The following is a 126,167-nucleotide window of genomic DNA, read 5'->3' as shown; positions in this document are numbered from 1 at the left end:
AATGAACAAGGGAACAATGGTTTTCACTATGACCTATATATAGCACAAAGTGATACTATGTAATTTGTGTAGGACAAACTCAAAAAGAAATTTAACACTGTACAACATATTCTTACCTTCATACAAATACAACATATTATTATTTATTGGGGAACCTTAAGTTTCAGAAAAAATAAAAAGCCGGCCAAGTGCGAGTCGGACTCGCGCACCGAGGGCTTCGTACATACTTATTTTTTTTATTATGCTGTAGGTATCTTTTAAATTGTAAATCTGAGTTTTAAATGTGAATATCAAGTTAATACACGTAGGCGTTCATATTAGTTGAAAGTTGAAATTATTAATTACTTTTTTTATTTGTAAATGGCAATTAAAAAATCATGTTCTTTGCAATTATTCTTATATCTGTTTTTATAAAACATTGCTTTTTACCAAATTTAAAGATTTTATGTACTTGGGAAGTACCCTGTCGGTTTTGATTGCCTTGAAAATGTCAAAATTTGCTAAAAATTGCAGTATTAACGGCTGCATCCCAAAGGGTTTGGTTTTTAAGGGTCCAGAACCCTAATAAGATTACGTCTGTGCATCCCATCTGCCCATCTGTCTGTCTGTCTGTCAAGACCCATTTTATAAGGAGCGCGTAATGTGACATTTAACTGAAATTTATATTGATTACTTGAGTCGATTGAAGCTGCGAAAAAATCAAACTTATAAACCAACGCAATCAAAAGATACAGCCGTTTATGCTGCAAATTTTCGCAAATTTCGACATTAGCAAGGGAATCGACACCTACAGGGTACTTCCCGTGTACGTAGAGTTTTGAAATTGGGGTAAAATAAGCTCTTATAGCGCAGATTGAGGAATAATTTCGAAAATCATAAAATTTTAGAGTTACAACATAATAAAAAATTGGTTTGTTCGGAGCCCTCGGTGTGCGAGTTTTTTATTCTTATGTACTATATGTAGTACATTCGTAGGCAGAAGGTTATAGATGTAGATCGCTGTCTGAAGACGATTATTTTTTTGCATTCATGACTTTAAATAGCCTTGGAACATTACAGATTTAATAAAACGAATTAAATGCATCATTTGCAGTACGCCTGAAAATATAAATCTATCCTCTCATTTTGTAAATGACTAGCGATAACAATTATTGTATTTTTGGTGTCAAAACTGCTTCTATTACCCAGAAGAAGAAAGCAATTTTTTTTATTTGAAGATATCACATTGCTGTCTAAAACTACATAATCAATAATTACTTATTTGTTAGGTAACCCTAAATAAACTTCCACCTTGATATTTTAATTTTCATTTGAAGATAAAAATATCTAAGTAACTATTTGATAGGATTACCTTTTTCCGATTCGTAAGCATTTGAGTATCTATAAAAGAGAATTCAAATGGAACAACGATCCTTGTGGCAATGGAAGACAAGACACTCCAAGGCTTACTTTAACAATAGGACGTAACAGTATTTGAAATCAAGAAAATATAACTCTGTATACTTTGTCAAATGAACAGATAATAATACTTACACGATCAGTGTCTGCGAATTTGCAGCTTTTAATTCCTGATACCAGGATTCTTCATGAAATTCTACACATTACGTTTTATTTTATTCCAATCAAAATATTTTTAAGTTCCATGCCGTTTGTGTACTACGGACTTAGTAGTTAGGACTAAACTACTGAACCGATTTTAATACAATTTTACCGATTAGTTTATATCTTAATTACAATATGCTTGGAAATACTGCATGTATTGAAGTAAAATAAAAACTAGATTGGATAGCTTTCATCACTTTCCTGATCAAATTCAAGTGGAACCTCGTGGTAATAAATCGTCGTCTCAAGGCGGTCGTTGTGTTCGATATATTACAAGAAACTAGCTGTCCCGGCGAACTTTGTACCGCCCTGTCAATGAATGTTGTGTTACCTTTTAGCTGAACTAATTAAGGCTTTGATGAACGTAATACAATGATACAAAATAAATATTTATATGGGTTGATAGGGAATAGTATTTTATTTTATTACTTCAAACACGTCTCAGAGAAAAATGATTGAATTTTAATAAGTTGTGCAGCATGGATTAACTCTTTTCATTATTAAACTGTTATCGACCACGCCAACGTTTCGTTTCACTTTAGTTGTGGTAATTATACCATTATCAATGGGCGATCGACGCTGATACAGTGGGTAACCATCGTTGCCTGTGATGGTCTTTGCCATCAATTTTTGTGGATACCTTTTGGTACACTCGCTGTCAACCATGCATGGTGTTTGGTGGTTGATTGTTTCACACGGTCCATGATAACAACGTCATGTCGGTCTGGATCGGTTTCAGGATTAGCAATCCCCGCACACTCATATATTTTATCTGCCCGAATCCTTTTGACTAACCAAATTAAAATGTGTGCATGCTGCAAGCCAGATTGTTGTCATTCGATTGAAAACATCCATCATTGAATAATCCCAAAGATGTGTTTCATTAATGTAACTCATCAGTGATCGGATTTTTTGCTTGAAAACACGTGTGGTGATGTCGTGCCGATCACTTGATATTTGTCCGGGAAGCAACAGTGGAACAATTTCCATCCATTTCATGTAATCCACATATAAATGTAATGAATAAATCTGGCCGACCATAATGACGAACATATTATTATGTCATTGCATCTTGTGCATATTCACTTGGGCTACCTGTGTATGTCGCCGGTAAAATAATCAATAGACCAACATTTTCTGCATCTTCTTCTGTGATAATTGCATTGCATAAATGGATGCAATCTTCAAAACGCAATTTAGCTTGTTTATATTGTTGACGCAGTCGACGAAATCGCAACAAATAATTGTCAGAATTTTTACATTTTTATAGAATTTTTTCAATAATTAATCGAACTAACCTTCTTGGTTAGTTTCCCCACCAAAAATACCTTATTAATTTCTGAAAACACGCGTAAACACAAACATTTAAGGAATTTTTATGTATCTGCTTTTATTGCACTTTTTAATAATTGAATCAATATTTATTCACCCTTTTTACTTTTTAATTATTTTACACATTTTTGAACGCATTAATGTCAAACATTATTTTCCGTATTTGACAGGATTGACAACTAATGATTGACATGTACGAAAATCAAAATTTTGGGAAAATATTTATTCGTCTAGTTTTTGTTGTTTTTATGATTTATTCTTCTATTCTGGGCGGTGACAAATCCAACGAATCCAAAATCATGAAAATTGGTTCAGCAGATCTCGAGTTATAAGTGTTGGAACATACAGACTTTCTTTTATATATATAGATAATGAACAGAAGTTCGTTCTTTTCGACGTTATTTGTGCTAAGTTGCAAATATTCCTATTAATTGGCCAATGTTGGCGTCAACATCACACATTACAACCACATGAGTATATAAATAGTACAGACACAAAGCTTCATAACAATTTTTTATAGTGCTATCAGTTAAATAAAATTTATTTAAGTACTTACCTATTATTTCAATCCGTTAGATGATTGATATTTTTTTAAGAATCTCTGTACTATTTATTTACTCATAAGCTAATTTAGCCCACGGACAAAATTATTTGAGTAACGCGTGGCTAAGTTATATGCATAAATAGGATTGGGAGCGTTAATTTTATTAAGGCATAACGTTCATTTTTTTAATAAAACAATAATATGATACGATTCTTTCTTCTATACAACTAGGGACATAATATAATGATTTTCATTTAGTATGTTTTCTGATTCCTATTATTTGTTGATTTTTAGAATGATAAGTATAACATTTAGATGTATAATATCATTTATATGTAATTGTTTATTTATTCTGAATCTTTAAATTTATTGATTTTTATCCTTTACATAAGCTGTATTTTATAAAAAATGTTTCAAACTCAAATTTCCGTAAATTTTTGATTTATAAATTAAATGTAACGGTTTATAATTAAGTTATGGTATAATTAAATGTAGATTTCACATTTGTACAGCTTAGACATTTTTCTGAATGGATACAGTGCCTTTCGATTTGTAGTTGGACAGCATTTCATATTATACGATTACTAGCTTCCGCCCGCGACTCCGTCCGCACGGAAAAAATTAAGATTTTTTTCTACGTATTTTTCCGGGATAAAAAGTATCCTATTTTACGCCCAGGATAATAAGGTATAATTATACCAAGTTTCATCGAAACCGAAACCTTAGTTTTCACGTGATGCCTTCACATACAGACAGACAATAATTTTTTTAATCACATATTTGGGCTTGGTATCGATCCAGTAAGTCAGTAACACCCCCTGCTATTTATATTTTCAATATTTTCAATGTACAGAATTGACCCTTCTACAGATTTATTATATGTATAGATAATAATTAAGAGCATGAAAGAAAAAAAAAGCATTTCTTCATAATGCTATTGTTACCACAAAAAATATTTTCTTAAATGCAAATTTTAAGAGAAAATAAATTAGACATGTGGAGACGTTATACATACAGACGTTAGAACAAAGCCCACTATAAGAATAACGTCATTTAGGAATAAGACGATTTTTAAACATTAATAAAAACCTAAATATTTCCAAAAAGTAAAAATTACTGTTAGTTTTTATCTAGTTTTGATTAAAATAAAAATAAAAACAAGTAGCAAAAAATTTTGAAATGTTGTCATTTTGGAGCACCCTGTAAAGTCTGTATTTGTATGAACATGATTGGAGATCGCGCCCGCTTATGCTCATGCGTAAACGATGATATTCATAATCAACTTTCTCGAATTTTTATTAAATAAACCTATGTTTTTGTTATATTCACTCAAAAGATTGTCTATTCTAGTATGAAAATACAAAAATAAAAATCTAAAATACCTTGATATTATTTTTTTATGAGTATTTTTCTTTACAATGTAACATTTATTCAAAATGTGTGGGAAAAAATGCTTCTAATAAGTAAAATAAGCATGCCAGGGAGTAAGTAAGGTAACTAATATAAAGTTTGGTTATCTAGTTAGCATCAAAATTTACAAGAGTCTCACAGGTTAAAGTTTATATCACAAATTTTAATATCGAAAAAAATCGGCAAATCAGCGCCGAAAGCTCGAATTTGCCCGACAGACAGCACCTTTTTGAGGCGGCGCGCCGCGACAGCTGAGGGGTTAAATTACCATATACGAGCAATTAAACATAATATTTGCCATCAAGCTCCATAAAGCCTTAATTGATTGAAACTGTTTGAATTCTTTACGTTAATTACTACTTGCATTTTCAATTACAAAAATCACACTAAACAAAATTATCGCACTAATTGCTGAGAGACTCAAAAAAGTAATAAAACTTGGTTCTTAAATAGGTACTTTATTTACATCACTAACTTGTACTTAGTACTTAAATTATCATTTCACCAATGGCATAGAGCCGACCTGACCACCTCCTTGGTACAGTGGTTGGTCAACTGAACAAATTATCTGAGAAAATTGAATATAAAATAGAATTTGCAAGAAACACTGTAACACATGCGGTTATACTTTATATATACCTAGTTAAAGCAATAAATTTAAAAATTACATCCTACTGGCGAAAGTTTGTGAGGGTGGATGGATGGATGTTTATTATTCTTTCACGTAAAAACTACTGAACCGAATACAATGAAATTTGGTCTGTAGCTGAAGACACAGAATAAGACAGGCTACTTTTTATCCCAGAAATCCCACAGCAACGGGAACTATGCAGTTATTCTTCGAAAACGCGGGTGGAAATCTAGTAAAAATACACGCTTCGAACAATATCACAAGGTGGTTCTGGGTTCAGCACAGGTAGCGAAGTTCGGAGCAAACGCCGAAAAATACCGTATTACATACTGCAAGCTAATGTCTAAACTACATTATATAACTATAACAAACAAAAAAAAATCAATAGATTCAGATACCAATAGTTAAAATAAAGTTGTGTGAAAACTTGTGAGTAGTTTTATTCCTTACCATGTGTTAGTTAATGTTGCGATATAAAATAATAAAGATTATTAAAAGACAAAGCGTAAATTCGGCATTATTTTTACTGACTACTGTCCTCACTTTCAATTATGGAAAATAGAACATGTTTTGAATACAAGCAGCTACCATCAAATCTGTCTGGCAAAAACAGTGCAAACAAAACTTAAAAAAAATGTATGGATCTTTACATGGTCTTTACCATATTACCTACAAAGTAGAACAGTTAGTTATACTAGGTAACGTCTGAAATTTTTTAGACACTAATGCTGCTATAAGTAAAAATACAATAAAACAACCGACCGAGCTTGCACGCGCACGTGCGTGATGTTATTACAAAGGCGCGATGTCGCAGTGCAGCGTAAAGACATCATCACTACATTTATACTAATCAGCTACTATATACCAATAATAATAGCTGAAGAGTTTGTTTAGTTGAATGCGCTAATCTTAGAAACTACGGATCCGATTATTTTACTGTTTAGATAGCCCATTTATCAAGGAAAGCTACATCATCATGCTAATGAGCGAAGCACTTCGGGTTAACCTGCGGGGTACATCTAGTAATACTGTATACCTAGCTAGGTAATCTTCAAATCAAAGCATACAAGATTCAATGAGTCAAGAGAAATAATATCTAAAAATCCAGTAGTATCTGAGTTTACTCTTTCCAAAATATAAAGTGTTCACTTGCATAATATGATAGTAGGTAATTATAGAATCTTTCCTCTGTAATAATAGTAAATATTATTTAGATTTCATTAAAATTGATTGAAAATTTTCTCATGTGCAATAAAATCAAGTGAATCCGTTGCTCATATACAGATTGCTTAACGAAGCAAAGACAAACCGAACACATTTCTATTTATATTAATGCCTGATCGTGATGTGCCACTCGGAAGATGAAAAAATAATTGGTGCCACAAACCTATAAAGTTTTTATTGATCCGAGTGTGGCAGTTATATAAATAGCAAGAAGACTGGCTGAAATGAATGCTAAATAATTATGATACACTAAGAAACGATAAACTCCAGGAAAACGTTTTCAGGAATTTTCTATTACAGGCTTAGTTTACAGGAAGCAATTGACTTTATGTCTAAGATTATCAAAATAGCAAAATGGATCGTGTCGAATAGAGCAAGGATCGTGTGGTTAAAGGTCTTAAATATTAATGATGACACAGAAATAAAACACATCATGTGAAAAAGACACTATATTTTTGTGACAATGTTAAAATAAACATTACATATATTTAATTCATTTGTTAACATTCAATAGCATTACATTCACACCATTTAACATCTCAACAATAAGCGATGTTTAGGCAACATTTATGTAATTTGATAGTTTTGATTTTTTATATAATTTTACAATAAAATAGGCGAAATGGAAAGTCACAAATAAATTTAAGCATTATGATGAATTGCGCCTAATCTTCGAAAGCTTATCCCACACTTACGATAACAAACCTCAACCAATTCATAAATTAACGCACTTTAAACTAATTTAGTCACAAAAAAGGCAAATTAATAAATATAACAGTTAATAGAGTGCTACAGCGAACTTATGATTACATTAATTTAATTGTCTCCATAGTTAAAAAAATGAAAAGAGCGGCGTCCTATTGTTGGATAAATTATGTTGAATAGTAAAAAAAATACACACAGACACACGACAAAATATAGTTATCTGTTTTTTAATGTGTCTAAATATATTTTTTTCCAGGCCAGATGACGGCACTCACTCTTTTATCTAAACATAATTGTGTTCATATAATGTTCACATATAAAATTAATAGCCAAAAACATATTATCAACTATTAAAACAATATCAAAATAACATAACACACTATTGGCAACATGCTTTATTCAAAATTTATTATAATTACAAACATTATACATTAAACTTTATTATGCACATTTCATTTTTAAGTTTGCAACACTTGATTTCAATGTTACCATATTTAAGTACCAAAGGTCAAGGAGAAACGAATAAGGTAAAGTCAAATGTATGAATTTCGAAATAAAGACAATTTTGATCCAATAAATAAACCTAAAATTCGCAATAAATGCACATAATAATATAACAAAACATTGTGGCTATGTTCTAGATCGAGAAATCGGTTTGCTTTGGACATTGAAAACATATAAATACACATTTGATATTCTATATATTTTTAATATTAATAGCTAGAAATTATAAGCTAGCGATTTTATTCGATTAAAGCGATTCACTTCATCAAAACAATCCAAATCCCACTTCTCGATCCAGAACAATAAAAGTTGAAACGCAATTTCATAACAAGGGATCGGGGGAATGTGTTAGGCTAATGTCCCTTAACGTTATCAACTTTATTTCGCCATCACTCAGTCTTTCGATTCACAAAACTGTAAATATACAACAATATAAACTACATATAACCTTCAAAAATATGTAAAAAGCAACAGTTCCAGAATAAGATAAGTAGGTCTCGAGTTATGTAGCGCGAAGCCGACGAGCCTGCGTTGGTCACTGAGGCCTGAGGTTACATAACACTTACAGATTTATATTGTTTCGCATTTATCATAATATCTTACTTGTCGACCTTATGCGATATAAATACGGCTTAATATTTAAACCTCGAGAAAAAATCATTGTGAAAAAATCTCCCACACTTATAATTAGTGGCAGTTAGCAATCACACAATATTCGTAACCGATTTAATGACTACTAATTATAGTTGTTTTGAACTGAAGTCTCGGTGAGAAATGTCGACAGTTTGCGATTTTTTTACTTGGTGGCCAATTAATTTTTTTTGCTAAAATTTCAGTTTATCATGAACAAAAAATTTGTGCGCAACTTGAGTCCTCAGTAACCATTAGTAGAATTATTAAGCGTTCTGTTATTTGAACGATAAATCAAAAAGTTAGGATATTTTACAATCTATGAGCACGGAAATTGAAGTGAGTGGGTAAGATTTAATAAATATAGTTTGTTAAACAATGATAAAGCGGGACAAAAGGATTATGGTGCTCAAAAATGATAAAAAAGCGATTTACATATCGATCGACCTAACTTTTTGACCCATCGGTCAATGTGATGAATGATTTTCGTCAAGTATGCAGTTTATTGTTCCTTTTTCTGTTCGGGGTTGTTTGTCGATAGTTCAGTGTCTTCCGTTTCTTCGTCTGAATAGTTCGCGGGTTCCTCGCCCGGCTTCAGCAACCGCCCGACGAGGTCGTACTTTTCTGAAATGACAAAAATTTTAATGATCATCTACGCATTTAATAAAACAGTTACCAGATCATTTCTGTACATTCAATATTCTTTTTTGATTTTGATTTTCCAAACTTATTTATAATCCACGAAAGCGAAGCCATAGGAGGTGGTGGTTTAATCTAATAAGGATTTATTTATCGAACGATTTATCGAACGTTTGAAAGACATTCATCACTCAATGCTCACTAAAATATATTATAATAGCCCAAAGATAAAATATCATATTCTGTATCACTTTTATGTGCATTACGTGCACAAATAAACAGTTAAAAGACAGAATAAACGTACGGTATTCCTATTATAAAAAAAAAATAATTGCAATTTGTGTGCAAAATTCATTCTCTCGCATTTTACTTTTAAAAGAAAAAAGGCAAAAATATAACATATTTAAAAAGGAAAAGAACATTAATTGTTCAATACGTGCCATAATATAGTCTCATATATAGAACAGTGGCTGTTTAATTTATATAAATTGGTACGACCTTTAGGTGTCGACATTATAATTATATTCAACGAAGTGTGCTTCGAAAAAATAAAGGTTATTAAGTATAGTTCTCGTGGTTTTATTTTATTGTTAAGTACATATCTTTAATTTCCCATTTAGAAATTATAAAATGGTCACCTTGGCGAAAACACAGTCTCTTCACATAATTTGAATATTTAACCAATTCTAGATTCTACATGAATTAGCTGGCGTGTGCGGTCGGTTTTTGTGCTCGCTTCAAAGGTGCCTCAGTTGCGTGATGTTTTTGTTCGCAAGTTTCCAAAAGTGGATCAGTGTCTTAAAGTTCCACGATCGGTGGGATCGATAGATCGTTTGGTGTGGACCCGGCTAATTAACATAATTTAGGTCTGTGATCTTAAGGGAATGGATAATAATGAACACATTCAACTGCAAAAATATTGTTTTGATATAAACGCAAATACAAAGGCTGAGATGTTTTCAAGTTATAGATGTTCTTCAAAGATGCAATGCAAATGTCAGGTAAATGCCTGACTCAAGACTGAGCGAGATGTTAACTATTATTTGCGTGTAGTGTAGTGTAGCCCGTCTATCTATTTAAGTGGAGGCTCCCTAACATATTTCTGGCACTGAGAGACCGGTCACGGTGCTAGACGCTAACACAGCCGTAATAAAGTTGAATATCGCGTGCGCTCTTTGATCGCGTTCGAGCTCGAAAAGTAAGTCTCAATTCTTATTTCGTTTATAACTAAAGTAATAATTGATCTAGAGAAAAAATGTCTTGGGATCCGATAGTAAAATCTATTTTCTTACTGTTGACATTTATTTTAGACATAAAGTCTAAGTAAATCTTTAAAAAAATGTAATAATCCTTAAAAAAGGCATAATTTTTTAATAAAAAATGAATCGAGCGAATATGTTACAATTACGTAGCCGTTTTGTACATCGAAAGAAAAAGACCCAATAAATCATATTTCCATTCCAGTTCCATTTTGATTGTATGTGTGCCTGTTTCAGAATATTAATGCAAATTCACATAAAATTTAGGGAGCCTCCCCTTAATACACCTGTTAAACTTACAGTTTGACACTGTAAGCTGTAAGTGGGATGAATCATGATCCATGGTCATTATCAAACCAAATATTCATTTCATAAATGTGCAAACATAAGGCAAAATGCAGTGTCAAGATATTATTAAAAACATGCATACATAAATATTTACTCTTACAATATCCTGATAACATGAATAATTTCAAGGTGAGGTGTCAAATATTTTTTGCAGTTGTATAATAAATATGATACCTAAATAAAATGAAATTGCCGCGACTGTAAAAACGCGTTTATTGTCGTGGTGTTATGACTTCCTTCTTGTGTAAATTTGTTCGCTATGATGTAATAGCATGAAGATCTTAAAAAAGCTTTATTTCTGCTGCTAGATACCTAGTAAAATTAAAAATAGTAATTACTCCTTACTGTGTCAGAGCCTATTTTAAGTACATATACTTTTCTTATGTATTCACAAGTCATTGGGAATTTATATTGCCGATAAAATATAATTTAAGATGAACATTAAACTTTCAAATTTAACAATATTTATGTTGTTTACATCTTATTTTAAGGGTTTCTTTTTAAGTTAATATATCAAATCTCATATCTTTAGTAGTCTATTAAAAGTTATAGAACATGTTACAAATGTTAAACATACTAAAGTACCCATATATTATGTAAATCTTTCAGGAAGGAACTCAATAACACAAGTGTTACAGAAATATAATTAATATGCTTTAACAGGGTTAAGAGTGCAATGTAAATAAACCAGTGCTGATAGCCGCACTAAATACATACTATTTTAAGTATCACTGACTTTGACTGCCATTTGAGATATATTTCGAAACTAAGTATTGTAATCAATAAGGGTTCAATGTTTTTATAGCGTTTTTAACTTTTAATGAATTGTTTTGATGATTTGATAATAATAAATTGTTTTGTTTATTTAAAAAAGTGATAGTTAATTAAATGCTAAGAAATGTATGGAATGTGATATTGTTAGAGCTATTAAAAGTTTAGAAAGACTTTTTTTTTAATTCAAACAATTACCATTCTATGAATCAATATTTAACTATTATTCACTTTTAAATATGCTTATAAATATCTGAACAACAACATCATTGTCATATTATACTCTTAAAATAACTAAACGTTAACAAAACTCACATTATAACATACACATTCAAATATTTTTTTGATGATTAAGGAATAAGGATACATAAAGGTTATGATAATAAATATATTTATCTCACATGCTGATTATGATAAAAATATAAATAAAGATTGTTGGTATTCATGATAAACTGTTTGCAGTGATAACAAAATTCTATGCATTACTTATTTAGCCTGAATAACATTAACAATAATTTCATAATTTCTTTGACTTATTTTATTATAGATTAGGGATTATCAATAAATTTTTTCTTCAGTTTATTTTTTTAATTTTAATTTTGACGTGACAACGTCTTATAATTCGATAAAGCCGGCTGCACGCACGAAAAAACATGACTCATGCGGCGTTACCTCGCTCTGACTCATCTGAGGCGTTCCATGTAAGGCTTGAAGTTCGAGTGAGAGCGCGGAACGAGCGACAAAGAAGTACAATCGGACGTTGTCACATTCAATTATCATCAGTAAACCGACTTTACAGACAACCAATTTTTTTTAAATTATATTTGTGGTAATTGATTGATAAAAATTTTAATTTCATTAATATTATCATTAGTGAATAATTTATGAATATAAAAGAATAGGTAAATAGATTACATTTTCTACCCTTCATTATAACAAGCTTTTATTCACTATCAAACCTACCTCTGAACTGCGCCTCCCATTCTTTGACAGATTCCATTTCCATTGAGTTGAGATCACTTAAGTCGTCATATTCCTTATCTGATGATGTGACTGAAAATGTGGCCAAACCTCGAGATGCATCTTTACCACCAAATGCTGCATAAGGTCCACCTGGAACATATAAATAAACATAATTTCAATGCGACTTTCTTAATGAATTATTTTTATATTTATTTTCATATGACATAATATAATTATTATTATATTTATTTTCAACTCACGATGACACTCCGGCACTATAATCAGGTATATCTATAACACGATGATGTTTAATGCAGGTCGCGCATGAATGCATAATCACTGACTCATAAAAGTCAAGCTATTAATAAAACTGATGCACTCACCGGGTCCATAGAAGCGGCGTCCCCGCGTGGCATCAAAAATCCATCCATTTACTGCTACTAAAACTCTACCATCGGGTTGAGTCCCATCATATTGACGTAATTCGGCAACAGTCATGTCTTTTCGAATTTTAGGCAACTCGGGCATCGGCGCCTCTGCAGATAATTTACCAAACTTGCTCCTAAATATTTTATACACTAATACAATAATGATAACAGTCAAGAGCAAGTTCACCGGACTTAGTAATTCACTTATGAAACTGGAAGAAACTTCGGTATTTTCGCTTTCCGCATTTTTAATTTCGGGAAACGACGACATTTTTAATTTACGCGTGTCTATCACACAGCCTCTAGCACAACTTTGTTTGTGTACAAATTTTAAATATTACGATAGCACAGATCACTGTTCAATCATAGTACAAAAAATAATCAAGTTACTGACGTCAGCCTTCGTTCCGTCGCGGAGACAAATTTAAATAATGTTTCCAGATGTAAAAAAAGGACAATAATTCTATTCACTTTTTAAAAAACATTTTCAAGAAATTCATTAATTTAGCTATTGAAATTTAACGTCACCAGCTTAGTCAGTTCCGTCCAAGGAAAAATTTCCATGGGATTATATAGATTTTACGCAAGAAGCTTATATCTAATACACTGGAGATTGCACTATGAACGTTGACAAGTCACGGGAAGGTATGACCTTGAATGACGCCTGGTTGTTCCTTCATCCCTTTCACACCAACTTGCCAAGTTAGGTGTGAAAGGGACAAAAAACATCCAGGCGTCATTCAAGGTCATACCTTCATGCTTCTTGGTTTGAGACATAAAAATCATAACATAGTGCTGGATTGTGCTAGAGCTAGACCGTGTGTTACGACGCGATGTGCAAGAAAGACAAACAAACCAACAAAACGTTGGGCAAACGTTGTTATGCCGTACTCTTGTTACCAAAATGAAGAAAATAGATGTTGGCCGATTTTCAGATCTACCCAACCCAATAGACATACAAAAATATTTTGAGACTAATAATTGGTCCAGCCTTTTCGGAGGAGTTGTATAACTAACATTGTGAATTTAATTTACTTCTCTTCAATATTGATAATCTCGAAAACAGTTCAACTTATAAGAAAATATGAGATAGAAAAGTTGTAGAGAATTTAATTCTATTGTAGGGTCTTGTTATGTGCGGGTGTAATAAAAGATGATTAACTACGAAAAGGTTATATTTCGTTAACTACATATATTTAACCGTATGTAATTAATATTCGACCTAATGCGACCCACCCGCGTCCCGACAAGCCCGTAACTGTCTGTGCATAGCGCACGAACTGTTTATATATGAGTTACCGTGTGAACTTTCTTAGCGTTACACTTGAAATTCGATAACTCATAAATTGGCTTGTCGACGCTACATCATTCCCCCCTTAAAAAATAAAAAGGGTATACAAGTAAAAAAAAAAACTTACAATTAAACTAAACATTAAACAGATGGGTGTATATAAAGTGTCGCTATATAAGGTTACAAAATGTTTACAATATAAAGTATAAAAAAGGTTCACAATATAAATCAATCAATACGTATCGTATACAAGTGGTTAACAGTTAACACCTAATTTCGTTAAACTATTTATGTTATTACAAAAACTCGGTTGGGTCTTCTAAGTGGCGTGTGTTAATTGTTACACGTCAATTAACACTTAGCAACATCAACATTTCAAATCGCAATACGTTCTTTACACTTGTATCGTTTAATATTACAAAGGCTATTACATACTAAACACTCAAAAGCCATAAATCAAAAGTACTTAAATTTCTAAGTAGTAAACATTTCAATAAAAACTTAACACAAACATAAATTTGAAATACCATACTTAAAACGTTAAAGCATTAATAATGAACTCGTTTCAAATTTCATAAGTGCTATTATTTATTAAATACGATGTGTTGATTACTAAGTATTTATTATACATTTCTATGAAGTCTTATGAATACTTATAATCATCGTAATTCTAATTTAAAATAGTTGAAACAATTACAAATACAATACTACCTATTACCTAAATCGTACCGGTAATCGAATAGCTCTTCCACTACGCGTGGTATGTGTATTAGGCAATTCGCTACTTGGAATTTGTAATGGAACCTCAGTATCTGCCCCAGATGTCGTATCACTATCATCATTCAAATAATATGCAGGTTTTAGACGGTCTACAGATATTCTAACTTTCCTGCCAGTCATTTGAATGTAAAATACCTTTTCCTCTCGACTCAGCACACGATAAGGACCGTCGTATGTTGGTTGTAGAGGCTTACGCACTGCGTCGTTTCTTACAAAAACATAATCGCATTTTTCTAAATCGGGGTGAATAAATATGTTCCGTCTTACATTCTGCCTAATAGCTACTGACTGATATTTCCTAATAGTATCTCGTAATTTACTTACATACTCAAGACTGCTATCTATTTCAAAACTCGATTTTTTATCGTAATAATCACCTGGTAATCGTAAAGTTGTTCCGTACGTAATTTCTGCTGCGCTTATGCCGGTATCACTTCTTACTGCTGTTCTAAGTCCTAGCAACACAGTTGGTAATTCCGTAACCCAAGATGATGATATATTGCATAAGCGAGCCGTTAATGCCGCTTTAAGCGACCTATGCCAACGCTCTACCGCCCCGTTACTCTGTGGGTGGTACGGTGTCGTACGCAACTTATTAATACCTAATAACTTCATTAGTGTAGCAAATAATTTACTTTCGAATTGGCGTCCTTGATCGCTTGTTAGCCTTTTCGGACAACCAAAACGAGAGATCCATCCTTCATATATTACACGCGAAATCGTTTCAGCAGTTATATCTTTCGTAGGAAAACATTCTGGCCATCGCGTCCCCCTATCAACTATGGTTAGGCAATACCTAAAACCTTCGGGTGAAGTGGGTAAAGGTCCAATTAAATCAACATGAATATGTTCAAACCTATCGCACTGCGGAAACGATCCTAAACCTGATAGATAGGGAGGCGAGGTAGCTAAATGGCGTAATTAAACGGCGCCGTCGAGACTTATCAAAATCGATAGATAAAATAATTTCGAAAAGAAAAGCTTCTATGGTAAAAATCATTTTAGCGGTGGGTTTGGCGTGTACGGATTTTCAAAAATGTAAAAAAAAATAGTTACTTGGGCATTCTCGAGCGCGTCAGATATTCATACTACGTATGCCCCAAGTGCCTCTGATAACAACGGTATACTAATCTGCCGGTTTGCGTGGTGGGGCTAGGCATATTAATTCGTCAAAAATGCACAAAAAAAAAAATTTACTCGAGCGCGTCAGATTTTCGGAAGGGGTGTTAAGTAGACCCCAAGGAAGCTCCCCTTAAAAAAACTGACGATTTCGGCGTGACGATAAGTTACGATGAATTTTTGAAAATGCAGAAAAAAAAAGTCCTTTTGAAATACTCGAGCGCGTCAGATTTTCATAGGGGAGGTTTATCTCGGTCTCCTGAAAGCATATTTTCTTAATCTGACAAAAATGTTGGTGGGTTCTCTTAATCTGACCGAAAAAGGTTTGAGAGTTTCTTTTTTTTAATCATCGTTATTTCATATCAATTTTTCTTAACACCCTCAGTTTTCGAGATATACTCAAAAAACCGGGAGTTTGAGTTTTTATGATGCTTCAAGTCAAAAAGTTTTAACTTTGGACAAAAATGTAAAGAGACCTTTTTTGTGTAAAATAAAATTACCTTTTTTGTTTATTCAAACTTTTTTTTTTGTAAAATGTATCGTTCGCGACTTATACTGCAATGCGTTTTTCGGAAGACGAAATGGCTCCTCCAGACTTCCGGTCACGCGGAAACCGGCAGATTTTGTATTTTTAGTAAGTTTTAGATTATATTCTTCAAAATAAAAATAAAAACAAGCGCGCTCGAGAATGCCGGATTAACGTTTTTTTTTTACAAGTTAGCGACCCTATAACTTGGCGGCGTCAAGGACTTATCGTCAGATTAGTTAAATTTAGTCTTAAAACACTAAAATCAACCCCCAATATCTTAATCTGACGCGCTCGAGTATTTCAGACTATCGATTTTTTTTTACTAATCTGATCGTCTATCCTGGGCGCGCGTCACTACTTAAAGAGCTAAATAGTTAACAAGGTTGTTCTATTAGGTCTAAGGTATCTCTCATATCTTAAACTGCCACGCTCGAGTATTGCAGAAAATTCCCCTCTTCGCCTCCCTATCTATGACATTGTATGTCGATTAACCTTCGATCGTTGACATTCAATGCATGTTTTAGCCCATTGGCCAACGTGAAGATTCATATTTGGCCAATAAAAACGATTTTGAATCAATTTGCGTGTAGTCCTTATTCCGGGATGACATAAATTATGTACACTATCAAAAGCAATACGTCGAAATTTATCAGTCAAGTAGGGTCTAATTTTATCATTATCTAAATTACAGTAAATAAATGTACCACTTTCAGGTAACATAATTTTCTTTAACCTATTATTAGCGTCTTTCGAATTAGATAATAATTGCAACAAATAAGAATCCTGTTGTTGATTCTTAGCAAGTTCCGCGTATGGTTTTTAATCACTACACAGTACACTCACTCGCGGATCGGTTATTTTTCGACACTGGTAAAATTAAAACATTGCGCCGGTGTCCACTAAAAACTTAATTTTACTCTTCCTGTCATATATGCACAGGCGTTTATTTACGGTGGAACAGACATCCGCCTTTGTCTGCACCGTATTTAGTTTTTTGATCGTCTCTCCTGCTGCTTCTGCCACGCACAAGGTTGAATGCACTTGCTGGCATTGTTCTTATAGCGGTAATGGTAATAACATAACCAATTTGGTCTTCTCTGTTTTGATATTCCTGCACGATCGTGATTTTGAGATGCGGAACGATGCGTGCTATTTCCATACCTTCGACCGCTAAACGATTTGCCTCTCGAGCCTGCACATTCCAGCTGGTTTATCCGCTGCTTTATTTGTGCTAACTGCTCGAGAAGGGTTAACTGTACCGACGAAACTGCTCTAACTGGAACTGCCGGATTCATTTTTTTAACCGACTTCAAAAAAAAGGAGGAGGTTATCAATTCGGCCGGTATATTTTTAATTGTTAACAAACGATATCTATGCAATTCACTATAATAATGTTCACTTTTCGTCGGGAGTCACCAATGTAGGGGCTTGTTATGTGCGGGTGTAATAAAAGATGAATAACTACGCAAAAGGTTATATTTCGTTAAATTACATATATTTATTCGTATGTAATTAATATTCGACCTAATGCGACCCACCCGCGTCCCGACAAGCCCGTGACTGTCTGTGCATAGCGCACGAACTGTTTATATATGAGTTACCGTGTGAACTTTCTTAGCGTTACACTTGAAATTCGATAACTCATAAATTGGCTTGTCGACGCTACACTATTATAATATTTTTTACTTTTGCGCAGATTCGGGCAAGCGCTAAAGAAATTTGCCGCTAGTTAAACTAATTATTGAAAAAAATAAAAAATATTATTTTTTTGCAAACATTCGTATGTATACACAATAAAAAAAACCAGTCAAGTGCGAGTCGGATTCGCGCACGAAGGGTTCCGTACTATGGGAACCCTCCCTTTATATAATGTATATTTTTAAATTTTTAGCTAAAGCGGCAACGGAAATACATCATTTGTGAAAATTTCAGCTTTCTATCTATTTGTTGTTATAGCGGTAACGGAAATATATCATTTGTGAAACCTTCAGCTTTCTAGCTATCATGGTTTATGAGATGAATCTTTGCGCATATAATGATAAATTTGGGAATGCTATCTTATGCGTGAAAAAGTGAAAAAAAAAAAAATAAACAACGAAATCTATATCACTACATAGTAGGTATAAAACAAAGTCGCTTTCTCTGTCCCTTTGTATGCTTAAATCTTTATAACTATGCAATGAATTTTGACGCGGTTTTTTTTTAATAGATAGAAAGCGGGCGACGCCGCGGGCGATAAACTAGTAGTGTATATAATTGAAGTGACATGTTTTTCTGCATTATTTATTTTTTGTCGGTGTACATTCCGTTAGACGCATTGCTTTGGGAATACGTTAATGTCACAGTCAAGCACTGTCAAACCTGACAATACGTCAATCAGAATGGTTTTGAAAAATGTCATTGCACATTTAGGCAGCAGACATGTCAAAAAACAAATTGAAAAAATAGAAACATTCGTAATGTGTGTATGGTTGATGTAGGTGTACCGTGATAAATTAAAATTAGATTCAAGTGAAGCGATAATACATAGAAATTATAATAAAAACATAGATGTCTAAACATAGAAATATGGAAGACCAAACAGATCTATGTTCAAGATATATAAAAATATTTATAGTTGTTGCATGCTATTGGTAAGATAATAATTAAATTTTTATGTTTCATTGATAATTGTTTAATTTATAAGTGATCATCCGTTTTACCTTACATTACTTAATGTTATACTGTGGATTTTTTTATTTAATTTAAGATTGCTTTTTTCGGTTGTAGGATTGTTTCAATAGCCACAGTATTTGTGAATAAAAGTTTACTCAGTGGTCAGGACGTGGCACTAGAAGCACCCTTATTTATAACATGGTTTCAATGCATAGTTTCATTTACAATATGTTTTACTCTCAGTAAAACTGGTGGCATACCAGGTGTTTTTAAATTTCCCAAAGGAACACCATGGAACCTTGAAATAATGTGGAAGGTATGGGAGCAATTTGTTACACATGTTATCTCTAAATACTTGGAAATCTTATCTTGATGACCAATTTGTAATTGTAATCAATTGGTTTTACCTTTGTTTATTGTATTTGAACAAAAATATGTTTCAATACATACATAATAGTATGATATAAATACATAATAATAATACTGATGTGGAAATTTTTATATTTTAATAACTCAGCCCCCGGAATCTATTGTGTCGTGGACCGATCTGGCCGCTGGGGGCTCAATGGGTTAAAGTTTTTTTTCTACCAATACACAATAAACAATAATAAAAATGTTTGGAAAGTAAGGATTTAATTAAATGCTTTTGCCACAAATCTTTCTTCCTTTTAGAATGAAATAAACAGATTATTCATCAAACTAATACAGTTTACAATTTGATGCTTTTTATATTTTTCCAGGTTATACCATTATCAATAATGTTCACACTGATGATAGCAACCAACAATCTATGTTTAAAATATGTTGGTGTTTCTTTCTACTATATTGGAAGATCTTTGACTACAGTATTTAATGTTATATTCAGCTGGGTGTTGTTAAGACAAAAAACATCTTTAAGGTGTATAATGTGTTGTACATTTATTGTCTTTGGATTTTATATTGGAGTTGATCAGGAGGAGCTATTAGGTATAGATTATCACTACATAGTATAAAACAAAGTCGCTTCTCTGTCCCTTTGTATGCTTAAATCTTGAAAACTACGCAACGGATTTTGATGCGGTTTTTTTTAATAGATAGTGATTCAAGAGGAAGGTAGTATATAATTTATTAGGTTTTAGACAAAGTGGGCGAGGCCGCTGGCGGAAAGCTAGTATTTAAAAAACTGTGCATTCATGCTCTTATCCTTGTTTATTGTTGTTTCTTTACTAAGCACATGAATAATGTTGTGTGTATTTGAAATTATAATATTTGTTACAGGATCATTCTCATTAATCGGGACAATTTATGGAGTGGTGGGCTCCTTAATGCTTTCCCTCTATTCCATATTTACAAAGTCAGTGTTACCAAGTGTTAATCAAGAAATATGGCTGCTGTCATATTATAATAATGCCTACTCTATTATATTGTTCTGCCCCTTAATGGTCTTAAATGGGGAGTTAAGTGTGCTTTGGAATTATCCTAATTACCATAGTTCCTATTTTTGGATGCAAATGGTCATTGGTGGCTTTTGTGGATTTGCAATAGGATATTTCACATCTCTACAAATTAAGGTAAATTTTTAGTTTTGGACAAATATAAATATGTATATACATAAAAGTAGGGACAAGAAGGCAATCAGCCTTTTGTGTCCTGTCAGACCGAAACATTTCTTTACGCATTGACCACTGCACAAATGGCAAGGCAGTCAAAAATTAAGTGGGTTAAATATTGATTGAATTTAACAAGATTTAATTTAAATAATTACTTACTAAATAATTATTTTTACAGGTAACATCACCATTAACACATAACATCTCAGGCACAGCAAAGGCTTGTGCTCAAACAGTTATGGCAACTCAATGGTACAATGAGACAAAGAATTCTCTCTGGTGGGCGTCAAATTTAATTGTATTGGCCAGTACTGCATTATATGCAAGGTTTAAACAAGTTGAAATGGAAGAAAACTCCAGAAAAATTATTCCCGAAGAAAAAAGAAGTTTAGTGTAAACAAGACTGTTTAGAATGTTGTGTATTTTGGATATGTAGCACAAATTTAGTATTGTATATGTGTAAATGTAGTTAGAAACATATCAGGAGATAGTATTAATGTTATTGCAACATTGCATTATTAATTGACAGATTTAAGTGATAAGGAATTTTTATGAAATACTGTTATTGGAATGCTTCAAACATGTCCAGTACATAGAGTGAAAAATATTACCTATATTTCCACTCGACATGCTTTCTTATTGTCCACATTTTATTACAATTACTGTAATCTGTATGTATTTTTACACCAAAGAGTATACAATGTAGAATACAAGGAAGTTACTCTCATGAGCTTATACATATATAGCCAGTTTCTGAATGTAAAGAATGTCTGCAACCATACTTAAATGCTGCTTAAACATTTTCTTGTATTTGTATGTGACATAGGCTTTCTCAAACCTTAATCAAATCAATTCTCAATTGAAAGACCGGCCGGGCGTAGCTATAGTATCCTAATTTGAAACACAATCTAAAGCTTCTACGTCAGAAATATGCAAAATTTTTTGAGGGCTTCCTGAATGTTCTTTAAATACATCCAGAATAAATGTGATAATTTCTAATAAAACTTCTGCTATCGTAATTGACGTACAAGAATCAACTAGACTCACAATTACACTCAAAAAGTGTCCGAAGCGCACTCTGCCTCCTATTGGGCAGAGTTTTCAAATTAGCGAGTAGACAGTACAGACCTGTCAGACAGTAACAGTAGACTCCAAACATATCGTAAAGAATCAGTTGCAGAGATGAGTGTGTAGACACAGCATCAGCTTCTTTTTTCCGTATATAATTGGGCATAACGGATGCGACATTCCGAGTTTTGAAATAATATTAATTTTTGGGTGAAGACTTTAATATAGTTAAACTAGTGCATTATACTAAAAAATTATTTACTTCCTGCCATTGCCCATTAGCTATGTAAATTATTGACTATAATATACTACGATATTTAAATTTTATTGTAAATATTTAAGATATTATACCTACTTACATACAATAATGAGTATTTTTAGTATAAGTCAAGCATTTAAAAATGTTACTTGAATTTATTCCTATATTTATGTAAGTTTACCTATTGTTTTGTACCCTAAGCAATTTCGATAGCTTAGATTTTATATCTTTATATTTATGTTTCATGTGAATGTTATTAGATTCCTCAGGATCCAGGACATGATCATACAGTTCTATACCCAGTGTTGTATTCCAATCTTTTGTAAATAAAATACTATTAAACGCTATCCATTCTGTGTATCTGTATCTTTTTGTTCGTATACTATACCCCATTATTTTTATATCTTTTAGTCGCGGTTTGTCAGAATTTATTTGAGGTTGTACTGATGGGCGAGGATATTGACTCAAAGCAAAGGCTGTTCGTTTCATATCTCCGTCTACTTTAGCACGCATATACGGCATTAAACTTTTGCCTTCGAAACATTGTGTTTTTTTACTATTTTCACACTTTGGTATGCTAGTTTTTAAACCAGCCAATTCTATCAAAGTTGGAAATATGTCTATTAATTCCACAGGGCTGTCTACATGTTTTGGATTTAAGCCGGGTACATGGAATATAAGAGGTACTTTTAACGCGACATCGAAATTGCTGTATTTTGCCCATAGTCCATTTTCTCCCAAGGACCAACCTGAAAATAAGTTTTATTGACATTGTTTATGTTTCCAATACTTACGTTCTTCTAATTTATAAAACATACGAAAATACAACTATAGCATACTTCTTGGCCAAAATGCGTGGTGGAGGAAGCTTACCCATATAAAAATGTACTAAAACTTGATGCGCAAACTTCCCCCACCACGCTACTTTTTGGCCAAGAAGTTTGCCGAGGGCTATACCTCCCCTGAGTATATTATATGTTCTGTGCGCTATACTGACCGTGATCGCTCGTTAATACAACGATAGTTTTCCTCATATCGACATTAGCCAATAAGTTTCCAATCAAATCATCTACATAAGAAGATGCGGCATAGTAGCTCTGTTTGATCCTCAAGGTCCACTCAAAGGGCATGATTCCATAAGGAAAGGATATATTAAGCCGTTTTATGTCGTCCCTTCGACGGACGTCTAGCCAAGGATGCCAAGACACTGTTGGAAGAGCTTGTGGTTTCCATGGGTAAGACGGCGGTCTTACATTTTCTATTGGAACATCTTCTGTAAGGTTAAAATATTAAGATTTCCTTATCAACTATATTTTTAAATTTAACAAGTTATAAGAAAGTCTTTAAAAAGTATTTTAGTAACTAACAAATTAAAAGGAGTTGAAATTTATTTTAATACTTTTCGACAAATACGAAATATTAAGCGATTGCATAGCTTCTATCGCGAGAAATTCCGTAACGAAAAAACCTCACGCTCCCCACTCCGACGGGCTCGGAGGTGTGGCTTGAAGGCATGCTATGCAATAGCTTTACCGCGGCAGTCCCCGAGTGCCACACGTCTTTTTTTTAAGCTATTGCATAGCTTCTATCGCGGGCCTTGAGCGCGGGGACAGAATCGAGAAAATCCGTAACGAAAAAACCTCACGCTCCCCACTCCGACGGGCGGAGGTGTGGCTTAAAGGCATAGCATGCAATAGCTTTACCGCGGCAGTCCCCGAGTGCCACACGTCTTTTTTTTGTAGTTAAACCGGAACATACCTAAATACTGTGAAGGAAACCTCAATGGTATATGTGGTTTGTGAAATCCAACGGCTACAAAAATGGGCTTTGTTGCATTCCTTTCTTTAAAGAGATTAATAGCATTATTTAAAATTTCTAGATCCGGTAATGTTTTTCCTGGTTGCGTTGTAACATTTATAGGGCAAATAAGATTCCTTTGCAATTTTCCAGTCTTATTATCGTTGCAAACTTTTGAATCTTTGTAAATCTCACTGGGAGCATGATATGGAAGAACAGACCAGCTATAAGGGTAATCATCAGAAAAATTAGAACTCTTTCCTGGGTGAAAGATTTTACCAAAGGAATACGTATCATATCCAGATTCCTTAAATACTTGTGGAAGCGTTGAGAAATTCGCAACGCTATCACGCCAGTAACTGTAAAAATCATACAAGCGCAATGAATCGGGTCTCCGTCCGGTCAATATTGAATTTCTGCTTGGAGCGCATAGCGCCTGCTGAAAAATGAACAAAAAATATCGCATTGAATGAATAATATATTATTTAGATTTTATATTTTAAGAATAAGACAGCTTTTCTAGATAAATCCACAATAAACATCTTTCATTCGCAACTTGCGAATGAAAGATGTTTATTGCGAATCGCAAGTTTTATGCAAGAAAAAGAAAAATAATAATTCGTCACTTACTTGAGCAAATGCATTTTGAAAAATTACTCCGTTTCCCGCCAATTTATGAATGTTCGGTAAATAAACTTCGGAAATGGTTAAGAGCCGCAGGTCATCAATTATGATAAATAAAATATTCTTAGAAATATGATTGGCTTTGCAAAAGTTCGAAATTTGAACGAGATAAATAAAAAATACAATTATTACACCTTTAAATCTGTCACATTCGAAAATCATCATATTTTCTATTTCTCACCTACTCACGCTTTTTGTGAAGTCAAGTCAAGCGAAGTATTTTTTATTGTGTCACAGATACCCACAGCAGATACCACAAGTAGATACTTGGATTTATGAGCGCACCAAGGTACCTATTCAAATTCCAAGTCAATGCTCAGTTAAAATAAAACAACACGCAACCGCACGCATATTACTTGCTCTGTGCCACACGCTACATCACAGAGCACATTATAATCATTATAATAAAACTAGCTACCTACTCGCGATTCAGTTTCAGCAACAATAAAAAAAAAAAAAAATAATGCACTTTTTAATTAGACATTTCATTACTTATGTAGTTTTGCTTACTATTCATAAAATATAATTTAATTTTCTATTATTAAATATCATTAAAAATAAAAATATACAAACTACATACCTACCTAGTATAGTTTTTTTTTGCGCTTGCTCATAATAAAATGTTTTTATACGTGTGGTTTTTACGAACGTAGTGTTATCACAACTACAAACAAATAGATTAAAAAGCTGTTAAACAAGTAAACTCACACACACACACATATACCTTGCAACTGTGTGAACCCATTTACGATTAATACCATAGAGGAAGGATGTATAACTGAGAATTAATACGACGGGCGTCAAAACTCGACCATCACTGACATTCATTGTTCAAAACATCTGTTGTGTCCCATTGTTATTTTTAGTATAAATTTATATGAATATAATTTATTTATTTATTGTGCGTGTATCAATGATTTAAAAGTGAAAAAGTGTGTTGGAGTGTTTGTAGTTGTTTTTTGTTTTGTTGTGACGTCACTTTTATTGACTGCCAGTTAAACGACGCAATTACGCTTTTAACTTCGACTATGGATTGAAATTAAAAATATATTTTTCTGAAAAAGGTAAATATATTGCATATCCCCTTTATGATTCGGATATAATTTGGTTTTCTATTTTCTCTAAGTTTGCATTCGGTTCTGTTCAATGCAATGGAATCAGGTTGCATCGATTTCTTTGTCCTTGTTCTCTGCTTTGTATACAAATGAATATCTAATATTAAGTAGTAAAGTTATATTTCTATTCTATTTATTTTGAAGTTTTCTTATCGCCTATCTATCATATCGAATCCATTTACGATATATATGTAATATTGATTGTATAGATAAATAATTATGTAATCTGAGAAACATAACTACCTATTTATATGAAAAATCTAAAATTATTATTCTTTATCACTCGGGATCCTTTTTTACCCAAAAATTCTTTTTTTATATCTAAAATTATTAAATTTGGGTACAGATTTTAGAATAACGTAAAATAGTAATAAATCATTAAGAAATAAGATTTAAAATGAGTTGTTTATTTTGCATATAATTTTTAAATAAAGCCTTGTGCAGTCAGTGCTACTTGTTTATTTTTATATTCACAATAGTGAAAATACTTGCACGTATGTAATTCTAGCATCTTGCAACATTTCTTTAAATGTTTGGTGGGTTTGTGTGAGTGATAAGTATATGTCTTAAATCACCATAAAGGCAACCATTCACCATGTCGGCGGAGTCCCCGCGACATGTCCGCTCGGGAGGGCCACTCACCGTGCCATCACAGCCACCTAGTGACCGAAGCATCATTGATGCAGTCTCCGGCTTTATTAATGATGTCACATTATCATCATCTTCCGCTGTTGATCCTAAAGATGTGATACAGTGGGCTAGGTATGTTGAATTTTAATTATATTACACATTACCTCTTACTTTTGCAAGGTTGCATTGTCCTTACCAAATATTTTAAGTTAATCATATGAGTATTATCATCATTTCAGTACTGCGACAAGTACAGTGCGAACAGTAGAAAAGCTGGCTTAATATCAATAAAATGTACAACAACAAATTTAATATAAGATTAATTATGCATTGCGTCATAAAATTCTTATAACATACAATTAACAAAAGAAAATAATAGCGATTTGTTTACAGATTTGAAACAGCTGACATCAATGAACCCACACCAGAAGGAGATAGTGACAATGATGTATCTCCGTTACTCTTAATCCTGGGTTATGGAGCTGGGGTTCAAGTGTGGCTGATTTCACCGAACGGTGAGGCCCAAGAGGTGCTATCCTGGCGCCAGGGGACAGTGAGAGTGCTCCGTATACTGCCAACTCCGCAGCACGGCGATTGTTTTGCATCGAAAAGGCCTCTCATAGCATTATGCGACTCTGCAAGCCCTGGACCAGCATTTTGTTCTCTGAGCTTCATTTCCATTAGGGGTGGTGAACAGGTAAAGTATTTTATATTTAGTTGAGTTATTCAAAATATGTAGCAGATAAAAAAAAATGTTCTTAATTTGTTATAGTCTTTGAATATTGAATTTGAGATTTTTTTGTTTTATGGCATTAAAATGCTTTATAAATTTATAAAGAATAGAAAAAATTCGATCACGAGGCGGGACGCGAACACATCCCACGCCAATCCGGGGGGGATGCTTGACCAACTCAGCCACTCGTGACCTGATGATGATGATTGCTTTATTTCATTAACTTTAAAGTATTTTATTGTATAATTATAAGATATAATTTACATTCACAGGTGAAAAGCATAAAATTCAAGAATCCCATTCTTGATGTATTGGCCAATAAAAGATCTGTGGTTGTATCGTTTTCTGAGCGTTTTGCGGTATTCGACGCTGCCACATTAGAAGATAGACTCGCTATCACCACCTGCTACCCCTGCCCTTGTCCTCTGGGTGGTACATCACCGATTAACCCTTTGGCTCTTGGTGATCGCTGGCTAGCTTATGCTGATAAGAAGTTGAATCCCTCGAAACGCAGCAGTGGAGGTTGTGAAAGTAAGCGTTTTGAAACTCAATTCAAATTTAATTTATTAAAAAACATACATAATTTTATAACAAAATGTTGTTACATACATTATATAAATCACTAGCGGTCCGCCCCGGCTTCGCCCGTAGTACATATTTCGCAATAAAAAGTAGCCTATGTCCTTTCTCGGGTATCAAAATATCTCCATACCAAATTTCATGTAAATTGGTTCAGTAGTTTAGCCGTGATTGAGTAACAGACAGACAGACAGAGTTACTTTCGCATTTATAATATTAGTATGGATTGTAAGAATAAATGCTATCAATGTGAAGTAAAATATTGTTTTATGAAATCTTATAGAAATGTAATACAAAGATAATAAAACTATTTAAAGCTTTGTTTATTAAGTAGAGGAAATATTACTTGCAGTAATAAGTTTGTCTTATAGCCTTGATAATGAGTTTAATACGATAAACATTTTTATGTGAATACAAAATGTATGTAGTTTTTTTTTTTTTTTTTTTTTTTTTTTTAATGGTCAGTTAGCAACAGAAATAAATTCTTAAATCAGATTTATTTTTATACATAATATATATGAATAATTTAACATTATTAGCCACGATTTAGCAAATCTCGTCTATTTTTGGAGTAAAATGAATAATCTTGTTTCTATATTTCTATGAAGAAGTAAATAAACAAAAATATGTTTTAAGATGATGGAATTAATTAATTTTGTTCATAAATATTGAGGCCTTGAAATAAAATTATTTAACAGGTGCATGTAGATGTTATAATGCAGGAATTAAAATTTGTTATCAAATATCATGTTCAGTATAAAAACAGGTGTAATAGCAAGGTTTTTACATAATAATATGTTAATATATTTCATAATAAATTAAATGATTACACAAAATTCCTTACATAGCAGTTTACCTATGTAATATAAATAAAAAATCTATTTTCAGTTTAAAATTAGTACATAGTTTTATTGAAAAATTGTAAAGTAAATTTGCATGGTATATTTCGGATCATTCTAAAAATGATCTTAAGTAAAAACAAAAATATTCTTACTTTTAAATAACTATGGTTTAATTTTCCTAATTAGAACAGATATTATAATAATGATAAATTATTTTTCTTCTATTATTTAGGCATTAACTATATTAATATTATTAATGAAATAGGATAGGTTCACGGAAATCCCACGGGAAACGGAACTATGCGGGTTCTTAGACTACGCGAGCATGCCGCAGGCGGAAGTTAGTCAATATAAAGTAAATAAAACCAACTTCCAGGTGAAGGTGTGACCAGCTACACAGCAACAGTGTTACACGCAGCAAAGTCCCTCAGCAAGGGGTTGCGTGGACTCGGTGAAAGTGTAGCTCATAGCCTTGCTGGGGGTAGGAGCACTTCTCAGTCACCCTCGCCACCGCACACTGATATTCAGCAACCGGGGATTGTCACTATATTGGATATTGAGGTATTTCTATGACTGATAAATAAATTTTTTGTATTTGTGTAGGACTATCAGTATATATGTTTTCAAGAATAACAGAGATTAGAAGTAAAACACCAAATAGTGATGGTAATGTAGTAGTGAAATTTAATGTTTATTCAATTTTTTTTTTAAATATTTTGGTATTACTTAATTAAACTTATTTTAGATCTTTTTAATATAGTTTCTAAAATTAGCTGTTGTTGTTGTTGAGGCATATTTCAACGTACAAACGAATGGCTAAATGAGGCGGATATTTCGTCAATTGATTTAAATTCTTTTAGTAAATGAAACCAAAATGAAACCAAAATTCTAAACATGCAAAAGATGTTGTTATTCAATTCACCTTTCTAAATTAAATCTATTCTAACACTAAAGAATCAATGCACATCTTGTAGATATTTACATAATGTTTTATCAGTTAGTGAACTTAATTTATTTTTAGGGTAATGAGGACGAAGACAGCCAAGATTGCGAAGAGCCATGCGACCCCATAGTAGCTCACTTCATAGCGCACTCAGAGGCGATAATAGCCCTTAAATTCGATCCGAGCGGCATGTTGCTGATAACAGCTGACCGTAGAGGACACGACTTCCACGTGTTTAGAATTAACCCCCACCCCTGCGGGCCCAGTCTTGCGTCTGTTCACCACTTGTATGTTTTGCACCGTGGCGACACGACGGCTAGAGTGCAAGTGAGTGTTTTTTTGAATTACATGATATTCTTTAATTAATTATTGAATAACATTATTTTTTTGTAACTATTTTCTGGTAAATAGTAAAGGCCAGGGTATTAAAATTCGCAGGTGCTATTTTATAAAAAATAAATGATATTATAATCATTCAAATATTTTGATAATTATATCAATCGCTTGCAAAAGTCAATTAACAAAATTTACCACCAGTGACAGAAATTATTTTGAATACCAGCTGTTGTTTCACATCAATGCAAAACAAAAAATTTATACAATTTTTCACGTCAGATAAATTATAATCTTAATTAAATTTTCCACACAGGACATAGCAATATCGGGCGACAGTCGCTGGGCGGCCATATCCACGCTCCGCGGCACCACGCACGTGTTCGCGCTGAGCCCGTACGGCGGCGCGTGCGGTGTGCGCACACACACGCAGCCGCGCGTCGTCAACCGGCTCTCGCGGTTCCATAGATCCGCTGGTCTGCCGATACACGCAGCTGCTGCGCACGCACATACGCACACGCCGGTAAGATGATAAAAATATAGTCAATACCGTACTGAAGTAAAATATTTATAGTTAGGTGTTTGAAAGAATTTGAAAATTTTCAAATATTTATAAATTGCATTACCTATTTGTGGTATAAAAGTAACGATCGAAGTTATTTGTACTTTTTGATGTTTTTAAAACATTTATCTCAGTTGAAATTGCAATGTCAAGACTGTATCAGTTTTTAATGTTATTTAAAGTTAATTTTAAACAATTGTTTCACAGGGTTTAGAAGGCTCAGTGGCTGGTGCGTGGTACCCAAACCCACGGTTGCCTCCCTACCCCCTGCCCAGCACATCCACGCCGCTAGCACAATTGAGACCAACGCATAATCTGCCCACGCATACTATCACACGCACAAGTTCGGGTGAGTTACGTTCACGGAGTAAATACAAAGAGGAGATGGCCTAAGCAACTGTGCACTGTGATTCTCAACTAGGTCCTGACGTCATCATTTGGGCGTGGCCTTAGTCAGTGTATTTTTGGCGTTCATCCTGTGCACAACTTTGTGAACGTACCCATTTTAGAGCATTGTTCGCGTGAGACGTAAAAAATAATGAAGTGTTGTGTTTTGTCTTGTAAAAATTACTCGGATAGACGTTCTGATGCTATGGATGGCATCACATTTCATTTGTAAGTAATTTTATGCGTAATTTATAAAAATAGTTCTAGAAAAATCTTCTAGCTTCGGCGTTTCCAAACATAATCCTACCAAACACTAGATGGCGACACTTGGTGTCATGGAAACTAAAAATATTTAGGTATTTAGAGCTCAGAACTAACATATATTAATGATATTAATACTGAAATTTGTTCAACATTCATTCCTTTAATAGCCAAAATGTTATTTTTGTAGTTTTCAAATCATATTGTAAACAGGCCGCCATCTATCGTCAACTATGAACAACAAACACAAACAACAAAAAGACAGGGCCGTAATTAGAAATCAATTATTTTACTGAATGTCCCGCGGTTGCGGCTGTCTCATAAATATTATTAGAAAATACTTAAAACATTAAATACGCTGGATATAAAAATACAATCTCCTATAAGTTAAATATTCTATCTACAATTATTTTATAAGTACTTAAAGCCTACCTAGTTTATTTAGTTAAATTTTAAATGATGTATGTTTTAGATTTCCATCCGAAGATAATCTAAGACAGCAATGGATTACAAAAATTAATAGACAAGACTGGTCTCCGACTAAATATACAAAAATTTGTTCTTGCCATTTTAATGATGAAGACTTCATAGTGACAAAAAAAGGCCTTAGAAAACTAAAGAAGGGAACTTTGCCTTGTTTAAAACTGGATATATCGGTTCGTTTCAATGCAGTTAGTATTTACCAGTTTCAATTCATTTACTTCGTATTTACTGTTTTATCTTTTATGTTACAGCTTAAAAGAAAATTAACAGACCCAACAATATCACCACCTAAGCCTACCACACCTACAAGTGATTTAAATGAATTTCTAATACTGCATGATACGCCAAGAAAGAAGAAGTTAAAGCATGAAATAGCACAACTTCGATGGAAAGCAAGAGCAGATAGATTAAAGATCAGAAGACTTCATATGAAAGTAAAGCGTTTGAAGAAGAAGGTCTAGTGGCGCTATTTTTACTTCACGCAGTGTCTTAAGATGATATTTTTCTAAATAAAATTCTTTTTAATATTTTGTTTCAGGTTCAAAATTTAAATGCCTTAATTAAAGAATTGGAAAGCAAAAGTTTTCTGTTAGGAGAAGAATCAGAAATTTTAACATCAATAAATGTTAAGTTGAAAGACTTGGTTGGGCGTCAGCTGGCAAAAAATAAAAAAAAACCATTGACGAAGCAGTATTCTCCAGCTCTCCGATCATTCGCTTTGACACTCCATTATTTTTCGCCAAATGCTTACTCATACGTCCGAAAAACTTTCGATACTTGCTTACCGCATCCTAGAACTATTTCTAAATGGTATGAAAGTGTCAATGGCGAAGCTGGATTTACAGCTGAAGCTTTTAACATATTAAAGCACAAAACTAACTCCTCAGGCAAACGCGCTTTGTGCAGTCTTATGATGGATGAGATGGCAATTAGGAAGCACGTTGAATGGGATGGAACAAAATATCACGGCTATGTTGATCTCGGCCTTAATGACGTACAATACGATAATTCGGATCAAGCATCTCAGGCTTTAGTCCTGTTGCTTGTATGTCAAACTGAACGCTGGAAATTACCTGTGGGTTTCTTTCTTATTCGTTCTATGACTGGGGAACAACGCGCTTCAATAGTTCAACAATGCCTCTACAAATGCGAAGAAAATGGTGTAGACGTTGTTTCACTTACGATGGATGGCTGCGCTGCAAACATTGCTATGCTTAAAAAGTTAGGATGTTCGTTAGAATCTCAGAATATGAAAACTACTTTCAAACACCCTAGTACAGACTACGAAGTAGCAGTATTCCTTGACGCATGTCATATGCTAAAACTTGTGCGAAACGCATTTGAAAATAAAAAGAAGTTTCTTGATTATCAAGGTAATCTAATTGAATGGTCTTATCTCGTCAAGCTCAATAACTTACAAAAGACAGAAGGCCTCCATCTTGGGAACAAGTTAAAAGAGAAACACATAAATTTTCAGCGACAAAAAATGAAAGTAAAATTAGCCAGTCAACTTTTCAGCAATGGCGTAGCAGATGCACTCCAAGTTTGTGAAAAATATAATGTTGAATTCAAAAATGTTGCGGCTACAATTACTTTTATCCCTTTAATAAACAACATCTTTGACATTCTTAACTCACGAAACATGCGTCAATTTGAGTACAAAAAACCCTTATTTAAAAATAATATTTTGAAAACAAGGGAGTATTTAGAATATGCAAAACATTACATAATGTTTATAGTAGCTCCTGATGAAGAGAAGCTTGTTATCACCACGAATCGCAAAACTGGTTTTATGGGCCTTTTAACATGCATTAATAGTACACTTTTCTTGTATAACCGCCTAATTGAAAAAGAAAAGGTCCTTAAATATTTGACTATGTACAAATTTTCGCAGGACCATTTGGAACTATTTTTTGGGGTATTAAGAGCTCATGGAAGGGCCAATAATAATCCAACATCACGTCAATTTAAATCAGCTTACAAAAAAACCCTGATAAATACAGAACTTAAAGAGGGTTTCAGAGGAAATTGTATTCCTTTAGAGGATATTTCCATTTTAAAAGAATCCTCTGTAAACAAAATAAATATTACTACAGAACGTTATCGAATTTTGGAAAATGACTTGATCGAGGCATCATTGGATGACGAACCCATGCCTGACGATTTGTTGTTAGAATTTGATGAGCAATTAAATACAACTATAGGAGATTATTTGCGCCGTCAAATAGTTGCATATATTTCTGGGTTTGTTGTCAATTATTTACATTTCAAAATCAAATGTGAAAGCTGCCTTCATGAATTATATGCTGATAATTACGATGATGATGACCTTTATTTGATAAAAACTAAAAATAAAGGTGGTCTTACTTTCCCGTCTAAAGATGTCATAAATATATGTTTACGAACCGAATGCAGCATCCGTTGTGTTAAAACGCAATCTTTGAATTCTCCTATTTTCCGTAAGCATAAAATTATAATAAATACGTTAAAATCGCTTATTGGAGAAAAATATTTCGAAAAATCAGCGAATCATATTTTCGATCAATCACCGAATAATAATCATATTATTCTTCTGATTAAAGCTATAGCTGAAAAATATATTGATATTCGTTTTAAGTATTTTGCAACCGTAGAAAACGATAGAGCAACGAATCGACAACAACTAACCAAAGCAGTTATTTTTGCAGGAAATTGAATTATGCAAATACATTTTTGTCGTTATAATTTTTGTGTATTATTTATTCCGCCACTGAAATTTGTTTTACCTACTTGACCAATACAATAAAAGGGAGGTGTTTTTTTTTTCAAAACATACTGACTTTGTAAACCATCTTGATAAGTATTTTAAACAAAATAAGTCATTTAAATATACAACATTATTCTTGATTTCCACTAAACCTGAAAAGGGGTTATTTACTAGGTAGTTAGGTACTCATCTTTTTGAATAACTTGATTGAAAAAGATGTTTAAAATGATGAGTACAATGACCCCTTTTCGGGTTCAACATACACTTACATATATACACTTGTAAACAAAAAATTATGTTGCATAAGAGAAAATCTAATAATCTTCATTCGTCATACATCAGATACATTTTTTTTTTCATGATAAAATAATTATTTAAATTAAAAAAATTCGAGACGACGGTACGAAAATTCTGAGTTCGACTCTGTTGCATCCTGCACTTAGTGACATCTAGTGTCAGATAGTTACGTAACTACAAAACAAAATTGACAGAACGAGCAATTAGTTTTGCTATTGACCGGTAGCTGGAAAAGAGAGAAGTGGGCGGGATCTAGCACCCCCTCACCCCGTAAAGTGTCACGCGTTGTTTCCTAAGAAAATCGAATTAGAACATCTCCTCTTTGTATTTACTCCGTGGTTACGTTATTAATAGAAAAAGACATCAAGAAAGAATAAAAATATAACTGGATCTAATACAGGTCCCTGTGGACCACTAACCTCCCTAATTTCATACTTTGCTTAAATTTGTATGTTTCTTAATTTCATTTTTCATTTAATATTGTTGCTAATTTATTATTTTTGCAAGATTATGATATATTGATAATAGTGTAGCAAAATTACACATAAATATGTCAATTGATAAGGTTCTACTCAGTCAAATGTAATGTCTTTTATTTTGATCGTATTCCTGTATCTTTGTTGGGTTTTTTGCACTTTGACGATTTAAAAGCACTTCTTAGCGAAGTCTACTTGAATAAATAAATTTTTGAGTTACAGTAATGAATATTTTTACTTTTTTTAGTATTAACTTATTTCCTACAACTATAACGTATTACCCAGGTCGTCAGCGCCTATCGTCGCTATCAGAAGAGAGCGGTGCAGCGCCACTGCTAGCGCGCTCGTGGTTCGGGTGCGCGCTACCCTCCGCCAGCGGGCGCGGGTGTGCCGTACCCCTGTACCTGATGGCGGCCAACGGCTCGCTGCTGCACCTGCTGCTGCATCCGAGGCCGGCGAGATGTGAGTATGAATATAATAATTAAAATTAACAGATCAATGCTGAACCGTTCCTGTAGACGTACGGTTCGGACTATGGAGGTGTATTTCCAAATTAAAAACTTTTAAAAACTCTTAACATGTTGCAGAATTACTCTTGTTACGGAGCTACACAATACGACTTACATACCATTACTGGGTAATAATATAAATTAATTGACGGGGAAACAACACACATATACAAATAGCTCCTACAAACATAATTGCTTGTGCAGGGACACCGCACTTTATAAAAAAAAAAGTTAGAAATTAAAATAAATATAGGTACCCTATGTTATAGTAGTAAAAAAGAATCTACACGAAGAACGAATCTGAACTCAACACTAATTAACAAATGTATCAACAGGCGTAGCAAAAGAGAAGATATGCGACGAGTCGCCTATAGAAGTGGAAGTGGAAGCAGTGGCTCAATGGATGCTGCAGCGTCCAGCAGCGGCCGCGGATTTACTGGCGCCCCTGCCACCGTCCAACCCTCTGCTGCAACCGCTGAGCTGTCGGGTATGTAATAGCTAAGCAAATGGTATAAGAATAAAATATTTTATGAAGTTATACTTCTTTTGGCGCGATGCAGAAAAATGATGAGAGTGAATATTTACGATGCGCGCGCACACCGACACCTAAATTTAACAGCATGAAGTTAGTTCTAGGTGGTATGAAAATTGATAACTATGTTCAAGTTGTATATTTCTAGTATTTTCCATACGCCAAAGAAGTATAACTTCTAACGCGTGTACATAGGTACACACACTCTTTTTTTTCTATATAATAACATAATAAATACTTAAAAATTCCAGGTTGAATTATAAATTTGAGAGCTTGCTGGATGTGAGTTCTTTTAATATGGAAAATTGCATTCTTATATTATGTACATATTATGTAATATGTATACTTTTTCATCCAATTATAAATTTCTGGGAATTTGTGATTGACTATTTTGTTTGCAGTAAAAAAAGAGCGTATGCGCCGAGCACACGTATCAGAAGTGAAACTTCTTTCTGGTATCTTTGAATCTTGCCAAAGAAGTTTCACTTCTGGCACGTGTGCTTCGCAACGTACGGTGATAAACAAAATGACTTTGATTATCATCGTGAAACATGTTACAGAGATGCGCAGACATGTGCGTGAGTGAAGAGGAACGTTGGTTGTCTCAAGTGGAGATAGTGACGCACGCGGGCCCGCACCGTCGGTTGTGGATGGGGCCGCAGTTCGTGTTCAAGACTTATAATTGCGGGTGAGTTGATTTATGATACTGGGGCGTCATTTTTAAAATCGAGTTAATGTGATCATAATTTTTGAACGTTTTAAATAAGTTAATTTTAGTGAATTTTTTTGCCAACTTTTTATGAAAAATCTTCTTAAAACATAATATATTATACGAAAGACTAAAACATGAACGAATTTAAATGACTACCTATTGCTTTGTTGGATTTGTATCTGCCTGGGTTGTATCAAGAATTTGAAAAGGTAACAACATATTATTTGCTAATACTAACCCAGGCATAGGGGTGAACAGCTTTTATAAAATAATATATTCATAAAAACTTACACCAATTATTTTTAATTTTTGAAGTGAAACTTCTTTGGGCGCGTTGAGAGTAAAATCTCAAGTATGCGTCAGGGCAATACCGTCACGTCATGGAGTAAGGCGACGATTTTGGAATCTTTGAATCTTGCCAAAGAAGTTTCACTTCTGACACGTGTGTTCGACACACGCTATTTATAATTTTACTAGCCACGCCCTGCGGTTTCATCCGCGGGGCTCCGTTCCTGTTGGTGTTAGCGTGATGATATATATATATCCTATAGCCTTCCTCGGTTAATGAGCTATCTAAGACAGAAAGAATTTTTCAAATCGGACCAGTAGTTCCTGAGATTAGCGCATTCAAACAAACAAACAAACAAACTCTTCAGCTTTATAATATTAGTATAGATTTTTATATAATGTTTCTGTCCGTAGCTCGAACTCGTCGCTGTCGGAGGCGGAGGCGGTGGAGGTGGACACTGGCGCGGGCGGCGGCGCGGCGCGCTCCAACCCCGTCAACATGCCCGGCGTGCGGCCCGTAGTGCCCGTGCTCATATCCTCCGGCTCGGCCAGTGAGTTCATGAACATTACCAAAAAAACTAGTGGTCCGCCCCGGCTTCGCCCGTGGTACCTACATGTTTAAACTATCCTATCTCTCAAGTTGGATCGAACTGCACATGGTGTGCGAATTTTATTATAATCGGTTAAGTGGTTTAGGAGTCCATTGAGGACAAACATTGTGACACGAGATTTATATATATTAAGATTGGAAAAAACAGAATAAAGAAAAATTCAGGGACGTTTCAGCAGATTTTCTAGAACATTTTCCACCAGACAGGCCCGACGCAATGCGCTACAATATTTAAATTAAAATTTATGATGTCAAGTAGCTACTACCCAAAAATTTGACAAATTCCGTAAGTTCTGAAACGTGTAGGTATTCGCCATTTAAACTAAAATCAGTGACGTCGCACTCCCCAAGTTCTCGAGCATGCCACATTCAAACCAAAATCAATAACACCTTGTGCGGAATCTCTAGAGTCTAGAACATTCCCCTATTCCACATTTTAAAACTAAAACAAATGACGTCACACCGCAAGTTCACGAACATGCCTACGGATCAAACATGCTATTGTATTCCAAATTTAAACTGAAAAGAATGACATTCTCTGCAGGATGTCTAGAACATTCCCCTATTCCAAATTTAAACTAAAACCAATGACGTCATTCCCCAGGTTCCCTGGAACATTCTCCATCGGACAGCTTCCGCCGCAAGTCGCTGTTAGCGGACGGAGGACGTGCGTCCGTGTGCGATGTGCAGCTCAAGGAGGACCTTGCGGAGGCCATGAAGGAGGACCATGGTATGTCGCATGATACTGAACTAAATAATTTTATTATATTATATACAGGATGGAAATTTTTAATTGGTTCGATTTCAGGTCAAGTGAATTTTCGAAAACCTTTAAATGCAGTTTTATTTCTCTTTGAAATTTAAGGAATGTTTCCTTTCAGTAAAATTTGCTATTTCCAGTATTTGAAGTACTTTCCCTCCAGGGCACATTGAAAAATTTCCATCCTATAAAACTTGATGTACGATAAACAAATAGACTTTAAATTGTTTAAAAATATTCGAGGGGCTTGTGTTAAATATTTACAAATGAAATGAATTTATTTAACTATATACATATTAACTATATACGTAAATTAACAATCGCCTATTGAAACAATAAAAAAGTATCCGAGGGGCTACTCGATTCAAAGGTTTTAAAAATGTCCAAGAGGCGTGGTGTAGATTACAGTAAAACATTCAAATTAGCACCTTATTTATGGTATCTACAATCGAATGAATGAATGAATGAAAATACTTTATTGCATTGAAAAAACATTAACATATAACAAAGACAAGACTACAGAAAAAGCAAAGGGCGGCATTATCGCTTGTCAGCGATCTCTACCAGGCAACCCAACAATCAGAGGAAATATACAAAACTAGCTTTCCGCCTGCGGCTTCGCCCGCGTTTTCAAAGAAAAACCCGCATAGTTCCCGTTCCCGTGGGATTTCCGGGATAAAACATAGCCTATGTTACTCGTGGATAATATAGCTATCGAATGGTGAAAGAATTTTTAAAATCGGTCCAGTAGTTTATGAGCCTATTCATTACAATCAAACAAACAAACAAACAAACAAACAAAGTTTTCCTATTTATAATAATAGTGTAGATGATGTGGGTGAGCAAAAATACAAAACAGTTTATAGTATATCGCCCGCGGCTTCGCCCGCTTTGTCTAAAACCTAATAAATTATATACTAAAACCTTCCTCTTGAATCACTCTATTAAAAAAAAACCGCATCAAAATCCGTTGCGTAGTTTTAAAGATTTAAGCATACAAAGGGACATAGGGACAGAGAAAGCGACTTTGTTTTATACTATGAAGTGACGCGTAAGAAAACTCTGCCTAATAAACGCGTAGGCTGGGTTTTGCTTCGGACAATTTCAGAGCTTGATTGTGTGTCTATTTGTTTGTTGTATGTTAATGATTATAAAGTTATTTTTAAACTGGTCAAAAGAACATATGGGACACCGTGTTTTTAATAATTACGTTATCTGATTGGAAAAAATAATTGTTGATAATTGTATTTTAATTCAGTGTTCCTTATTTTCTTTTGAGTACATAGTATTTATGTGTAGTTTGTATTGGCAACTGGAATACTATTTCAGGAATTGACGGAAAATTTGGGAAATATTGTTGAGCTTAAATTTAATTTATGAAATTAATAAACAAATATTTTTTTATAACATAGAAGACTGGTGATATTTTTTAGCTATACAACTTTTCTCAAATTTTCACAGCTTTTATATACCTATTGGTGTTGTTTTAATAACTAAACGGTTAAAATCTGAAAAATACTATATCAGAATATTGATTTATTTGCATGATTTGCGTAATATACACGATGATGATAACGATGAAGTTGTTTCGCTATTTTACCCGGTGGAAGTGGGGTGTGTTTTGCGTATTTGCTGTTTTGTTAGGAGTTGTTATAGTGCAGTAGTTCAGTTTCTTATTTTTTTGTTTATCAACAATTCGTTGATTTTTCGTTTCATTTGCGGAAGGAAACATTTAACATTTTATTCGCGAAATCAGTATTTTGCGGTCTCGATTTTACATCACATCTAATTCGTAACAATCGTTACGTGCTTGTTTTTCTACTCACGTTTTGACGGGACAACGTTTTAATATTCGAACATTTCGCATCTAAACACCGTATTTAACATCCATCATTCAACCATTCGATACTAAATGGTGAAAGTGCACAAGAGTGAAGCGAATCAAGTGGAGGGGTTACTGAAGATCGTAACACCGTCAACGGAGAGGGCGCGTCCGCGTCGGACCGACGGCGTCGCACGCGGCCTCTCCGGGACCTACACCGAAGCCAAAGGCACCCGTAACACCCTCTCTTGGCTTTCTATTAACCGATCCCACGCTTGTCTAAATGGAGCCGGCCGCTCGGCGCGCGGGTCGCGGTCGCGGCGCGCGGCGAGCGGCCGGCTCTAACTGGTTGCCTTCGGTTTCGCGTAGGGCTGGCGGTGGCGCGCGGGGCGGCGCGCTCGCCGGGCGCCGCCGTGGTGCGCGCCGTGGACCCGCTGGGCTGCGTGTCGGCGCCGCCGCCCGCCGCGCCCGCGCCCCGCCCCGACGCCGACGCGCACACGCGGCCCAACGCCGACGAGGCCGCCTTCCGGCCCGTGCTGCGCGCGCCCGCCGCGCCGCCGCCCGACCTGCCGGCGCGCGCGCTGCCGCTCGGCACCACCATCCCGGCGCAGGCGCTGGCCGAGCCCGTCGCCGAGCCCGCCGCCGCGCCGCCCCAAGCGCTGCCCACCGACGTCGTCATCCCGGCGCGGCTGCACGCCCGCAGCCCCTCCCCCGCGCCCGCCCCCGCGCCCGCCCCGCCGGACGACGACGCCAACGTATCACTGCCAATATCGAACCGGGCGCCGGATGATATTCAGCCGGCGGCCCGGCCTAGAGTTAAGAGATCTCCCCCCACCAAGTTTACTAGTGATAGAGTAGCGGCTAGTGCTAGTTGTAAGGATAGAGATAGACGAATGCCGGATGCGAAGCCGGCCAAAGCGGACAAATCTGATGTCTTCGGATTGAACGTCGAGAGAGCACCCAAAGATGATCTCGCGCGTAAACCGTCGAAGCCCTCTAAGAGTGTTCAGAAAACCATTGAAAAAAATTCTAAAGAGGCAACCCCTCCGCCCGTTTTCCCGAAAGATGTTAACGTTGACGCTGATAAGAAATCATCTGATGATATTCCTCCTAAGGAACCGGAAACGGCTGTAGAAAAAGCTTTTGACAATGAAATAAAAACTGAGGAACAAGCGTGGGACTTACTCTTAAACGAGCCCAACAAGCAAGCCGTAGACGCCGATATTCCTACTAATGTTGTTGAAAAAGTTGATGAAACAAAATCGAAAACTAAGAAAGCTCGCAAGGCAAAAAAGATGCCAGAGGATCAGCAGTCGAAGGAGGATGACGACAGCTTTGTGGAAATACACGCTATCGAAGAGAAGCAACAGCCTTCTAGTGGTGAATTGGTATCGATTTCGACAAATTTTGAAGATTTCGAAACATCAACATCGAGTTCAACAAAATCCAGAAAGCAGCGTGCATCAAAAAGTTTCACTCCAGAGAGAAAAATTGAAGAGTCACCCAAGACCATCGAACCGATAAATAATATGGGGAAATCTAAGAAGTCATTCAAAGACGAAAGAACTGATACTTTGTTGGATTTGGAACAGACAAAGCCATCTACAAATGTCTTTAGTTCTACGAAACAAAATAACAAAGAAGATACATATTTCGACACCTATAAAGAAACGATCGCTACTGCGTCTCTAAAAGTAAAAGAAAAATCAAAATCCCCAAAAAGTAAATCACCATCACCTAACTTTGAAAGAAGAAAATCATCTGTTTCTGAAAAACATGAAGATACTGAAAAGGAGGTTTACGTTATCAATACAACGGAGGAGGAATTTCCGGAAATCCAAATCACCACGGCGAATAAAACACGCAAAAAATCCCCGCAGCCTGTTGAAAATTACGAGAAACCAAAAGAGTTGGTCGTGTCCAATCGGTATGAAGAAGCTAACGTGAGTACGATTAAATCTTGGAGTTCAATTGTCACGAAAACCGCTAAACAAATTGATGAGAAGGAAGAAAAAATTGTTAAGACAGAGGTCGTTAAATCATGTGAACGTCAAGAGGAGGATACAAAGTCGTCAGGTGCTTCATTACAAGATAAATTGGCGGAACTTTGCAAAAGAACCGACATCATGGTCGCAGAATGTGACACACCTTCCGAGCTCAATTTTGTAGATGAACATCACTCAGTCTCACATGACTTCCCGCCATTGGACGGATTAGATTTCGCTTTGGATGATTTCAAGCTCGAAGTAATGAAAGATAGTCTTCTCGATGCTGGCGACACTAAAATTACAAGTCCTATATGCAAAATTAACATAGATGATATACTGTCGTCTATAAAGGACATTTCGAAACCAGATGAATCGACATCATTCAATCTTATCGATGTGCAACAAGTGCCAGCTAGAAAGGAAAAAGGTTTTAGTGTTCTGGAAACCGATAAAATAACTACGCAAGAGGTGCAAGCAGACGATGAAGTGAAACCGGAAAAATATAATGATATGGAGAAGTCATCAGATGAAGACGGAACTTCGCCGGTTGTATCGACTGATAGCGATAAGGAAGATAAGAAAGCAGGTGCTACTAATGTTACGATACCGTCGCCGAAACAATCCAAGGCGAAGAAATCGCGCAAGAAGAAAAAGTAACATAAACATGGTCTTGCAATAAAATTTGAGCTTCTTTAGTTGCAAATAATAATAGTTTGTTAGTGAAACAGGTTCGTTTTATTGTAAGCAGAAGCGGATAACAGTGCTGCTACGTCAGTTTCTCGTTTTAAGTAGTTAAATTTACTTCACTATCGTATAAAATCTAGTAGTACTCATAGAATCATATCGTTTTAAAAATAGAATAAAAATGCGAAAAAGTAGTAAAAATTAAAAAAAATTAAAAACAGTGATTTCTGATTCAAGAAATAATCAAAACTTTTAACGCGCTTGTGTTTGTACAAAGTTGTAGATATTATTTCTTTTTTGACGAGATCCTCTTCAATTATTTTTGTATTTTCTTTTATTAGATTATTATTTTAGTTGTAATATTTCATTTTATTTTGCAATTAAGTTGTTGCCGCCAGGGCCAGTATAAGTTGCGATGCAATGATCCAAAAATTTTAGTAAATCATAAAAAAAAATTCCATTATTAATTCGTAACGGCTTTAGTTGGTAAATTGATTCGAATAAAATTGTGATGAAATTATATATATTTTAAATCACGTGCTGTTTTAGTGCATAATAATTAATATTATTTTTGTATGTTTATTTATTTTTCTCAATGTTATTTTTTATAATGTTTACAAAAGTATGTTATTTATTGCATAATATAATTATTTGTATAATTACGCAATAATACCTCAGTATTAGTGAAAATTACTTGCGTTGCATAATATGACATAGTCGGAGGTATCAAATACCGTTGTGTGCACATTGATATATTATTTTCCTCATATATGAGACAGCCTGATGTTATGGATCTTACATTATATTTTCTATATACAGAATTTTATACAAGATATTTTTAAGCTATTATTTGCATTATCAAATCTCAAGTCAATTTTTTATGCCTATGATTTTATAGTAATAAGTAGAAGTATCATTTTATAATGTATTGACACCGTATTTTTTATGTACTCGTAACAATTTTTTATTTGATAATTTTATTTAATAGTAGTAGTTAAAAACCCCATAACGTTGGGTTGTCCCCCTATAATAATTGTCTATATAACTCATTGTATGAAGGCCGCGGTAACGTTATGTACCTTAATGATTTATCTAAGACCTAAGTGTTCTCTCATGACAATCTATAGAACTAATACTAGAAAATAATTTTAAGATAACAATATGCGAGAACTCATTTTATGGAATGTAAAAGACCAAAAAATAATATCGGATAATTTGGCTAATTTTAAGTAGAAGTAATTTTCTGCGTACCTGTATTAGGTATACTGTTTTATATTTATTTTTAAATAACAATTTATGAGATTTTATTCAGTCGGTTAGTTTAATGAGAAAATATATTGTCGCCTCATTCTCAACTGATGAATGAAATTAATTACTGAAATGTATCCATTTTACACTTTGAATATTAGTTTTACACTTAAGAATCTAAATTTAGTGCCTGATGAGTCAGCGCTGCTTATAGTGGAAAGTTTAACGGCCTTACTAATAAAAAGTTAAACAATGGATAAATTTCTACCATTTTCTACCATAGCTGTGTCCTGCTCTTACTCACATGAAACGTCAATCATAAAAACAAGACAGGTTATTGCAATAACTAATCCATTGCAAAGCGAATGGGTAACATTTTATTAGTAAGATCCTTAGTATCTATATTTGAGACGTGCAAATTTGGACTTGTTAAAACGAATTATACAATTTTTGCATTGTAGTTCACTTTTGGAATTTCAATAAAATAATTTAGACTTCTTGTTAAAAGAAACAATATTTAATGAGAGATTTCATTATAACATGTTTTTGAGAATTAACAATTGCAGCGATAAGAATAACATAAACAACTGTTTTTAAGCTCAGTCAAAATTAACTCTATGATCATGTACAGCTTTTTTTAAAGTACAGTAACCCACGTATTGTTGCACTTTCGACTTAAAAATTAGATTCAAATTAATGAAATTAGCTTCTTTACTGTTATCTTTTTGAACGATTTGGCGCGATTTTTTAAATTTGGCAAAATTTTAACCGTGTGACTTTGTTATTGACGTGGAGTGTTAAAATTATTTAGAAATAAAATGACAATTCAAAAACCACTACTGCATTTTATTTTGTAACTATCCCTTTTTTACACATGAAATTTAAATTGTTGTACATGTTCACTTATAATAGTTTTATATTTGATAGAAAGAACATCCTTCTTATTTGTTAATTGTAAATTCAGTAGATTTATTAAACCAGATTAATAAAATTGCTTTCATATTCTGACGATTTCGGTTATGAACGAAATTATAAGGGTCAAATCTGGTCAAATAATCCCTATGGGAAACTTTTATTTCATTCAACAAATATGGTTCTTAAATCAATGATTTTTATAATTTGATATCGTGAAGATAACTTCATATGAACAGTGTAAAATTAAGAAATTAAAGTAACATTTACCACTACATCAGAAAACATATCAAAAGACCATAATCATAAAGTTACACACCAAAACATGCATCATGAAATCCCATCCACACAAATATCAGTTTTATATCCTATATTTCACGTACAATTTCTCAATTCCAGCGATAAATCGCTTCGAAGCTGAACAAGAGGAGCTCAGTTCTAGTAGTTTCAGCTCGGCGTCCCGCGCGTCACTGGACCCCCCCTCGTCCCCCACACCCAGCTGCAGCGGGGACAACCTGCTGCACTTCCCGGGGGACTCCAGTAGCTCCCTCTGAGGGTTGTGCTGTACGCGCTGGATATAGGCGACCAGTACATCATTTTGCACGGGTTAGACGGTTCGTGGTTAGGTGGAGGGGTAGGATTGTGTGGTCTAAGAGAAAAAAAGAGCGTGTGCGTGTCACATGTGTCAGAAGTGAAACTTCTTTAAAAAGATTCTAAGATACAAAAATCGTCACCTGACTCCATGACATGACGATATTGGCATGACGCGTCCTTGAAATTTTACTCTCGACGCGCTTAAAGAAGTTTCACTTCAAAAATGGTAGGAGAGTAGGTGCGGCTAAAAATGATTGCAGAGTTGTAGGGATAGGTGGTTTTATGGTCTCTAGATAAAGTAGAGTAGTGTAACTTCATATTGTACACTACTGCTCTAATTTGTGAGATATATGGCTTATCTGCATGTCCGAGAAATGTTAGACGGTAACATCTGCACTTGGTCATAAGAAATATCTTAGACAAGAAGAAGTAAGATTAGCTATACAGGAAAGGGGTGGTGATTAATGTCAATATAGAAGAAAACATACGTTTGTGGAACTAGTTTAATTTGTGCAAAAGTATAGACAAAAGCGGAATAACAACGTCTACTGTCTTGACTATACTGTCGGGTTTCTTTGAATTCAACGGTATACCGTGTTTATTCTGTCTGGTTTCTTATATTCAGTGGGTATGGTTAACGATACAAGTTCTCGTACAATACAAATATGTTTGTATCAGGTTGTATTTACAATGTTATACAAAGGAACTGTACATTTGGTGACAATAGTTGTAATGTGTTAATATAAGGCTTAATTTTTAAAGCAAACTTACAAATTATGTGCATTTTTGGCTTGACTTGTCGATTTCATGGTTAATGTATTTAGTATATTTTAAGGGTCTACAAATTTTCTTATTCACAAATTACATGTTAAACGCCGACTTATTATACCTAGGTACTGTCTAAGCTTAATTTTAACGGTCGTAATATGATTTAGTAATCAATACTTTAAGATAGCATTCATATTGTTCAATAATTATATGTACTGACCTTATATACATAACTTTTAAGTTCCTAAATCTGTAAAACATTGCAAACAATGACTTTATATCTCTCAAAAACGTGTTTCTAGCGGGAGTATAATGCTAATTTCATGTGCTCTACCAGTGTTAGGTATGTTTTACCTAATTATAAAATTTCACCATTCTAAGTACAGTTATTAGTCTACTTAATCGTATCATGTGAATATTAATTAACCAAGTATATTATATACGTATGTATAAGATGTAGTGTTGTATTTTTATACGAAATGAATGTAGTTTTCATAGAAAAGTATGGTATAATATCATCATGATATATTTGATAAAAACTCTTTAAATGTTATGCGGTTGCTTTTGTATGCGGCCTACTTTAAGATCTGTGTAAGTTAAGTTATAATTGTATGGGTGGCATTGTGTGAATTGTTTATTAAGGGCTGATTTTTCAATCGTCGGTTAAAACTTATTCATCGAATAACGTATTAAACTACCATTTCAAAAATGTATTCTAATTGTCCGTATATGACAGATTACAGGTGACATTTTAAAATGTTCGTGTAATACTTTATTGGACGGATAAATTTTAACCAAGGATTGAAAAATCGGCCCTTATTTAAATTATCAACTAAACCCACGCATTTTGTTTACTGTGACTGTGATAATTAGTATGAAGTAGAAAATAATAATTTGAGTCCAATCCGATTGATTCGAACATTCCAGATGCAAAACATGGACCCAATAATTATAAGTTTAATGTTGAATGGAAACATGGAATTGGTGTGTGATATTTATTGTCTCTCTTTGGATAGTTTGCTTTTAGTTGTCTTCCGTTGCGTGCGGTGTTTAAATTGTATTTTATATATAAAAAAAAAACGTATTTTTTAAAAGTATTCGGAATATTGTCTATGGTATTGCCATTTGCATAGGGGTTGCCATATTAGCGTACAAATTGACGCGTAGTTTAACTACTTAAGAGAAAAATAAAATATTTAAAAAAATTGACGGGGTAAATTATTATCTTACGAAAATGATTGTGATGGATGGATGTGATAGGAACTTATGTCATTAGAATAAGGTTCAATATAATTATGTATAATTCCTATATTTTAATCATTTGTAATTGATATATAATTTTTAAGTGTTTAATATAATATACTTACATGGAATGTTGGTGTTTTCTTTAAATCAAATCCTTCCTTCTTTAAAAAGATTTATTGATATATAAATAACAAAATAACAGATTCTTTTTATACAGCTGATGTTTAACTCATTTAAAATAACTAACAATAAAATCTTAAATACAATGAGATTATTTAAATACTGATCATGTTACACAATGGACGGTAATAATATTAAGCTCTAATTAAACAATTGAATTTCATAACATTTTAACATCTATAGACTTGGAAATATATAAAATTATTTTTTAACTTAGTTTCAATTAAATAATTAAGTAACAGTAAAATGTAAATTACTTCATATAAAGATAAATTGGTCTCACAATATTCTAAAATGACACATTCTTCATCACATCTTTCATTTTATTGAATGCTATAAAATATTGGAATGTTTAAGATAACTCAAAATATATAAAAGTTATATTCATTTACACACATTTTTAAATTGGATAGCTAACCTCCAATAAGCTATTTGTGAATTGTACTTATTTGGAAATTAAGTACTTACGTAAAAATATACTCGATCTTGAAAAAAAAGTTTTTTTTTTAATTTTTTTTTATGACAAAAACAACTAGTATAATATATAATATCTGTATTTTGTTCGTATGCGTTCTTTTGTATGCACCACATTTGTATCTGCACCAATTACTCAAGGCACTAAGAAATAAGTTATTCGTATTTGTAAAAACAAGCTAGTAAAATTGCATTTAGATATGACATTAGAATCCTAATAACATTTCTACTTCCTAACATTAGTTACAACCATAAATATAAATCCCAATACAAAACAAAATAAATAGAACAAAAACATCACTCCTCGTGTCATACACACTTGATATGCACTTTTATAATCAGCACATCGTCCTTCACAAAGCCGTTTCTCACTACATCACTGACCACAGCATATTCCGTGTATCCAAAGCCTCGAACACATATCTCCGTATTTGGTTTTCTGAAGGCCACTAATGATGAATTAGACATCATCGTGTCTCGTTGAGTGTATTCATGGTCATATTGGTTGATCATTGCGAATGAAATCCGACCGTTGAAAGGCCAGTCTAGATAGTCGTCGTTTTCTGTCTTCATGAGGTGCACGTGGAGGGCGAAGCACAGCGGGTTGAGGGGGGATATGTTGAGACGGACGCAGAATCTGAAATTATATAGATATGATTACCGTTTGAGTTTAGTTTAATTATGATTTTTGTATTCAAATTGGTGGATTTTGAGTTGCAAAGCAGAATTTATTTTAAATCAGTTATTTTTTTATAAAAATTTTGATTATTCTAACAGAAGGTGCGAGAAATAACCAAATTCTGATCGATACAAATAAATAAATATTTCAGGGCAAACAAAAAATGAAATTGTGTTGCTACAACTTTAAGAGTTAGCATTCCAATATGCTGTCAATAGTACTTTCAAAATATACAACATTATTTACCTATATCCATTTGGTGAAGTATAAAACCCAGGGCTATACAACATTTTGTTATGATCCTTGAGCATAGCATCCAATCTTGCTTTAAAGTTATCAACCTTCCATATATAATGCCCCATACAGTAGCGCAGGAGCATGTCATTGTTCTGTTTCATCTTAGCTACAGCAAATGCTGATAATTGCTTGGAAATATTAGCAATTACTATATCTTGTTCACGGTTCCTTTGTTCCAAAACAACTACTCTTTCGTAGAGGGCTCTGGAATAAGAAAGAAGAGGTTGGAAAATCCTTGTTTAATATTATAGTCATATTTACAATTTACTGATAAAACAAGGTTCTGTAAAAAGTTTATTAAAAAAAGATTTTCATACACATTACAATAAGGAATGTAATAGAACACTGCTAACACAAAGTAAGAACATTTTTTGATGATCAATGTCCATGTCCATACCTTTTTCTGGTTCATAATTTTAGTGAGAATTACCTTATAAGCGCACTCGTATCATTAATAGGTGTGGAAGGTGTCCCCTCGCTTCCCTTTTCCGGCGGGTCCCACAAGAGAGCCTCTTGCGCTTTTCCATCCATGCTTGCGTTTGACATGTCGTTGTCGATTTTGATTTTCGAATAAGCATTCATTAGTAACTGTAAAAAAATATTATTGTTTGAAAAATATATTAAGATTTGTTAAATTTAATATTTATTTACAGTGTCATGACATATTGTCATGTTATCAATAGAAACACGCTCAAAAATTGTCCGAACCAAAACTATGCCTACGCGAGTATTAGCAGCAGAGTTTTAGAACAATTGACTTTGAACATTACTGCCCAAAATAACGTGTTTAATTTCAATGAACAATACCGCTCTGACATTATTTCACAAATTTTGCGATTGTGAATCTAATTGTTTATAAATCTATAATTCTATAGCAATTGTATAAAAATTGTTCTATATAGATCAGCAATTTGCAAATCAACATTATACATACAGTAACTTCCGTATTATTAAAATATTATTACTCACACTCATATGGCTCAATACATCATTATGCATGTGTGTGTTGGCATCTTCCTGGCTATCAAACATTTCACTGCAACCAACAGCTTTGAATGAACAGGGTATTTTAACATTGTGTTGCGTTGATGCCTCAGGCTGGTTGAATTCGCATGTGGATATGTGTGCGTCTAGGTCTAAGGGTGTCACTTTTACTGTACATCCTGGAATTATAAATCTATACATATAATAAATCTGTAGAAGGGTCAATTCTGTACATTGAAAATATTGAAAAAATAAATAGCAGGGGGTGTTACTGGATCGATACCAAACCCAAATATGTGATTCAAAAAATTTTGGTCTGTCTGTATGTGAAGGCATCACGTAAAAACTAACGGTTCGATTTCGATGAAACTTGGTACAATTATACCTTATTATCCTGGGCATAAAATAGGATACTTTTTATCCCGGAAAAAAACGTAGAAAAAAAAATCTTAATTTTTCCGCGCGGACGGAGTCGCCGGCGTAAGCTAGTACATAATATTTTATTATACAGTATATACCAATTTCTAATATAGATACCGAAATCTATTTTGTGAACAATTTTTAAGAGATGAAGTTGATTTATTACAGTTGTAAACTCCAGTATGTATTGTAATTTTTAATAGGTATAGTAAATGATCCCCTTTCTTTACATATTATAACATTGTTTTTATTTGATTTCTAATGAGACAACAAGAGTTGAAAAAATAATGAATATATTTTTATTTTTTATATTTTCAGATGTATTTTCTTATAAATTAGAATATAACTGAAACTAACCTTTTGAAGCAAACGGACAAGACATCCTTTGTTCTAGAATCTCCCTCTTTGTATAATTGTCAGGAAATATATCAACCTTCATACTAAGGTTTATATTATCAATGGGGCAATGACCACTATTTCTGAAATTAAAATAGATACATAGGCTTAAATGCTTTATAGAAACTAACTAACTACTGCATTATAATGCTATTGCTAATATCTATGACATTGCATTTAGTACCAAATGAATCATCTCATGTATGTAGGTGGAATCAAATAAAAATGATCATTGAAATGATGTCTTATAGATTATATCAATAGATAAATCTACTATATACTAGCTTTCCGCCCGCGGCTTCGCCCGCTTTGTGCTTTAAACTATCCTATCTCTCAAGTTGGATCGAACTGCACATGGTGTGCGAATTTTATTATAATCAGTTAAGTGGTTTAGGAGTCCATTGAGGACAAACATTGTGACACAAGATTTATATATATTAAGATTATGTATGTAGATTTATATAAAATATACTAAGCTAAGTATAAATAGCTAAGAATAATTTAAACATTATTATGTAGAAAAGTTTGTTTGTTTGCACACACTAATCTTGGGAACCATGGGTCCGATTTGGAAAATTATTTCACTATTACACAGTCCATTTATTGAGGAAGGCTCTTGAGAAGGCTATATTATATCATCATACTTTGACTAATAGGAGCAATGCGGATATAATTGTTTTAGGACCAAGTAATATTATATCTTACTGTAACCATGAAGTAATGCAGCCCTTACAAAACTTATGGCCACATGTTGTGATAACAGGGTCTCGCAGCCAGTTGAGACATACTGGGCATTCATATCTTGACTCTGGCTGATCACTCAGCACTGTTTCATTTAAGGCTGTTATACCCATAGGCTGGAATTGAAAATGTATGTATTAATACAAGCTATGCGAGCGTATTTCAATATAAGTTTAAACATGTTGTTGAACATTAAAATTAATGAATACATTATAATTCATGAATGTATTATATTGTAAAATATATATGAAAATTTTCAAAATGTTTATACAACGGAAAATCTGTCAATTATACCATGAAAATTTAACGGAACGAAGGAAGTAGGCTGATTTGCATACAAATGATTCAGGTAAAGGTCTCTTGTGGTAAAAAAATGTTTAAAGTTAGTGGAAGAGTTGAAACGAGCGCTAAATGTGAATTGTGCACTTACCGCTATGCCTTCTGATGCATTCTTTGTTTTATTATGGTCCATTTCATTACTTTTTTAAGCAATATAAATAAAAAAGTATAAAATTTATCGTCCAACACCCAAAACTCTACTCTTTGACCCAAAAACAAGTAGTGAGCTGTCAACACAAGCTGTCAAGGCTTCGTGAGGCGTCAGCTGTCAGAAAACGTGACAGAGAGTGACATTGACATATCAATAACTACAGATTAATTAATTATTAAATTATTCTTTACTAGCGGTCCGCCCCGGCTTCGCCCGTGGTACATATTTCGCAATAAAAGGTAGCCTATGTTCTTTGTTAGGGTCTAAAGATTGTCTGTGCCAAATTTCATCAAAATCGGTTGAGAGGTTTAAGCGGGAAAGTGTAACAGACAGACAGACAGAGTTACTTTCGCATTTATAATACAAATAATATTATATAGGGATTTGGAGGCCCAGTGGTGAGGACCGCGGACTTCATATCAATAGGTCTGAGGTTCGAGATCAGGCGTGCATTGAAAAATAAATAATTTTTCAATTTATCTGGACAATATCACCGTTCCTAAAGACGATGAGATGAAAAACATCGTGAGTGTTTTGTCAAGGTTTTGTATTCCAACCCGCACTTCAGCTGCATCGGCCAATTGGTGATTTATGGCCTGCACATGCACCCTCCTATGAGACCCGTGTCCCTGCAGTGACAACATTATGTTAGCGATGATGAATATTAGATGCTGATGTATATTTTTTTAATATTCACTGTCGGTTCGATAAGTATTAGGTATGTAAAGAGAAGAGCTAAACAGTAAGTACCTAACTCTGTGTTTAACTCTTCATTCAAATCAGAGCAATTTTAGATTTTTTAGCGATATCATTAGGTAGGTACATGAATTCCAATCTTCCACACAAAATATCCCTAGATTTTGTTGAATTGTGTATTAGGTATAATTAGATTAACAGAGTAAGTTCTATGAACGAATACATTTTTATTTTAACATACCTAATATCACAAGACACATCGGTCGTTATTTTGTTTGGGAAGACAAAAGATCTAAAACTGAATTGAATAACAAACTTAATGTAGATTGTAAGTTACATAAAAGGTGTTTTAAAATTCCAACGATTCAAGCCATGCCGGCGAATTGTGTCAACGTTGATTCATAACGATATCCTTGAGTTACGCTAAGAATGATAAACGCTATCACAGTTAGGTGTTTAAATACCGTAGTATAAAGTGCAGCTTAATACATACTCGAGCTTATGCGTTAGAATACAAATGGTAATACCGAGGCAAATGTGATACAACATGGATACAACATTCATACAGTAATCCAAAATTAATAATGCGCATGCAAATCTTCGCTAATTGTCGTATTTCCGAAGACACTCGAATCATTGAATCGTAAGAGCCCTAAACAACGAACTTGCATTTTACACCTTGTTCAAAAGAAATAGACTGTCAATTCACGGTCATACACAATCAAAAACAAATCGGGCAGTAGGTGACGGTAGCCTGTCAGTCAAAAAACTCAAAAATCCGTCAGTTGTCTTTAAATATTGGTGGTGACTGCACGTGTTCTCTCTGTGTGGAATTATATAGAGCTGCTATTATGTACCCTTCTTGGTTTTGTTTTTAAAGGTGAATTGAATTAATCGATGAAATGATTTACACAGGTGATGACAGTAGGGAAAGTGAAAATGAAGAAGAGTTCCGATGTATCTAAAATGTCAGAAATAAAGATAATCCCTGATTTTGATTGTTTTTATTTTTTTTTGTAATTGTCATAATATTGAAGAATGATCAGTACTGTAAATACTTTTGAACTGAGATTTTAATGATAAGATTTACATATATGGTTTAAATATAAACCTGTGTTTGAAAACCATACTTTATACAATATAAATTTTGTGTTATTTTAACCTTATTTTCTTCCATCATTACACTAGCTAGTAAGACACTTTAAAAGTACTATAAAATTTTCCAAGTAAATTAATCCAACAAAGATAATATATTCGCAATCGTGGGGTTATTTACTTAGAAGGAATTATCGAAACAAAATCTTTACTTACCTACAAATACATATTAATCTTTTTTAGCACAAAACATATAATTTGACTAAATTATGCATGAAGAAAATGCATTTAACCGCTCTATATACCTAGATATCATTTTCGACGCTCCGAGAATATGACAGTTGGCGAACAGTGACGAAGATTTCTATGCGCATTATTACTTTTGGAGTACTGTACAAACCTAAAAATAAGAGAGAAAAGAATATGACACATTAAAATGCCGAAAAGCTCACTACTGCTGCGATATAATAATATACACAGTATTACAATATTATATGGTAATACTGTGCTAATATCTAATAATCAAAATATAATTATAACGATCCTCATAAATTAGATAGACTATCCTATTCTCCCTATTCTATTCTAACTGTAAAACTTATAATATCGAAAAATTTGCAAAAACACTAAGTATGAGTATTTTATAATATTTAAAAGGCATTTGAGTGTATTAATTAATTAGGGTTATCAGGAACGTTCTCTTGCTAGCGGTACACAAGATAATATACATAAGCTCCTTCGGTACACATAAAGTAAAGTCAATAGACAACAAGATATATAAAATTATGTGTTACTCAAGATAAATAATGTGTTACTCAATATTCATAGAATGTGGAGAAATTATTGCGCAGCCACTGACATAGTGACACTGAATATTAATTTCTTTTTTTTATATGTATGGGATATTAATATCTTAAAATCATATTCGTCCATGCTTAAAATTATGAACTTAAAGTTGGTATTGGGTTCCTTCTTCGTGGTATGAAGATATTAAGTAAAAGTTATATTATTATTGGAAAATTTTAAACATATTTTGTCATCGATTTCCTAATTGAAATCCAAATTATATTTCAGTATCTATTAAATAAATGAACAATTATATTTTATTAATTATAGGTAGTTATCTTTGACATCGTTTATCATCTTTTGTTTAAAAAATTTTGAGTCACGAAGGCTAAACTCTGAATTACAAAAAATTCTCTCTCATAATCCCAATTATGCAAATTTTATATTTTTATATCTACTCCAAATTTGTGTTCATTTTGTTTGAGATTTACATTGTGGGTACATTTTTATTCACTGAATTTGTAATTCCGATGAGCTTTCGTATTACGTAATTTTTATGACGATCTTTTTTAATTGGGTTGTAAATTGTAATAAACAGGGAAGCAACTGTTGCGCGTAAAGATTTCGTGTGATATGGTATTTTATAAGACAAAGGTCAAAACTAAGTGCACATAAAAGTTAGTTTTATGTAACTTTCGGCTTTTTGTAGAAGGCCAGTATAAGATTAACCATCATAACATTTTTTGTGTTATGTAGATATACTTCGCCAGAGGATATAAAAAAATAAGAATTTTTGAGGTTTCTAACTTGGACAGGAGACGAAGATATTATAGGGGAGTATATGCATGAGTACAATTATTACTGCACTCCATTTTACATTCTAATTTTCTTTAGAGATGGAAGATCCGATAGGTATAACGTTGGAGATATTAGACTCAGGACCACAGCTAACTTCAATTATTTAACTGTATTTAATCAACTATTATTAAAAATATATTGCATACAACCGGTGCGTCAAAATCCAATAGTTCCTTATTTATAATTAATATTATGTGATTCTCATAAATATGATAATACCATACAGCTTATCTTGGCAGAAAGCTCGTTATTTCTAATCAGATTCAAAGGGGATGGTTCAAAGATACGCTCATAGCATTTTCATGTGATTCTTATTAAGGATAGACGTAGGTCCGCTTAGAAAAGACTAGTCCTTCCCTTTTGATGGGTTTTTAAGTTAGGAACTGGTTGTGTTAGTAGGTATAAAATTATGGTAGGTAGGTAACTAGTTAAATGTATATTTCTCATTAATATATAGTCTTATCACAGGTCTTATCTCTACACATATTACCTATATAATAATTTTTATTCATTGTTTAAAAAATAAAATGTCTTATGATGTTAATACTTAGATAGATTTAATTGGATATTGTCATTCATCACATCGTATTTCCGTTGAATTTAAACAATCGACAATAAAAACGCACTTTCCCGACTTAAATATTAAGAAAATTAGCTCTACTTAAGCATAATTGGATTATAATTACGTCATTAAATATTTGTTCTCACTGATACAATTCACAAACACGTGATAATTCAAAGCAATTCACTTTAATTTATTTCATTACACGCAACCGCCCTAATTATCAAGTGCATTATCGCTGTAAGTGTCGCCATATTGTACCTATTATTTCAGAGCGTACAATAAAAAAAATGTTAGTTGTTCTTTATAAAAATATAGAAAAAGCAATTACATAAATACCTATGTATTTTGTACAAATATATGTTTCAATTATCATTCATCGTAGACAAAATGACTGAAAAAATTCGTAAGATCTTACATGCCTGTAACACAGGCTTTATCCAACTTGACATTGTAAGTTAATTTATAATAAAAAGAGAAGTTGTACGATAACGGTGTTTCTCGTTTTTATCAATTTGTACCGTGGCTAATTGACGCTTTTAATAATCCCATTCTAGCGTACTTGAATGCATGAAGGGGAACGATAATAGTGTTCGAATATCTAGTCTATGGTGTTTTTATCGCGATCAGGGTCGATCAACCTGGTTTAACGGTAAAGCGTGGTTACATCACCGTGTAATGTAATAAGTGAGAACAGTGTAGACAGGCCTTTACAACGGTCAACCCATTAGAGTCCGAAGTGTTTGATATTGGGAACGATCTATAATGATTTTGTCTAACGGTACTTGTTGGATTTATTGCCGACGGTACATTATTTGCGGCGGCTATTGTGTTTGTACTAACTGTTTGTTTGAGCATGATATTGAAATAAATGGGTAAAGTTGTAACATTGTGGGATACAGGCACAGGATACAGGTGTGATAATTTTAATACCTGTTTCATTGATCGCTTTCGATTTGGGTTAATAAGTACCTACAAGATGATTTTTGCTACCTGACAGCCCGAGATGTTATCGTTTTATTTTTTTTTCAGAAGGGATGGAAACCGTCTCTGTTCTCTATCCAAACAATAACTAAACCCAAACATAATCCACAAATTATTGAAATAAAATAATTTATATTCTCTTCGATAGAATTTGCCTTATACAAGGAGAAAACAGTTTGAAAGAAAACAATCAACTAACATTATACATCTGGAACATTTTATTTATTGATCATTCGGATTTAATTTCTTACATAGAATGCATACAGTTAAAAAATAAGAAGTGTGAAGTACATCCATGAGAAATCAGGCCAATTTAAAATGTTATTTCGTTCTACTTCTAAACCTACCCTCCAAAAACTTTTTCAAAAAAGCTCTCCTTTCAAATTGTTATTCTATGAAAATCTCCGTCTCGATGGTATATTCATAATATATTTTAATAAACATCAATAATAATTTATAGCATCTTCCGACATTGCGTTAATTCGATTATGCTTGTCCTCGACCGCGTCAAGCTGATAACTTTATGGCGGTCTGGACAACTTATTGCCTAATTAAACATGTTCACCGCAATGTATACGGAGTAATTCCGGCTTTAATAACGTTAATAAACTATGACAAAATCTTATAAAATGTGCACAAGCCAAGTCTAATCTAATCAATCTTTTTAAATCTGTAATTTGAAAAAAATAAATTTCATGATTTTTGGCGGGAAAAAGTATCGTCAATTTTTACAAGGTTACAGTTGCTTTTTGAATGAGATATTGGATCATAAATAAAAAAAAAGACGTGTGGCACTCGGGGACTGCTGCGGTAAAGCTATTGCATAGCATGCCTTCAAGCCACACCTCCGAGCCCGTAGGAGTGGGGAGCGTGAGGTGTTTTCGTTACGGAATTTCTCGATTCGGTCCCCGCGCTCAAGGCCCGCCATAGAAGCTATGCAATAAAGCTTAAAAATATAAGAAGTTTAATAAAAAATGTACCCGTTTAAATACTTACACCGTTAACATACTTACAGGCGCAACTAAATATCATTTTCAAGATAAGCGTAAGGCGTTAACCCTCTTCAAACTATTAAAGGTCGTTAGCAGCATGGCAGCATCGCAATGTCAACAAGCAGGTAAGCATCTGACGTGAAGTCGCTTGAGAAAAAATTAAAACCAGTTAATGAGCAAAATAAACATGTCCCGAGCAGACGCATCCCTTATTTGTTTTGTTTTTAAGTGTAGCCGTGTAGCTATCACAATTTTATGGTATCGTGGACATAAGTGATATGGGCTTGATAGTTACAAGTTACAACTATAAAAAGTAGGAATAAGGAACGTGATTAATTTCATGGTTTATGTACTTAATTTATTTATATTTTAATAGTAAAAAAGTATGTCGCGTTTTACATGCAAGCCGTTGTATTGTGAAATATGACTTCGTTTATAATATTATGTTACGTTCTTGATAGGTAATATTTTTTTAAATAAATGAAAATAATAGAAGATCAAAAAAAAATATATATCGAATGACGACGTTGGTTAATGAAGAATTGAAGCTCATCATTCTCTGTAAGCCATGTCATCATGTTATATTTTCAATTGGAGTCAAATTTGAAGGAATGCGAATAAATAAAACCTAATATTTATTTATTACCATCAAACAATCGAGCAAACGATGATTGAATTGTTACTGTAGGATTTTTTAATAACTATCATAAATAAGATAAATCCTTGACATACAGACACTAAGGAGACTTTTGCATCCGCTTTCCCATGTTGTCATGACAACACATAATGCTGTAAGAAGCTGGCGACCAAAAGTTCCAAACCCACACCAAAACCTCTCTTCAGTAGACGATCAGACGCGGTGCTATATGCACGTGGTTGCGTATAACACGTGTATACTAGGTAAATACTGATTTCGTGTAAGTTCCTATTTGCGGTCGTTTTCTAATGAAATATTATTTTCGGAGTCCTTGATTTTTTTTTAATATTGAATTCGGTGTTAAATTTGATGTTGCATGGTTGTGTAAATTAATAAAGAATAATTTGTTTTTTTTTTTTATAGATGATAAAGATCTACATTAGTTAAATAAATCTACCAATATTAAACGAGCAATTATTAGGTTGAATTTTAAAATAAATTGTGCAGTGATTTTTTTTCTTGCTTATTAAAAAATTTTTAGTCCTCGTGTAAATTGCACACGTCTTTTGTAAATACGTTTAAAATTTTAGAATTATTGTTTGATATTAAATTAAGATAAATTAATTATATATACATTGAGGTAAGCATTGAGGTTACTTAGCACATAGATAAAAAATTAAAGATTAATGCGGGTGAGTTGAAATTTATTCGCAATCATCGCATCAACGAAGGTTGCGCTCTTTCGGAATGTTTTCGCGTAAAAAGTTAAATTTGACCTGGCATGCATGCAATGCATGAACTAAAATAATAGTCGTAGTAGATTCTTAAAAAGTATTAATAGATATTTAAGTAGTAGTTGAAGAGTTCAGTGGTTCAATTGAACATTCTACTAATAGTATAAACGCGAAGGTTTGCGAGGATGAATGTTTGTTACTTTTTCACGCAAATACTACTAAATTGATTACAATGAAATTTGGTATGTATAGGTAGCCGAAGGCCCCTAATAAGAAATAGGCTACTTTTTGTCCTGGAAATCCCACAGGAACGGGAACTATGCGGGTTTTCTTTAAAAACGCGGGCGAAGCCGCGGGCGCTACGGTTTTTAATACAGATTTCTTTTCTTTTTTAGAATTGATTTATATATACGTTTCAGCTTTTAAAGTAATTTATTAGAATGAACAATCGTGTTTTCTTCAATTTTGATAGGTAAATATTTTAAGGAATGGATTTCTTAAAATATAGTAAAGCTTATATAGGTAGCTTTAAAAGCGTTCTGCGATATATTTTAATAAACAATTTAAAACATAATTTTTTGATGTAAAATGAATTTTAGGTGGGTAGCTGTAGATCAAACATTTATTGCTATATCTTTATTCTAACCGTATCTAAGGCAACACGTAATCTCAGTAAAAAGTAAGTAGGTTAATAATTATATTCAGTTTCGACATTTTGGCGTGGGCTTACAGCGCAGCGCTACCATTTAAATCACCATTATGTGTATTGTTTTATGTTGTAAAATCTTGTAACAATGAATGCGAGCGTTACCGAATAGTATACGCATTTAAAATTATGCATTATTAGCCCGAGAAAATTAAGCCGAAAATTAGCGGAAATAATTCGTGTATATCTTATAGATGATAGTACCTACGGAGCTAAGTACGGAATCTTTCGTGAGTCCAATTCCCACTTGGATTAGATTTAATTTACTGTTATTTATTCAAAACAATTCAATTGTTCTGTAAGGCAGACTGATGTATGCTGAATTACAGATAAAAAAAGTTTGAAGAAACTAAAAATGTTGTTCCGGATTATCCAGGAAAATAAACAAAATATAAAATGAGTTCGTATGAATTAATAATTTAATATTCAATTGAGGATTTAAAAATGTGATCCACTGTACCTACTTAATATGCAGATATTTTGAAATTGTCGTTAGATTATTGAAACTGAAACTCTAAAAGGGCTGATAGACGTACGAACTTTAAAGTCGCGGTTTTAAAGTTCGCGTACTTACTCGGCTCGCGGCGGTGACAGACGTGCGAGCCAAGGCGGGCTTCGAGTAAAATTTCAAACATGTTGGATCGTCAACGAACTTACTCGACGGTTTTTAAGTACGCGTACTTGGGGTGACACACGAGCGAAAAAGGTCGTCGAGCCACAAGTTCGCGTACTTACTCGTACGTCTGTCACCCCTTTAAAACACCGATGTAACATTATTATTTAAAATTTGTTCTACAAACATAGATACTTATCATAGATTATTAAAAAATTAATTTAGGAAACGTAAGAAGCGGAACGACTGCATATATTAAGAAAAATAGATGAATAACAGAGACGTTTTAATGTTTTATGTATTTTTAAAAACATTAATGTCTTGTAACAATTAGTGCAACACATTAATAAAAAAAAAGATAAAGCGCGCGTAAAAGTGAATTTGAACTCTATGGACAGATTTGAAAAAAGAACAGTGACGTATGTTTAAAAAGTGATGTAGTTTTTTTAAATCTGTTTGGACATTCAATATGGAGATATGGGTATGGATGGTGCTTATGTTTTACGGGAGCAAAGCTGCAGTGCTGCCTCCTCCATGGGCAGATGTGCAGAGGAATCCTTGTGCAACGCATCCTCGCGGTTGGTTGATGCTCTATTGGCCGAATGATGGGAAATGTTACACTATTTACAAGGTCAGTTTAGTTTATGATTTATATTCAGTTACGATTAAGTTAGTATTAAGGAATTAAGCTCTTTTCTATTAAAGCTTTTACAACCTGTAAAAACTTGTTTTGAAATATCGGAGCAATTTTGCAGTCAGAAATACAAATACGTTTAAAACACTTCTGTATTTTATCGTTTCCAGTTCATGCATAAATTAACTCAATATAACGTTCGACTATCTAATAAAGTAACATACGAACAAAATATATTGCAGTAACTGTTCATAGCACAATAGCACGCAATTTGCACTTATTCATATTATTTTCGCAAATACATCACACATCAACACAAAACCGGTTCCTTTCGTTTATGAAAGACCGTGACCGATTGAATCTGTTATGACACACTGTGACCCACTGAACTCACTTTCGTGGGTTTGTGATAATTGATAGATTTTAGACACAGCTTTTAGACGTTAGGTGTGCGATTCTTTTTTCCTGTGTTTTGTTTATTTTAAAGAGCATAAAGTTTGTAGGGACACATATGCAATATAATAATCTTATTATTATTTTTGTTATTTTATTTAATTAGGTATCTAGGCACAAATCTAAAATAATACCCATATGTGCATCACTCATAATATATTTCTGAACTAATTTGAAATTTCCGCTAAGTTTCGGCTCTACCATTTTCATTTAGAGACTAGGTATAGACTATTAAAACTAAACCTCAATATAACAAATGTGACCTAATTGTACGTTTTCGAGATAACATTACCAAGGAGGAGGATTTAAAGAGGATGGGAATACCTATAATTAAAATCCTCCTTCTTGGTAATGTTAAATTATATTCACGGGTACAATATTAGAAAAAACTAATATTACAAAGCTAAATAGTTTGTTTGTTTGTTTGAACGCGCTAATCTCGGGAAGTACTGGTCCGATCTGAAAAACTCTTTCAGTGTTAGATAGCCCATTTATCGAGGAAGGTTATAGGCTATCTAACATCACGCTACGGCCAACAGGAGTGGAGCTACGGGGGTGAAACCGCGCGGAGCAGCTAGTAAAAAATAAACGTCTCATTTTTTATTCGTAACTTATAGTTGAGGATACTTACAGGCGTTTCATTCCATTCATGATAAGCATCATCGCATGAAAGCCTGTTAGAATTTATAGATAATAATATAAAACAATTAAGCTAATGCAATGGAGCTTATCTTACCACGTTTTACTATGATTTATTTAATATTGTTTTAACTACAGTAGGTCTACAGTTTCCTCAATTAAAGTTTCCGTGCTGGTCAAGTAACATGATTAATTATTACCTAATTAGCATTTTTTTTAAATTATTGGATTCACATTGTTGATTAGAGACGATACCGGGATTTTTGACGAAAAATTCATGAAATGTTTAACTTGTAAAATTTTAATTACGATGAAATAAATTATGCCCAATTATCTTATTTTTATATCCTATGTACCTATGATGTACTTAGATGACGTAGAATGCACAGCATCCGAATCTAGTAGCCAAAAGTTAATGAAGACCAGCATTTCTGCCGAAAAGTTGACGCATTGTGTGCGACAAAATTCTCAAAATATTCACACATATTGAGTATAATCTGTGTGGCGTGTTACGTTTGCGTTTGCCTTGCAGTATCTATAAACTGTCTATTATTTGAATATGAACTATATGATTAATGTCCTAAGATATAGATGACACAGGCATAAATGCAGGTATAGGTTTTGTGTTGTTAGATATCTAAGCTCGAGTGAAAGTCCCATTGAAATACATTCAGCGGTTTCCGAGTGATGTAACGGATAGATGGCAAAATTGACAACTACTAGCCCGCGGGTTTACGTGGACCAATGAACCAATAATGTGCATGACAAAAACTTTTTGTAAGTTATTCATATTTTGTTATTTCATAGAATAGAAAAGGCTAACCAAAATCGTAATGACAAACGTAGATAGACATGTAGATATGTATGTAAGCACAGTATGTAAGCGTATTAAAATGCTCTGACAACTAATGTATTCGTAATTATGATAAATAATTATTATAAACATATTAAAACGTCTTTTAATATGAGCAGAGTGAAAATCTACAAATAAAACCATTAAGGAGAATCTGCAACTGTAATATGATATATTATATCTAGTTACTAATATTGAAATAGTTAACATTATGCTTTCCAAATACAACAACCTTCAATACTTTCAAAGGTCGGGGGTACAGACGGTTCATGACTTATGAATACATAGTTACATATATAAGTACTTACATATATATTACACAAGGAATGCACAAAAAGGGCACTTTTAACGCTATAATTTTAAGAAGGGAGCACCCGTTTTTGTTAGATAAATAATGATGATATACTAATTGGTAGTAAGTATAAGATATTAATGAAGTAAGGTATGAGGCATTCATTATAATATTATGTATACGTAAGTATACATAGTACTTTAATTAATGTGCAATTCTAGCGTCAAAAACTTATAAGAAACTCGATAGCTATAATATCACAAAAAATTATACGTAGGTATCAATTCAAAAAAAATGTGTAGATAGGTAGGTACTAGTTTTTTTTTTCGGAACTTTGGAGCATGCAGGATATAAGAAGGTTTATGAATTAGCGATACGTTTAATAACATTGTGTTGGACCGTGGACGCAGGTAGACTTTCATTTCCCCATATTATATAGCATTAGGACAGTATTCATCACACGTAAAAGCAGGTTAACAGTACAAATATTTTTATGCATCACACGCGGTTACACTCACGTAGATAAAATCTGCTGCCAAAAATAGCATGGTTTTTAAGTATAAGAAGTTAAGGGTCAAAATGGCTCAATTTCTTTTGGATTCTTATTTAATTATGCTTCGGATGTGATTTCCGGAGAGCAATCAGAAACTTGTGCTGTTGTCATATAGGTATACTATAGTAGCAAAAATATAAACTTCAAATCAATTACATAAAACATCTCAATACCATTATTTTAATGAATTTTAATCAAAATGGTGTCGAAATGCGTTCGAATTATATAAAAGCTGACTCGAGCAGAATTTATTGCAAATAAAAAATAGTTTAAGTTATCTAATGCCTTATCGACAAATTGAAAGGACGTTTTGCACAACAATATTTTTTGGTGAGAGCTACTCGCAATTGTGCAAATTTTTTGATATCTATCTTAGTAACATATTTATTGGACATTTTTTGTGTTGGTGGTAACAAGCAATTTTATTTTTTAAAGAAAGTATAAAATCTTACAGTCAATCAAGACCTTTTATGATATGACTTAAAATCACCAGAACTTCAGTGTTAACTTTTTAGTATTTAGTGATGTAAAGTCTGTTTCTACATTATAAGAAATTTCGATATAAGGAAATGTCGTCATCACAATGCTTTCCGCCAACAATTTGAGTAGGGGTTATACCTATATACATGTTGCACAATGTGCACATGGAACTACAATAAGACTTTTATCCAATTCTCACAACGTACTTATTATAATGGACCTGAAGCTTACGATTGCTTAGCCATCCACGTTCTATAAAAACTGCAAGTCACTATACGCATTCTACTTTTTCAATTCCAGAAAGGTCATCCATGCCCAGACACTCAAGAGCTGAGCCCAGGTCGTCGAGGTTCGATGACGGTGGCAGAATGCAAGTGCCCTCCCGGCACCGCCCAGCTGCCGCACACGACGACATGTCACAAGCTCTTCGAGAGAGGCCCTTGTAGGAAAGGCGAGTACTTCGCACCAGTCGAGGAGTCATTCAAAAAGAGAGGGTAGGTAAGCATCATTACTTGAAGTGTATTATAATCAGGTTGATGGCTTCCGCAATAAGGAATTTATTTATTTATTTATTTATTTATCACACTTTATTGTAATACAACCATTATATAACAAAAAACAATAAAAAGGAGATATATGGAACGAGAAGGACGTATTACAATTGGCGGCCTTATCACTAAGCAGTGATCTCTGCCAGGCAACCAAGCGGCAAAAAAAGCGAAATATTTAATAATAATTTTTTAATTGAGCTGAAATTGGAAAACCATAAAAAAAAAGAATAAAAAAGAGTTATACACTAAATGAAAATTATATGCACATACATAACTATACATATATGTATAAAAACTATACTATAAATAACCTAACATAATATATACAATATATTATAATAGAAAAATAAATAAATAAATGATAATACATACATAAAACTACATAAAGTATATCATATACTAATAAATGTAAATACATATTGTAATAAATATATTATTCCGAATTAAAGGCAGATAAGAGGAAATGTTTCCGAGCAAGTTTTTTAAAAGAGGAAAGAGAGGGAGCAAGTCTTATCTTTAGTGGTAAGGAGTTCCATAGTCTAACAGCAGAGGCAGTAAAAGAATCGGCATAGAAGTTAGTGCGACGAGATGGGTTACTCAAAATAAGTCTGTCGACGGATCGGAGAGAGTAGTCTTCACAGTGTAGAAATGAAAAGTTATTCTTAAGGTAGGAAGGAGTGATGGGATCAAAAAGGATACGGTATAATAATTGAAGGTGATGGAGATTACGTCGCATGCGAATAGGGAGCCACTTGAGTCGTCTACGATATAAAGATACATGGTCGAATTTCCGAAGGCCAAAGACAAATCGTATTAGAAGATTTTGTAGACGCTCAAGTTTCTCCATGCTCTCAACTGTAAGGTCAGGAAAGCACGCATCCGCGTAATCGAGGATAGGGAAAAGGAGGGATTGCGCTAACGTAATTTTTGTTGGAATTGGCAAAAAGTTTCGCAGACGCCGTAGGGAACCACATGCAGCGTACACCTTTCGACTTATCTCTTGTATGTGATGAGACCATGAGAGTGTTTGGTCAAAGGTAACACCTAAATTTTTGACTACTTTGCTATATGGGATGGTAACACCACCAAGGATGATACTAGGCAAAGCACCCCAGTCAATTTCAGAGATGAGATAAGGACTTCCTATAATAATGACTTGACTTTTTGTAGGATTGATTTTAAGACCGTACTCATCGCACCATTTGACCACAGTTGCTAGCTCAGCGTTGGTAAAATGAATAGCACTAGGTAAGTTAGTAACGGATGCCTGGGTATAAATTTGCAAGTCGTCAGCATACATATGGTAGAGCGAAGATAAACGAGATGTAAGAGAATTTATAAAAATAGAAAAAAGGAGAGGTGACAACACGCCACCCTGCGGCACTCACACACACACACACAGGAATATTAGTGAAGCAGCAATTTCAATGATTTTCTTTTAAGTTGTAATGAAAAAAGTAAGTTGCTAGTAGTGGTGTAATAGTTACTAATACGAAGGATAAGAATACTTATAACGTAATTAAATATAAAGTTAGCAAAACATCAATTACTGTCCAATTTTTTTGTGATTGATTGACGTCCTTACCTATAGCACTATAAATTGTGAAACCCCTTTTACTAGAACACGCTAAAACATGTATAACCTTCGTCAAATTTGTGCAATCGATGGTTTTCCAATGACTAATCCGTTTATTCGTATTCCAGTGAACGCCAAGGTATATGCGTGAGGCCGAAGCAATGTGCTGATGAGACCTTGCTCTACTGGCCTTCAGATGACCGATGTTACTACCGGATGTCACAGGGCCCTTGCTTTCCAGGCGCCATATTGGATGTCGGGAAAGATGGCCTGGCTAATTGTACGGTATGTACCTATCTTGATTTTGCTAAATTAGATAATGCAATCGCTGCTTAATTGAGTTTAGCCACAGAAAGCAGCCTTTCCCTGTTCAGCAGCAGAGCAGAAGTTTCAGTATTGATAATCTATACTAATATTATAAAGCTGAAGAGTTTGTTTGTTTGTTTGAACGCGCTAATCTCAGGAACTACTGGTCCGATTTGAAAAATTCTTTCGGTGTTGGATAGCCCATGTATTGAGGAAGGCTATAAGCTATATATAATCACGCTAAAACCAACAGAAGCGGAGCCATGCGGGTGAAACCGCGGAGCGCAGCTAGTTAGTGATAATAGTTTCTCAAATTCTGGTTGTCTTAGCAGTCTTTATTGCGGCAAAGTATAAAAAAATTAGTAAAACTAATCGATATGGTCTCAATTAAGTTATTATAACAATTATGGTTAACGTCTCGATTGAGTTATTATACCACTGTAGTTAATGTCAGTTGAGTGATTATAACACATATCAATTATTGTGAAAATATGATTTTTAATTAAATATTCTTATAGCATTTTGCTATCCCAATAAAAAGTCAATATAAAACTTTCAGTGTGAAAAGAATGGTCCAAACTACTGGCCCGTAGATGGTAACTGCTACTCCCACTACACGAGAGGGCCGTGTGAAAGGGGACAGTTGTTCCTGCCTGGAGCCAAGTGTGGTTGTGAACCGCATCTACCGCATTATCATAATGAGACTGAAGGATGTTATGAATTAGGTAAGGATTTTTAAGTTAAAAAAAGACCTCAAGAATAGTTTTGCTACTGTTCTTCTCAGACCACTTCTTTGTAAGTATGGTAACGCCGGAGCGTAATAACACATTCACAAATCACAATATGAATTAACAATCAAAGGGGCAATTCTATCAAGGACTGCAAAAAGTAACATTTTCGTGGGAGAAGAGTGGTGATGTTGACTAGAGACGAAGGAAAGCCCTATCGTATGTTAGCAACCAATGATATTATAAGTAAAAAACACAAACCTTTACACTATAGCACGAATAGAAGTCAAAGTAAGATGACTTGGTTCAATTATCATGAGCGAAAACTGTGAATGATAAATAATTAGCCATAATTTTGGCTAATTAGTCTTGTAGTAGTGTGTAGCTCTAGAGCTTTTACAGAGCTCTAGAGCTACACCTTTTTTTTGATTGTTTTAGCCTATCTACACCTTACTACTCTAATATCATTACTAGCAACATGACGGATATATCCCATACAATAACTACCTTTTTTTTTGTTTTATGGTGGGGAAACTTCCAAAGATACCCACTGCCCCCGGGGAAGGAGCCGTGGGTTATGTCGGATTCTTACCGACTAAAACCCCACTGTGTTCCGTCGAGCCGCTTTTGATGGGGCCGCGGGTATTGGTTGGAATTCTTCCGCGACAATAACTAGCTACCTTCAAACATCGAACATTCCAGATACGAGCGGGCCGTGTCCCAAGGGCCACACGTTCTCGCTAGCTCAGTCGGGCGCGAGCCGCCGTGCGCAGTGCACGTGCCGCGCGTTCCATGCGAGAGCCGCGGATGGCGCGTGCTATAGATTGTATACACGTGGTCCGTGTGCGCATGATGAGATGCTGGCGAGGGATGGGAGGTGTACTAAGGTTGGTGTGAAGAGAAGCTAGGTAGTTTAGGGAAGTAGTATAGAGTAGATGATAGTATAGAGTTTGTAGACGTATGCTCAGACCTGCCGTACACAAATATTTAGAATTGCATAGCCTAGTAGTATGGCAAGTAATCTTTTTCCACAACGACATAAATATAATATTTACGATTGAAGACCGAAATCGCAGATAAGAGCTTTCGCATCGTGAGCTTTTTTCTTAACAGCTGTAACACAAATTTTGCGTTGTGGATGTTTCCTGTGGTCATAACGCGTTGAACGCAATTTTTTTTTCACTCAACGCGTATTTTCAGTCTGTAAGCCTAACATAAGAATATGGTTTATATAGGGTTTATCCTTTCTATCTTTCAAACGTAATGTCCTAATAATTTGTCCAACTTTCCAGGTGCCATGCGGTCGCGGTAGACTATACTATCCCACCCGGCGTCGCTGCTATCGCCCCGGAGCAGCTGAACCCTGTCCCGTGGGAGAAGTGTTGTCTTTTGACTTTGAAGCTCGCCCCGCTGTAGATGGGATTAGCCATAATGGGGTGTGTGCTTGTGGACCGGGAGGACTGTGTGTGAGGAAGAAGGTTAGTATAGACGCAGTCATTTGCGTTCTATTTCTACGTATACTAAGGCTGCGCACCTTACTGCGAAGTAATATACCATACGCAACTACCGCAGTACCAGGTGCGATTGTGGATGAAATCTCATATAGGCCGTTGACTAGTCTCGTAATCAACATAAATTGTGTTTTAATTGGTCATAAGTTGCTGCTAAATAATATCCAAAGGTATTATATCCATCGTAAGTCATAACCAACAAAAATAAATTCACGGATTTTGCTGATTTAAATTATTACCAAATACCATAATTATTTTCTTACGAAAAGACCTAAAAATCAATTCTCTTTACTTCAAATTTTTTTTTATTAATACACTATTTCTCTATTCCAGGTGATAACATGTCTCTCACGTCCCGGGGCCGTAATATTCGCGAACACGTGTCACATTCTCCACACACAAGGCCCTTGCCCCACTGGATCTTGGCTCGTTAGAGATACACTTGGCAAGGCCAAGTGTCAGTGTCGACCTGACACTAAGTGTGACAGTTGACACTTTATAAATTAGACACACCAAAGCTGAAGAAGAAGATTCAAGAAAAAGAAAAAGAAAAAGTTTCAAACTGACTTTAGGTGTAACAGTTGACACTTGGACATTTTTTAAAGTGTGATTTCATTCGGAACTTTTATGAATAATTAATAATGGCCTTGATAGATTAAAATATTGCCATTTTAAGAAAATATAACAATTCTGTTCAAAGTATTGCCAGTGTTTAAGAATTGTATTGATTTTACTATTCTTGCTAAAAGTTTGACAGACTCTAGCTTGGAAGATATTGCCCAATTGAAAAAAAAAATGATGATAATGGGCTGAATTGAAAAAAACCTGCCATTCAAAGAAAAGATGTCATTTTCCTATTGAATAAAGCTCATATATGGCGTATACAGAAGGCAACGAATGTTAATGAATAAAATATAATGAAGAAGGCAACGAATGTAAATAAAATATGATGTTATTGAGTTTTTTTTAATGGAGTGAAATTGTGAAAAATATGAATTTAATTAAAGACAGTGCCATGAGAATCTCAGTAAATAATATAGGGTGTTATTTTAAGTGATGAAAGTGTGAACATATCATTAATTAATTATTTGTTTTAATAAATTTTTTATATTAGTTTGAATGATGAGAATGTATTTATAATAGTGTTGTGCATATTATTTTTGGAGACATTTACAGTATTTTAATTGTATTAAAGTAAGAAATTTTGAAATAAAATACTTTAAAAGAATTCATTGAGTTTTATTTCTTAATCACGAGCTTTCCTCCCACGGCTTATCCCGTGTTTTCAAAGAAAACCCCGCATAGTTCCCGTTCTCGTGGAATTTCCTGGATAAAACCTATTCTATGTGTTAATCCAAGTTACCCTCTATAATATGTGTGCTAAATTTCATTGCAATCGGTTCAGTATCGGTTTAGTTCAGGAGTAATAAACATACCTACATACACATACACAATACACATACATCTATCCTCACAAACTTTCGCATTTATAATATTAATTGGATAGGATAGGATAGTAGGGTTATAATTTTAAATTTTTGAATGAGAAGGTTTTGAAAAGAAATGGTATGTATAAAAAAATTATTTTCATTTTAGAATTATTGATATCTATAACGTTTTAAAATTAAAATCCTTGAATAAAACTCACTCATTTATTAACTTACAATAACTTACATTAACAGTATAAAAATAGACAAAAATACAATCTAAGTACGTGATGTTTTGGCTTAAGCTAAATATAATACAGTCAGTTCGCTCTCTTGCCACTTCTAATACTTCACTTTTCTTTTAATTTCGTCTGTGATTTTCCTGTAAAAAAATTGATACAAAGTTTAAATAAAATAATTTTATCTTAGTTTGACATTGAAATATACAAAAAAGCTCTAAGTAATTTTAATTAATTATATTGTGTATCCTGCTTGATTATGGATTGATATTGGAATGGTTTCATAAATATATGCTCATACCATATATTTATGAAACCATTTTACTTATTTATATGGCTGGGTCACAAAAATTGGTTATATTTGATAAATTAATGGAATAGAATATTAAAACATATTATATTTACCGAAATATATCCTATAGACTTGGTTGAAAGGCATCTCAATAGCGACCGTGGCGAGAATGGAAATAATCAACACTACCGCCATCTCTGGGACGTGGACCTGAAAGTAAGTAGTAATTTTATTGTCTATTGATCGTTTTTTAATTTGTATTGTCTTTGGTTTTTAAATAAATATAAAAATACATGATGATTATGTATGAGGATTGAAATATTGAAATTGTTGTAGAATTTTTGATAACTGGCAGTAAATTAAGTAGAGAAAGAGAGAGTAGAACGAATTCGATAATTTAGTGGCACGTACAATATGTGTGAAACAAAACAAATTGATTAATACAATTTAATTGAGATTAACAAACGTACAATTAATGATGCTGTATCCCGCCATTTAATATTTTGTGATTTTTCGTTTAGTTTTATTTAACAAATTATCTCAATCAATGTTTAAAAAAATTGAAATTAGCTGATCTTTTTTAAGAGGAAAGCTCTTATAATATAAACTTTTTTTTATTGAACGATTAGAAAAAAAACCTTACAAACATCAAAATATTTCCTTTTAATTTCAAGTAAAGTAACTTGCAAGTTAAAAATATTAATCACTACATAGTATAAAACAAAGTCTCTTTCTCTGTCCCTATGTCCCTTTGTATGCTTAAATCTTTAAAACTCCGCAACGGATTTTGATGCGGTTTTTTAAATAGATAGAGTGATTCAAGAGGAAGTTTTAGTATATAATTTATTAGGTTTTAGACAAAGCGGGCGAAGCCGCGGGCGGTAAGCTAGTTAAAAAATAACTCACAAGTAAGAAAGGCGTATAATACTCGGCATGTCTCTGCACACCAACGTTATAGAAGAATATCGGGAACTGCGTGAGATACACGCCGTATGCGATCTTGTTGAAGAACTTGAACACTCGCGACTCTACGAATGCTGTTCCGATTCCTGCGAAAATAAGTTAATAAAATTCAAAATATTTTTTTATGAAATGGAAGATTAAAATTGTTATATACCAGTATACCAGTAGGATATATTGACTTAAATTGTTATATACCAGTCTTGAAGTACACCAGTAGCATAATATATTGACACAAACTATTATTTGTATTTTTATTGAGGTGAAAATTTATCCTTAGCCAAGCTCAGCACATTTTGGAAAATCTTAGCAATCGCTTCACCAATGTGCCAATATTATGAAATTCAATATTTTAAACTAAAATGTTTTCCATTCTATCGCAGTCTCTACGATTGCTTATTTTTTATTTTCGTTATAGTTCCTATAGGGTTCTAGAATAATTCATTTTTGTTTGTCACATTTATATTACTTTCTTACAAATATTCCTATCTTACCTGCATAATCATTACAAATAGCCCAATGCGCGATACTCATGAACAGTCCCCACAGAATAGGCGCGAACGCAGCAAACATGGCCGCCGGGAAGTGCTCGTACTTGTAGCCTTCGAGACCCATCCTGTACGGACTGGCTATCGTGAACGCGGCTATACCGAAACTTACGCACCAGACTAGTCTGGCTTGGTTCTGGAAAGGAAAACTTGGTTTCAAAAATTGTTTAATTGTAAATTGTTTAAATTGTTTAATGTTTGTTACTACATATATCACGCGAAAACCACTGAACAAATTTTGATGATACTTGGCAGTAATTTAATAACTCAGGCCCCGGAATCACAGACACAATAGAAAATCTATTGTGTCGTGGACCGATCGGGCAGCTCGGGGCTCAATGGGTTAAGAGTATTTTTTACGTAATCAGCGTATACTAAACTATAAGTTCCTTATGGATTATTATCATCCAATGAAAAAATAAATTATAAAACAAGGACAGAAACCAATTTTGAAAAAAAAAAATTGATCAAAATATTTTTTAGCTATTTTCTTACAAAATAGGTTTTCCGCAATTTAACTTTTAAATATTTCTTCGCAATTAATATGAAAATAAGGACTTACATCACTGAGTTTAACGCGTGATTTGTTGTTTTTAATGAAGTACGCCATCAACACTCCAATGAGGTAAATAGTAGCGCGGTGTGTTGGTAGGATGTAGGAATATCTTGCTGCGTCTAATAACTTTGATACCCTGAGAAATACATAATATTAATAAGTATAATATATAGAAAGGAGAAATTAGTTGAAATATAAGTAATAGTAATAGATATCAGTCTTCGACTATCAGGACTTTTTAGGATTTATGGAATATTTAAATTTTGCAAGTACTTACTTCAATATACAATATAGGTAAGAACTACATACTCCAGCCTAAGGAAACTCGACCGAGGTATTCAATATTTAGTAATTCATGATCTCGAAAACTTTAAAGTACCAATGAGACATAACAGAAATCAAATAAAAGCGGACACCATAAAAAGTGGTCAATATACAAAAACTAAGATGTAAAAATTTACTTATTCTGAACAAATAAATGAAATACTCACGAGATCCCATAGTACACGAACATACTGATGTCATACCAATGCGTAGCCAAATACCGCAGTATAGTGGAAGATACAGCTATACCCAGTATAAGAGCTAGACCTAGTCTTTTGAACTTCCAGAGAATTAGCATCAAGGGGAATGTACCCACGTACAGTTGCATGTCGATACCCAGTTGGTGAGTGTGGGTTAAACACTGGAAAATAATATCATTAATGAGGTTTTTTTAAGAACTACTTATTTCTATAATAATATTCTAACTTATAAGGAGTCACCGTTTATGAGGATAACGGGTGTAATTGCTGGATCTACTTAACTGATCTTGAATATGCTTTTACCACAAGGAAGCTTCTTTACCCTAATAACATAAGCTATTTTTTTACTTCGATCAACCCGGGGCAAAGTATAATTTATCTTCATTATTCTAGTTTAGTCGTTGTGCCGAATAATAATACCTAATTCGACAATACTTAGGAGTTCTAAACTAGCTCCAAAAACGAGGTTACGAGAAACAATCGAGGGAATAATGTTAAATGCCGCAGCTCTAGTTGAAATGGTAATTTCTTTCCCGGTTTTTAATTGAAACAGTTTCACTAAAGTAGGGCAGTTATTTGCAGGAAAATTTAGAGATCGTGCACCGTACACAAAACGAGCTAATGGCGTTTAAACGCTCGTATGTAATTGATGCTCAGTACTTACAAAACGTAAAACTTGTACTTTTGTCATTAAAATTAAAACGTAAAAAAAGAACATTGAGACTAATCTTTTCTAGATCTTTCCATAGTATTCAAAATTCGTGTAGTGTTCGAAGGGAATTAATTTAGCATAGCTTTTGTGCAATGTTGTTTTTAACAGAGTCAAGCTACAGTTCAATCTGTTAAAACTTGTGAAGAAACCTGACCTATTACGGGCAAATAATTATTTTGAGAACAAAATAAATGGGACAAAGATTGATAATTATACCTGAAGTATAAGACAATGTAGAAAAAGCAAGGTTCAAAGTGAGGATTGCACTTTGCAGTAGATATTAAAAGTGACACCAATAAGTTATATAAGAACCTGGGAACTGGTGCAGATTGCAAAGCATTGTTAGCAAAACAGCAAATATTAATTGATATTTCTATTCGTAACAATAATTCCCGATGGAAGTTTATTTAGCGTCCTTTTTCCGTCAGAACAATCTTGATATTAACGGGATTTGTTTTCCTTATCGTTTACTGTTTGCTCATCTCTTTCCGTATTGAAAATCAAAATGAAAAAGTAAATGAACATGACAAGATTCCCAATATGCCAAATTTCCTTCAATATTAAAAATATGATTTGCATTGAATGCTTTTGTTTTAATCGGCTTTCTACATGAATAGCTGTAAAAGTAGTATAATAATAGCCTTCTTGTTTGTAAACAAAAGGGGATAATTACTGAGCAAGTAGGTACTGCATCTTGCTATTAGGCAATTTATATCGCGGAAACTGAATTGTGCTTTAATTTAATGGTAGGATCTTCGTAATGATCGTATATAATTATACCGTTGTTTTTAACATTATTAAAAATTGAGTCAACATGTTATAACTTATACTACTATTTATAGTTCTTGGTTAGTTATGCGTAGTTTTCTAATATTACTCACGCACTTTTTATTATTCTTAACCCAGCATGGTTCACTAACTGCTATATCTAAAACGAAAATTATAACCTAAATATTCTCTACATTTAGACGATATTTTTCTAAGCTTTTTAATCACAAAAATCTTACCATTTCTTCAAAGCCAAAGTAATTATGAATAAACAGGAAGCTCTTCCACATATTCTTTTCACAGACTCGGCTATGTTCCTCCACCACAAGGTTCCATTGAGGACCGTTGTTGAGGTCCGGGAGGACGTATGTACAGAATAACATTAGACTCAGGAAGAGAGGGAAAAGCCTGAAATAAAGATATTAAGAAATTATTACAAAGTTGAAAATAATTATTTCCTACAGATGCGTAATCGTTAATCATTTTTTTAATAAGATTATAGACACCTACGTTAATTCTTAAACTACTCAATCGATTTACATTTTATATATAAAACGAATTGTCCTTATGTTGTGCTTGATGAATTATGTAGTTGTAAAGTATTCAAAATTCAATAGTAAGTATTAAAAAAAAATACTTTTCTTGTTTAAAAATAAAATCAAACCTGCTATTGTGCAAATAAATGCAAGCATTAAATAAAACAAGCTATGTCTGTCTGATATATTTTCAACATTTCAACTTCACAATGGATTCGGATTCATTCAAATGTAGAGGTTTAGTGGAAAATTACTTTTCAACATGATTTTTTAGAAACGGCTATTCTGTTTTCGCAATAAGCAGAAAAACGTACGTTTACGTAGAATAATTTGAACAAAGTCAATTTACCTAGTAATCCTACTAAAATAAAAAAATCGAACAATTTCAAATTTGTTATTGTTACTCAAATCCTACTACTAATATTATAAATGCGAAAGTAACTCTGTCTGTCTGTCTGTTACTCAATCACGCCTAAACTACTGAACCAATTTTCATGAAATTTGGTATGGAGATATTTTGATACCCAAGAAAGGACATAGGCTACTTTTTATCCCGGGAAAATGACGCAATCCCGGAAATCCCACGGGAACGGGAACTATGCGGGTTTTTCTTTGATTGCGCGGGCGAAGCCGCGGGTGGAAAGCTAGTATAATATAAAAAAAAATCGCAAAATGTGTTGCGCATAACACGAGAACATCTGAACCAATTTCGTTAATTCTTTTTTTATAATATTCCTTGAAGTTTGAAGATGGTCCTTATGGAGAAAAAACGTAAACCTGTACTGCGGCCGAAGCGGGGGCGGATCGCTAGTTTATAATAATAATCGAACACAACTAATACGCTGATATATCTAAATAACTAGATTAATTAATGTTTTTGAACACGCGTTTGTAATATCTATTAATGATTCAACAGATTATTTAGTTTTAATCGCATTTCAATGTGTAAGCATATTAGTGCCGTAATTATAAGGTTTCAGAATGCAACGTTGGTTATTATGATTTATAATGTAGAGGATATCCAATATTGTTGGAATAACCAATTTGAATAGCGTAATTAAGAAATAATTATTTTTAGATGAGGACGTAAAATACGGTCACGTAGTTATTATTATACTGGGAGATAATTATGAAGATAGATAATTAATAATTATACGTTTCTATTATATAATTACATTTTTATATCTTATATATTACAAATAATGCTTTCAACTTAATTGGCATTGTTAATAAAACAGTTGAAATTGGTCGATGAAATAAGTACTTTTATATACGCGCCTAAAACATATTTTTTTAGGTCCTCCATCAAGGTCTCTATAAAGGCTCTATATAGAGCTCATTTTTAAAATGCTTATCTAATCAAGAATCTTCTCCATAAACGAGTTTTGGAGTGTCTTTTTTGAGTTAATTATACATTTATGTTTTGCATATTATTTTCTGAATTATAATCAACTAGGTTTCTGCCCGCGGCTTCGCCCGCGCAGTCAAAGCAAAACCCGCATACTGCATAGTTCCCGTTCCCGTGGGATTTCCGGGATTGCATCATTTTCCCGGGATAAAAAGTAGCCTATATCCTTTCTCAGGTATCAAAATATCTCCATACCAAATTTCATGAAAATTGGTTCAGTAGTTTAGGCGTGATTGAGTAACAGACAGACAGAGTTACTTTCGCATTTATAATATTAATATGGATTATTCTAAATACGAATTCTGTTTAACGAAGACAACATTATTTTTTTAAAAGCTCGGCTCTACACCATCCTTACCTGAACCATCTCGCTAGAAGTCTATTCTTTAAGTCAATAGTTCCTTTCTTTTCCAAGTCCTGAAGAAGGTTGTGTGCGTTGAGGAAACCGCTGAGATACAAGAAACTGTCAGTGTATACAATCGCTGATCGACCAATCACCGCCCAGGGCATACCGAATACCTACAAACAAAATATTAAGTATTAAACTTTCATACTAAAACTAGCTGCTTGACGCAGATTGGAACTAGATGGTTTGGGATAAAGAAATTGCCTATGTAAATTCTGTGTGTTTTTTGTTAGATTTTTTATTTTCCGATCAGAAACATGATGAGATGGACATACAGAGTTAAAAACTTTTTTATGATTTAAGTAGGACGTATAAGTTTATGACCTAGTTATGTTGATAAAATATGAAATTGTCTGTGTGTTTCATCGTAAAATATTACGATAGTCAGGACTCAGGGTGAAAATAGCTTTTATACAGGGTTTGAATTTGTGTGTTTAGAAGTATGATCGGTTTATTGTTGTTTAATTCATTATATTTGTTCCTTGAAAGTGTAGTAAAAAAATAGGATTTCATTTCATCGATCATTTCAATTATCAGAAATCGCACAATGAGCAGAGGCTATTAAGCCTTGACAGCAGGCGTTATTTGATAAATTGTTACACGTGCAAAAATGGTTCAATTATAACACGTGTAAAATATTATCTAATAGATAAATAAATAAATAGTTATGATAATAATTCCTTTAATAAATATACAAATAGAACGTTCAATTTATATTTGCTTTCAAAACGCATCGTTGGCTTCAAGAAAGATGTGATTCAATGTTTATAAAAAAATTACGCTTCTCAAATTACTCCGTAATAATTATTTTATAAGTGCAGTGAACCTGAAATAAGCATTACAAGGTATCACATTACGCGGTATAAAAGTATAGCAAATATTGGCAAAGATCTTGTTAACTACAGTTACGATTCTTTATTTCCTTATTTTGTTGTCGCCTTGAAAATAACGTCGTGTACTCGTAAAGGATATTACACAAAACTTAAGTAATTTTCATTGTTTTACGGGACCTTTGTACACGCAATATTTTCCAGTGAACAGTCAGAATGAAATCAATGGCGTGACATAATTTCTGAAATCGAAATGAACCGATTGATTCAAAAGTCCTCGCTTGGTCCTCGCTGATTCGTGATTGTTTCAAGAACTGCAGCTCTATTAATTTGAAGCGTTTAGCGTGCAAGGAGTTTGTGTTATTACAATTATTTTGTCACTATTTATTTATCATTTTTTATGCGTGCTTTTAGCTTTTACGTATTACGAACATGACTAACATTCGATGTTTATTTAATTTGTGTTTATATAAAGGCTATTTTTATTTAATTTAATATACCTAATATGTTTTACATACCTCAGAGTAGCTAGTCTTATTAACATAAGGGCTGTGTGCCATAGCCATAGACTTGTGCGCGAGCAGTAGAGCAAACGCGTTCATCCCCCGAAACGCATCCACCCCCTTCACCCTTGTAGGCGAGTCGCTTAAGTCGAAAACTTTCTTCAGATTCCGTTTAAGGGAGAATGCGTTTAGTAACTTCTCGAAATTCGTGGCACCTTCCTTTCCGTCGTCCAGGATCGTGCCCAGACCGAGCAGGATTAGTATGGCTAGGAAGAATGCTCTGGAAATTTTTGAAGTTATTTTTAATGTGCGTGGAAAAAGAAAGTACGAATAAAAGACCAATTATTTACTTCAAGGCGCAAGGACAATTTCATGAATGAATAACAAAACAATTAAGAGCTTATATTAATAATTTTATTTTATGCATAAAATATTCTATATTGTTGTTTATTGGATAGGTGTAAATTACAAGTATGAATGCTATTATCGGAAGCGAAGCAAAAAGGTCATTTCAATTGTTAAATGACATAATTATGTTCGTTCTCAAAGATAAATAATTGTTAATATGCTCAGAGATTCCCTGGGCGAGCGTTAATAATCTCTCTTTGAGCCTTTATGTGGAGTTTAATTTATCAATGAAACATCATTCCGGAAATGTATGCAAAATGGGGAAATATCGTTATTAGTGTTAATTGTAAGGGACTGTTGCTTAAGAAATTTTATAATAGTTTCCGCAACATTATTACATTTTGAAATGAATTGTAGCTGACAATCTGCGTATTACTTGATTAGTTAATTACTGTTTTCTTTTAAACTAATAAAATTAAAACAATCAAGATACTGAAATGTAGAACAAACTTTAACACGACCAAACAAACATAATATATCATATTATGGTTCCATGATTTTCTTTAACAAATATTCCATCCTAAAATACTTACATAGCCAAAGATTTTCCAAAGGAATACGGTCGTTTGAAGTCTTTCACAGTGCACATGGTGTTTTGGACCTTCACAGATATCCCGAGGCCAGCAAGCTTCTGGGAGAGCTCTTCTTCCAAGTCGAAGCTGCTGCAGGAACTTGGTATACACACGCCCCATAGAAGACTGGAGTATCTTGGCACTCGGTGACCCATCTAGGAGGAAAAAGATCTATTTAGTGAAGCTGGTTTGTTATGTTTAGTTCTAGTAGGTTCTCGTAGTTTCTGTTGTATAGAAGTTTAGAATGATTGATATGAGGGCTAGTTATTAGCACTTTTAAGCTTAACTGCGTGTGGTCGAATCATTAAAGAGTTTAATCGTTCGAGGAAATGGTTCTATAATTGCTTTTGTTTATAATTTTTCGTTTGATAAATATTAAATACTCTAAAATTTGTAGGTTTCACCTTACCTACGTATATGAGATGACGGATGCTTCTACCATCTTTAACATCTTTGACATAGGCATTGAATACGGCAATGCTTTCAGAGCTTTCAATGCTAATTCTTTCGTTGACAATTGTTTTTAAAACAACAATACGTGATAGCCATATTAGTATATCAAAGAAGTCAACTGTTTCTGATTTCTGTTTTACTATTGATACACATTGTGTTGCCCAACAATTGCGCGACTAAATTGTATTTAAATAGTATTGTTTAAGGGTGACTTTGTTTCGAGAATATTTGTCCAATATGTCCAAGGGCCATTGTATTGCACAATAACAATTGTAATTCAATCAGCTCAACGCCAAATATGCTGACAAAGTGGACGGTGATATTCTTGTGGAATATTAAAAAGATTGACCTTGCTATTTGCCTGATCGCGCGTGATACGGGTATGGAGCTGTTTAATATCGTTTAATATATGTTTGAAAACCCAAGTCCAACATATTTTGTCAGTTTTCCAATTATGATGCTTAGTTGCAAAATTATAATTTAGTTGTAAATGGCTTAACAATTAACAGTTAAAAATAGGACGGAATTTCAAATTATAAGTGTATTATTGTGCTATTTTACATACGAAATATTAAGTGAAATAATAAGTAAATATAACATTTGCTTCAAAAATAATAAAATATTAAGCAGTGGACTTATGAATAATAAAAGCACATCTTGCAATTGCTATCGCAATCTGATTATCGCGTAGTTTTCAACGGAAGTTTATATTGTTTTTTAAAGTCCATTAACTTGAAACATGGCTTTGATTAGATGTAATCATAACACGTTTCATAAATATACAATTTGCATTTTATTCAGTGGTCAGTAATGAAGTTACTACTGTAAAGATGGTGGTTTATGTTTATCTTATCTTAATTTTGTATCGTTTAAGCGTTCATTAGTTTGCGAATCAGATCTGCTGTCAAGGTTACTCTTCATTGTTAGAGCTTCCGTTGAAAAACCCCAAGCTATGACGCGGAAGGCACCAGATACGTGCATGGGAGTATACATCTTGGTGGCCAGTAGAGGCAGCAGGCAGGCAGGTTAGGTATTTAACTATTTAGTAACAAATATTTATTAAATGCAATAAGTAAAGAGTGTAAATGAATGTAATAGAAATTAAATATGAACGATAACTCGTATATTGAATAATATAAAGTGAAAAAACTAAAACCCAACTACGACAATAACCGGCGCTGAAAAAGTATAAAACAAGATTTCAGAATACTGAACTGAACAAAGTTGCTAATGTAGTTGCAAGTAAATGGACACAGTAGACTCTACCAAGATGCCTTCGTTGTAAATTGACAATAATGTCATACAATACTATTCTGAAGTATGCAATATTCCACTATGTAAAGATAAATTTTCATGTTTGGAAAGGCGTAGTCACACGTTGTTGAAGTGCTACGGTAGATAGGTACATATTATGTAACGTGTGACTACGCCTTTCCAAACATGAAAATTTATCTTTACATAGTGGAATATTGCATACTTCAGAATAGTATTGTATGACATTATTGTCAATTTACAACGAAGGCATCTTGGTAGAGTCTACTGTGTCCATTTACTTGCAACTACATTAGCAACTTTGTTCAGTTCAGTATTCTGAAATCTTGTTTTATACTTTTTCAGCGCCGGTTATTGTCGTAGTTGGGTTTTAGTTTTTTCACTTTATATTATTTGTACTATTTTGGTGTTAAAGTGTATTATTTGTGGGGCATAATATTAACAAAAGTTAAACTGATGAACTAATAAAGAAGCTATGGACGAAAAGATGTGAATTATATGCAATCAGCCCATGAATACAGGTAAAGTCACGAGCAAATGCTAGTAATATATATATATTCAAAATGTACAAGGAAAGCGCTTTCAAATGATACCAAACACGGGATATTTATCTTAACTTTATTTTTTTACTCTGTATGTTTTGTCCAATAGAGGACGCCACATTAGATTTTGTGAAACCCCATATAGCCTATAACCAGCGGACAATTAAGACGCTTCTAATGATATGTCATTTGTCAAATTCTGATAAGTAGTTTAGACGTTACGAGGGAACAGATGAACATACATACATACATACATACATACATACATACATAGCCTGTCAAAATCATAACCCTCCTTTTGCTTTGCCGTAGTCGGGTAAAAACAGAACAACGAAGAGATATTATCGGGTCTACAGACTTTAATACGACTAACTCAATTCTTAATTTTTCTAATAATAGGTACTACTGAATATACAAAATATACAAAACAGTACACTGATTTTTATTTACATTAATTATATCCACATGTTTATTTCCATAATTAAATTTTATTTTCGTTGATTTATTTTTCATTTAAAAATTAATTTTTATTTTAAGTTATGACTCATGATTTAAATGAATTCTTAAAGTTTGCTTGGATTATGAAGTTTGAAAAAACAAAGCTTTACCGTCACGTTCAATATAAAATGTTATCTAGCACGAGTATCATATCATTTACGTTTCTGTAAAAATAAATTAATATAATATTATGTATGTATAAACGTGTTTAAAAAGTTAAATAAAATATTTATTTATTTTCGTTCTCGAGGTTTTCACGTAAAATACTTTAAAGTTCGTGTTAAGCGAGTAGGTACATAATATATTTTAAAAAAAAAAGGTTTTCAGTGAGTTAAAATCGTCCTACAATGTAAGAATTTAACGTACCTATAGTATCATCTTACAACCAATTTTAGTCTAGTTTTAATTCAATAAAAATTCACAAGGCATTCCGACTTTTAAATAGAGCCCATACATAGAATTCTAAATTTCATCACGTTTCTGTATTTATTTTGACCACGAAGAAACATGGAACTTGAACCTCGTTTGACTATACTCTCCAAAACACAATTCCAAGACACAACCTCGTTATTCTCTAAAACACAGTTCCAAGGCGCAATTGAATAAAGGTATATCCACGATATACCTTACAGATTCCAAACAAAATCCTAACATATTACTGAATCGAAGTTTAACCCAATGTACAAGTGCTCTGCTTTAAACTGTAGCTGCATACATCCGATTACCCGGCCATGTCAGATGTCAGTGGCCCGCCAATTTGCACCCATTCCTACTCGGCTCACGTAGCTGATTACATCTCTGGATGTACCCAAAGGTTTTGGCTGTGCGTAGGGACATGTAATTGGTCGAAAACATAAGGTTCGTTCGTGTGTTGATAATTGGTTGAAACGTAATTGTAAGATGATTTTGATAGGTATACAGGGTGTCACGGATGTCCTATCGTAGGCCTAATGGAGCATATAGTGTTTAACCTTCTGATGCTGTAAAAAATATTAAAAAAATCCGGTCGTGCAGGAAAAATTATCTTACCACTTTTCAATAAACTTTGTGTTCGTAACCCTAACTACGCGGATCATACTCGCGAGCGTTATACATAAGCGGTCATTGACCTCGAACGCAATGCTTAATTTCGAACCTCGAAAATAAATACCTACTGTTTGGATAATATTTTTTAGAGTATATGAGACAAATACACAAGTACACTATCGTTATTCGTTACCAAAAAAAAAACGAAAATTTACCTACTTAGTACCATCGCCTTCTGACCGCACCCTTCTTATACTTAATCATATTTTAATCTTTACTTAGTTTTTTTTATTTAGATACATGCGTATCAATTATTTAATTTATTTTTGTACAATGATATTGAAATAAGGTACATACCTACCAACTTGTAGAAATTTCAGCATACAACATGCAGTAGGTACCTATCACACACACACTAAACACACCTTCACAACATACCTACTAAAGCACCCGTACTCAAACTCAAACATTTTAATACTCCACGTTCGTATAATACCTACGACATTACCGACTCAGAAACTCACAGATGAAACACAGAAAACGGCAAAAAGCAAACGATAGCAACTTGACACCGAAAGATAAAACAAGCGACTAACAAAAATTCATTTAAAATTACTTAAAAACTTCAATAATAATACGAATAAACGTACAATGCGAGTTTAGGGATTCGTAGGGAAATGTTTGTAAAAATACCTTTAATAAGAATGATTTAGAATACATAATAATATCTGTTCCTTTCAACTTTTGCTAGAATGCTAGATGAAACTCAATAATTAAAATATGGCGCCTAATCTAGATTAGAGTATAAATAGCAACTTAAGGTACCTAAATACCTATTAAATAATAATATTATTTCCCAGCATAAAACTTAATAATATCATTTCTTGATAATTTTTAGTTACAAAAGAAAATTGAAATTTCACATTAAATATGATTGTGTTTTTTCATTTTTAGTTACAAAAGAAAATTGAAAGTAAATAATAAAAAGATAAGTAAAATAAAATATTAAATATAAACAACGGAACCGTATTTTTAAAAGGCGGCATTTCACAAACGAAAGGGGGCGTTACCTTTGCTAGTTGCACAAAGACACCGCCGCCGGCACGTGTAAGCGTCCGCGCATTTTAATAATTGCACAAATTTGAAATTTTGTTAAATTGTTAGTTCTCCACCAAACGTCTTAGCGATGGCTGTGATCTTAGCTGTGATAGATCTGCGCGGGAGATTCGGGGTCGTTACTCGTTAGTCGAAATTCTTATTTTGTGTTTATAATAATCAGTTAAAGTTATTAAAGCAGTGGTTGCATAAATCCATGATAATACATTTAAGTAATTAAGTATTTACGAGATTTTCTTATGTTACTTAGTTATTTTAAGAAGTGATTGATATTTGGAGTACCTAGTAGGTATAATATTTAATACATTATGTAATATTTGTTTACCTTCGTCACTCATCATTCGTCATCATTGTGCAATATGTACCTATTACGAATTACGATCCTGTGATTCCTGTGCATGATAATCAGGTGAGTGTTTGCATTTTGAAACCGTTGATTTCACAGAGGTTGATTTCTTCTGGTAAATATGACACCGTGTGCATGTAATTGGTGTTTACGACACATCTACCTAATTACGAAAAATCATAAGTAAAACATACTTTCTATTTCTTAAATCAAAGTATTATTATTCATTTTCACTAAAAATTATTAATTTAATAGCTTTAAACCAAATGGAAAATAGGGTAAGGTCGTATAATTATCAATAATTTTTAATACTTTAGACTTATTTTATTAAATAAATAAATTTATTATTTAGCTTTCACAACTCAGTAGGTTTTATTACAATAATTATTTTGTCAGTAATCTTAATTATGTAGGTACAGGTAGTTATTATGACTTACGAGTTTGAGGGAGTCGTACTTTATTTTTATCGTTATGAAAACTTTGATAAATATTTTTTTTGTTGTTTACGGAACGTGTAGTTATGTGTATTAGCTTAATGAAGTTTTTCGATTCATGAAAAATCTGAAGACTTCCTCGTAAAATTAAAAGTATAAGTAAATACCTAGTAAAGCAAAAGTAAAAAACACATCGCATAATGCAGACAAAAATTAAAATTAAAAAAACTTAAGTTAGGATTAAAATAATATGTTAAAAGTAAAAAGTATTAAAAGGGCTCGACCGCGGTCAGTTTCAGTTTTTTTTTTTTTGTAAAATAAACGATTATTTTTGTACCTATGTGTTTTGTATACTCTAAAAATATTATTCAAACAGTAGGTATTTATTTCCGAGGTTCGAGGTTAAGCATAGCGTTCGAGTCCGCGTTCGGTCAATGACCGCTTATGTATAACGCTCCGCGTATGATCCGCGTAAATAGGGTTACGAACACAAAGTTTATTGAAAAGTTGTAAGATAATTTTTCCTGCACGACCGGATTTTTTTAATATTTTTTACAGCATCAGAAGGTTAAACACTATATGCTCCATTAGGCCTACGATAGGACATCCGTGACACCCTGTATACATCCTATCCTATCCTCCTACTAATATTATAAATGCGAAAGTTTGTGAGGATGTGTGTGTGTTTGTCACTCTTTCACGCAAATACTACTGAACCGATTACAAGGATATTTAGCACACATATAGGGGGTAACTTGGAATAACACATAGGATAGGTTTTATCCGGGCGGAAAGCTAGTCCTTTATATATATGACTAGCTTTCCGCCTGCGGCTTCGCCCGCGTTTTCGAAGAAAAACCCGCATAGTTCCCGTTCCCGTGGGATTTTCGGGATAAAACCTAGCCTATGTTACTCGTGGATAATGTAGCTTTCGAACGGTGAAAGAATTTTTTAAATCAGTCCAGTAGTTTATGAGCCTATTTATTACAATCAAACAAACAAACAAAGTTTTCCTCTTTATAATATTAGTGTAAAAAAAATATTGAGAACAAAAAATAAATTCTAAAATAAAAACTATAAATCCACTGTCCATGTTAAAATTATGTATTTTCAGTATGGCTTTAAGCACCTTCAAGTAAACAATTGCAAATTATTTTACAATCACAAAATTATCTGTGATGAGTCAGATTTTAACTATATTTCTGTTTTAAATTTCATTTTAATTACTTATTGTTTTTATCCTTGGTGCTGATTTACACAGGGTCAGTAACTGACTACAAATTCGAGGCAAATCAGTGCTGACCCGAAAAAAAACCCTGTGTAAACAGATTTGAAGTCAGTACAGAGGCTTGAAGCCTATGTAAACATTTAAAGTCAGTCGCGGCGCCGAATTTCGGCGCCGCGACTGACTTGTCTACTGACCCAGTGTAAATCAGCACTAAGTCTAAGTACAAGTTTTCCTCGACTTAGTTGCTCAAAAATCAAATCGATTTTCAACAATTAAAGTTTTTCCGAGCAAAACTATCAAAAGTTAGATAAATTTTTAATAAATAGTTTATAATTTATAATTTTTACAATTAATTTCTCTTTTTATTTTCTAAGACAAGGTTAATATTATTAATTTGAATGATTCACTTCATTATTCATTCATTAATAAAATAATAAGGAAGACATAGCGTGACATAATAATATAACCTCTAACAACATCCAAATTGGTTTTCTTTTGTTATTTCACATTTTATCCATCTATCATAAATAACATTTATTATTATTATAAATTTGCAAACAAATGTTTTTAATACAAACACAAAGTACACAAATTCCTTTGCAATTATGCAATAAATTATTAATTAACCGACTTCAAAAAAAAGGAGGAGGTTATCAATTCGGCCGGTATGTTTTTTTTTTTTTAATGTATGTACACCGATTACTCCGAGGTTTCTGAACTGATTTACATGATTCTTTTTTTGTTCGATGCGGGATGGTGTCGAATTGGTCCCATAAAAATTTTATTCGGATAGGCCCAGTAGTTTTTATTTTATGAGCATTTTTGTCTGTAGGTATTTGTAAATTTTGCAAGTGCAAGTTTGAAGTCGGTTGTTTTTAACGCAGTTATCACTTGTAATTTACAACGTTTAACATTCTTAATTGTTTTTGTTACCTTTTAAAAGTTACAGCATTTAGAACATGGAGTAAAATGTTTTGATGTGTGTGGATAAGGAACAATATTGATCTCGATAAAGCTCTCTATAAAATGTAGAGAATGTAGATATATGTATAATATAGGTAATATAATATTGCTCCGATTTAAATTTGTCAATATCTTAATAATATAAGATACGATTCCTATTGATGATTATTATTGCGTATAATCAAATACGAGCAATTATGCATTTATATATTATCAAAACCTGTTTAGCGGATTTGGCACTCCCGCATCGAGACACGTCTCTCCAAACTAGACTATAAATTTGACTTTTGGGTGTGACACATTGTTACGGAAACAAAATAGAATGAATTTATCGCCTGCATGACCTTGGTCAATTATTTAGTTGAAATTCATTATACGTATAATCTTATGACGTTAGATACATTATGTGATGTCATCGACCGACGATAAAGCTGGGAACAAACTATCGGACGCGGCTTACGGGTAGGTTATAATTGTACATTGAAGTGTACAAACTATAAGACGTAAGGCGTGGACGAGTCCTTGAGTGTTCGGACGTCCGACGCGAATCTGGCGCGCTGGATGTTTGATACTGTGCAATTGTGCATACTGCATACCGCTGTAATTCGCGGCTGTAAGTCACGTCCTTAAAAGCCTCCTCCGATAGTATGTTTCCAGCATAAACCAATGCTTTGTGTGGAAGCCCACGCGCGGTGTTTAATTTGATGTAGATTGCTGTCTAAATGCATTAGATATATCGATTTATCGTGGCTATGTAGCGATGTAATGTAAACGCGCGGGCCATTCGTTCGTAGGACATAACATTAGTGTATGGACAGCTGTTTGCATGATTAATGTGTGTTTATACCAAATTGGATGCAATTCCGGGCTCTGTGTCCATTATATAATTAATAATGATTGACGTGATTGTATACAAAGCTAGGATGCCTCGGTCTTAAAATTATTTATTTTCAATTGGCTTAGCGTACTTATTGCTCGTAAACGTTAACAACGATATATTTTGTGGAATGTGGGATAAGCTATGCATTTATGTGTAGGAAATATTTTCGAATTGGTTACACATTTATTTAATAATTTTAGATTATATTTTTCTCTACATTACGTTATTTTTAAAGTTTCTGCTATATACGCAGTAGAAGTGAAATAATCTAAATAAGTGTTGGTGATTTATTTTCCATTTAATACAATGGAATTCTGTGCTAATAGTGAGACATTCTTTATATTCTTGCAAGTCAACGGAAATTAGTACCTACTTTTAGTAGTAAAAATCAAGCATATTCTTAAAAATGTGCTAGCTAACGATAGGAAAGTATACCCTATAACCATTTAAAATTGTGTATCATTTGCGCCTTCGTGGTTATTATCTAAGGAATCAACCATACAATTAGGCTTCCTGACAGATAGTTCTCACACTGCAGTGGATAAGTATGATATAACAATTGCCTATACACCGTGCCAAGGTCATTCGGAGGTGCATTTTGTGTCCATAATTATTAAACGTCTTCTTAAGACGTTGTGGTTAATTTATGTTATTAAATTGAAAGTTTCGACATTTTGTTGCAATTTTTTTCATGTAAAAGAAGCGCTCTTTTTGTGAGAAACAATATAGCCACCTATGTTTATATAGATGCGTGTTTACTAATATAATGTACTTTACATATTATTATAGTAGGTATGCAATGTGTAGATTCCATGTAGATTCATTAAACACTGTCGTATCAGGGGAGAAACAGTTCTCGTTCTAGAATTAAAAATAAAGTTTATATCATGTATAAGCACTTGATTACTAAAACAAATTAAAAATTGAGGCGCTTAGTTTAGACTTTTTATACTAGAATCCAGATAGAACATTATACAAATTGTATAATGTTTGTTATCACAATATATTATGCATAAATAAATCAGGTTTTAGGAGTTCCGTGACCTTTACAGAACAGTTGTTCCTAAAATTCAAGTAGCTCTATCTCAATGAATTCCTGATTTTTATGCTTTAAATATTTTTAAGACAGTTTATTTTTAGATTTACATCTTAATTTTTGAAATTTTATGTGCTTTTTTGTAATAAAATGGCACAACGCATTGCATTTAAATTTTTTGCACATTATTTTCAGATAAGTAGAGCGTGCAAAAATCTCTTGCATAAAGTTTTGTGATCTTAAATATACATAATAATAGGTAATTATTTTGCTTATTACATCCTTTATATTTTCATCATGTGAAAAATTGTTTATATTTAAAATTTATTTGACCAATTCGAACTGAATCAGTGAGAACAATAAAAAATTAGGAAGCAATGAATAATGCAGCCTTCAAATTGCGAAATAACTTTCGTTTATGGTTACGTTCAGTTTGGCTTATACCAATATGTACGAGTAAGAAAAACATGGAAATGCAAATAATATATGCCATTTTTGATTTATAGAATTTCTCTGTTGGCAAGTTTTTAGTGAATGATGAATGCGAATATAATGAATTATGCGTATGACATTTTTTGCTCATACTTGCGTCGCATGCAATTTTCTACAATTGGGAAATATTCGTAAGATCTTATGATTATGTAATATATGAATTTATGAGGAAAAAGTATTTTTTTTCTTGGTATTTACTCGACAGCAGAATATGAAGGATTAAAGAATGTTAATTTTATGTTTTATCTCTATCTTATTTAGTTGTTGTAATTGTCTTCACTTGAAACATTCAAATTTACACACAACTTTACACACAACACACATTCTCTCAATGCAATTTTTCAAAATTAATTATTGTAAATTAGAAATGAAATTATCGCATTATGTCTGTGTCTAAGTAATCGTATTGTATACGAATACTTACAACTTATTTGTTAATAAACGTTTAAAAATTAAAAATCAAATATCAGCATATTATGAGACAACTGCACATATTACGTAGTGTTATGTAATATGAAGATGAGAATGACTAAATACTTACATATTTAATAATAAATATTTGTGAATCTGTGTGTTTCTTTAAAATTAAATTAAATATTTTATGGTGTTTATTTTTAATTATTATCAAACGTTGATAAAACAATGATAAAGTTAAAAGAAATTAGTTTCATATTCAACCTTCATACTACCAATGTAATGGCAATGGATCTCATTTTCTATACAATAGAAATTATGTTAATATTTATAACGAAGCGCTCTTTTTGATTTGAATTCTATAAATCATAATTATTCTTATGGTCATTGTTTTTTACGGTAAAAATTACATCGATTGACTCCTTGACGATAAACTGGTCTGGGGAGGCCTATGTTAAACAATGGACGCCGATTCTTGTCTTTGCAGAAATAATGCTTGCTTTTTTAAGGACCTTAATTACCAGTAAATTAAAAATTAATAAAGAAATTGACGTCCATTGTTCTACAATTATGGTCGTTGAAATTTGTTTAGGAGGTGAAGACGTCTTAAGCGCTACATAAATGGTCGACATGTTTCAATTTAATCTGTTCAATCAATGAATGTAATTATGTAGAGTAGTCTGATAATCAAATATTTTTTTTTACATTTTTGGTTCGATGGTCACAATGAGTTATATATAAAATGGTTTATTAAGACTTAGGGAAAAACTTACGCTGCAATCAATATAATTAGCCTGTAAGTAAGATCGATGATTTAAAACCTCTATATAGATAATATTATAATGGTCTCTATAGAGTTGCAGATTTTTAATCTACCGAGACAAAATCTGACTGAACATTTATAAAACACCTAATTATGCGTTACATTGAGAATTACTCGATAAACATCAAACCGCGGCATAATGTGAGCATTTTGTTACGAAATCGTATTCATTACAAAGTCATAAAGACAATCGGTGACAATAACAATAAAATTCGGGACACAAGGCCCAAGGGAGTGGGTTCAAGGGTGAGCGAGTTGATTTACAAACTGCATTTACATTGCAAAACGTGTGTTGAAACAGCACCCTGAGCTTCATTTGAGATGAATCATACATAATCATAATATGAACGTACTTGTAGGGATATTTGAATAACTATAGTGATTGTTTTTTCTTTGAGTAAGTTTTGAGATAGTGATAGTGATTGAAGGCGAGGCAGGACTTGGAGTGTAGGCGATGGTGTAAATTTTTTAAAGTAATAATTGAATAGTTGGATACGCTCTGTAAGAACAACGTAAAGACCGTGCGTAAGTAATTTTTTAAGATTTTATAGCACTATAGAGTGGGTATATTTTACATTTATTTGAATTATTCTGTTCATGAAATTTATTAAAAAATATATAACTTGTTTATATGATACAAGAACGACGTCGAAACCACGTGTTATCTACACAAAATTGAAAGTTACATACTAAAATGTTCTATCCTATAATGGGAAGTTTGCGAAGTAAAGGCATCGAATCTAGGTTACACTCGCATGAATAGCCGGCCTCGATTAGAAGACTTACGGGATTGGGGTCATCCCTTATCTCGCTCACCTTAAGGTGCTGTATTTTATAAGTATAATGCGACCAATTTAAACGGTTTTTACCACACTTTATAATAGCTTTAGCTGAAAGTTTGTATGCACGTACATACGTGTATCAATGTGTACATACATATGTATGTATATCAATCGATTCTTTAGATGACTTTGATCCCCCTTAAACGGGTAAATTTAATTCAATATTTGTTCGTTTATACAGGATCGTTGAAAATACAATAATTTCGAGAGTCGTGTAAAAGCTGCATTAATATTTGAATTAAGGAATAAATGCTGGAACATTTTTTTTAAATTACGATGCTGTTCCTATCTGAAGGTGCTCTTCCCGTCCGATTAGGGCCCTTCTGGCCTCCTCCACTCAAGCGACAGCCCAAGCCGAGGTTCGAGATCCCCGTCAAGGGGGGACGCCCTTGTGCATGTCGCTACCAGGGTGAACCTTCAGTTCACCCCCGCGTCCGCGTTAAAATGTAGAAGCCCTTCTGGCTAACATTGAGAAACATCTTACAAAAAAAAAAAGGTGCTCTAGTACCTATTTGCGAAAGTAAAATTGAAAACAAATTATGTAAAAAAGTAATAAAAATATTAACGCGGAAAACGACATAATTTGTTTACCATATTAACATACATTTTTTAAACAAAAAACAAAAAAGATGAGCTGTTATTAATATTTTTATGGAAAATTAACAACTTTAAAATCTAATTTTGGAATGGGTGTGTCAGATTTATTGATCGTTCGTTTGTTTGTAAACAAGAATTTGACGTCATTTGACGGCGCAAAACAGTGAATGGAAAAATTGTAAATAATCTGTTTCCGCACATTAGAAACTGTTATTTTTATTTTTTTTATGATAAAAAATATTTTTGAATTTATAAGTAGTTTAGTGGTTCGTCATCGGGCTTGCCCATCTGTTTGTATGTTGTGCTTGCGTCAATAGAGGAAGTAGGTTACTATTGGCTATGAGATGATTAATTTATTTACAAGTTATTCTGCAAAAACATTGCTCGAAAATTTAAATTGAATAAAAATTTTACTACGTTTTCGTTAATAAGAGGCTGTAATTTTTTTTGTATAATTCGCTTTTTGTAGTTGTAATGTCAGATTTTTTCAATTTTATTAATCGAAAACTATTCTTTTGTTTTCTTGATTATAAAAAGCATTATTTCCTTAAAAATCATCAAGCATGCTTAAAATAAAAAAAATACATACATCAGTAACATTGCTCCGTATATAATGGCCGCTGTGTATCATATAGTCCAGGCGCTCGTGGCCCATAGCAGCAAGGTTCACTTGAAGTGAGGCGAGGCAGTATTTGCCTCGCACCGCGCTGTCGATGCTGAGGCATTCGTCGAAGTCACCATATTGATTCGCGTTACCGCTTAGTATCCCGGAGGGTAGCTTGGCAGTGGCGTCTAACACTGGAAGAAATAATAAATCTTTAGTGTTATAGGATTGGATGAATATTATGGGGAGATTTAAAACCGCGATTGAAACCCCAAAGGGTTTCAATCGCGGTGAAATATACAATGAGCTCGGATAGGTACTCAAACTATTTTAAAACAAAACCGATAAGAAATCACCAGATATGACGTATTAAATCGTAACAATAGTAACAAAATGAATCTAGGTTAATTTGCATAGTTTGTACAACATGCAAAGGGGTCTAGATAATCTTTAATCAGTCTCCATGAATATGCTTGATTCGCAAAACTATTTGGAATTCCGCCCGCCGCGCGCGCCAACCGACCGTTTGCACAAACTTCGGGTCAACTTTATTGTGTGTAGTTGTTCTGGTGTTCCGCTTCAACAAAACGCTTTTAGCTGATTACAGGTCAACTTTGTTTTGCGACACTGAGTTAAGTCTCGTATTCATTAGGAGTTAAACGTTCTGGAAAATGGGTTTCGTTATAACGCTAGTGGAAGTTATGTGTGCAGGGCCCTTTTGGGGCGCCGATAAGCACATATTTGTCTGAAGGATTTGCAATATGACCGACTTTTCTTTTTGTTTTCAGTCTATGTGTCAATCTTGGATATAAATATCTACGACAGAGGGTATTTTTGTGAATTAATAAAATACCATTCTGCATTAAAGAATGTTTAAAAGCTTTATTGGTGTTATCGAACGCGGAAACTTAAAAATATTTAAGTAGTACTTAATAAGCAAGACTATCCTAATGTAATATACAAATAATATTTTAATAGATCAAGGACTTCATCATGATATTAAGCTATCAACCGGCGTATGCATCAAAATGTACATGTCATACGTAATTTGACAGATAAAAAATGGAATGAATTATACAATCTCCAACAATACAACTGCACTTTGCACTATCCATCTGTGTCAGATTTGGCGGCAAAATATCGGAAACTTTGACAGAAATAACGTATCTGGGGTCATTTGCCCCTAGTGAATTTAAGGCTTTACTTTGATTTATGTATCATCATCATCATCATCATCATCAGCCCATATACGTTCCCACTGCTGGGACACGGGCCTCCTATGAGGGTACAGGCCATAATCCACCACGCTGGCCAAGTGCGGGTTGGCGGATGACACATGTCGTCGAACTTTTTAATTCTTCGACATGTCGGTTTCCTCACGATGTTTTCCTTCACCGTTCGAGCAGTGGTGATGTTACAACATGCGCAGATAAATTGAAAAATCAATTTATTTCCTGCGCGCTCGCCTGGTCTCGAACCCCGGACTTATCGATTCGAAGTCCGAGGTCTCACCACTGAGCCACCACTGCTCTATCTGATTTATGTATACAATGTTTTTATTGTAACAGGAAAAGTTTTACCAGTATCGTAAACTGATATACTTAGAGATAATTCTTTCGCAGATAAGTAAATAGAATTATTGGTACGGGAATAAGAAGGATTTGAGGATGATCTAATTTAGAGGTAAGTATATAAAGATGGATTTTTTCAGGTTTGATATGGTCTGGATGAAATTTGATTTAGGTTATAATATGAAATGAATAAAACTAATCCATATGCTAGGTTAATAACAATTTTCTTTCAAGTATCACGTGACTTCGATTTCGCTTCTGTACCGTATATATGAATGAATTTCAAGTAGCTATTTGCAAATAAATTTTGTTTAAGCGTTACGATTTTTTTTTCATTATTGCATGCTTTAGTTGTTAACCAAAACGGTTTCATGAACTTAACGGGGTTAACAATGTTTAATTTTAGAAAGTGAATTAAGATTTCGCGCAAAAACATTAAACTTCAGACGGTCAAGGTCGCTTGCCGTTATGTTCATCAGTTGCTCATAATATGATGTACAAACAGCTTCTTTTGAACAGTATACGAAATTTTTTAATTTTAAATGCCTGTCCTACTGTACTAATACTATGTATGCGAAAGTTTCTGAGGATGAATGTATGTTTGTGTCTCTTATACGTAAGAACGATTGAATAGATTTTGATGCTACTTGGCAGTGATGTAGATTTTGTACCAGAATAATGTATATGCTATAGATATACTTGATTTTGCACGTGGGTTCGTCCCCGTGGAACTGCGCGACACAGCTACTTTAACATAATCCTGTACAACATTAGTATTACTTACACTAGTCAAATACGAATAAATAAATTACTTATATAAACAAATACAAATAACAAAAACTACTGATTATCTAGGAATATTCCACATATTCCACGTCTCAGTTTAAAGGATGTGCATCCGAAAAGCCGAATGTCATCGAGTACCATTGAACCTCGTGACGTCATAGCTGGTGAAATGATTGCAGGCGGTGAATGCAAAATGCGGTGACATTGGCGTGATCGGAATTAAGAGGATACCTACTTGGGATTTGATTAGAACTGTGATTAAGCTGTTAGAGCATTTATTTAGTTTAAAAAGGGGCAGATGGGCTGAAGCAAATTTAAAAATGTTACGGAATCTATTACATAAGTGATGTATGAAAAAGAACATCATTTTTACATGTATATTAATTACATATTTAATTAGTAACGCATGAATCACTACAGATTTCATCAGCTAAATGATCTAAAGCAGAGCAGCAAAGAGCAGCAAAGATTTTATATAAAACACAATTTTTCCTTCAGACAAATTGTAATGTTTGATATTTTATGTTATCTATATCAGGAATGAAATGGTTGATTACACGAATAACAATTTATTTATAAGAAATTATTTTATAGGATATAGGGTAAACCACCCTATTATTGGCACTCTACCAATTTATTGGCATGCTCCAGTTTTTTAAGAAAATTAAGATTTTTTTATAGCCAGTATAAATTTTTTAGTAGAAATTAATAAGTAGCGTATCATTCTTTACTCAACTAGCAAACAATGTTTTTTATTTCTTAAAACATGGCGGTGTATCAACCATATGTTTGACAAGCCGGGACTTGTGTGGCAAAAATATTCAAAATATTCGTTTTTTACTAAGGTAAGAGCTATCATGAACTTAAAAGAAATTGCAATTCCGTTGTGTTTTTCTTATGCATATTCATTTTGTCTTATTATTGAACGTATGAACTGCCTTTTTTACACATTATTTTAAAATTTAACCGCCAACTTTTAGTTATTTGTGGTGTGCCAACAATTGGGCTGCTTAAAATCCGTTTATCCATTTTATTGGCACTTAAAAATTACTTACAAAAATGTTAATTGAGATTGATTCAGATGACTAACATGACTTAAAAATTACTTATGATCTCATTCAATCAGAGCTGTGATTTAATTAAATGTAAGATAATCGTAAGCTAAATTTGTTCTATTTTTTATTTAAGCCTAGTAGGTTTTTTGGTTGTCTTTTAATATTTTATGGAAACTTTAAAACCATATTTAAAAATAAGCGTTCCAACTGAAATGGTATGTTCCTATACAAATAAATGTGACATTTCTTTTAACAAAGTCTTTTATTTTGTTTATTACAATTTATGAATGGTACAAATTATTTTTAAAATGTCATAGTATGCACTTTGAAAGCCCTACATACATTTACATTACATTTCAGTCTTGCAAGAATAGTGACAATAATAGGTAACAATCACTGCCAATAAAAGGTTTGACTATGCCAGCAACTGGTATTTTAGGTTTTTCTTTTAAAGGTTCACTATATTAAATAAAGCGATTTAATTTAAAATTGACAAGTACTTTATAATATTCTCCATAGATTAGAATACCAGTATAAATGTATTTTTCTTAATTAAAACATAATTGTACATGCAAATTACACCGGTTTTGTGAAGTAGCTGCTTAAAGTGCCAATAATTGGGTGGTTTACCCCTATTTGGAAATTAAAATTTTAAACAGTTAATGGTATCTTAGCAACTGATCACTAAGATTTTTCGGGAATCTATCCTATCAATAGGTAACTGTGGGGGTCTTACGAGGTCGACGAGGCCACGAGTTAATTAATAAGTCATAAAATTCATGTTATTAATACATTTTCCTAAATCATTTTGGTTTTAATTAATTACGTGTAGCACTGAAACCAGGGTGACCATTAATTAATACTTCCTTTGATAGAAAAACGTGAGCTATTTCGGTACGTTGACATTAGGGATTTTATAAGTATCGAGCAAATTAGTTTTGATAAGAATTTAATTAGTATTTTAAAAATGGATATGGAATCGCTAATAAAAGTAAATCCATGTTATACATTATTGGAAAAAATATTGTAAAAATCACCAGTTGCAACTGGAAAATGATTCAGTAGTCTATACTAATATTATAAAGAGGAAAGGTTTGTATGTATGTATGGTTTTCACGCATAAACTACTGGGCCGATTACAATGAAATTTAGCACACATAATATAGAAGGTAACTTGGATTAACTCAAAGGATAAGTTTTATCCCGGAAATCCCACGGAAACGGGAACTATGCGGATTTTAAAGCGATAGTTAATTTTAAGTGTTAATAATTACTATTTTTAATGTCTATAATAGAGTGTTCATTTTATTAATTATATTATAGGTATTATATGGGGTTTCAAATCAAGATAAACGATGAGTGCAAGTAATACTTACATGTTAAAAGTTATTAACTACGTATTACAATTATTGAATTGTTAATATTTTATTTACACTTTATTATTGAAATGTTATCTATTATCTTTATCTATATATCGTAATAGGTACTTCGTAAATTTTGTAAACTTTATTTTGAACAACTATTTATCATTTTAAAGTGATTAAAAAAATCTGGAGAATCATCTAGATTCTAGACGTTTAGAATGGGAGTCTGGAGGTCAAATTGGCCACAAAGTCTTGTTGCATTAGAGCAGTTAATAGACTGGACATAGGATACCTACAATTATGGACGATTTGATTGTTATAGGATAGGATTAGGCAAATAACAGTGTTTGATTTAGTTTATACTAATATTTTATTTAACTATTATAAATATAGGATTTAAATGTTTGAAAAGGCACTTCGTTTTTAATTTAATTATATAACAGTAAATTAAGTTTATACAAATTAAATGGGATAGAGATGCACGACTACATATGACTACGACTATATATTATTTTAAAGAAAATCTATATGTGAATGGGTTACTTATGTCAAGTTAAAAAAAAAATTAGGTAATCTTTTGTTATTTTTTACTTTTATTTAAAGGCATGCTAATTCGTACTTATTTTAATATGACGTTTTTATATAATGCATGTATTAAAACATCATGCATATATATTTATTTGAAATATTTAAGAATAATAATATCGTTTGTGGTAGTTGAATGGTTTGCAATCTATGTAATTTTGAATATTGAAGAATTAGAATATTATGCTAACATCGATAAAAATGCAGAAATAATTTTTATACCGTTTAAAATATTTCTTCTTATAGCGAATAAAAGAGCCACACCTACAAATAAGGTCACAGATGATGATAAAATTATATGATTTTTTACGGTATAAGGGTTGCCAACGTTTTCTATTTAGCTATTTATTTTTAAGGATCTTAAGCGATTTAAAGCAATCCTTTGTTTTTAAATTATGTAAGTATTATTTGTACAATAACATCGTATAGAAAGGAGATCATCTAGAAATAGGCATATGTTGAAATAAGTTTACCTACAGACTTACAGTTATATATTTAGTATGCATTTTATAACTAGCTTTGGGCCGCAACATCGCTCTCATGGTACCTACCTGTACAATGAGTTCAGTGAGCTTTGAATATAAAAAGAATATTTTAACAATCAGATACAGAGTAATTGAAGACATTATGTGATAATAGTGTGGCCAGTATGATTTAGGTAAAGTCTCCATAATTATTTATTATAAGGTAAAATTATTTTCCTACAAATAATACAAATTGTACCTTCTTTGAGATCTTTGTTCGTAGATCTAACTAAGTATGTGGATAGTAAATGTATGTAAGTAATAAATATATATGTTTGGGTGGCAACCCTAGCTGAAGGCTAAGTATGTAACCAGCCCCTGGGGATGAGTTTTATAAATAGATAACCTGTTTTGATATAAACTGGAAAATATTTCTAGTTCTTTGGAATCTTTAAGGTCTGTGGCATCATGTAATAAGATAAAACAATGTTGAAAATTTCACTATAATTTTCTGTTGCTTTATAGCACCATTACTTAAATAATAACGTTACTGTCAAAGGATAAAAATAACTTTTTATAGAATAAGTAATTTATCTTCTATAAATTTTCGTATCAAAATAGGTGTAGCAGTATAGTAGCAGTATAATCTAAGAAAATCAGACAGAATACAGATTGTTAAATTTAGCCATGCGAATTATTTTTATCTTTATCGTTGCTTTGTAAATAAATTAGACAGTGTTTTGTCCGCAAAAAAGACAATTGATTTTTGATAAAGGGAAAAGTAAATTACGCCGTTTAATCCACATGGTTTAAGGAAAATCGTCATTTATATAGGTTTTTTGACGATTTAGCCTCGAACATTCCTAAAGCTAGACACGTACACTCACATACAGACAAGCGTAGAATTTTAAATGTTTTGTTTTTTATTGCAGCCGTCCCTTTTTATCTCGTTACAAAATTGACCTGTAGATGGGATAGAGATAATTGAAAATCGATGGGGTTTAACTGGACGAGTGAGTTACGATGCTGACATTAAAGATTAGATTGATTTATTGTTTTTTTTATAAAGAAATCAATATATTTGTATTTCTTTACCTCAAGGAGTCTGGAAGAGGGCGGCGGTAAGAGAGTCGCCTTATGTTCGTTAATAAGCTTTCTTGTATGTATTATATTGAAAATGTTGCGGTAAAGAAAATATTTAAATGAAATAACAGTTCTATGCTAACTGGATTCAGGCGCTAAACTAATGTGGTACCTAGGTAAAAAGGTTTCTTTAAAATCTCCCTACTCAATTTTCTACGCATTCAATCTGTTTTTACGTTTAGGACTAAGGTTGTACTCTGTGGTTGTACTAATTAGGTCACTGTTTACAGTATGAATACAATTCATCAATAAAGAGATTGTTAAGGAAATTTTCATTCAAATTAATATGATTCCATGACCGAGTAACACAGATTTTTAAAAGGAAAATATTGCGAAATATTTTTTTTTGTAAAATAAGGTACTGGTAAATTAGCGTCTTAAATAAAATCAGTCTGCTTTGTTGCAGTTGCTCACAAAACAGTGTTTTTTTTGTTAATCTTCAGTTCTCCTGTTAGTCTGAAGTACATTTACCACCTGTCAAACTCAGGACTTTTTTTTACATTCCCGCGTTAACCTAACCTTACATACTAAACAAAGAAAAAAAAGTGCTCTACCAAGGTGCTCTACAATTTCACGTTACGTTGAAAATGCCAAACAACTCACATATAAAATTATAATAAGATCATGTTTGTATAATGGTCTATTTTGATATAAAATATGGAAATATCCAGACTATTTCGGTGATTGTTGTTTGAAAACAAGTTTTTTTTATATTTTTTGCAAATGCGATGTCATTTTTACGGTTTCATTTGGATATACTTATATCATATTAGATTAAATACAACGGAATTAATTGGTTCCGTATTTACGACGATATAGTTCGCAAAACGACGTTGACAAGTTTTAAACTAGATAAATAAATATGTGGTATTTGATGGAAATGTTATTGCAAATTTATAATTTGTGGCTACTATTAGCACTGAATATATAATAGTACTACGTACTATTGGTCTTAGCCTGATGATATAAATATAATATAACCTTCCTCGTTAAATGGACTATCTAACACCGAAAGTATTTTTTGTTACGGACCAGCAGTTCCTGAGATTAGCGCGTTCAAACAAACAAACAAACTCTTCAGCTTTATAATATTAGTATAGATTTCGCGTTGGTAAATTTATAATAGCATAGGTACCTATATATATTGTTACAAGCAAAAGTAATAATTATTCGGTATGTACATTAAGTACTAATAACTTACTAGCGGTCCGTCCCGGCTTCGCCCGTGGTAAATATTTCGCAATAAAAGGTAGCCTATGTTCTTTCTCAGGGTAGATTGTCTGTGCCAAATTTCATCAAAATCGGTCCAGTAGTTTATGCGTGAAAACCATACATACATACAAACCTTTCCTCTTTATAATATTAGTATAGATTACTACAGTCATGATTAACTCTTGCAATCAAGATCAATGGAATACGTTATGTCACATGTTTCAGTTGCAGTAAAAACCATTTCCCGGTTTTATAGTATTGCGATAGTTCACACATTGTATTATATAATTTAATTTTCGCGACTACATAATGTGTATTATGATTAATTTACTTTACTTTTTATATAATGTACGGTGATCCAGGTCTTTTTCTTTTGATATAAAAATATTTTCTATGGTTGATTTCATGTAAATTAGGACCTATATTGTATAAATACCTCAACCGCTAACAAACACTTATTTGATAATTTTTAAGTCATTGCTAGGAATTGCCTGGTAGAGATGCTACCTAGCGATAAGGCGACCATGTGCTGTTTTTGTTAAGTCTTGTTTGTCTTTATGTATTTATTTTCGAAGCAATAAATTACTTTCAAAATAACTACAAAATATTATCTGTATTATTTGTTCAAATAGTGCTTTTTCTAGAATTTTACTATTTCATAGCCTAGTTTCACGATTTATGCTTGTCCATTCAAATATTTTTGTGTAGATTGCCTATTGCCTAACTTTGAAATATGATCAATCTGTATGTAGGCATTTCCAAATAAGCATTTTTGCAAAAAAATATACTAATGCAGTCATCAAGTTTTGCACATTTAAATTGTAAAATTTTTATCCATTCTTCGGGTTGTTTCGCAAAAAATGCAGTATGGGAACTTAAAAATATCTTAAAGACAAATATGTCATCGAAATTTCTTCTCCTTCCGTATTTAAGTTCCTTAACTACATTCGAAACCGGTACACTGTCGAAATAGAATCGCGAAGTTGACTTTGTTCAATGTAAAACAACAAGTACAACGCATGTATGTATCATATCGATAAAAGTGTTTTAAATCATACTTATTCTCTGACTAGCTGCGCCCCGCGGGTTCACACGCGTTGCTCGGCTCCTGTTGATCTTAGCGCGATGATATATAGCCTATAGCCTTCCTCAATAAATGGGCTATCCAACACCGAAAGAATTTTTCAAATCGGATCAGTAGTTCCTGAGATTAGCGCGTTCAAAGAAATAAATAAACTCTTCAGCTTTATAATATTAGTTTAGATTTAGACTGATTTTTAGTTTTATGTGATTTTATTATATTATATTATATTGTATTGTGTTTATTATAGTGTACAAGTCCTAAGTTCTTTATAGAAGTAAATAAATACATTTTTATTATATACTATCTATGAATATTAAAGTTATTAAAATATGTCAAAAGTTATATTATCAGTTAAAATTGTGTTTAAAAATAAAGTCTGAATATGTAATTTATTGCAAAATTCTATGATCAGCAATGTTTGTATAAATTATTAAAATAACAAACAACACACTTTTATGAAATTGTTTACGATTTAATTATTAATTTCTTAAATCAACAATTTTGATATATTATATTACCTAAGCCAATACAATATTAAAATGCTTACTTATTCTAATACATATTTTAAATATTAAAATTAATCTAGAAGGTTTTTTTAAACTTTATAAGAACGACATTTTTATTTAACTTTTCTTCAAATAATTTCGTCCTGAATTTAATTATACATTAAATATTAATAATATCGTCAAATTGACGTTAATTTCATTTAAAATAAAAATTTATGAAAATAGTTACTTCAAAGTTTAACGAAAACGTTTTCTTTAGACAGTAATTTTCTATTTATGTAAATCATATTTTGAGACCATTTTCTTCAGTTACTGTTTATTTTATGTAGTATACTTAAATAATTATTTTATTTTGATTTGAGTTATATTATACGTTTATAAGATGTGGTCGAAATAGAGATCGATAGTGGAACAATAATTATTTATTTATATTTTAAAATTATTTTATTTATATTAGATTATTATGTAAACTATCTTTTACATGATAAAATAATTTTAAAATAATTAATAAATGGTTATAAGTATAAAATAATAAATGGTCGTAATTTTAATTTCTGTTTATTACTAGTAATGTATTTCTAATACGTTAATTTTAATTTTTAATTAGTGCATTTCTTATAATTTTACCCAATCTCATAATGCCAACGTGATAGCGGAATAATTAAATATTTTATCAACAAGATAAATAGATCGAAATACATATTTACTTTTCAAGGCCCACAGTTCCAAGCGGTCCAGAGCGTCCAAAAACATCTGTCCATCCCGTCGACACCGCTCGCTTGTCCCGTTCAAAGGCACCACCACTTTCGGGAACCTCTCCCACAACCCCAAGAGGTCCACCCTTGCACTATCATCATTACTTTCATTCCTCGCCCCCAACTTTTGTATCGTCCCATTGAATATGCTATCGGATAGTAAATTTCGGTCAGATAAAGTGAGCTCTATACACTCGCGGGCGAATGCGTTCGCGCATAATAAAAGCAGCACGCAGGCGCGCGCGGTCATGTTTCTAGTTACAATGGTGCCTGGTGAAACGCTCTTCGGCTTAAGCATTACTGCTGTATGTATCTTACCCTTTGACAATGACACCTATCGGATGGACAATAGCTTGGGTAACGTTTGAGTAATCGCCGCGATCATTGTTCAGATCAACTCGACCCTTATTTGAATAAGATTTAATTGTTTGTTTTATTTACGATATTCGGATTCGATTTCAATTGATTAGCCTTGAATGGTTTAAATGTGAATCTTTACGGTGATTAATTATTTAAACATATTAAATTCAGGTGCATATTTTTCAGTATTCTCGAGCTTTTTACTATAAACTGTTTAAAGCGTTGACAAAATAAGAAATTATATATAACACGAATACAGATTCATTTTTCATGACTCACTTTAATATCATTGAATATTTCCATAAAAAAAACATGAAATCAAGAACAAACAAAATTACTTTCGAATTTATAATGTTTGCGTTCTTACGTTAAAGATATGTGAACTGTACAGTCAAGGCCATTGTCTAGACTAGATATTTAATATATCAACAGGTACGATTAGAGCATAGGTTGTATGAGAATGTCTAATTTAACCTTATCAAAATATAATCAAACAGCTGTACGGAAGAACCCGCGGGCAAATCAAGTATTTCTAGCTCATGTTTATTCTGATACATATCCTATATTACTGTAAATATCGTCCAAATCAGTTCAGTATTTTTTTCGTGAAAGAGTAACAAACACACATACACCCACCTATCCTTTTACCCCTGTTATAATATTTGCATGTTTCAGGGGTTTAGTAAAGAACTTGTTTACCGCTTGTTTTGGTACGGTATAGCAGATGTATTATGCATCCTTTTCATTGATCGATTTAATTCTTTAAAAACAAGTTAGTGATCAGACAACTGTGTCCTTTTTTTTACATCGTTGGAAAGAGCCTTCGCCCGCGCCACCTATAAACATCCACACCACTGGGGTTTACAGTTACGCAAATAACACAAATAATAAGATAATTTTAGTGATACAAGCTAGCGGACTACGAAAAACAGCCGCAAAAACGACTCTGGGATGTAAATAATTTCTGGAAGCGACTACAAAACGAGAAAATATATTTTTCGCATTTTATAAACGTTGTATCATTTATCTGTATTGTAATTTATTACGAATATTAGCATTCAGTATTTTGTGATATATATTTAATATTAGTATTACCTACTACGCAGTAGGCCGTCTTTTACATATTTTAAGTGTTTCCTACATAACATGTTATGATGCATCCAACCTTATATAGTGCCAATACATATTTGTCGAATTTTATCTACGTTTTATTTCGAATCTCACAATAGTTTAATTATACGTCTTGTAAGTGAAACTTAAAATTAATATCGAAAGACATTATAATAAAATTACACAACTTACAGTAAGTTGATGAATGAAATAATAAATTACACTAGATAATATTATAGAGATAATCTAAGGATTCGTTGTGAATCAAGAACTTTTCCAGTGTTTTCGTACTTTGGAAAGGAAAAAACTAAAATGCATATTTAAGATCTCCACACTACTCCGATCTCCTTAATTTTATCTAATAATGTCAATTTTCATGATAGAGCTTTATACAAAGCTTTTTATTTAATCATAAGTTAAGCAGCAATAAGTAGTTAATACTTTAGAATCATTAAAATATTCTTGTATCATACTAAGGATCTCTAAGGATATTTTATCTTTGATTTAGGGCCTAGTTTTTAATCCTTGGTTAAAATTTATCCATACAATAAAGTGTTACACGAACATTTTAAAATGTCACATGTAAACTGTCAAATACGGACAATTACACACGAAAAGTAACACAAAATAAATTATGCACTATCAGAGCCAATAACCGCTATGGCGAAAGAAGATGCTCATACATAATTCCACGTTTAATCAATAAATTAGATAATAACATTAAAAATAAAATAAACTGTAAAAATGTTAACCGTCAATTAAAATCATACTATATATCACGTTTATAAAGACTCGGCCAGCACAGTAGGTGATCGCAAAATTTTTTTTCCACAAGTACCCTATTGTACATCATATTTTTTCTGTTATGTAATTTACTTGCCATCTTAATGTATTTTTCAATGTAATTTCATATGTAATGTAACAAAATTTATATTAATCTATCTAGTATTTGTTTGACGTCTAGAATGCATGTGCACCACGATCAAATCGTGTCGATTTATGTGGTGTTTATTCTGTATGCCCAATGCAATGACCTATTATACTAGTAGACGCGGCATACGCCAACATCATTGCACTAAAAAACAGCGTAATTAATACATACCTACTTACTAACGCATTATCACCAATACAGTTGTTCTCTCTTTCACTCTCACGCACGAGACATAATACATGTCTCACTCATGTACTTCGTAATAACAACTGCCGATTAAAATATAAAAAGAACGTCCAGCCACGACGCTGAATGGTGCGTGCTTAGAGTATATATTACAATAGTATAGAGCGAGTGTATTGCACAAATTGCCTAGTGCGGATCGTAGGCAGATGAGCTATAGATACTATATAGATGTGTGTGTGACAAATAGGGATGGGTAGGTATCAATTGCGTGTTGAACTATCGATAATTTATGTAAATAAATATGTATCATAAGTAAATTTTATGTTCAATAAGTTATTAAAGGAAAAATATATGAATAAAGTATAAATATGTAATTTTTTTATTTGTTTACCAACTGAATAAAGTTTGTTTATTCCATTTGAATATTAAATATTATATAAGAAATTTTCTTGTATTAATTATAAGTACTTTAAAAAAATATGTTTAATTGGAATATCAGAAAAACGTGAGTACTTTTTAAATAATAAAGTTAATAAAATAAAATATCGGGTTTAGTGCTATTTCTTTAATAATAAATCAAACAATAATAATAATGTTTTAAAAATGGTAAAAAAATATTAAGGAATAATCAATAATTTAAAATGATAATATAATAAATAATATTAATAATTTTTTTATTTAATTTTATCCATTCTACTATCAAAATCTTCAAAATCAATTTAGCGGTTCAGAAAATATATCGTAACATTACATACTTTACATTTACACTATAATACATTCGCATTCATAATATTAGAAAGTGTATCATACAAAACACACCACAAATTTATTTATAATACATTTTTAAAAGAGTTTTAATTTTAAAGTTAAATAAATAATTTGTTAAAATATAGTTCTTCTAGTAAACTTTATATCGAGTACAGCGTTGGTCAGGTCACATCACTACGATCACGTGACGGCAGTGAGGCGCGCGAGCGAGCCTGCGCGTGTCCGCCTCCCACCTACCCTTCACCCCCGCGATGCTAGATTTATTTTCATAAAAATAAGTATAACAATCGACTTACTGATGAAATGTGATAGTGGATTTCAATTTTGTGTATTTTCTAGTATCGTTTTTGCAAGATAGAACTGCACATTTCACCATGTTTATTCGTAAATATAAAAAAAATCCAGAGCAACGCACTTCGTGAGCACTCAACCACGACTGCGAGCGCTCGCGGCGGGAGCGTCGTGTTGTTCCCACCTGTGCCTACTGTTCCCACTTGGTTGTTCGCACTCTATAGATAGTATATATACTCTAAGGGTGCGTGACTAAGTGAAACTCGGGCACTTAGCTGAGTTTTTTCTTGCCAAAATAGAGAGCGGGTAACGTATCTAGCTCTTTTATATATCATAGGCCCAATGTATGTTTATTTTTCTATCAATAAATGGTTAAAAAAAAATTAGAATACATTTTTGAAATGGTAGTTTAATACGTTATTCGATGAATAAGTTTTACCCAACGATTGAAAAATCAGCCCTTAGTAAAAAGCAAAACGCATATACGTGACAAACTGACAAGCGCTACAGAGTTTGAATCCTTATCATACCTTTATCCAAATTAATATTAAATTATGACCCACTTTAATTAATAGCATATATGAAGAAACCATATTGTAATTAATGAACGCGTAGGTAATCCCGATACAATAGTAACTGCATTTTAATTCATCATTAAGATCCAATAAAGCGGGCATTGAGTCACGTAATTTTACCGTAAATTTGGTCAATTGTTTAATAATTAATTTATAACGATGATTATTGTCATTAAATTATTTTAAAATCATGTAAACAAAATAAAGTATAATCACTACGTAAACAACGTATCCGTTTCATAATGGTTTGTTTATTAAATTTTCTTACCACAAAAATAAAATATTTCTTGTCAATTTGAAATATTATGTAGATAGGTACTAGATTAGTGCGTTCACACCAGCTTGATCCACGCCTTCTGTAATAAGACTCAAAAGATACATTATAATTAGGTATAATTGATTTCGAACGATATAAATAATAATTGTTTAACACAATATTTTAACTTACACCCCAACTAAAGAAATAATCTCAAAAAAGTTAAATGGACGACCCAACAATACTTTTATAATACTGATTTCTAATAGTCTGAAGCAAGATTTTAATTCAGTTTCTCATTGTAAGTCAATGTGTTATAATAATTAATGAAATAAAAAAAGATACCTATAGAAATATGTATGATAAATAAATAAACGAATTAGAGTGTCGTTTATGCAAATTATGTCCGGTACAAAATCGTAGCTTATTATTCATGTACAATATGTAACAAGAATAAACATTAAATATTGGTATATGTTAAGCTTCATTTGGGACTATAAACCATATTCAAGGTACAAAGTTATCAGTAGTTCTTATTTCTAGCTTAATAGTTTTATTAAACTACTATCTGTACTCCGCGGTTTTACCCGCAGTGCTTCGCTCCTGGATAAATGGGCTATCACCTATCGCCTATCGCCTTCCTGGATAAATAGGCTAACACCGAAAGTATTTTTCAAATCGGACCAGTAGTTCCAGAGATTAGCGCGTTCAAACAAACAAGCTTTTCAGCTTTATAATATTAAGTAAGTATAGATTTATTATAATAGAATATATTTCAAATAGACGTCTAGACTCTAGACTCTAGAGGCTTCTAACATGGTATGCTTGAGTCGTCTTAACATACGTATTGCATGCATCTTTTTGGAAAAAGATTAAACAATCGAGTATTTAACTGATATTTTTACGTATTCACACATACGTTGATAAGATTAGCATTGTATGCACATGGTATACATGTAATGAGTATCAATGTTATTGACATTCAAGGTAGAAAGTAAAAGAGGTTTAGAAAGGTCAAGATCGAAGCGGTTTATATTTCATGTGCTTTTGAATGAAAATAATTGTAACAATTTTGATTTTTTAAAATTGCTTCCTATAAACTCAATGAGGTAATCATTAAGGTCACGTAATCACTTTGTTTTTCCAAGTATTAGCTTTGAATCATCACATTTTTCACCGTGACAAACAATTATCAGAATTTTAAAATGAAGAAAAAAGGGAATGAAGTTTTAGTAGGTAGATAGAGATTTGTCTCAATTTAACGACTATTTACCTTCTAATCACCGGCGAGCGTTTTAGTCATATTGTGTTAATATTGATATGAATAAATATGACAGGCAAGCGTTGATAAAAGCTATTAACATATTAAACATTTTGGTCGGCGGCGATTGTGTCCAGGAAAATTTTGTGGGAAAAGGGAATTTCAATGAATTAATAGAAACTATTGCTGTTACCCATAATTAAAATGTATGGAAATATTTTATAATTATGGAAAGATAGCGCAGGGTTTTAAATACGATATAAGGTGTAAGAGAGACTATTATAGCGTGCATGTGTAGAAAAACATGAATGTACCCTACTCTTTTTTTAAATATATCATAGTTGGCTTCAATAGGAGATTGAAGTGCAGGATTATGAGCGAAAAACATGTTTGTCTAAAACGTTGTATTTTTAGCTCTATTATTAAAAAAAAACAATAACATTCAATAAATTGCTAGCAGACGCCTATGAATCATTAAAAAAAAACAGTAATTATAGTATTAACATCAATAGATGTTTTATGCCTCTTGATTATTGACATATATTTCCGGCTATATGATGATGGTAGCGCGCTATTTCCTACTTATAATTATTCTATTTTATTTTTTCTATGGTTGTTTTATGTTTTGATCGTTGTTGTTTTTTTTATACAAAACTGAATCGCATAGCATCGTGACTTAGAGGCAATAAGTTACAAAAATAGATATCTAGAGGTAGGTAGGTATGTACCTAAGCTCTTTTTTACTCAATATTTTCTTGCCCACTGAGCAAAGTTTATTTTTAGATACATCTGTTACCATATAGTTACCATTCACCAAATTATGCATTTGGTAGTTAAAATTTTCAAAAATGGATGGCTGAATAAAAAAAAGAAGAGAGAAAAGATAGAAGTTATAATAGTACAAAATCGACTCAGCTATTTATTGAATGTATGCTTAAGAAAAAACTAAATTAATAAATAATAAAAATTAGAAAACAATACTGTGACAATACGTAAACACGAAATAACTAAAGTCCTTTGTGACAACCCTACTCATACAAATATCCACCATCTCAGAAAGCCTATTTAGCATTATACAAACTAACTTTGTTGTGATTGTAAATAGTACAAGCCTATATACGATTAATTAACATTTCGAGAATACATTTCATAAAATCACTCGAAAATTATGGTATATTAGCAATTAACAGCAGTTTTCCTTGTTACAAATATCACTGCATAGTATATAATAATAAAATATTATAAAGTCGCTTTCTCCTGTCCCTGTGTCCCTTTGTATGCTTAAATCTTTAAAACTACGCAACGGATTTTGATGCGGTTTTTTTATAAATAGAGTGATTCAAGAGGAAGTTTTTAGTATATAATTTACTAGGTTTTAGACAAAGCGGGAGAAGTCGCGGGCGGTAAGCTAGTAGATATTATTAGTAAGTGTGGTAAGTAGCATTAGATTGCGAAAGTGATCCTTTGTGGATAAGCATATTGTGTGTCTTGAAATATATAAGTACGTAGTACATAAGTACTAAGTATTTTTTCCAAAATGTTTAGTTTGTCTATTCATGCTGACTTGTTGGTTTGAACATCAATATGTAACTTATCATCTGTTGGACTGAATCTACGAAAAGACAGAAATTCGTTCAATGCTTGTAATAAATTATTTATATTATAAATAGTGTGTTCAATAAAGTGTGGTATGCTGCAATGCTTCAAAATACTTCAAAATTATTTATGTATATTTATGTAAAGGTAAAAGCCTTCCTCGACTATTTACTAGATATCAATCAAAAGATAAAGATTACATTCGTAGGTATATGCCTTAATTCCTTTATTATAAGCTCGTTCAATCAAACCAACATTTCAGCTTTATTTTAATTTCAAAATATATAAGTAGGTATCACTCACTTGAATCACATTCCCTTGAAATATCTCTTTGTTTATATCGAATTTTAAATTAAGGTGAAGGCGACAGCTGCGAGGATATTATCATTAGTCTTGTTACTCTAAAGAAAACTGTATTTTGGTCAATGTCCTTCTACTATTTTGGAAAAAAAATTGGTATTTACTGCGTACTATTTATTAATACGTTAGGAGATAATTTTAATCTTATAGTTGATAGGTTAGTAGGATTACATAATATCCTAAAACAAATAGATTTTTCTAGACTTCACTTACAATAGGTATCATCAAACATCGAAAAACTTACCTACAAATTCATAATAGGTTTTGATTGCATTTGCATAAGACAAAGACAAAAATGATGTAATCAGATTAAAAAAATGAAGTCATCATCGAAATTACAAAGGCATTTTAAGTTATGCTTACCAAGCTATGTTAGTGTGCCATAAAATATGTAACTTAAATACTGTAATATAATTGTTAAGTAAGCAAGACTTACGAGGTGCCAAATGTTCTTCTACTGAGAATCGGATTATTTTCATACTAAATTCAATATACAATTTATTCACTTGGCTTTTCTTCGTAGAGATGTTAAATTTCGAAATTTCTACGATACTTCTTTCAGTTATTAGTACGATTTTTAGTAATACTTAATGGGGGGAGGTAGAAAGGATAAGTAATGCGTTTAATTATGGTACAGTATAATATAATTATTGTAGATTGTTAAGTAAATACCGAAAAAACGAGCCGATATTTTCCTAAGACATACAACAATTCAAAAAAATATTATGTAATGAGTTCTCACAGAAGACGGTTAATGCCCTGTTTCTTACGTAAATAATATGATCGTGACCTCTAAGTTATTATATATTTTTAATACAACTTATTTTTTGATACTTTAAAATATATTAAGTAATTAACATGTATTTTAAAACCTTTCACAGACGTAACTTTTATTTAATCTATACATATAATAAATCTGTAGAAGGGTCAATTCTGTACATTGAAAATATTGAAAAAATAACTAGCAGGGGGTGTTACTGGATCGATACCAAACCCAAATATATGATTAAAAAAATTTTTGTCTGTCTGTCTGTCTGTCTGTCTGTCTGTCTGTCTGTATGTGACGACATCACGTGAAAACTACCGGTTCGATTTCGATGAAACTTGGTATAATTATACCTTATTATCCTGGGCGTAAAATAGGATACTTTTTATCCTGGAAAAAAACGTAGAAAAAAAATTAATCTCAATTTTTCAGTTATCCATAGACGTTGTTCTGTAGTAGGTACCGCGAACACACGTTGCGTAGGTATTATTATAGACCTAGCCGTATTTGGGTCCAATAGATATTTATAAGATGTCATTGTCCGAGTTACTCAAAATGGAGAAATAAACCATCCACGCAAAGACCGAACTCCGCGCGGACGGAGTCGCGGGCGGAAGCTAGTCGTGAATAATATTATTAATGCCGTTGATATTTAATTATTGTATATTAATACAATTACATTCATGGCATTATGTGTATATTATTGATAAAAAGGTTAAATAAAAAGGCGCAAAATAGTTCCTATTTTTATATATTTTAAATGTCAAATTTTATTGGTAACTAGCTGCTCCGCGCGGTTTCACCCCCGTGACTCTTCTCTCGTTGGTTGTATATAGCCTATTATTAGCCTTCCTCGATAAATGAGCTTTATAACACTGACATAATTTTTCAAATCGGACCAGCAGTTGCCGAGATTAGCGCGTTTAAACAAACAAACAACAAACTCTTCAGCTTTTTATTATTAGTATAGATTTTTGGTATTATTTTTAATAACAACACACCTACGCATAGAACACTATATTAATAATATTATATTCAATGGACTAAGAAAACCACCGTACTTTGAACGAGGACACGACACCGACCGCGACAAATAGACAAAATTTTGATCCTTACTAAAACAGCATTATTAAGCGCTTGTGGGTCATTTGTAATAGGATGGCGGTTCTACAGGGGTCTTAGTACGCAATGACAAAAAGAAAAATGATGGTCAGAACGCTGATACCGGATACCTTAAGATACTATAACGTTTTATATTAGAGTATCTTAACATAAAATATTATAGTATCTTCACCGTGTGTGACGCGCTTTACCAGTGTGGAAAAATGACAGTGCTATATAGATCGTCTAGCGCTATCACTTTCCCACATTGGAAATAATACTGCTATAACACGTCAAGGTTAATGTTGCATTTTGTCCAACCTTGGTGAGCTGCACTATCTTTTTGTACCTACATTCCGCACAGATCTTACTATCTATCCTAAATCGGTTACCTAATACGAAACCTTGTTTTCAATTTTCTTAACACTAGTTTTCCAAGAACTGATAACTACTAGGTAATTGATTTATAAACTTTAAATTACGATTTTTATTTAGTGCTTTTGATTCGATTATGTAACCTACATACACATATTACAGCGGCAAAAATCATAAAGAATTGCCATGTAAATTTACAATTTTTATATAATATGTTAATGTATACCTACTGTATTTTTCTTACGTTTTGTATTGAAAGTACTCAATGAACAAAATTGCAACGATATTGCAAATTTGCAACGCACACGTTTCATTTATAATCACAGAAGAAATTGAAATAAATATTGTTCTTTACCTCTTGAATAATTTTGAATCTCATCTGCCCACACCCTACTCTAAGCGAGGGTTACTATGACGTCTTAAAGCAATATTATATCCAGTGTGGAAAAAGGACAGAGTGGGAATAATACTGCTTTAAGCATTGAGATATACATATTATGGAGACGACACCGCCTACATCACTTATGTTCCGCTCAACATACGCCATATGGCGTAACTGCACGCTCATTTTTTATTTGTATTAAAGTGAAACGCATCTAATATGCCTTCGTGTGTGCTACGATATTGCACAAATAATACAAATAATACGGAAAAGTGCAAAGGAATGACTTTCATCGGTAAGTACCTAACTAGATAATAATTTTTAAAACTTAGTTAGAGCAAAAAAATGGCGCACAGATTTTGTTCGTGGTGTCTCCTCCATACGTAGTAATATTATCTCAATGGCTTTAAGACGTCATGGTAACCTCCCTGTACTTACGTTGTACGTAGAATCTAGGGCTACCAATCCACATCCTTGGATACTAAGTAATAAATATAGTTCTCAAATTGCCCAACGCTGGCACGGGCAAGCCTTGATACCGCACCGTTAGTGAATATGAATCAAATTTTAACACCTTGTAATTAGTAAAAGGACTACGGGTCGCGATCTCGACCTCGCGGTGACGAAACTTTTATACGAGTGAAAATTAATCAGCTTGTTATTTGTATTATTTTAATTCAATTATTATTAAGATATATCGCTGTTATGAGAATCTTATATGTTATTAACTTAAACTTGTTATATTTTATTTTAAATGATTAATCATCTTAGCATAAAATTTCGTATCATATTATATATTTTATGGTTACATACCGAATACTATGGATCACTTTTAGTTGTTACATAATTCCGCAAACACAAAGTAATAGCTAGTTCAATAAAGAAACGAATCTTCAATGGCGGCGCTTATCATTCCCTCTCGCTCACACACGGCCGTACGGTATGCAAAAAAAAGGGAAAAATTAAATCACTAAAATGTATTTGATTTTCCCTATAATAGTTTTTATCATAAATTTACAATGACAATTATGCATTTGCGAAAGTAAATAATGTTTTATTGGAATTTGACAAAATATGTTCTTTGGGAAAAGTTGTTCAGTTTTATGGGCTTATTACAAGTATTATGGGGATTTTATTACATTCTGTATACGTAAATATGATAATTCATATAAATACACAAATACAATAACAAAAAAGTTTGTCAACAAACAATTTTAAAAATAATTAATAAAATAATTATCAACTTACGTTATTTTTATTTTCTTTTTTGCTGATCCTACCATCTGTCAAAGTCAGCTTTGGCCGCCATTGAAGATTCGTTTCTTTATTGAACCAAATAATAATAAAATAAACATATTCTTCATTTTGGCGCCATTATCAGTGAAAATGAAAAAATGTTTTTTTTTTTTCATAACACGAAGATATGTCTATTTAATCAAAAATTTTACAGTAATACAGGCAAATGTATAGTTATAATAATTATAATTTCATTGTTTTATTTTTTATGGTTGGTACTTATAAAAAAAACAGCTCAAAATACCGAACATGTAAAATGAATGCCACAGTACTATATGTCACACATGTGTTTATTTTCCACAAACTGGATCTCTTTAACAAGAAACCTTGACCGGGCTCATAATATAAAGTGTCAAGTATTAAATAATCATATCATATTAAATAATCAGTTGTTCAAATATATTAATAAACTGTAATATTAATAATTAATAATCGGTTTTTATTTTTTTCAATCTATGGTTTTAAGCTGCCATGATATTATTATTTTTAAATAGGTACATACAGATAATGAATTGCCATCAAATAGTCAATACTTGATACTATTGTCATTTCAATAAATAATCATTGTGATCGAAGTGCATAAGTACATAATTAAATTGCAATATTGTCCACTAATGATAACTCATCACGTTCGTCTGATAGCTCCATAATGCTCTTTATGAATTATTAATGTTGATCATCACGTCAATATAAAAAAAAATGATTTAATGAAACTTTAGGTAATCCCAAATGAGTAATATGTGCGTAGGTTGGAGTTGAGGAGTTACTTACTACCGGGATAATAACATAAAACGTATTTGGCAATTTCTTTGTTTTGTTTATTACATCAATTGTTATATTATTAAGTTCGATTAAACTCTGATATTAAATAAAAGTCATAATAATACACATATTTTTTATATTTTAAATCTCACGTTCAAATATTTTATAGTATCTGGCAACCTAATTTAAGAATAAAGATGAAAAATGTTCCATTTTCAAATTTGGCGCGCGATGAAAATACGTCTTTACTTGTTTTCATTAACTACGTCATTCGAGTTTGAGTATCAAAATGTTTTTTTTAGTAATTGTAATTGCTTCATACGTCTCTTGTGGTGTAAATAATCCGTGTTCATGAAAATAATTGATTTTTTTTTGTTCTCCAGCCAACATGTAATTAACATGGTAAGTTTGTTGATCAAATTTCATTAGATAAAATTGAATACAATTTTCACTTGAAATATCGAAATCTATCTATGCAATATAAGTACATATAATAAATCTGTAGAAGGGTCAATTCTGTACATTGAAAATATTGAAAAAATAAATAACAGGGGGTGTTACAGGATCGATACCAAACCCAAATATGTGATTAAAAAAATTTTTGTCTGTCTGTCTGTCTGTCTGTCTGTATGTTCAGGCATCACGTGAAAACTAACGGTTCGATTTCGATGAAACTTGGTATAATTATACTTTATTATCCTGGGCATAAAATAGGATACTTTTTATCCCGGAAAAATACGTAGAAAAAAATAAATCTTAACTTTTCTTAATTTTTCCGCGCGGACGGAGTCGCGGGCGGAAGCTAGCACATATAATAAATCTGTAGAAGGGTCAATTCTGTACATTGAAAATATTGAAAAAATAAATAGCAGGGGGTGTTACTGGATCGATACCAAGCCCAAATATGTGATTAAAAAATTTTTTGTCTGTCTGTCTGTCTGTCTGTCTGTCTGTCTGTCTGTCTGTCTGTATGTTCAGGCATCACGTGAAAACTAACGGTTCGATTTCGATGAAACTTGGTATAATTATACCTTATTATCCTGGGCATAAAATAGGATACTTTTTATCCCGGAAAAATACGTAGAAAAAAAAAAAATCGTAATTTTTCTTAATTTTTCCGCGCGGACGGAGTCGCGGGCGGAAGCTAGTGGTGTATAAATGCATAGAATAATAATTAACTCATTACTTTTAATAACCCTCAAATTGCTTACAATGAGTCACAGGCTAATAGTTCAACCGCTTGATAAATGCATTCGAAATTCGTTGCACAAATAGTGCAATCTTGTAATTGAGATTAAATTATAATTTTGTAAGTAACAGTATCTAAAAATGTAAACGTTCATTACATTACTACATCGAAACATTAGAATCATAACGTAATTCCGTACTGTGTAGTGTGTACTAATAATAAAATTTATTATGTTTGTATGTTTGTTACTATATTATATTGCAATACTGTATAAGTGTTTCGTATTAATTTTTGTATAATGATGACTGGGATATTTTTTATTAATATTGGACTTTGAATAAGCTCAGGTGTGTAAGTGTCTATTAATGCTACTGTAGTATATAATATAATAATAAAAATATTGTAGTATAGTAAGTAAATAGTTTATAGTTTTAATAAGCCTTATCTATTACGATTACATCACTGAAAATAATTATTAGTATTTAATATTTTTTTTTAGTTCACATACACCTTCCTTAATTAATAAAAAAAATATATTATGCATAATTATATGGTATGCACCTACCTTCAGATTGCCTCGTGTATATTTGATTGTTATCAATAGGATGCTATAAATTTTAATGATTGACGTTTACCTTCTAAAACAAAAAACATTGTGATTGAGACTTTAACAAAAACAACAACTATTTTAAAAATCTATCTATTCCCAACATACTTTATATTATACTAGCTTTCTTAGCGTCTTCGCCCGCTTTTTCAAAGGAAAACCCGCATAGTTCCCATTCCCGTGGGATTTCCGGGACAAAACCTATCCTAGGTGTTGATCCAAGTTACCCTCTTTTATCAGTTCAGTAGTTTAGGTGTGAAAACCATGCATACATACATACATACATACATACAAACCTTTCCTTTTTATAATATTAGTATCTATAGATAGTATAGAAGTAGACTACTTACCTATTATTTCTAAATTTTGTAGTTAGTAGCTTTATTGAATATTCTTAAACATGTTTATCGAATAATTTACATTTTTATTTTTATTTTGAGTTTCTTTTTTTATAAATATGTAGCATGTATCATAAACAAGTAAGAAATATTTTCCACTCACCTACGCCTATAGGTACTGCAAATTTCCTTGGTATTAAACAAAAATCCAGTCCTATTAGTAAACTTTAAATGGCTCCACATTGGTTCAAGATCTTATTAATTGTAGCACCTTGACCCTTTAGGACAATTCAACTTTTTTCATCGTAATAATCGTTGAATTTTAAACGTTAACCGTCCGCGTCAAAACATATGTTGGTATTGCTTCCTGAAACGTATCATGTCATTGATAGGTACTTGTTTACATGTTAGGGTATTCGTAAATATCCTGTATTCATACAGCCTGAACAGCTGGTTTCACAGCTTCTGTATATGCTCTGAATAGTATATATAGTTTATCTGACAGTTAAAATAAAAAATATTGTGTTAAATACATGCCAAAAAGTGTTAAATAGGTTATTTGGTACGTATACGTACGTATCAACCATTCACTGCATCCGAAGAAAGTTCTTCAATTTGAACACACACAACTTCCAAGATCGACACTGAGGTGTTGCTGTCAGCAACTCAGAATCGATAATGTTTTCGTAGATTGTTACTAGCGGTCAGCCCCGGCTTCGCCCGTGGTATATGTTTATGTTTTCTTATCATAAGAACCATTCGCGAACTTCAAGAAATATTATAAAAAAATAATTATCGAAATCGGTCCACCCGTTCACGCGTGAATCGTGATGCCGTGAACGGGTGGACCGATTTCGATCATATACATGATTTTATATTATTGTCTACACTAAGAATTTAATAAAGCTTTCATCTTTTTATAAGATTATATATATTGGCGTCATCATCAATTATTGTGCACTTAGTAGTTATTGCATTTCTCGAACTCAATGTAATCACAGTAGTTTAGCAATGTTTATACGCATATTTACTTTTTTACTACATGCAAGTTAATTCATACCTACTCTAGTTTATCTTCTCCAGATTACAAACAGCTTTACATAAAATGTATATCAATAAAAAATCTGAAATAAATGTCGTAGAAATAACATAAATCCAATATCTCAATAAATATTATACTTCAATGCACTAATAGCTAAGTATTATAAAAAAACGAAAGCAAAAAGTTCTTGTTTATTGTAAATTGCTTATCCAATAATCATATGAAAATTATACAGTGCCGAGTAAAGTTCTATAACTCCGAAAAAGAAATCAATAAACCATTGACAAATTGCAGGTCTCGGTATACGCTTGAGGTCCGTATAAAGCATGCATAATATTGATCGTTATTGCTGCACAAAAGTAAAACTGTTCATCTTCCTTATGTCCAGCCTTATTGCAAGAGGCAGTATAAATCAGTAAATGCATGCTTTATAGTTTTTTTACGATCGTTAAAAGATATCGATAAGATGACCTTTCTTACAAATGATTTCATCGATGGATTAATGACGAACGATTAATGAGAGTGGTTGACTAAGAAGATTTTTCCCTATTCCGAGTAATTGCAATAAGTTAGATAATTGCACTTTTTAATGAACGACCTCTATTTGCGACATTACTTTTAAGTATCGCGAAATAAGAGTGCAACGGTGATGTAGAACTATTTTTAGATTGGGCTATTATCTCACAGCTTACTCTTAAACTTTTTATGTGTCTTCAGTGACTAATTTTCAGTTATTTACCTTAAATTGAGACTAGTCTATAGTAATGCATAAACATAGGGTTTTTTATATGTGGCGCCAGAACATGCATAACATGTAAACATTTCAATCCACGTCATTCAGCCGATAAAGCATGTGAAATGCTATCAATCCATTAATTCGCTTTGCGCACCGGACAATCGCCTTTGCAACACTATTTTTACACTAATCTTGGACGCATGCCATAACCGTGCCCTCGTACCAGTACACTCGAATTAACTTCAGCCGGGAATCGTAACATTTAAAACAAAATAACTTTCAAAAAGTAGTTAAATCTTTATCCAAGAAGTACTTTTCGGTATTATCAATGAAGCATCCGCGCTTGTACGCTGAAAATTATTGGAGATGAAAATAGACGTCGCGGTGCGAACGCGTAATATATTTCAGTTTTACGTATGATGGCGCCGTGAGCGTCTCACGCTCCGGCCATGGTGAGCCACAGATGGACGTTTGCTCTTATTTCAATCGGAATTCTTACTCTAGTGTCAGTTAGCGCGTTCCGGGTGCGACTCGCCCATGAAAGCAAACCAGATTCCAAAAAACAGTGTGATTCATGTGATGTGAATGATGTTAACCTTGGTCAAAAGCAAAGTAAACTCAGTAGTAAGCGCATGTTTGAAGATTTAAAAAAACTAGTTAAAGAAAAACTTAAACCAGAATTAGATAGCAAATTAAGAGATGGCGAAGAAAGTGATGAGGATGACGATGATTTGAGTACTTTAAAGAAAAATATACTTAGTGATAGTAAAAGTAAGTTGAGTACAAAAATCAAAACGCGAATTATCGACGACGACAAGGAAAATGATGATGAAGATGATAGAAAATCCGATGAATTTAGTTCTGAAAATATCAAGAAAAAAACAATACAGGCTGATAGTTTGAAAGTAGGTCCCAAGCAGAGTAAAAATCTCGTAAGCGAGAAACGTTCTAATGATAAAGACGACGACGATGATGATGACGACAAAGATGATAGTGACGATGATGTAAGTGTAATGGATGAAAGCGATGATGAAATTGAAGATGATAAAGAAATCGATGTAGTTAATGAGAAAGATTCAAAACAAGAAACGAAAATCATAAAACCTGTGTCAAAAGCAAAAGCTACTCCAATCATGAAGCTTGCAGAAAAAGAACCAGTAGTAGTAAAACAACAAAAAATTCAAATAGCTGAGAAAGTTGTAGAAAATTTAAAGCTGGATAAGAAGAAAGATATAAAAGACGAAAAAGATAGTGCGAAAAAAACGGCACCTAAGGAAGTGGTTAAAGAACCAAAGACAATAATAGTAAGTAAAGAGAAATCACCTAAGACAGAGTCAGATAAGAAAGGATCGGATGTAAAGTCAGAGGATGGTCTAGAAAAAATAAAAGTAAAATCACACATAGAAGCTGGAAAACTCCAAAGTCATATAATTTCTAAAGAACCTCTTCCACAATCAAAAATAGTTGACGATGTAAAAGTCGAAAAAGTTCTTAAAAAAGAATCTAAAACTGACTCGAGACAAATCCTTAAAGAAGATGTTGCAAAGGAAAAAAATGAAAAAAAGGATAGTAAAATAAAGCCGTTTACTGATGCATTGCAGAGAAAAAATTTACTTCAAAGCGAATTCGAGGATTTTTATGCATTTTTTCCAACGTTTGCACCGAATTTTTCACGCGTACATAATCCGGAGTGTCGGCGACATGGACAAATATTGCTGAGGCAGTTACGTGGGACTAAACTTTGGGCATTAAATAGTAAGTACCATGCCAATATTCGCTATGAATTTGTTTACATAACGAAGTTTACAAGTAACATGTAACTTCGATAACATAACATCTTTTTGGTCAAAATGTAGACAAGAGAACTTAAAATATATATATTTACTAGCTTACCGCCCGCGGCTTCGCCCGCTTTCTCTAAAAAGATTTTAGATTTAAACTATCCTATCTCTCAAGTTGGATCGAACTGCACATGGTGCGAATTTTATTTTAATCGGTTTAGTGGTTTAGGAGTCCATTGAGGACAAACATTGTGTCACGAGATTTATATAAATTAAGATAATAAAAAAAATACATGTAGAAATAGTTTCGATCAATACATACGATGTAATCACGATTCCTTCCTTCTGAACAGTTTAACTCTGGCACTGGTTCAGAGATTTCAGCTACACACGAGTAAAAAATAAATAATTCTAAAAGTGATCAATGTTAATTAAGAAGGAAGTCTTGTCATTATCTAACAAATGAATCACTTTGAAATATAACAAAAATAGACACAATATTGTGATTATTTCTTTGTTACAAGAATTAATGAATTAAATAATATGACGATGTCTTTCCAGTAGATAATAATAATAACAAATACAGTTAAAAATTACGAAGTTATACATATACATTTTTTTAAGTTCAGATTGATTTTTAATGTAATATCTAACATAATTATTTGTGTTATCACAATTGTCCGTCACGACTATCCGCCTGGATAAAAAAAGTTAATATTTTATTAAAAATGTGCCTACAACATTGCCTACAACTAGCTATCAAAAAGTAAACAAACGAAATGTTACCTTGTTATTAAACATAGATGCACCACAATATCTATGGTAGTCTAACATTAAAATATTTCTACTGCATCAATGTTAGTTTCAGTTCTATATTCATCGTAATATGCATATATATGTTTAATAATTGCCATATCTGTCATGCTCTACAAGTATATTATTAGCTATAAATTTATTAATAAAATGGTATTATTAGTGATCGCAAGAATTTCCGAAACACTGAGTGATAATGGCCATAAAACTGCGTCCTTGGCGTGTTGTTCGCTTACAATAGTTCCTCAAGGGGCTCGTGTTGAATTTTTTACAGTGCTCGATGCAACAGCGAAAATCCCCTCGGGGATACTCCAAGGTAATGGAATCCAGCTTGGCGACTTTGACCAGTGTTTGGAAAGCCGGGCTCGAGTGCAGTTGGAAACTGGGAGCGTCGTCAAAGTCCAGGGAAAATATTGCTTGGCAGTAATGGATGTTAAGGCTGAGCATCCAACTTTAGAGGTCCCTGTGGACCTTTTGCAAGGCAGGAATCTTATTAAGAGCAGGGTCGATGATGTGAGTTTATGTTTCTTTAGGTGCTTGAAGGGATTTTAAGTAAATTGATACACTTCAAATGAATTGTTTACAGTAGATATAAAAAGTATAAATCACACTGTGGGTAGTTTAATTTATTACTCAAGATACAATAATTCATTTAAATCCATAGTAGTGTTTATCTAGTATCGATACGCACTATATATAGATACGTAAATAGTTGATTTTGATGAAGAAAATACATCTGTCCCTTCCAAATAGCCTTATAATATTATGAAGAAATTGTAAATAAATTGTGCATAGTGATAATGCCGCTCAATATATTGTTCAGCCAGGTCACTTCGTACCAAGATTCTCAACGTTGAGCTGGGGCTTGTGTGTTCCATCACCGTGTAACGCTGATGATGTAGAAATCATGATAAAGGACGCAATTAAGCATTATAATAAATTGGGAATTTCTGTACGCGTACAAGTTGATGATAATGACTGCCATGTTCAGAAGAAAGGGGATTGGTGGGAGGAATGGTTGGAAATCCCTACGCTATTGACATTGTAAGTATGTTTCTGTTTCTTAATCGGTCTGGAGTATTTGTATGCACCTATTAACGTTTTAAGGTTATGTAGATAATGATATAAAATTAATAAGAAAAGCTGCTATGTCTAATTAAGCCTTCCAAAGAATCAATTAATAAACCGTTTTGTTTTATAAAGGTATATAACTATATGGTAGATAATATTCCTATTTATTATCTCCATGTAAACATTCTTAATAAATTCTCTAATTTATTGTACATCATTTGTATTCGTAAGTCGAAATAATTGTCGCACAAATATAGAAATATTTATCTTTAAAATATTCAGTATCTTTAACCGAAGGGCATATCTCAAATAAACACCAACGATAAATTTGAACATTTGCCAAACGATTGACTCCATAAAAATATCTTTAAATCGGGTACTGATATAAAATTTTAAGGTGTAAGGATGTTATTAAACTTGAAGATTCTACTTTCAATAAACTTCTGCAATACATTACTCTATTTTTATATGCTCTTTACGTGTTATTAATTATGTACAATTGGACTTGGTAAATACATAAAGACTGCAATTTTATGTTATTCGTTTGGATCTTTATTTATACGTGCTGCTTTTATATATGCAAAAGTTTGAATGCATGAATGTTTGTTATTCAACTACGATGCAATGATTGATCGAACTTCGATTATTACTAACATTGTGACGAAAATGTATAATTATTATTAGATATGATAAAAATTAAGCGTGTAAACCGCGGATTTAAACCAGCACTATCCCATTGACCACCGAGCGGCCCAATGAGACCACGACACAATAGATTTTCTATTGTGTCTGTGATTACAATAGAAAACGTTGAAAAATATTTTTTTGATAACTGAATTTAGTAGTGTCTGTCTATTCATACAAATAGATTTGTGATAACAAATGCAAATAGGGAGTGATGTTTTTATGAAACTAGATTTCAGTGAAGTAAATTAAACAAGAAATATTATTAAAATAAAACAAACTTATTTTCAGATCTTTTTATGCTGTGATTCTACTGATCGTTCTGTATGCAACGATTCAAGACCTATTAGGTGATAGAACTGGAAAAGATGAAAGCAATGGTGAAGATGATGATAAAGTGCAAGATACCGAAGTTACTAAGAAATCAGGTAAATACCTTTTTGACTAGAAATTTTAGTTTTTAGTTTAATGTAGAGCAAAGTCTATCTCTTATATCTCTCTTATAGTAGTAAATGCAATATAATAAAAATATATTAAATATCCGTAGGTATCCGTAATTGAATTAATTTATTGAAATTTACGATTACAAAACATTTTTATTTGCAATACAAGTAAAATATTGATATTAAAATGTTGGGTTAACTCAAATAAACAGACTTCAGACTACTTAGGTTGCATCTTAAACTATGAACTGACAGCTTGCACACTAAATATGTAGGTATATCGATGTGTCCGTCAGAATTTTAAGCATAAAATACAAAAATGATAAAATTATCCTATTTAACACTAGCTGTGCCCCGCGGATTTACTCATTAATTTAAAATTAGTATAGATTAACAAAACTTGCTGTTAAAGAATTGCGACCTTAACCCACTTGCGTTCACATCGATTGTGATTCAAATAGACGAATGTAGATGCTCCGGTAATTAGCATGAATTACGCATACATGTGTTGTAAGTAACCTCAGGTCATTTTGTATTGTCTTTTGACTGAATTTTACAACGACGTGGTGATCGGAGATTTCAATGAT

The 126,167-nt window shown here is 32.7% G+C and overlaps 9 protein-coding genes across 12 annotated transcripts in view; 4 read left to right on the top strand and 5 right to left on the bottom strand.

The window, feature by feature from the left end:
• Nucleotides 1–7,179: 7,179 nt before the first annotated feature.
• Nucleotides 7,180–13,400, bottom strand: LOC123692147 (membrane-associated progesterone receptor component 2). Its single transcript, XM_045636838.1, has 3 exons — nucleotides 12,946–13,400; nucleotides 12,563–12,712; nucleotides 7,180–9,206 (listed from the first exon to the last, which is right to left on the bottom strand). The coding sequence occupies exons 1-3, from the start codon at nucleotides 13,259–13,261 to the stop codon at nucleotides 9,085–9,087; spliced, it is 588 nt and encodes a 195-aa protein (XP_045492794.1). The 5' UTR covers nucleotides 13,262–13,400; the 3' UTR covers nucleotides 7,180–9,084.
• A 1,595-nt stretch (nucleotides 13,401–14,995) lies between these two features.
• On the bottom strand, nucleotides 14,996–15,676 carry LOC123691931. Its single transcript, XM_045636525.1, has one exon. It carries the CDS (start codon nucleotides 15,674–15,676, stop codon nucleotides 14,996–14,998), a length of 681 nt encoding a protein of 226 aa, XP_045492481.1.
• A 3,464-nt stretch (nucleotides 15,677–19,140) lies between these two features.
• On the top strand, nucleotides 19,141–22,640 carry LOC123691750 (GDP-fucose transporter 1). The gene is made up of 5 exons (XM_045636293.1): nucleotides 19,141–19,342; nucleotides 19,479–19,680; nucleotides 20,105–20,330; nucleotides 20,622–20,914; nucleotides 21,132–22,640. Exons 1-5 carry the CDS (start codon nucleotides 19,260–19,262, stop codon nucleotides 21,348–21,350), a joined length of 1,023 nt encoding a protein of 340 aa, XP_045492249.1. The 5' UTR covers nucleotides 19,141–19,259; the 3' UTR covers nucleotides 21,351–22,640.
• Nucleotides 19,981–25,030, bottom strand: LOC123691749 (iduronate 2-sulfatase). Of its 3 annotated transcripts, none has more exons than XM_045636291.1 (4): nucleotides 24,708–25,030; nucleotides 24,039–24,516; nucleotides 23,278–23,550; nucleotides 19,981–23,029 (listed from the first exon to the last, which is right to left on the bottom strand). In XM_045636291.1, the coding sequence occupies exons 1-4, from the start codon at nucleotides 24,924–24,926 to the stop codon at nucleotides 22,458–22,460; spliced, it is 1,542 nt and encodes a 513-aa protein (XP_045492247.1). In that variant the 5' UTR covers nucleotides 24,927–25,030; the 3' UTR covers nucleotides 19,981–22,457. The 3 variants fall into 3 exon arrangements, with proteins under 3 accessions (XP_045492247.1, XP_045492248.1, XP_045492245.1); XM_045636292.1 differs by having other exon boundaries at nucleotides 23,278–23,553; nucleotides 24,039–24,513; XM_045636289.1 differs by having other exon boundaries at nucleotides 23,278–23,553; nucleotides 24,708–25,029.
• A 523-nt stretch (nucleotides 25,031–25,553) lies between these two features.
• On the top strand, nucleotides 25,554–46,425 carry LOC123692170 (breast carcinoma-amplified sequence 3 homolog). Its single transcript, XM_045636868.1, has 14 exons — nucleotides 25,554–25,825; nucleotides 26,459–26,638; nucleotides 26,900–27,203; nucleotides 27,512–27,770; nucleotides 29,037–29,221; nucleotides 29,682–29,930; nucleotides 30,253–30,459; nucleotides 30,706–30,847; nucleotides 35,434–35,610; nucleotides 35,993–36,144; nucleotides 36,750–36,877; nucleotides 37,604–37,740; nucleotides 38,404–38,529; nucleotides 45,613–46,425. Exons 2-14 carry the CDS (start codon nucleotides 26,472–26,474, stop codon nucleotides 45,765–45,767), a joined length of 2,388 nt encoding a protein of 795 aa, XP_045492824.1. The 5' UTR covers nucleotides 25,554–25,825; nucleotides 26,459–26,471; the 3' UTR covers nucleotides 45,768–46,425.
• A 1,554-nt stretch (nucleotides 46,426–47,979) lies between these two features.
• LOC123692171 (TNF receptor-associated factor 6-like) lies at nucleotides 47,980–52,525 on the bottom strand. Its single transcript, XM_045636869.1, has 7 exons — nucleotides 52,422–52,525; nucleotides 51,956–52,107; nucleotides 51,212–51,333; nucleotides 50,420–50,613; nucleotides 49,881–50,038; nucleotides 49,400–49,654; nucleotides 47,980–49,111 (listed from the first exon to the last, which is right to left on the bottom strand). The coding sequence occupies exons 1-7, from the start codon at nucleotides 52,461–52,463 to the stop codon at nucleotides 48,784–48,786; spliced, it is 1,251 nt and encodes a 416-aa protein (XP_045492825.1). The 5' UTR covers nucleotides 52,464–52,525; the 3' UTR covers nucleotides 47,980–48,783.
• A 6,761-nt stretch (nucleotides 52,526–59,286) lies between these two features.
• On the top strand, nucleotides 59,287–70,948 carry LOC123691967. Of its 2 annotated transcripts, XM_045636565.1 has the most exons (8): nucleotides 59,287–59,371; nucleotides 61,479–61,775; nucleotides 65,349–65,542; nucleotides 67,304–67,460; nucleotides 68,041–68,206; nucleotides 68,912–69,096; nucleotides 69,502–69,687; nucleotides 70,054–70,948. In XM_045636565.1, the coding sequence occupies exons 2-8, from the start codon at nucleotides 61,614–61,616 to the stop codon at nucleotides 70,210–70,212; spliced, it is 1,209 nt and encodes a 402-aa protein (XP_045492521.1). In that variant the 5' UTR covers nucleotides 59,287–59,371; nucleotides 61,479–61,613; the 3' UTR covers nucleotides 70,213–70,948. The 2 variants fall into 2 exon arrangements, with proteins under 2 accessions (XP_045492521.1, XP_045492520.1); XM_045636564.1 differs by lacking the exon at nucleotides 59,287–59,371 and having other exon boundaries at nucleotides 61,318–61,775.
• Nucleotides 70,949–71,358: 410 nt separating this feature from the next.
• LOC123691803 (nose resistant to fluoxetine protein 6) lies at nucleotides 71,359–104,808 on the bottom strand. Its single transcript, XM_045636363.1, has 12 exons — nucleotides 104,453–104,808; nucleotides 93,961–94,169; nucleotides 80,371–80,564; nucleotides 79,445–79,709; nucleotides 78,049–78,209; nucleotides 75,986–76,154; nucleotides 74,234–74,427; nucleotides 73,749–73,878; nucleotides 73,133–73,322; nucleotides 72,585–72,727; nucleotides 71,792–71,888; nucleotides 71,359–71,529 (listed from the first exon to the last, which is right to left on the bottom strand). The coding sequence occupies exons 1-12, from the start codon at nucleotides 104,796–104,798 to the stop codon at nucleotides 71,498–71,500; spliced, it is 2,130 nt and encodes a 709-aa protein (XP_045492319.1). The 5' UTR covers nucleotides 104,799–104,808; the 3' UTR covers nucleotides 71,359–71,497.
• A 16,233-nt stretch (nucleotides 104,809–121,041) lies between these two features.
• LOC123691614 (nose resistant to fluoxetine protein 6-like) overlaps nucleotides 121,042–126,167 on the top strand; it is a 23,215-nt gene continuing 18,089 nt past the window's right edge. The window contains exons 1-4 of the mRNA XM_045636099.1: nucleotides 121,042–122,543; nucleotides 123,657–123,895; nucleotides 124,206–124,426; nucleotides 125,429–125,565. Of these exons, the coding sequence (XP_045492055.1) occupies nucleotides 121,238–122,543; nucleotides 123,657–123,895; nucleotides 124,206–124,426; nucleotides 125,429–125,565 (1,903 nt within the window). The 5' untranslated portion in view covers nucleotides 121,042–121,237. The remainder of the gene's footprint in view (nucleotides 122,544–123,656; nucleotides 123,896–124,205; nucleotides 124,427–125,428; nucleotides 125,566–126,167) is intronic.

This window comes from Colias croceus, chromosome 5 (genome assembly GCF_905220415.1).
Source record: "Colias croceus chromosome 5, ilColCroc2.1".
Taxonomy (NCBI): Eukaryota; Metazoa; Arthropoda; class Insecta; order Lepidoptera; family Pieridae; genus Colias; species Colias croceus.
Note: the sequence above shows the minus strand (reverse complement) of the source record. Positions and strands in the feature narration are given on the sequence as shown.

Bases quoted from the DNA above. Each gene is read 5' to 3' on its own strand.
- LOC123691967 (XM_045636565.1), top strand. From the start codon at position 61,614: ATGGAGATATGGGTATGGATGGTGCTTATGTTTTACGGGAGCAAAGCT. The intron at 68,207-68,911 runs GTAAGGATTTTT...CGAACATTCCAG, and splicing joins TGAAGGATGTTATGAATTAG to ATACGAGCGGGCCGTGTCCC. The intron at 69,688-70,053 runs GTTAGTATAGAC...TCTCTATTCCAG, and splicing joins GACTGTGTGTGAGGAAGAAG to GTGATAACATGTCTCTCACG.
- LOC123692171 (XM_045636869.1), bottom strand. From the start codon at position 52,463: ATGGACCATAATAAAACAAAGAATGCATCAGAAGGCATAGCG. The intron at 49,655-49,880 runs GTAATTCTCACT...TTCTTATTCCAG, and splicing joins GATACGAGTGCGCTTATAAG to AGCCCTCTACGAAAGAGTAG. The intron at 49,112-49,399 runs GTAAATAATGTT...ATATAATTTCAG, and splicing joins ACTTCACCAAATGGATATAG to ATTCTGCGTCCGTCTCAACA.
- LOC123691931 (XM_045636525.1), bottom strand. From the start codon at position 15,676: ATGAAGTTATTAGGTATTAATAAGTTGCGTACGACACCGTACCACCCA.
- LOC123692170 (XM_045636868.1), top strand. From the start codon at position 26,472: ATGTCGGCGGAGTCCCCGCGACATGTCCGCTCGGGAGGGCCACTCACC. The intron at 30,848-35,433 runs GTGAGTTACGTT...CGTATTACCCAG, and splicing joins TATCACACGCACAAGTTCGG to GTCGTCAGCGCCTATCGTCG. The intron at 37,741-38,403 runs GTGAGTTCATGA...GTCATTCCCCAG, and splicing joins CATATCCTCCGGCTCGGCCA to GTTCCCTGGAACATTCTCCA.
- LOC123691803 (XM_045636363.1), bottom strand. From the start codon at position 104,798: ATGCTTAAGCCGAAGAGCGTTTCACCAGGCACCATTGTAACTAGAAAC. The intron at 80,565-93,960 runs GTATGTATTTTT...TTTTCCTCCTAG, and splicing joins TACGGAGCAATGTTACTGAT to ATGGGTCACCGAGTGCCAAG. The intron at 71,889-72,584 runs GTGAGTTATTTT...ACTTACTTTCAG, and splicing joins ATTATACGCCTTTCTTACTT to GTCCACGTCCCAGAGATGGC.
- LOC123691750 (XM_045636293.1), top strand. From the start codon at position 19,260: ATGTCTAAACATAGAAATATGGAAGACCAAACAGATCTATGTTCAAGA. The intron at 19,681-20,104 runs GTATGGGAGCAA...ATATTTTTCCAG, and splicing joins ACCTTGAAATAATGTGGAAG to GTTATACCATTATCAATAAT. The intron at 20,331-20,621 runs GTATAGATTATC...TATTTGTTACAG, and splicing joins TGATCAGGAGGAGCTATTAG to GATCATTCTCATTAATCGGG.
- LOC123692147 (XM_045636838.1), bottom strand. From the start codon at position 13,261: ATGTCGTCGTTTCCCGAAATTAAAAATGCGGAAAGCGAAAATACCGAA. The intron at 12,713-12,945 runs GTGAGTGCATCA...TATATGTTCCAG, and splicing joins ACGCCGCTTCTATGGACCCG to GTGGACCTTATGCAGCATTT. The intron at 9,207-12,562 runs GTAGGTTTGATA...TTGTCATTTCAG, and splicing joins ATGGGAGGCGCAGTTCAGAG to AAAAGTACGACCTCGTCGGG.
- LOC123691749 (XM_045636289.1), bottom strand. From the start codon at position 24,926: ATGATGATTTTCGAATGTGACAGATTTAAAGGTGTAATAATTGTATTT. The intron at 23,554-24,038 runs GTATGTTCCGGT...TTAACCTTACAG, and splicing joins GTTTCCTTCACAGTATTTAG to AAGATGTTCCAATAGAAAAT. The intron at 23,030-23,277 runs GTCAGTATAGCG...ACTTATTTTCAG, and splicing joins TGTATTAACGAGCGATCACG to GTTGGTCCTTGGGAGAAAAT.